General features: G+C 40.1%; 4 protein-coding genes across 7 annotated transcripts; 3 read left to right on the forward strand and 1 right to left on the reverse strand.

Moving 5' to 3' along the window:
• Positions 1-4326: 4326 nt before the first annotated feature.
• Positions 4327-26544, forward strand: gal3st4 (galactose-3-O-sulfotransferase 4). 2 transcript variants are annotated; one of them, XM_079810575.1, is made up of 4 exons: positions 4327-4621; positions 18902-19012; positions 24098-24407; positions 24921-26533. In XM_079810575.1, exons 2-4 carry the CDS (start codon positions 18906-18908, stop codon positions 25911-25913), a joined length of 1410 nt encoding a protein of 469 aa, XP_079666701.1. In that variant the 5' UTR covers positions 4327-4621; positions 18902-18905; the 3' UTR covers positions 25914-26533. The 2 variants fall into 2 exon arrangements, with proteins under 2 accessions (XP_079666701.1, XP_079666700.1); XM_079810574.1 differs by lacking the exon at positions 4327-4621 and adding an exon at positions 17993-18265 and having other exon boundaries at positions 24921-26544.
• Positions 26545-29730: 3186 nt separating this feature from the next.
• On the forward strand, positions 29731-53318 carry trappc14 (trafficking protein particle complex subunit 14). Of its 2 annotated transcripts, XM_079839960.1 has the most exons (11): positions 29731-29859; positions 29951-30463; positions 34531-34626; positions 34915-35044; positions 35315-35401; positions 36030-36150; positions 36766-36913; positions 37620-37854; positions 39859-39995; positions 40132-40331; positions 50768-53318. In XM_079839960.1, the coding sequence occupies exons 2-11, from the start codon at positions 29960-29962 to the stop codon at positions 50919-50921; spliced, it is 1812 nt and encodes a 603-aa protein (XP_079696086.1). In that variant the 5' UTR covers positions 29731-29859; positions 29951-29959; the 3' UTR covers positions 50922-53318. The 2 variants fall into 2 exon arrangements, with proteins under 2 accessions (XP_079696086.1, XP_079696087.1); XM_079839961.1 differs by having other exon boundaries at positions 29731-30514.
• A 3963-nt stretch (positions 53319-57281) lies between these two features.
• zanl (zonadhesin, like) lies at positions 57282-103582 on the reverse strand (the record flags this gene model as incomplete). Its single annotated transcript, XM_079838232.1, has 110 exons — positions 57282-57502; positions 57638-57767; positions 57897-58144; positions 58706-58850; positions 60192-60400; positions 60615-60886; positions 61082-61209; positions 61387-61551; positions 61753-61994; positions 62804-62948; positions 63114-63316; positions 63599-63775; positions 64239-64333; positions 64460-64568; positions 64699-64876; positions 64977-65224; positions 65376-65517; positions 65650-65852; positions 66226-66395; positions 66504-66611; positions 66716-66859; positions 67667-67812; positions 68186-68310; positions 68427-68543; positions 69068-69206; positions 69304-69500; positions 69638-69779; positions 69869-70007; positions 70107-70235; positions 70315-70463; positions 70574-70818; positions 70906-71050; positions 71133-71326; positions 71418-71498; positions 71851-71992; positions 72152-72354; positions 72738-72907; positions 73016-73123; positions 73228-73371; positions 73563-73708; positions 74114-74238; positions 74348-74464; positions 74989-75127; positions 75225-75421; positions 75559-75700; positions 75790-75928; positions 76028-76156; positions 76236-76384; positions 76495-76739; positions 77750-77891; positions 78051-78253; positions 78638-78807; positions 78916-79023; positions 79128-79271; positions 79463-79608; positions 80095-80219; positions 80329-80445; positions 81195-81333; positions 81431-81627; positions 81765-81906; positions 81996-82134; positions 82242-82370; positions 82450-82598; positions 82709-82953; positions 83049-83193; positions 83277-83470; positions 83972-84113; positions 84273-84475; positions 84859-85028; positions 85137-85244; positions 85349-85492; positions 86272-86417; positions 86908-87032; positions 87142-87258; positions 87783-87921; positions 88019-88215; positions 88353-88494; positions 88589-88727; positions 88835-88963; positions 89043-89191; positions 89302-89546; positions 89634-89778; positions 89861-90054; positions 90561-90702; positions 91213-91415; positions 91752-91921; positions 92030-92137; positions 92242-92385; positions 93165-93310; positions 93802-93926; positions 94036-94152; positions 94678-94816; positions 94914-95110; positions 95248-95389; positions 95484-95622; positions 95730-95858; positions 95938-96086; positions 96195-96439; positions 96527-96671; positions 96755-96948; positions 97041-97181; positions 97300-97378; positions 97641-97741; positions 97952-98116; positions 98229-98378; positions 98475-98559; positions 99991-100253; positions 100501-100644; positions 101079-101104; positions 103509-103582. The coding sequence occupies 110 exons, from the start codon at positions 103580-103582 to the stop codon at positions 57282-57284; spliced, it is 17055 nt and encodes a 5684-aa protein (XP_079694358.1).
• A 27189-nt stretch (positions 103583-130771) lies between these two features.
• Positions 130772-137317, forward strand: LOC307122543 (uncharacterized protein). Of its 2 annotated transcripts, XM_079810576.1 has the most exons (8): positions 130772-130883; positions 131896-132149; positions 132503-132641; positions 132968-133110; positions 133340-133392; positions 134074-134198; positions 134665-134979; positions 135263-137317. In XM_079810576.1, exons 2-8 carry the CDS (start codon positions 131935-131937, stop codon positions 135620-135622), a joined length of 1350 nt encoding a protein of 449 aa, XP_079666702.1. In that variant the 5' UTR covers positions 130772-130883; positions 131896-131934; the 3' UTR covers positions 135623-137317. The 2 variants fall into 2 exon arrangements, with proteins under 2 accessions (XP_079666702.1, XP_079666703.1); XM_079810577.1 differs by lacking the exon at positions 130772-130883 and having other exon boundaries at positions 131745-132149.
• The last annotated feature ends 6862 nt before the right edge of the window (positions 137318-144179 follow it).

Below are 144179 nucleotides of genomic sequence, written 5' to 3' on the forward strand. Positions count from 1 at the left end.
TAGTTGCTGGAATAGCGTTCCATTGCTGTGCAGCTTTAACAGAGAAAGCAGACTGACTAAAATTACTCCGCCGGAGTGGTATAATGCAATCTCCTCTTAACGCACCTCTTGTGGAGCGATAAGCAGTTGTTCTGATGGTAACTAATTGGCTGAGAGGGGGAGAAGTTAAACCATAGATAATTTTATACATCAAGCACACATTGGCATATTTAATCATATTTTCCCAACTCAGCAAATTATATTTTTTCAATATTGTACAATGATGAAAATATACAGACTTCCTATCTAGAACTTTGAGTGTACGTTTATATAAAGCCTCTAATGGTTTTAGAGTCACTGAACTTGCCTGAGACCAGGTTGTTAAACAATAAATAATATGAGTAATAACCATAGAATGCATAAACATCTTAGCAGCCTCTAGTGACATACAATCTCTAGTGAGCTTAAAATTATAAAAATTGCATTTAACCTGCTTGCAGACCTTTTTTACCTGAGCTTTAAATGTAAGTTTAGAATCAATCAATACTCCAAGGTATTTATATTGCGAAACTACCCGCAACCTCACCCCAGACACAAAAACATCTGGCTCATTTCCAATTCTGTTTGACTTAGAAAAAAACATGCATACTGTTTTAGACACATTCAGTTGTAAACAATTTTCCTTTAACCATGCTGATACATTTGCCATAGAGATTGTAAGTTCATTAGAAACTTGTGACAAAGTATTACCATGTAAATAAATAACAGTATCATCTGCGAACATTTGTATATTAGTACCAGAACATATAGAAAATAGATCATTTATATATAAAGCAAAAATCAGAGGACCCAGAATGGATCCCTGAGGGACGCCAGTAGACACAACTAAATCAGTTGATTGATAATTTTGTACTCGCACACACTGAGAACGATCTGACAGGTAAGATTCTATCCAACGGAGTGTATGCAAGGAAAAATTAAAACTTGATAACTTTGATATGAGAATTCTATGATTAACTGTATCAAATGCTTTCTTCAGATCAAGGAACACAGCTCCTACTACACCACCTTTATCTAAAAGAGTTTTAATATTGTCTATAAAATAACAATTTGCTGTCTCAGTTGAGTACTTTTTTCTAAAGCCAAACTGCATTGGATTCAAAGTAAAAGTACTATCATTCAAATAACGAGTAATCTGCTCAGCAACCAATTTCTCCATAACCTTAGAAACAGTGGGTAGAATACTGATTGGTCTATAATTAACAATAGAGAATGGATCACCGCTTTTAAAAATTGGGACAACAATGGCTGGCTTCCAAACACTTGGAAATTTACCCTGAGTAATTGAAAGGTTAATAATTCTAGTAATAGGTTTAATTAATGTCATACTAGACTCTTTAAGCATGACTACATCGATACCATATTTATCTTTTGCTCTGGAAGGTTTAAGAGATCTAATCAATTTCATAACATCTAATTCAGTAACAGGCCTTATACTAAAAGCAGGCTCCATTGTATTAACTGGACACACATTTATGTATTCAGGCGAAAAACTACGGACAATAGTTGCTACAGAATCAATAAAGTGATGATTTAATTCTTCTGCTACTTCATCATCAATAATCACAAAATGACAATATCATTTTAGGTGGAATGAGTTAGGGTTCCAGCTGTTTCATGTAGTTCATAGGGCCACCGGTGTGTTTGGACATGTCCTTATAACGTAGTGTTCTGCACCCTCGCTTGTTCACCATGCATCCAGGTGGCAACTGTCTGTTCACAAAACAGGTCTGTGATGGCCAACATTTATCCTCTAACCCTTTGTTGACAGAGCAAGGCTGTTAAGTTTTCCTCTGGAAGTCTTTCATCTTTTTCTCTTTAAGCTTGTAAATAGGCCTAAACTCAAAATTTTGGCCATGGCTGTGCTAAGTAGTGTTGTAGTCAAGACCACCTAACCGAGACCAAGTCGAGACCAAGACCAGCGTGTGCCGAGACCAAGACTTTGTGGGGTTGAGACCAAGACAAGACCGAGACCAAGACAAGACCAAGACAGGGTGAGACCGAGTCAAGACCAAGACCAGACCAGCACTCCTTAAATTCATCTAAAAGATCCATATCTACTGTCTGTGAAATGACTTATATTTAATGAATAAATATAATTACAATAAGACACTATAGCGCTGTTACCAATCAAATCACTAACAATAAAATTCATGGAACAGAAGTTCCATCTGAATTGGTACAATTACACCTAACGTTCAGATTAATTTAACATTAAAACATTAACATTATTTAACAGTCACAGAATCCTTTATTCAACCGATTTGTTCAAAGCAGTTGTTATAAATCAATATAATTTGCAATCACGCTTATATTCATGAAAATAGCTCTCTTGCTCTTGCGATATTGCTTAATTATATTGTATGTTATAGAAAAAAAACTAAATCTCAAGCTAATTTTGGGCATTTTTGAGACGATGCTGCATTGATTTTGAACCCGGCAGCACAGTAACAAAATAAATCATATTTCACAGAAGTTATTGATTGCATTTTAAGCTGTAAATTTTACATCAAATCACATTAATTATGTTAAATCAGACAATGCACTGGCAATTTAGTGATATCCTTGCAGTTGTGGTCTTGACTGGTCTTGAGATAAAATCCCGAGTCCTCCAAGTCCGAGACCAAGACAAGACCGAGGAGAAATGTAGTTGAGACCGAGACAAGACCAAGACCATAAAAAAATGGTCTTAAGACCGGTCTCGAGTACTACAACTCTAGTGCTAAGCATTATTAGTAGGCTAGAAACTTCTGAAAAGAAGTGACCAGGCTCAGTCTGATTTCAGACGATGAAAACGGTGAGCCTTGTGATCCCCAGATTCCCCTTGAGGTTCATTATTCAGCATCAGCTGGCAGAGCAAGGGCTCAGAGATGAATGGGGCTTTTGTTTGGCTTTGGATATTGTATGTGAGCGAAACAGATGGTGGTCGCATAGTTTGGGTGTACAGTGACACATAAAACCTTGGGGTTGTCAGTTCTTCAGTGTCATAGCAAAGCAACAGATCCCACATTTATTGATTCTAAAAAGCATGGCAAAAATGTAAGGCATTATTACCAATTGACATGACTTTAGAGTGAACTGATAGAAAACAGAATATTTGAACATTGAAAAAAAAAAAAGCATGTCACATAACAGGCCAATTTAAAATGAATTAGTGAGGGTAAAATGTGATAAAAAATTAGGAAAAGCTTTATGGAGATATTGACAAGATACATACACTTAATTCTTTTAACCTATTCTAATACATGAATTAATTTTTGATCAGACAGCTACTCATTTATATTTATAGGCCTACATACATAGAAACAGACATACATTAAAATATATCTATATATATAAACAGACATTATTCAAGTGGATTTAATTTTTCACTCAAGATCAGGGTTATTCAAATCTTGCCCTGTAGGGCCAATGCGCTTCAGAGTTTAGCTCCAACCCTGATCAAACTCACCTACCTGTGATTTTCTAATGAACCTGAAAACATTGATTAGCATGTTCAGGTGTGTTTGATTAGGGTTAGAGCTAAACTCTGCAGCGCATTGGCCCTCCAGGGCAAGATTTGAATAACCCTGCTCATGATTATAGGGTGTGCCAGATGTTGTAGGCCTAGCTAGCTGTCAGTCATTCATCTGATGCAGCATTGATATAGTCTATACATTTCCAAAACACTTTTTATGAAAAATAAATCAATACATTTAAATAAAGTGATAATAGGACTGTAACATAAGACTTGGTGGTACATTTAGGCCTATCTCTCAACATCTCGTTTTCATTCCTGAAAATTAAATATGATCCATATGTTCAAGATATGCGAGTCACAATTGCGAGAATGGAAAACAGGCATGCATTTCTCTTGTCGTCATCAATAATCACAAAATAACAATATAATTTTAGATGGAATGAGTTAGGGTTCCAGCTGTAGCCTATTGCGGCGATGCCATAGAAGAACCAATTTTGGTTCCCCAAAGAATCTTTCAGTGAACAAACCAAGTGTGAACCAAGTGTGAGGAACATTTTAAAAATCTAAAGAACCCTTTTCACTATAAATAACCTTTTGTGGAATGGAGAGGTTCCATGGATGTTAAAGGATCTTTAAAATAAACAATAAATAACCTTTGAAAGTCATAAAAAAATGATTGTTCTAACACAACTGTCAATTTTATTGCTGCAGTGTTGCAACAAAAGCACTGAAATGTAGTATGGTATTAAGATGTTGCAGCAGGCAGGATAAAGTTACTCTCCCTGCGGTCTGAAGAGAGCGCGCCGCGCGTGCACGCACAGAGCGCTGACAGACGGGGATACAGTAATGGATGGGGGTTGGGACAGATGGATTGTCTTAGCTGGCAGACGCGAGGAACTAGTAAGATCGCATTTAATGTAGTTTGAAGGACTATCTCAGCGTGGTGGGCTGTTTATCAACACAAAACTTTGGTACAGTTGGTGGATAACGAAAACTCGCGCAGGCTTGATTCACAGGGAATACTGGAGTGCCGCGCAAACTAACATTTCTTTGCTCTTGGAGTAACGTTAACTTAAAGGAACAGCCACAGATTTGCACCGACGCTTCTGAGACACATTTTGGGTGAGTAGACCTGATAATATATACAAACAAATACTAATGACAGTCTAAATGTGCATTTTCTCTCAGCCCATGTGACAGTCGCTCTTTAACTTAAGCGTCGTCCAGGGTTCATATAGGATTCAAGGAACGTTAACGTTAACTTATTTCAATTAGACCGCACATTGTGTACTGATACCGCTCATTTTTTTCTGGAAACCACTTGCCCTGTGATTTAACTTTTGCACTTTAACCTCTCTTCTGTATATTTGATCTACGTTTTATTTACTTTCATACTTTATTTAGGCTACTTCTGTTTACTTTTGTCTTTAATACGTTTCGGGTCAACATATGGTCTAATGACATTCACCCTAAAGCGCTTTTCCGTTGCTATAGTCATCCTGAGTAATTACATAGATTATTCGGCTATGGGGTCGATTAGTGAAGGTAAGCTTGTTTAGCGTCTGCTAATGTTTAGAAGCATTGCTTTGGTCACAAGTGAACCGCCTGTGGAACAAGGTTGGACTGTTGTCCACTCTCCAATTTTCCACACCAATGCAACTTTCTGCAAAGGACCAACTGTTGTCTTGTTCTGAAGTTTCACTAAGGGATTGTCTTCCTCACACAAACATAAAGGGATAATGAATCCTTTAAAAGTTCTGTCATTACTCACTCACTGTCATGTTTTTCCAACCCTAACTGGTTGACTTTCTTGATTTTTAAAAAAAGAATATCCTGGTCACCTTTTTATTATAAAAATGAACTAAGACTGAAGCTGTCAAGCTCTGAAATGATGACAATAACAATAATAACAGCAACAAAAAATACCATATATCATAAAAGTGACCCATGTGGCCTATGTGTTATATATTTAAAGATAACTAAACAAAGGTAATTATTCACAGACAATTATCTATAGCTTTCATTGGCCCATTTATAAGAGAAGCATGTTGAGTGCATTTTACTTTTTAGTGCATTGGTTGTTCTAGTTCACTAAACTGGTCTGAATGATTTGTTTCTGAATTGGACTGATCTGTGAAAATAAGCAGCAAATAAAGACTTCTTTATTTTAGTTTTGATGTTAAGTGAGCCATTATGTGCAAATAAAAATCCATGCACAATCCAAATTTTGTTTTTGATATTATCTGTATTATAAAATGCATGGTTCTAGTCAAGTCAACTTTATTTATATAGCGCTTTTTACAATGCAGATTGTTTCAAAGCAGCTTCACAGTATTAAACAGGAAAATAATGCAACAGAATTTGATTCGGCTGTACAGCCGCTCCGGAGAAAACGGTGATGTCATCTAGCTCATTTAAATTATCAGGTGACATAATGGAGAAAAATAAACCTTGGGAGAAACCAGGCTCAGTTAGGGTGCCAGTTCTCCTCTGGCCAATTAACAAACAGTGTATGATTATTATTCTGACAACTTTACAGGTCAGAGGTCATATTAGATCGGAGTCATCACGCCGGAGACGGGTTTATTGAGGATGACATGTCGATTAAACAGTTATTAAATAGGAATATTCGAAAGATCAGAGTCATCACGCCAGAGATGGGTACCTCTGTTCTGATTGGAGATAGCATGGAAAATGTGCTAGATGCAACTAACTGTATAATCGTGTACACTCTAACAAAAGATGGTTCTTTACAGGTTCTTTACATGTAGTTTTAGATTACGAACCGTATCGTCCAGAAGAATCCTTTATATGCTTAAATGGTTCTTCCATACCTGTCAAGTATCCCGTTTTGGCCGGGAAAGTCCCGTATTTTACCCTTCTTTCCCGCCGTCCTCCCGTATTAGTATTTTCCTGTAAATCTCCCGTATTTTAACCTGTTATTAAAAAACAATAATACCGGAGTAAAAAAACAAAAACATTTCCAATCTGAGCTCTGTAACTAGCCTCGCGATAACTCCCATCTGCAGTAGCCTACAGTATACAGTGTCAGTTGTCGCGAGGTTAGTGTGTGAGGTCAGATGACGAGTGACAACGCGGGAAAAAAAACAAAACAGAGACGGATGATGGACGTAACGATAGAGACGGATTAAGGCACTCCTGCCAACAAAAAAAAAACCCTCTTGTCAATACCGTGATCAATGGGACAGCGGATTTAATTATAACATGTAAGTGACTTAATGTTAATTAATTGTTTATGGAACTGGCATATGAAATCAGTGTCATTTCCAGTAGTGATGATGGTATTCAGGAAAACAACACTCTTGCTAGTGTGATGTTGCTTAACTGTATCATATGTTATAAATATAATAACTTCACCATTTTAACCGTGTTATGTTAACTGAGTTTCTTTGTACGAGTGGCGCTCATTTGTTTTCGATTTTCTCGTCGAGAGGCTGCGCGAGCCTCAACAGCACAACCTTGTCAGTTCGTTTTATATTATCCACTACCGATCGCCACTTACACTAACTGAATGCAGAATCATTATTGCACTTTGGTGATTCCCTAGTTATTTTTTGTTTTGACATTTTACTCAGGATACTTGTCCGTTGGGCAAGTAAAATTATTTTTCACTCAACAAGCGTTCATGTCGAGCCCTGCCCATAGCAATGCAAGTTCAGAAAGGGTATTTAGCATGGTACGAAAGATTGTTACAGAGAATAGGATGACATTAGACAACAGAACAGTTTGTGCTCTACTCTCATGTAAAATGAACCACTCTGGCCCAGCCCACAAATTCACTCCTTCCAAAACAAGTCTTAAAGAATGTAAAGTCTGCAACAAATTTGTACAATAACTCACTAAAAGAGTAAAGAAAAGTTATGTGAAATGAAAAGAAAAACTGTAAAAGAAAAGCAATATGAAATGAAAAGAATGTGTGGAATGAAAATAAAATGTAACAAGCAATGTTTAATGAACAGAAAATATGCAAATAAGCCTTTAAATAAATGCTCATCATATATAACCTTTTGTGTTTTCATTTGGGCTATAACACCTGTCTTAAAATGTAAGGGATACTGGAGCTTGGTTGGGGTGGTGGGACTGAATGTCCCTTATTTTCAAATCCAAAACTTGACAGGTATGGGTTCTTCATGCTAGAGTTTAGGGTTCTTTATTCCCGCCTTTTTGTTTTTCAAATCTGTAACTGTCAAAGCCTCCTCATTACTGCTTTTCTGGAGCTCAGCTATACAACTACACAGACTGTCAACACACTCTTGACAGGTAAATTATTTCTCTCTTAAAATGTCAATAAATTATAACTTTAAAATTTTTAACAGGTTTCCTACCAATCATGTATTTTTCTCTTTTTAGCTAAACAGAACATGTAAGTGTGAGCAGCTCTGTTCAGTTAAGGATACTCATCTTCTCTTCTCCACAAAGTAAGTAACAGAGATATTGAATATATAATCCATATTGTTAGATATTGTTCATTTGTGCTCATTTTGGCGTTCATAAACAGTTGTTTTTACATAATGTAACTACAGACAAACTGTAACCCTAAACTCAATTGTGTATTTCAGATGCTGTCACGTACCATAACCTCATCATCTGCACAGAAAAACTGCCTCTCATAATGAAGGATGTGAAGATTTTTCACTGGAACTTGGTCTTCATTACATCTAAATCATGTTCAATGTCAATTGTTATTTATTAATGTATTCAGCTAACAACTGTTGTTAGACTCATTTGTGCTACAATTTGTCATGTCGATAAAAAATAAAAGTACCCAATTGACACATGCTATGGCTTATATAATATATTTTTTGTAAAACCCAAATAGAGGCCATAAGATATTATAAGACCAGCCAGATAGAGGACTAAAAACAATAATAATAAATCATATATACAAATAATATTAATAATACTAACATTAATAATATGAAGATTCTAATATACTAATATTAATGAAAATAAATGATCATTAAAAAGGTTATATAACACCATTAAGGTCCTATATAACACTTTCAAAGCATGGTTCCTTATGAAACCTTATAAAAAGGGTTCTGCTATTGTTACAAGCTATAGAACCCTAATTTGGTACTGTTTAGAACCATTTTTCTTAAGAGTGTAGGACAGCAAAATAAATGCATGTATCAAGTTTTAAATGGGAAGAGAAAATGCTTCACTTACCTTTTGTTGTTGATGTCATAGACAAAGGCTGTGCATCTAATCAAAGTAGCCAATTTAGGTAAATGCCAACGTGGTCAGGTTGCATGACATTCTCTCATCCTCAAAAAGACATGAACAAAACTAAACAAAAGTTAAAATGGCCCAGACTAAATTAAATGTGGATTCCCTTTCAGCTAGGATAAAATGTTTTGTGCAGTGAAATATTGGATGCAGAGAGAATGAAACGATTAAAGTTAAGAGACATTAGCAAACCACCAAATCAGAGTACTGTGTGAAGTGTCAACAGTCAGAAGAACCATGCGTGGTTTACAAATGTTCCATTCAGACAGTTGATTATCAGTCGATAAAGGTTCTTTATTGCCATTGATTGTTCAATAAACAACTTTCAACTTTTCAACAACTTTCCCCACCATTGAAGGAAATTTCTGCCATTGGTGAGAACATGATTCCCCGCCTTTGACAGAATTTTTCGGCTTTTATCGGCTTTCTTTGTTTTCACTGTTATACGGTAGGGACGCTTGACACATCTTCTGAAAGAGTACTGAATCTCCTGATCAAAACACGTGCAAGGAAAATGCAGAAACAAGCGATATCATATGTAATGCATTTGTAAAATAACGCAATCATCAACATTAAACAGCATATAAATCGAAACTGCCTAATGTTACTGAATGAAATGTCGACCCAGGATGAGCTATAGGACTGTGCGAGCATTAGGTGTGTTGAAGGACTCGAGCTACTGCATCTATGTTTTGATCATCTGAATCCGATCTGGTTGTAGTCTTTGACAAAAAGACCTTTTAGATTTTTGCTTAAAATGCTGCTTTTTTAAATTAAACTTACCCATATTCAAGCGCTGATAAAAAAAAAGAATGCATGAAGCAAAACGTTTTTGTTCAAAAGCAGAGGGTCTGGTTTATTTTTAAGAGTGTTGCAACCAAAAAGTTGTGGTTCTTTTAGTACACTGTAAACACTAATGCTCAAAATAATTAATTGGTTTGAGTAGGGTAAACAAATTTGTTTAATCAAATGAACTTTTATGAGTATAGACCTTTCTTTTTCTGTTGAGTTCATTAAAAAACTGACACATTTTAAGTAATCTGAATTGATTAATTGTTTTGAGAGTTTTTATTAACTTTCTTTTATTTATTTTACTAACGTTCTTTCTTTTAATTTAGACAAACTTAAATTTAACTAAAACTGGGCTGGGATTTCTATTTCGCAGCATGCTTTGCCATCACACTCGAAAGGGAGAGTAAATGCTAAAATTATAATGCTAAAAAAATAATGTTTTTTTTGCAAGATTAATGTTAATGGGGGATTTAGTAGTGTTTAATGTTTAGCCATGATAATTTAGAAGAGTTTCTGTTATGTGTGTTTTTTGGGGGGTTAATTTAAATTGAGATTACATAATTTTAAGTGACGTATGAATTAGTTTACTTAGATATTTCAAGTTAAGAGCAATTCAAATGTACGAGTACAAAATAAAAATCAGACATTTCTGCGCACTTAAACTTTTAATTTCTTAACTAACTGATTTTTTGAGGTTTGCCAATTTAGGGCCAGATTTACTAAACGAGCGTGAGAGCGCAATCCCAAAAAAGCACAGATGGTAGTGGAAAGTTCTGCGCGTGATCTACTGACGGCAAATTATAGAACACAGACACAGCCTGATCATTTCCATAATGACCAACTACCAGTTAGCGTCTGGTTAAAGACATGCCTTTATGAGCGGTAAATAACGGCGCAAACACCAGTAAACTGATGAGTGTAAACCTTAGTAAATCACCTTGCATGATTCATTTAAATACTCTCCTCCCATACATTTTGTGTCCGAAAGGGAAGCTCTTACAAATGAATATACAATAAGGTCAGCCGCAAAAATAACTGTCAACGACCTTTCAGCTCTAATTCTTCACTGCGTGTCATTAGTAAATCCTGAAAGTAGTTTTTTAACGCCAAAAGAGGGTTTGCGTTGACCAAGCTGTTAGTAAATCTGGCCCTTATTCAGGTTTATAAAGAAGATTGAAGAATATTAAACTACAAGGCACTATTCCAGCAATTAGTGTACTGTAAAGCTGCTTTAGAAAAAAATCTGCTAAATGGCAACTAATTGTATTAAGTCATCCACAAGTCTAGTTGTGCATCCAATATTTTTACACATACAAAGATGTCCAGCATGTTTACATAAACCAGATGCAGGTAAACCAGATGCAGGAAATCTAAACCTGATGTCTGCCTTATTGAAATTCATACAGTGAAACGAGTCATTGTTCCTTAGTCTCTAGAGTAACATACAAAAAAAGCTCAGATCTCTTTAGAAAATTGTGCATAAACTATTTGTCTGTTGTAAGGGGTGACATTATTTACCCCTTAAGCAAAGATAGTTGTGCATCAGGTAATACAGGTGCTTAATTTAAAAATGAGCATTTCATTCCTTGCCTTTGTGGGGATACAAAAAAATAATGTGTAAAAACTTTATTTGTTTGTTCAAAAAGCACTGATGATGTATGCTGTGACAAAATCAGAATCCTTTCCTTCTACAAAATCCGATCACAAGTGGCCACAACTTAAGAAACATTAATAAAAGTTGTAAATAGCCAACTGTCTAAGCTGATCACTTACTCAGGCCTCAAAAATAACAGTTTTATTTAAAAGATTTTGGAACTGCTTATTTGGATATGCTTACAGGATTGAGTGAGTTATTGGTTCTATTTTGAGCTATTTGTCATCCCAAGAATCCCTGAAGCAGTTTTATTAGATTTCATCTGGTGAGCGGGTGTTAGTTAATTACATCTTTAGTGCATACCAGTGTTTTCTGCACTGCTATTCAGCATCTCTTTGTTGCATTGTCCTCGCTCTAGGCAACACTGCAACCCATAATGTCTAAATTATTTAAACAAATGACTGATTATAAGTTTATCTGAACAGATTTTCTATTAAATTGCGAATGCCGAATTTTTTTGCTTTCAATCAAATGCAAGCTTGCATTTAGATATGCCTCCATTTAATCAACAACCCTGCATTTTTTTCTTTTTCAATAATCCATTTCATGTAGATGAACTTCTCAATACCAGACTGATCTCATGAAATGGCGTATGTATGACACGCCAATTCGTATGCCATTTTGGCGTGCTATCAAGATGCATAATCGCTTTTTAGCATGTTTATCAACGCCGTTTCATTCTATCCCCCTACACTGCCCCTACCCCTAAACCTACCCATCACATGCACACACACACCCCTAAACCTACCCATCACACACACACACACACACACACACACACACATACTGCCCCTGCCCCTAAACCTACCCATCACAAGAAACATTCAGCATTTTTACATTTTGAAAAAAACATAATTTAGTATGTTTATAAATCCATTTACATTCACGCGGAATCACACGGCGTAGACATACGCGCGGAATCACACGGCGTAGACATACACGCGGAATCACACGGCGTAGACATACACGCGGAATCACACGGCGTTGACATACACGCGGAATCACACGGCGTAGACATACACGCGGAATCACACGGCGTAGACATACACGCAAAATCACACGGCGTTGACATACATGCGGAATCACACGGCGTAGACATACGCGCGGAATCACACGGCGTAGACATACGCGCGGAATCACACGGCGTAGACATACGCGCGGAATCACACGGCGTAGACATACACGCGGAATCACACGGCGTAGACATACACGCGGAATCACACGGCGTTGACATACACGCGGAATCACACGGCGTAGACATACACGCGGAATCACACGGCGTAGACATACACGCGGAATCACACGGCGTAGACATACACGCGGAATCACACGGCGTAGACATACACGCGGAATCACACGGCGTTGACATACACGCGGAATCACACGGCGTAGACATACACGCGGAATCACACGGCGTAGACATACACGCGGAATCACACGGCGTAGACATACACGCGGAATCACACGGCGTAGACATGCACGCGGAATCACACGGCGTAGACATACACGCGGAATCACACGGCGTAGACATACACGCGGAATCACACGGCGTAGACATACACGCGGAATCACACGGCGTAGACATGCACGCGGAATCACACGGCGTAGACATGCACGCGGAATCACACGGCGTAGACATGCACGCGGAATCACACGGCGTAGACATGCACGCGGAATCACACGGCGTAGACATGCACGCGGAATCACACGGCGTAGACATACACGCGGAATCACACGGCGTAGACATACACGCGGAATCACACGGCGTAGACATACACGCGGAATCACACGGCGTAGACATACACGCGGAATCACACGGCGTAGACATACACGCGGAATCACACGGCGTAGACATACACGCGGAATCACACGGCTTCATTTAAAATGAACAAACACTACAATGTTATATTGGTATCAGATCACTGATGAAATTTAAAAACAAAAAGTAGTGCCACCCATGTCTAACAGTCGTATGGTTTCAATAATTTCAGACTATATACACTATATTGCCAAATGATTTGGGACGCCTACCTTTACATGCAAATTAACTTTAATGACATCCCATTTTTAATCCGTAGGGTTTAATATGGAGTTGCAGCTGTAACAGCTTCAACTCTTCTGGGAAGGCTTTCCACAATTTTTAGGAGAGTGTGTTTATGGGAACTTTGACCATTCTTCTAAAAGGGCATTTGTGAGGTCAGTAGGGTTGGGAACCGAGAACCGGTTCTTATGCAGAACCGAAACTGATTTTTGAAAAATACCAGAACCGCGCGAAATTCCTAAGTTTCGGTTCCGAAAACGGTTCTGGTGCAATGTGTGTGCGAAGCGCTGGAAGCGTATCCGAGTGACAGCCAGTGTTGCCAAGTCCGTGGTTTTCCCGCTTTCTCGTTTTCCACTGTTGCCGCGGGCTGTGTTTCATGTCCGCGGGTTGAAGCGATTGTGCAATTGTGCGGGTTTTGTTGTGAAAACCTGGCAACCCTGACTCACCTCATCATGAATATTAATTACGTTGCCTGCCGCTTCCAGAAGTGCAACGCACGCAGTTCAGCACTGAAAGCCCTCGCGCTACACATTTACGGTTTTGCGTCAGATATTTTCTCGTTGACCACCAGCATGGCGAAGAGAAAGTCACAAGTATGGATTCATTTCCAAAGAATGAATGATAATGAAGCAAAATGTAACACGTGAAAAGTTAATAACATGCAAAGGAGGCAGCACTAGCAATTTTACAAAACATTTGCTACAGCACAGAGGCTCAGGGCCTCAGGGCTTATACCAGATTTATAGTGAAAGGCCTATATATATATTTTGTGCAATATATATATATATATATATATATATATATATATATATATATATATATATATATATATATATATATATATATAAATATTTGTCAACCGTTGAGTCACCATGGTTTAGGTAAGCGTTTAGGCACAATTACCATTGTAATGCTGAATTGCAATTTATTTTTTACAAGTTCACTGAATAACTGAATTACTATTAAATTAATATACAACTAATTAATAAATATAACTAATAAATATCATTTATAACTTGGTTTTATTCAGAGACAGAGAGATAAAATGTAATAAGACAATTTCAGAGGTGTTCATTTGAAAAACAATGTGTTGCAAGAATGGCTTAATTAATACTGTAATATATGTACAGTACAGGACTTTTTTGACATTGCCAACCTGTAAATAAATTTTAGAGCAAGTAATAAACACAAAATGGATTGTTTGAGTTGCGTATTGTGCCTTTTTCCTTTACCACTATTTGTTTAATAATTTTAATGGAACCGGAATCGGAACCGGAATCGTTAGGCGGAACCGGAACCGGAACCGGAACCGGAAAATTTCTCACGATTCCCAACCCTAGAGGTCAGGCACTGATGTTGGAGGAGAAGGCCTGGCTCGCAGTCTCCGCTCTAATTCATCCCAAAGGTGTTTTATCAGGTTGAGGTCAGGACTCTGTCCAGTCAAGTTCCTCCACACCAAACTCGCCCATCCATGTCTTTATGGACCTTGCTTTGGGCACTTGTGCAAAGTCATGTTGGAACAAGAAGGGACCATCCCCAAACTGTTCCCACAAAGTTAAGAGCATGAAAATGTCCAAAATTTCTTGGTATGCTGAAGCATTAGGAGTTCCTTTCACTGGAACTAAAGTGCCAAGCCCAACCCCTGAAAAACAACCTCACACCCTAACCACCTCCCACCAAACTTTACAATTGGCACAATGCAGCCAGGCAAGTACTGTTCTCCTGGCAACCCAGACCTGTCCATCAAATTGCCTGACAGAAGCGTGATTCATCACTCCAGAGAACACGTCTCCACTGCTCTAGAGTCCAGTGGTGGCGTGCTTTACACCACTGCATCCCACGCTTTGCATTGCACTAGGTGATTTAAGGCCTTGGATGCAGCAGCTCGGCCATGGAAACCCATACCATGAAACTCTCTACGCACTGTTCTTGAGCTAATCTAAAGGCCACACAAAGTTTGGAGGTCTGTAGCTATTGCCTCGGCAGAAAGTTGGCAATTTCTGCGCTCTGTGATTTTACGTGGCCTACCACTTTGTGGCTGAGTTGCTGTTGTTCCCAATTGCTTCCACTTTGTTATAATACCACTAACAGTTGACCGTAGAAAATTAAGTAGTGAGGAACTTTCACAAATGGACTTATTGCACAGGTGGCATCCTATCACGGTATCATGCTTGAATTTACTGAGCTCCTGAGAGCGACCCATTCTTTCACAATCGTTTGTAGAAGCAGACTGAGTGCCTACGTGCTTGATATATACACCTGTGGCCATGGAAGTGATTGGAACACCTGAATTCAGTGATTTGGAGGGGTGTCCCATTACTTTTGACAATATAGTGTATTTTCAAGTCATAGGCTTATAGCTGACCTAAGCTGCGGGCGAAATTGTGTATTATATGTAGTTAATAAATTTGGTTTAAAAAATTACTTTGCTACCATTAAAAAGTATGTTCTATATCAGTGAAACATTTATGATGTATTCAGTGGCGTAGCTGAAATCTGATTGTGCCCCTGCCCTGTCACTCATCGCTGATCCATGTCAATTCAACCCACGTAAACGCCGCTCATTTAAAGACATGGGCTTATTGCATGGACAGCGCATAACGTAAGCCTTATGCTAAAATAAGAGCGTGCGGTGGATCTTTAAAACAGGTGCGAGTGGAAGATGCGTTCGTTAGCTTACTATATGGCAACATTATTTCTAGTCGCGTTTTCTTTTAGAATTATCAACGGGTAGAAAAACTGAAGCATTTTGTTGTAAAATTAAAGTAAGATAAAGACACATTACGTAAAGATGTGTTAAAATGTTTGGTTGAAAATAAATGTGTAGTTGTTTTTAGTAATTAAATTGAATAATTCACTGAAGTTTCAATGAAGACATGAGCCTGAAACTGTTCAGGACGAATTTTAGTACTACAGTATATCTTTATCGTTATTTTTTATAGTTATCGTCCTTAGTGTGAATGGGCCTTAAGGCTCATGGAACTAGGTTTTGACACGATCGACCCGGGTTCGAATCCGCCTTTTGCCGAGCTCGCTCTTCTCCCTTTTCCCATCATATATCACATCAGCAATTACTTTAAATTAAAATACAATTTCTAAAAGTGGAAATAAAGTGCCTAACGAAACGTTTAATAATAATAAAAGTATTTATTGGGTAGGGTTAGGGGTAGGTGTAGGGAAGCCTTTTATTGTCCTGTTAGGGAACTACAGTTTAGGACCCAAGACCAGATGTGAAGAATGAAGACCAAGCGTCAGGAGTTAGATTAATTAAAGAGAAATTTTCTGAAGAATAGTTTGCAGTTTCATTAGCAGAAGCCAGCTTCAGGTCTCACAAGGAGTTCGTAGGCCGCACTCTCTCTATTTTACAGCAATTATACTCTCATTTCCCCCCTTTTTTTAAAAAGGTCTAGCTACGTCATTACTGCAGGTTGAATGATTCTGATTGGCTAAGAGAAAATAGATATAGTAAATTTCCACACGGTCAGTTAATCAGATGCATGTCTCCATAGATCACTTGTTTCACCCCGGAATTAGGCACATAGTGACCTTCCAGGACAGGAATAGGCGCCGACAGGTCTCTAGCAGAATACCAGTTATACACCAGTACTGATCTGTAACAAAGAGTGCACATACACAGAACTTATCTACACAGCTTATCCAGTTGGTTGTTGATTGGTTGGTTGGTTGGTTGGTTGAGCTCCAGCTCTAACCAGAAAGTTTCCCAAAACATTCTGAAAATATTATTTCTCTTAGTAAGAGGTACAGACATTATTCACCATTATTCTCTAGTCATGGAAGATAAAAAAAAATAAAAATAGCTTATAAATATAAAATGAATAAAATATAAATAATATAAAATAAATATAATTAAAAGCATTTAATTCTATAACAGTAAAAAGGAATGAAGCAAATGAAAGACAAATCCATATTTCATCTCTAGAAGCCGGGCTGAATGAGCACTGTTACTGCACTCCTGGCATGGGCCAGACCCTCAGTCACTCCTCAGAGATCAAATACAAACTTAAGAGAACATATGAGAGAGAAAGAAACAATCAAACTAGAATAAATAATTTAAATCATCATAATATATAAGAGGAGAAATATTGATTAAGGCTTTGATTATACACTTTGATTCATTAGGATTTATAAATATGGCATCCATTTAATAATTTTAATAAATATAAAATGTTATTATTGCATCCTGTTAATGTACAACAATACTGAGGTGCAAATAGTATGTATCTGCAGTGTAAATAGTAATTAGATGATATTTATAATTTATTTTGGCAAAGAACTGCTGCTTTTACATGGTGTAAATAGAATATGTCCCTATTTTCACTTAGTGTAAATTGAATCTATTGCTATCTATTGCACTTAGTGCAAATAGTCCCTGCTAAAATATTTCCTGGGGGCAGGTGAGATTTTTTTATAATTTTTTTTTTATCAGGGATGAATCTAAACTCTGCAGGACAGCGGCACTCCAGGACCGACGTTGCCCATCCCTGATCTAACATCTATCACAAAACAAAAAACAAAAAAACATTGCATGTGTGCCTCTAATGCCACAAAAATATCATACAGTTATGGAAAGTACCGTATTCGTGCCAATCTCATGGTTATTAAGATGGATGTGTTTACTTGTGTGCTCTGCATGCAATAATATCTGCGCTCATCGTTCCTACAAATATGGATTTGTGCTTGTGAGAAGGTCTGACGTCAGACCTCGACTCACATAGCAGCAGACTGGTCCCTAAACACCCGCCCACACTCTCTCAAAACACAAAGCAGTCCCTTTTCTCCGTCTTAACCTATCGAGGAACTGAAGCGAAGCGCATGCACGTCAAGCAAACGAGAAATTTAACGCACTTTACGGCAATCGTGCAGGCGCTCTGTTGTCTGACCATGTATTACACAGACGTCGTCGAGCGGATTTGAAAGGCATCGGCCGAGATGCACCGTGGCTGTTGCCAAACGCCGATCTATAGTGATACCGGCCGGGTTTTATCATGGCTTTCAGACGGTCAGCTCGGTAAGTGTGCCAGGTTCAGACTGCTTGGCGCAATCTGTGATTTATGACAGCGGTAGTATGTCTTTGTCCTAACGAATTCTGCAACACCCTTTTCAAAAAGACGAGACAAGCGTATGTAAAAAGGCCTTTTTTTTCATCTATTTTGTCCCTCAGCCTGTTTTAATTTTCCTCTACACCCGTTTTCATGCAAACATAATTTAGTTTGCAATGAAGCATTAGACAAGAGTCTGTTCGCTTTGATCAAAGAGTGGCAGAGGTTCTAGGTTGCAGATGTATAATAGCGTCATAAGAGTTTTCAATAGCAGCCTTTAAGCTTTTTGTATGTGTTTATTGTATGTGGATTTGATCTGACAACAGATACACCTGCCTGTTTGTCTCCTCCGTTTTCCTGTCATATTGAATGTCTTCTCCATTTTCTGCCACTTCTGTCACTTTTGTGTTTCTAATCACGGCTTTTCCTTTCTAACACATTCCACACTTGGCATGCACACGTTCTTCCCTTTTATTGTCCATTTGTTGGTCTTTTATCATTTCATACTCTATTATTATTATTATTATTATTAATGAACAGTTCACTCTCCTCCTGTGCTGTACAATAATCACAGTCGAGGCTAACCGTGCTCCTCTTGATCATAGGAGAATGCGGTGGCTGGGATGTTATCGGCTGGGGCCCATATGGAAAGCACTCCTGGTATTTGTTGTCATCGCTTTTGCCGGGCAACTTCTGGGAGTCATCTTCAACAAGAGGTAAGAAAATGTTCCCATTTCTATTTACATTCTTTCTCAAATATAACTTCTCCTTTTGATTACTGTATTCTATACAGCATTTATAAAAACATTGCTTGAATACATATTATTATTATTATTAGGGGTGTAACGATACCCTCATGATTTGATACATATCACGATACTGACCTCACGATACGATATTATTGCTTATTAAGACTTATTAAGCTTATTATTATATTAAGATATATGGTGAAAGGTTAACAAAAAATTTACTGTTGGTTTAAAATGCTAAATTTGGTATTCCATTGGGGGTGGAAATCAATAGTCTTGGACCTGGTGTTGGTATACCCAATGCACAGAACAATAAAAATATTCTTGATTCTGAAGCTGAAAATACAGAATTATTTTAGGCGAATATGCTTGCACTCTGTCACTGACTAGATATATTTAAAATAATGTTGGCCACTTTTTACAGGTAACAAAAGACATTTGGCATTATCAGGACCCACACATATTCCCCCATTGCATTTATTATACATTATATTCAACATTATGTATAGTAGTTTAATGTAGTACTGAGAATAAAACTCTGTGAACTTGAATTTTTTCTCAGACCATTTTCGGTGAACTGTACACAATACAGATTGTCATTATCCACGATACATATTGTCACTATCCACGGTACAAATTGTTTTTGTTGCATTTTTGTATTGCGATTTATTATGACACGATATATTGTTACACCTAGGGGTGCAACGGATCGCAGTTGATCCGTGATCCGTACGGATCACGACCCACGGTTCGGCACGCACGTGACCCGTGGATTTATTGCGCATTTTTTTAAAACTTGTGGATTAATCTGAATTGTTTAGCAATCGCAGACTAAAAGACAGTTTTTCTGCCGATATTGCTTTTTAAGTGATCTCGTTCCTTTAAACTCGATGCTGAGTTTTAGAGAAACACGTGTTGACGTGAACAGGGCATGTTAATCAGTCAGCAGTGGCTAGCGGAAAAGTAGAAGAACTTGAAAAGCCTCCCGCATCATTCAAATCGCATGTATGGGAGCATTTTGGCTTCCCCGTAAAATATAAAGATGACGGAAGAAGGGTGGTGGACAAAACTGTGACAGTATGTAGGCACTGTGGCACGAGAAAGCCTTATGAAAGTGGCGCATACATCGAGCATGGCACCTGCTGACGCCCGTTTCACACATACTCCGTTTGCAGTGCGTATTTTTTCCGTACCTTGTTAACAGATACAGCTTTCACACTGCACGGGGCTTCAGTCCGTCAGTGCGTTCCAGGAGTGCGTACCGCGTAGCCAGCTGTGCTGCGATCGTTTCCGCACAGAGTCTATTTTTTGATGTGCTGGCGCTGAATTAAAGTGACAGCGCATCCGCATTAAAACAAACATGTATCGATGCGAAAATCTAGTAATTCCACCACAGATGCATATAATGTAAAGTCTACTCTGTTTCAAAGTCAACACATGGCTTTTTGCCTCGAGTAAAGGAAGGAAAACGGCCTTTAAGTAAACAAGGAAAAATAATGGAGAGCACCTGCCCTTTCTTGGAGGTGGAAAAACAAAGTTCTTTATGACCTGCAGGATTTCTTGTAAAAAGATTTAGAAACGAAAGAAAAGACGACAGTCGGTTTTTGTCTATCGTAAGTTTTAATTTAAATGTTTATTTTAACAGTCTATTGTCTGTTTTGCAACTTGCATGAGCAATGTAATATATACATCTAAAGTAGGTACTGGGCTATATAAATATAAAGTAATGAATTCAATAAAACGTTGTTTAAGTGTTGTGCGTTCAAACATGATATCTATAAAATAGTGTATAGGCCTACAAAGAGAATTGCAATGCTGACAAGTGTGAGAGGTCTACTCTCCCTGAGAATGTTGACATCCTAATCTTTAAAAAAAAAAAAAAAAACACCTCAGGCCCATTTTCACGTCTCAGGTTGTTTTTAGTCTAATTTGATTTATTCAGATGGTTATTTATTTATTTTATTTTTGTTAACACCAAAAGTTCCTTGTTAACCTATAAACCATATAGGTTATGTTAACACCAAAAGTTTTCATGTAATAAATGGAAAGCAAATAAAAATAGTCTCCTCCCCCTTTTATTCTGATCCGAAAAATGATCCGATCCGTGACTCATGATCCGTAGTGTGATCCGTTGCACCACTAGTTACACCCCTAATTATTATTGTCATTTAACATCCAGTGTTAAGAAATAATGTTGCTTAAGTGTTGCTGCATTATTTCATGCAGAAAAATCTGCTAATGCTATATATAGGCTAATAAATTATGTAATCTGTGACATGAATTCCTAAAGTCTCTTCTGAGAAGGAAATTCAGTTCCTATGAAAAGAAAAAGAAAATCCTGTCATAGGGCTGGACGATTAACGGAAAACTAATCGAAACTGAAATTTCGAACCTCTAACCGACGTAATTTTCCCATGTCGGTAATTTCGGTTTTCACGTGACTCCGCCCCGTCAGCCACATCAAGTGCCGTTTGCAGGCACACGGAAAAATGCAGGACTCAGGAGCAGTTATCTTTGTTTATAGCTGCTCAGAATTACTATGGTAATTGCATGTTTTACACCGTTTATACACGTAAGTTAATCCCCGTTCTTATATGCGCTGATACACACACAGAGACGGCGCGCGCAAGGCCCGAGATCACTTTCACTTGCGTCCTCATGAAGTTTGTCAATTAAATGAGTTTAAAGGCTTGCCAGTTTGAACATTAAAGCGATTGTGCACTATTCAAGAACAACGTTAAACTTCTCCGTTCAGTGCTCATGAGCTGTTTTCTGTGAGACAGAGAGCCAAGCCGAGCCGTGTCGTGTCTCTGACAATGCGCGCCAGATCACTTTCACTTGCGTCCTCACAAAGCTTTGTCATTTGTATGTTTTAAGGCCTGCCAGTTTGAACATTGAAGCGATTTTAGACCATCAGATGTGTATTATGTTGAACTAATGGCCTGATATATTGTGACACACGAACACTCACAGACAGTAGCTCGCACATCACGTGAAGATTGTGCGCAGAGAGGAGCGCAGAAACTCATTGTCAACACTGTCCTGTGATTTATCACTAAAGTAGCTTAGAAACTCAACCGGTATAGCATAGATTTGAATACCTTTTGAAATAAGTACAAACCACAGCTTCATAATGAATAGAGACGGTATGACTAATTCACACACACAATCACTCTGTCATTAATGTTTTCAAATTAATGTAATGTAGGCCTATGTGCTAATTTATCTGTATCTGATGTACAACAAACAGAAATCTGCCCCATAGACAATAACTGCTGGAAGTGAACGGTTTCCTTCAAGTATTTTAAGAAATGCACTTTTTCATTAGAAAAAATATCCCACCTTTAATAGTAGAAAATATTTACAATACAAACCTTATCAGTGAACTATGAGGGCAAAAAAAGGAAAGCAAAAAAAAAGCAAAATAATCGTTCAGTAATCGTAATCGAGGTAAAATTTTCAATTAATCGAGATTTTTATTTTTGGTCAAATCGTTACAGCCCTGTCCTGTCATCATTTGCTTATTCTCATGTCTTTCCAAACAAGGAAGTACCTGAAGTACAACAGGTTCCTGAAACAACATTCCAATCAACCATTAGATTCCAAGTTGAGTTGAGGGCACCTTAAGCAGTTAAAAAAAAATCTAACCCTATATAACACACACTGCCAAAACGAGGGAGAAACTGTCAGTCTATTTATTAACTTGCATCATTGTCTTCCGTGTATCAGAATAATCCATCGTTTCATCGTGGCCGTGATCAGACATACGGTTGTAGTATCTGTTCTTTTGCATAAATTTCATTTGAAGAAGACGTGATGAAATATGTGCGCATACACGCTGCTGGTTCATGTTTAGAGCACTAGAGTATATGAAATAGGTCCATAAAAAACTTAAACGCGCTTGCTCCGGTCTATATATGTGCCATATGATCCATGTGGAGAACGTTGTTAATCTCATCAAGCCGCTCCGGGCAGAAACCGCTCTCTCTCGCGCGGCGCGTGTAGTTTGAGTTCTCCGCTGTAATCAAGGGCTGAATCCGAAATCGCCCCCTATAACCTCAGATTATTTGCATTATTGAAGGGACAGCCATTTGTAGTGGTGAACGAAACCATAGTGGACATTATTGAGTGCACTCATTCAATCTCACATTGCACCGCAATAACGAGTGTACAGCCGATGTACACACACAGCTGTCCGAATTCACTCGCTCGTTTTCATTCACTCCTTCAAGTGAACAATATAAGTGAATAACGGAGGGAATAGTGAATGAGACTTTAGGGGGCGATTTCGGATTCAGCCATAGGCTGTAATGCGATCTCAGCTGTGCTCTCACTACAGTGCAACAGTGAAACGGGACCCCTCTTAAACAATGACGCGCTGCGCCTCGTTCCGAACGTTGTTTAAGTGACATACACCGGTATTGCGGTATAATCAAAATTCATATCATAACAAAAATAAATACCGGTATTCGGTATGAACCGGTATACCGCCCAGCACTAGTATGTTGTTCCAGGATCAATAAAATATGTTGACCCAGAAATGCGTCTAAATCTGCAAAATCAGGACATGCCCAAACCTGCTTGACTTTATATCTTCTGTTGTACACAAAAGAAGATATTTTGGAAAGTAAGTCTTACAGGTTCGAATGACATGAGGGTGAGTAAAGGATGACAGAATTTTCAATTTTTTAATAAACTATCCCCAGTCGAGAATGTTGTGTAATTTATTCTTCTGTAGGGTATCTTATTACAGTATTTATTCTAATAATATATAATGTGCCTCTTGGCACAAATAAGTGATTATGCATTTCACATTCTCAGAATATCTCTCTATTCATTATTTGATGCTAATCTATACTCACCCGTTCTCTTTGAAGTGTTTATTCTCTACTTCCTTAAGCACTCAATTATCTCTCTTGCGTAATAATCTGTAACCTGACAGGCCTTTCCTTATTTCATTCTTCATCTTCTTAGCATGTTTAGTAGAATGGCAGATTCATTTTCATTCTTGTTATCATTTTAATGTCATAATTTGTTCTTTCTCTCCATTAGCTGGATGCAGCCAGAGAGGCCTCACTCCCTCTACTCTCTTCCATCTGAGGATTCCCAAGAGGCCTCTCTGGGGTCTTGTCAGCCCCACATCCACATCATGTTCCTGAAGACTCACAAGACAGCAAGCAGCACAGTTCTCAATTTGCTCTATCGCTTTGGAGAGGAGCGGGGACTTAAATTTGCCCTGCCTGTGGGGTACCAATTTGGCTACCCGCTGCCCTTTATCGCCCAGAGGGTGAAAGGATACAGAGGTCCTCACGTGGCAGAATTTGACATTATGGGAAATCACATGCGTTTCAACAAACCAGAGGTACAGCATATGGTAGCTGGCATTTTCATGGACAGATCTGTTGAAATCACACTCGGTTTATATATATTTAATCAAATTAATTAGGCGTCCAAGTAAAAAAAACGATTTAATTCCTTAGTATTAATAATCTTTTTTTTCTGGCATAAAATGGTTTGGGTATCCACTACCTTTCTTTCTGACACTAGGTGAAGCTATAATAAGCACAATTATGTTTTTATTAATAATAAATACCAAATAATCATCTAAATTCTTTTGATTGATGCTTGCAGATATTATTTACATTGTCTTTATCTGATTTGTCATTTGTATGTGTATGTATTTTTTCCCCTGGGTAGATACAAATTTTTAGTACTTTTATAGCACGTTTATTTTCTTCTAGTCCAGAATCTGGACTTTTTAATCAGCAAAAACGGTAGAAATCTCCTCTTCAATAACCATTTATATTCAAGTTCATTTACATGATTGAAAATGTTCCTATTTGGGTTGCTATTCCCTTTTTCACTTTTGTTACAGGTTGAGAAGGTCATGCCAGCTGACACCTTCTATTTCTCCATCCTTCGAGACCCTGTGGCACTAGCTGAATCCTCCTACGCCTACTATAAAAACGTTGCCCCTGCCTTCAGGCGTGCCAAAGGACTGGGTGATTTTGCAGACAACCCCCATAAGTACTACGACCCCAGACTCCGAAACAACCATTACGCCCGCAACCTGATGTGGTTTGACTTTGGTCTTGATCATACCTCCAACTTCAGCCTAGCGCTGGTGAAGCGCGGTGTGGCAGCAGTGCGTCGGAACTTCAAGCTCATCCTTCTCTCAGAGTATTTTGACCAATCTATGGTGCTGTTGCGCCACGCTCTGTGCTGGCCGCTAGATGCTGTGGTTTCTTTTAGCCTAAACGCCAGGCAGCAAGTGTCCAGTGGAAGGTCAGGATGGGTGGGAAAGGCTGCAGCTCCAGCCCCTTTGGCTTTAACAGACAAGCAAAGATCAAAACTACGTGAGTGGAATGCGCTAGACTGGCACCTTTACCAAGCCTTCAATTTCACTTTTTGGCAGGAAGTAGAGCGCTTTGGGCGTAGTCGACTGGAGACTGAGGTGGCCTTGCTTAGGACCAAAAGGGAAGTTCTCACTCGCATTTGCTTACGCGACGGCGGCCGCCCCATAGAAGCCAGCCGTATCCGAGACAAGACCATCCGCCCTTTCCAGAGTGGATTAGTGAAGATCTTGGGTTACGAGTTGCAGTCGGGACTGAACAATGCCACGTGGGAAGCTTGCCTACGCATGATCAGGCCTGAGATTCAGTACAAAGACTTGCTGGATCTTCGGCAATTCCCGCGAGCCCAGCAATACCCAGTCGCTGGAGGGCTTCCAATAAGAAGGGAGTCCTCAAAACTCAGGATTGAAGACCATGGGGGAAAGAGGTTGGTGGAGAAGGACTGGGATGGGACCATTCTCTTTCGGAATCAATCGTTAGATCATCAGGTTGATTCAAAAGTAAGATTTAGATAGTGAGCTAGTTGCACCTTTTTGCCTCAAGGTCAGTAGTTCTGACCAATTATGGCTCCACGGGCCTCTATGCTGCACTACTAGAGGAGAAGGGATATCCAAGACATACAACACACCACTTTGTCATTGACTCTTCCTCCTCATCTTGCCCTTCTACACTAATTTTTTTTTTAATATTCCATACTAAGTGTCAGTGTCGCAAGTGAAGAAGAGGTACATTGCAGTGGATGGAGTGATATAATGGTACAAACATGCCAGATGGTGGCTAAGTGGTCACTGTTGGTGAGTTTGATATTGAGAATAAGTGAGAAAATGCTGCTTCTCTTTCCATGACTAGTCATGGTATGGTACATAAACGCAACTTAGCAGTATACATGTCATATAAGTGGTTGCAGTGTTTCAAAAACCCACTTTTAAACAGATAAAGTACCTTTGGTACACTAGCGTTCAAAAGTTTGGGGTCAGTGTTATTTAAAAAAAATAAATGAATGCTTTATTGAACATTTAAATTGATCTGAAGTGACAGTAAAGCCATTTTTAATGTTACATTTTTTTAAATATATGTTCATTTTTTAAAACTTTGTATTCATCAAAGAATATTGAAAATGTATCACGTTTTCCACAAAAACATGTTAAAATAAATAATAATAATAATAATAAGTTATTATTCTATAATAATAATAATAAGTAAATAATAACAATGTTTTTAAGCTCAAAATCAGCATATTAGAATGATTTCTGAAGGATCATGTGACACTGAAGACTGGAGTAATGATGCTGAAAATTCAGCTTTGCCATCAGAGGAATAAATTACGTTAAAAAATGTTTTAAATAGAAAACAGAACATTTCTCAATATTAGTGTATTTTTGATCAATTAAATGGTGAGCATTAGAGACTTCTTTAAAAAAAACGTATCCCAAACTTTTGAAAGTGTTAGTGAACATCCAGTATCACTACCAAAAAAGGTAGGCTTTTGCATCCAATGAAATAGCAATTTGATATGGGAAATGCATTTGAATTTGATTATGGTACAATAAATCCATTTGCTGTTTGAAGAAGTTCCACAAAAGTGGGTTCAATTTAAAAGTGGCTTGAATTAAATTTTATATCCATTTATATGGATAATTGTTCAACAGGAATCCTGACAGTGTTTTTAAAAAAAGTTGAATACATTGCAAACCTTTGTTTTATATGCCTCACATTCAGTTGTAAAAGCTGGGAACTGAGAGAAGACACAAGAGCAGGCTTGAAATAGTTTGATTTTCCATGAAACAGTAGCTATCATGACTCCCATGGGTCTGTGAGAACAACACCTCCAGTTTTTAACACTGTGAAATAGTGACCATTCATAAAGGGCAAAATGGGCTGTAGATTTGTATTTATCAACCTCATTGATTGGCCAATGCACTTCCTGTAACAGTCTGTTTACCTCTTGATGTTTGCTAGAGTTTGATATTTTCAGCATTTTTAGTTTTGAGTAAAAAAAAGGTGAATGTTTATTAGCATGGTAAATGCTGTAATTTCCGAGGCCTGTCATAGACACTTTAATGACCAGAAAAAAACACCTGAAATTCCAAAACTCAATGGTTATTTTGCCTTACAATTAGTACCTTTGTGAAGCAGTGCTTTAATATCGAAGCTTGCAATATTTATTATGCTTTTGTATAAATTTCTCTGTGTATCTACTGCATTTATACTCTTAAACTAAAATGTTTTTTCTCTTATCGTGAGTGCTGAGAAAATGTAGTGTAGAAGAAATTTGACTGGAATGCACTGTGCAGATTGCCCCATGTGTGAACAGCCAGCTTTATGCAAATATCAATGCACAGAGCAAGACGATATCTTACATTACCAATTAATTTATTTCCTCTGTTTCCTCCTCTAATTCAGATGTTATTGAAATGAAGAAAACACTAGGTATGCTCACTGTCGTTTGCCTTTTCATGTCATTTATTGTATAGTTAGGAATTATATGCATGGCTATGATTAGCAATCATTTCCTTGTGTAATTGATAACCAACTTCATATGTTGACTTGCTTTTTAATACCCATTCCAATTTAGTTTGAATTTTACCATTTAATTAACTGTCTTTATCACTGAATTTTCCGTCCACAGTATGTGTTTGCGGATCACATGCAGTAGTTATTGATTGAGCTAAATTCAAAAATAATCAAATGATTTAAATTCAAATCTTATAAACTCTAAAATGTTTTTTGTTCAGTAAATAGAGTGATAGAAGAAGCATTTAACTGATTAAATTTAACTAAAAAAGTCTTGATTTGCAAATGTTCAAGAATCAAGACATAATGATCCATAATTTAATGCTTCTGCCATCAAAAAGAAAAGATGAATGCTACTGCTGTAAAACCTTTGAAAGAAATCCACCCTAAATTGAATTTAATCATTGATTTCCTGTTCAGCTTGAGATGTATAGTATCTTTTACATTCATTCACCTCATTTTAGTGAATACTCTAATGAGACTTAAATTCTGGCAGTATTGTGCTGTAATACCTGTGTCATACAAATCAGTACATTCAGTGTCTTCATGACTCTTTAGGTAGATTATCTGTGGTACTGCAATTTAAAGATAAACCAAAGAGGTACTGATGTTTCTGTGCTTGGATTCTTGATATTTTGACAAAAATTGGCACAGTTTTTCATTATATTCATTGACTAGAAAATGAATTCAGAAGGCGTGCAAAGGGGCTACATTCTGTGTCTTTGAAGATTTGAGCCAACAAAAAAGACACAGACAGAAAGTTGATTTAAAAAGTGTGCTTTCCAAAGGAGAAAAATGCTACATTGCTCTTACAACTCAATCTATAAATCATTCAGTTTAATTTGAGTAGGAAAAGGAAACTGTTCTGCACTTTGAGGTCATAATGCGATTCACAAGATGTTTCTGGTTGGGTTTCTCTTTGAGATTTTTCAAACCTGTTTACCATATTTATTATTTGTTGTTACTTGAATATATGGGGAAACCTCTGTAAATATTTGAGTGTGATCAACCTGGTTTGGATTACTTGTATGTAGTAAAATAAAACAACTTCAACTTTTGTGATGAAATGTTGGTGCTCTTATAATTGATCTCTGTACTGAATGAGAAGGTTATCGCACAGAATACATATTTGAAATGCTAGATTAAACAATGGGAAAATAGGCTGGAACTGTAAGTTTACATATGTCTTTTCATGTGTATCCTGCAAATAAGAACACAACACATGGATACTACTCTCAGAGACAACTTTATTCAGTTTTGCATTGATTCAAAGTTCAAAATGCAAACATTCAAATAGGTACATCTAATTTGTGTTGCCTTCAATGAAATATGCTAAAATAAAATAGTACTGAAGCATTTACTGACTTCCAAAGGAAGAAAGAGGCAAAAATGCGTTGATGACCAAATGAGTGGTTTTTATCAACTCTTAAATCTAGAGCTTGAAAATTTTCTCAACAAGAACACATTTTACATGTGTTTACATTTTATCTTTACCATATTTACCATGGCATTATGTTAATTAGCTCAAACAATTGCTGTGTTTGTTTACATTTAAATTCAGACATTAGATACAGAGTAACTTCAAAACACTGGACTTTTCCCATGCATGTGCATTCTTGGCTGAATGTAATTAAACAGTATTATTTTTGTTGGAAAAAATACTACTATACATTTCAATTGATTATTAATACAAATAAAATAATTGAATATAATAATTATTCACAGAATTATCCAAAATAACTAGGCTCAATCGACAAGCGACTATTCTTGCCTTGTTGTCATCGCGCTCTACTCCATCTTAACTCGATAAGCATGCCTGTCACATAGCGCACTTGAATGTATTGTACGTTATACGTCAACTGGCAGGCAACCGAAATGGGGCAAAATAGGATAAATGTATTTTTTTCCCTTAAATCTGGGAAGCCCTAATATGAATAGAGCTGACAGGTAAAACGGGTTTGTTTAATTTATTGATTCTTATTTGAATGGGAGTGTTATTTGCACAGGCTAAACGGATATCTTCGCTGTCTGCTTGCAGTGCGCTGTGATGGTTATGGTGTTAATGATGGAATCGCAATGCGAGTACTTTATGTATTTCCCGGCCGTCCCTATCTCAGACCTGTCGGACCCGGCCAAATACCGCACGCTTCCGCGTCGCAGTCACCTTTATCTGGGAGAAACCGTCCGCTTTCTCCTGGTTTTGCGCTCGCAGAACGTCGCGTCTGTGTCCGGAGCGAGCACTGCGGCAGCTGATGGCAGCGGCTCGGAGCATCACAGCAGTCGCTCTTGGAGGGAGCTGGCCGGCTCTCTCTGCGCCGTGGCCAGCGTTAGCCCGGGCGACAGCCGACAACGGACACAGCCTCTGTATCACGACTACCACAGCAGCGGGGACGAGTGTGTGGAGGATACGGACGATGATGATGCAGCAGCGGAGGTGGGCTGCGCAGGTAGAGGGGGCCCGAGGTACCGGGGCTTCAGGGAATGCAAGCCGCTCCTCATTCACAACAACCCCGGCAACGGCGTGAGGGAATTCCGCAAGGCTCCCGTGCAGGTGCTTAAACAAACACTGTAGTCTATTGGATTATAGCTGTTCATTGTAGAGGTAAAGTTCACTGAGCTATGAATGCAAATACACTTGACTTTATTTATAATAACACGGAAGTGCTGATATTTCCTGTTACTGTACTGTTTGAGAGATATGTGTGTGTCTTATGGCTGGTAACCATACAGAACACAGTCCTAATTTATAATTGAGGGTAGTTTTATGAATGGAAAGAACTTCCTGTTTTAGTGTTCTGGCCAAAATGCCACCATGTGTATTCCATGCAGTTTATTTCTATAACGGTATTGACTTCTGCACCTGCAGGTGCACTCAGTAACATTTAGTAAAAGTCACCATGAAATCAAAATGGAACATTTTTGTTTTTTATAGAATATTGCAGAATCTTCTCTTCTCTTCTCTTCTCTTCTCTTCTCTTCTCTTCTCTTCTCTGATGACGTGTATACTGGTGTGAGGGCGTGACAACCTGTCACTCACATGAGATCACACTGATGGACAAAATCAATTGTCCCGTTCTACATGTTTTCTTGTCCGAGAAGCCGTTTCACTCGGATATACGTAACAATAAGGAAGAAAAGACTATTGCAACTTCTGTTTCATGACAATTTTAACAGAAAGATTTTACACCAAAATAAATTAACTTCATTTTTAAGAAATATCATTAACTAATATTATTTGATTTCACAGGCGTGGTTCACCTATGAGGTGGTGCCATGTAGACACCACATGATGGATAAATGGATAAGTGTAGTATTAGATGGAGAAAACAACAAGACAGAAGAGAAACATCTTCATTGTGAAGTTAGGAATTAGTAGACAAACTTCAAAAATTAGCAACAACAAAAAAACCAACCCAAAACCACTTATACATTTTGAAAAAATAAGAGGCAGCTAAATCTAAAATAAACATATATGTATATAGTATAAAAATAAAACTTAACTTTAAAAGGGCCCATTAAATAACGCCAAAATAACTCCAAATTTTAGAAGACAAACAGATCATTTTTTTTAAAACAGTGATGTCTGAGTGTTGCACTTTTTTTTAAAGCCACTTTACCTGACCACAGCCCCCATCCTCTCAAATGTCTGTATTTCTCAGCGTACAGATGCTATTTGAAGGTTAAATAACATCTGCAGATTGTATATACAGTGAGGAAAATAAGTATTTGAACACCCTGCTATTTTGCAAGTTCTCCCACTTAGAAATCATGGAGGGGTCTGAAATTGTCATCGTAGGTGCATGTCCACTGTGAGAGACATAATCTATTAAAAAAAATCCAAAAATCACAATGTATGATTTATTTACTATTTATTTGTATGATACAGCTGCAAATAAGTATTTGAACACCTGAGAAAATCAATGTTAATATTTGGTACAGTAGCCTTGTTTGCAATTACAGAGGTCAAACGTTTCCTGTAGTTTTTCACCAGGTTTGCACACACTGCAGGAGGGATTTTGGCCCACTCCTCCACACAGATCTTCTCTAGATCAGTCAGGTTTCTGGCCTGTCGCTGAGAAACACAGAGTTTGAGCTCCCTCCAAAGATTCTCTATTGGGTTTAGGTCTGGAGACTGGCTAGGCCACGCCAGAACCTTGATATGCTTCTTACAGAGACACTCCTTGGTTATTCTGGCTGTGTGCTTCGGGTCATTGTCATGTTGGAAGACCCAGCCTCGACCCATCTTCAATGCTCTAACTGAGGGAAGTCTCGCAATACATGGCCCCGGTCATCCTCTCCTTAATACAGTGCAGTCGCCCTGTCCCATGTGCAGAAAAACACCCCCAAAGCATGATGCTACCCCCCACCCCCCATGCAAACACGTTTAGTGGAATTATGACCAAAAAGTTCTATTTTGGTCTCATCTGACCACATGACTTTCTCCCATGACTCCTCTGGATCATCCAAATGGTCATTGGCAAACTTAAGACGGGCCTGGACATGTGCTGGTTTAAGCAGGGGAACCTTCCGTGCCATGCATGATTTCAAACCATGACGTCTTAGTGTATTACCAACAGTAACCTTGGAAACGGTGGTCCCAGCTCTTTTCAGGTCATTGACCAGCTCCTCCCGTGTAGTTAAGGGCTGATTTCTCACCTTTCTTAGGATAATTGAGACCCCACGAGGTGAGATCTTGCATGGAGCCCCAGTCCGAGGGAGATTGACAGTCATGTTTAGCTTCTTCCATTTTCTAATGATTGCTCCAACAGTGGACCTTTTTTCACCAAGCTGCTTGGCAATTTCCCCGTAGCCCTTTCCAGCCTTGTGGAGGTGTACAATTTTGTCTCTAGTGTCTTTGGACAGCTCTTTGGTCTTGGCCATGTTAGTAGTTGGATTCTTACTGATTGTATGGGGTGGACAGGTGTCTTTATGCAGCTAACGACCTCAAACAGGTGGATCTAATTTATGATAATAAATGGAGTGGAGGTGGATATTTTAAAGGCAGACTAACAGGTCTTTGAGGGTCAGAATTCTAGCTGATAGACAGGTGTTCAAATACTTATTTGCAGCTGTATCATACAAATAAATAGTTAAAAAATCATACATTGGGATTTCTGGATTTTTTTTTTAGATTATTTCTCTCACTGTGGACATGCACCTACGATGACAATTTCAGACCCCTCCATGATTTTTAAGTGGGAGAACTTGCAAAATAGTAGGGTGTTCAAATACTTATTTTCCTCACTGTATGATGATGTCTAGAGAATCAAATTGGTCATTGTAATCAAGTCATTTCTTTAACATGGTTGCTGACAGTTATTTGAGTTTAGGACAAATTCTTCACACCTAACAAAAGTGTGACAGCCTATCAAGTCGCCATTCAATGCATCTGATTTTTCTTTCCATATTGAAAATTCTCATAAGAAGCAAAGCATGGCGATTAGTTTTCCAAACAGATTGCGCAGGTTCGGGAGGTACAACCCACCTTTGAAATGAGGGCTTAGTCTGCTATTTGCTCTGCTTTCTTGGTAGTCACACCCCATAGTGCAAATAATTTTAAATGCGCCAGTTTTAGAAGTCAGAAATTACAGAGCCATGATGCTCAAGCTCAAGGTTATGTGGCTATGTTATTGTCCCTGAAGTATAAGAATACATAGAGTCAAAATATAGTCTTTAAAGGGAAAGTTCACCCAAAAATGAAAATGAGCCCATGATTTACTCACCCTCAAGCCATCCTAGGTGTATATGACATTCTTCTATCAGATGAATACAATCGGGAGTTATATAAAAAATGTCCTGGCTAATCCAAGCATTATAATGGCAGTGAATGGCAGCCTAAAATTTGAAGCCCAAAAAAGTGCATCCATCCATTATAAAAGTAATCCACACGGCACCGGCAGGTTAATAAAGGCCTTCTGAAGCGAATCGGTAGTTTTTTGTAAGTATATATATATATATATATATATATATATGTCCGATGACGCGATAACGCGAGAGGCGTTACACTTTTACCGTAAGTTAAATATAGGGATATTTTTCACACACAAACATTGCTTCACTTCAGAAGGCCTTTATTAACCCCCAATCACCCACCCCCGGTGCAGTGTGGATTACTTTTATAATGGATGGATGCACTTTTTTGGCCTTAAAATTTTGGGCTGCCATTCAATGCCATTATAATGCTTGGATTAGCCAGGACATTTTTTATTAAACTCCCGATTGTATTCATCTGAAAGAAGAATGTCATATATATCTAGGATGGCTTGATGGTGAGTAAATTATGGAATAATTAAAATGTTTGGGTGAACAATCCCTTTATTCCCTATTATGCTTTTTCTGATATTACATTTCATGTAGTTTGTAACATAGCTGTTTATGAATGTAAAACGTTTGAAAGTTTCAAAGATCAAAGTGCACCATAAATAGAGTTATTGTCTCCCAAAAGACAGAACTAATTCTGAACTGCCTGAAACAAGTCGTCAGTAATTCTATACCAACTTCTGCTCAAACCTACGTTTACAAATTATAAACAAAATTAACCTCTAAAATAAAATTAGGAATCTTTAAAATGGCACAATAGTGAAAAAAATGTCTCATGTTTCACTTTATGTTTCTCAGTCTCCTGTAGATGAGCCAGTTGTTTTAAGCGATGAGGTCATCTTCCCTCTGACTGTATCCCTGGATAAGCTTCCTGTCAACACTCTCAAAGTGAAGGTATGGCTAATGTGCTTGTTTTTTTTATTATCTTTCTAGCATTCATGCAATGATGTTATGTATTTTGCGTTTGCTATTGTGGTATAAATAGAACAAGAATTAACTTCTACCATCACACGCACTTTTGACACACAGTTGTGCTGCTGACTTGTACATGTTTGTGCAAGGTTCTAATGCAAACAGTGTGAATGTGACAAACAGCAGTGCTCACGCTATGCCACATCAGCTTGCATGTGTTGCCGATCACACTTCTCATGTGTTTTTTGTTTGTGTTTTAACTCGATGAAGATAATTGTGACTGTGTGGAAGCAAGAAGAGGAGAAAGCTGAGATCCAAGAACATGGCTACCTCCGCATCCTCCAACAAAAGAGCCCCTGCCAAACATTCCGCCAGGACCTAAACACTTTCAAAGCGCAGGGTGAGCTTGTGCTTCCTTCAGCACAATACTGCATGATGTCATTATTGATTTAGGACCTCAGGGATCTGCCTTTGTCACTCATCACTTCATAGTTGTCACTTTCATTTCAGTATTTATCCTCTCTCTGTTACTTTATCTGTTATTTTCTTGTGTGCTTGTCAGTGTCATGGTTTTTAGATTTGTGTTTTTCTTGCTTTTACTTACATTCTTGAAATTTAATGTATTTTACAAGGCATTACATTTGTTTAATTTTCTCTTGTTTGCTAACAGTCAGCACCACGCTCAACGTCCTGCCCCCTCCCACAGTCAAGTGTCAGCAAATTACTGTTTCAGGGAGACACTTAACTGTCCTCAAAGGTAATGTCAGCCCTATTTCTTTTCCTCACATTTTATGAGCACAAATTATACATATACACTATTCAAAAGAGCCAGAAAGATTTGTTTTTTGAAATAAAGTTTTATTGATATATAATTGTGCTTTTCCTAAAATCTTTGTTTCAAAACTGAGGCCTCTTATGAATTTTTCATTATCGGGAGTGTCTGTCTGTCTTCTGAGTATGATGTAATGGGTCCTTAGTGGTCCGCAATGTAAGGGAGTGAAGAAATATATTCATACTGTACCCCATTATACAATCAATTATTTTCACATCTATTCACAGTCTTCAAGGGAAGATGCATGGATATGTTTGTATGATATATTTGTATGACTTAATTAGACTGTCCTCTCTTTAAATCTGTCAATTGTGTTCAACATTGACAGTTTCATTCAGCTGATGTACTACATACATTTTGTCGCCACTGCTATGTAGTGAAGTGTAAGCACATCAGTAGACATCATTGTGCTAAAATGGTATAAATGTGTGAGACGGGCAGAAGGCATTCTGTTGTGGTTTAGCATCAACTTTCTTTTTTATTTTTGTGGCTTCCTGTCTCTTCATGTCATAGACGTCCTGTTTATGTATGTACGAACATCTGACTGTTTCAGTGTTAAACGGGAGTTCTCAAGAGGAAGTGTGTGTGCGTGACGTCAAGATCCTTCCCAACTTCAATGCTTCATACTTGCCAATGATGCCAGATGGCTCGGTGCTGCTGGTGGACAATGTTTGGTAAGAGAAAACATTGTGTGACCTTACACACCTGTGAGTGTGATTGCAGTTCAGTTATCAATCTATTGATAACGTCCTCAAACATTCTGGTTAGGGTTTGTTATAAAGTCTTGTTTTTATAAAATGTAGGATTTGTTCTTAAGTAAACTATTCAATGTAAGCTATCTGCTATTAATTCAGCTTGAAACACTTAACAGAACATTCAGACATAGTGTTGTAGATATTGGCTTGTAAACGTCATACTTAAGACATTTAAGATACAAGTTTAAAAAGTTATACAATGTTCAGCATTAAAAATGTAACCAGTTGGTACTCGTGAGAATGTCAACATCATGTATGCATGCTTTATTTTAATATGGTGCATACTTCCTGGAACATATTTAACCATTTATTGCTGCTATTTCTTTTATATAGTACCAAAGCCCAAAAACTAACCTTGTGCAATACTCGATGCAAATCTAGGTACTATCTGTGATGTCTTGCAGGGAAAATAAAGTCATGCGTTTGGCTTTTTGTACCATTCATTAATAATAAATCACTGTCTCTCTGAACATTCAAGAAATATCATTTTTTGGAAGTTTTAAATGTTTTTGATATTATGTTTATCTTCTTCAGTCATCAGTCAGGAGAGGTTGCCATGGCATCATTTTATAGAATGGACAGCGATTCTAGCCACCTTCCCAGCATGCTCAGTGCTCTAGAGGAGCAGAACTTTCTCTTCCAGCTGCAGCTCAATAACCAGCCACAAGATGATTCAAATGAGGTGGGCCTTCAGTCATTATGTAGTAAAATTTTGGGCCAGATTTACATATAACAGCTTGCGCCACCACAAACCCTCTTTTGCCGTTAAACAACTACTGTCAGGATTTACTAATGACACGCAGTGAAAAATTTGTGCTGACCTTATTGCATATGTTGGAGTTTCCCTTTCAGATGCAAAATTTTTGGGAGGAGAGTATTTAAATTAATCATGCAAAGTGATTTAACAAGGTTTTGCCAGTCAATTTACTGGTATTTGTGCCATTTTACCTCCCAAAAAAGCATGTCTTAACCAGACGCTAAATTGCTGCTTCTGGTAGCCACTTGTTTTTTTATATTTTATTGCAAAAAAACATTTTACCTCCCAAAAAAGCATGTCTTAACCAGACGCTAAATTGCTGCTCCTGGTAGCCACTTGTTTTTTTTATACTGTATTGCAAAAAACTCCATGTTGGTCATTATGGAAATGATAAGGCTGTGTCTGTGTTCTTTAATTTGCGTGTCGTCAGTAGATCTCACTCAGAACTTTCCACTGCCGTCCACGCTAATTTGCACTGTATTGTAAATCTGGCCCTTGGTGTGGTGTACAGGCTAAAAAATATCCCAGTTTTTTGTATATCTTCTTTCCCATAGCTTTGATGTTATAAATGTATTTAAAAAAACAAAAAATATTTGTTTTAATAAAATGTCATGTTTTTTTTTGGCTGCAGGGACTGGAGGTGCCATTAGTTGCAGTCTTACAGTGGTCTACTTCTAAACTGCCCTTCACCAACTCTATCTACACTCACTATAGTCTCCCCAGCGTGAGACTGGACCAGCCACGCTTCATTATGACTGCCAGCTGTCCCAGTGCGGTCAAGGCCCGTGAGCATTTCCGAGTGCGCTACACCCTCCTCAACAATTTGCAGGACTTTCTGGCAGTCCGACTAGTCTGGACGCCTGAAGGTGAGCACTGGTTGAACATTGTTGAATGACATACACACAGTTGCCTGCTTTGATATTCTTTATTGTAGGTATATGAACAAATATATATGTTTGAAGCAGTGTTTCTTTTGAGAATTTTTTTAACACTATTATAGCAGTATTTATATATATTTATATTTTTCAGTTTTATTATGTGCTTTGCCATTTTTATTAGTTTCTTAAAAAAATTTTTAATTGGCTTTAATTTTTTTGTTTTTGTTTTTTAGTTTTAATTTTAGTAATTTTAGAGCATCAATTTCTCTTATTTCAGCTAACTGCCAAGGCAATATTTCAAAATTTTCAAAATTTTTAACATTTTATTTCAGCTTTATTTTAATAAACAAAAACAAGTTACATAGTTTTAATTTTATTTAACAATAACAACTCTGGTTTAAAGAGGGTGTGAAGAGATTTCTTGGTCAAAAATAGTTTAAAGAAGGGGGGGAAATGCGTTGGGTCGACGACCAAAGCCTGCCCCAAACCCGCGCAAACCCCACCCACAAAAAGAATTCTATTGTCATGACAACTAATTAATTATGATAAAAAAGAATACATTTAACGTATAAAAATAACATAAAAATGAACATTTATCATATAAAAATGAATACATTTTCCTGCCAGGAGAACAATACAACAGAAAAACGGATCAAAACATGGCAAATACAGTAAAAGAAAATGAGAAAACATGACAAAATAACGTTTCTACCCAAACAGGTAGAAATTGTAAAAGTAGCCTGTCAAATATTTGCAAACAGTAGTCAAGAAATGAACAGACTTTTACCCTTGTTTTTCTTGAAGTACACACTGTAGAACATAACGCAGAACTTTGCACAGTCAAAATTGATTAATCGTTGATTCAAAGCTCCTTCAGCAGGTGTCGGGGACGAGTATACCAGAGTACAGTCTGGGCGGTTTAAAAGTTGCAGATGTCCTGATCAGGCTAGTGTTTACATGACGAAAACAGGAGTCATCCCATATTCGATTTCTATTAAGTCTTTCAACTGTGCTCTCAGAGTTAGTTATATTTACAAAGATTCTTCGAGTCATCGTTCACCACACGTGTAATCCACATTTTAGGAGTTGGCTCACTCTCCCACTCTTTACTACAGCTGCAACTTATATTTAGGCCGCTTTGGCATAGCAATCACTTGAATATACAGCTACAAGTTCAAAATCGGATCCCCTATTGCGCTAAAACCCATCACTCATGAATCATCAGGTATGTCTGCTGTCGCTCTTGATTGGCTAAATGAGCGTGCTCGTCAGAACCAGCCGACTCTGCAGTGGGCATGTGTGTATAGGAACGTCATGATGACTGATTTTATGGAGTACATGCACACTTGGGTTTTGTTTGTTAACCAATTAGTCTATAACATTTAGATGTTTGAAAACTGCCAAACTAACCCCAAACCAGCCCAAATATTGTCCACCTGCCCGAACAATTAATTCAAAACCGGAAACCCGCCCAAGCTGGCAACACTGCCCCTGAATTTAGCAATAAAGATGAGAGGGTGTTAAGAAATGAGAGATTGCAATAAATCAAGAAGTGTTGAAGGTAAAGAATGTTGAGAAAAACAAATACCGTTGCCAGGGGAAAAAAAAGTTTTGTTACATTATCAGTGATAGGCCTGATAAAGGCAAAGTAGAGAGCAAAGGTGAAAGTTTCTCCATATCATTTGCTCATAAAGGGTGTGGTTCATGCTTGTAGATGCACAGATTTACACAGAGGCTCCTGCTGTGACTGTGAATATTTGTAATGTAATGCCAGATGAGATGATGTCATCAAAGACGTACAAGTAAAAGAATCCAAACTGCATTGCAGATAAACAGAATTCGTAACGAAAGTGCAGAGAGGACAGAAAATGATCTCTTGTATGAGCAGCACAGCTGCATGTGCCTGATACGCGTGTGTGCTAACTTCTGGGTTATGGCTAAAAGGTTTTTTGTTTGTCCTTTTAGATTTTGATCCTCCTTTTGTCTTCTCAGGTCGTGGACAGAAAGAGGATCCTGCGGTGAATGCAGTGGTGTGTCATTCTCCTCTCAGTAACCTGGGTTACTGTCGAAAAGGCAGTACCCTCTCCGTCAGTGTGGCATTTCAGATACTCCGAGCAGGCCTTTTTGAGGTAAAGAGTCATTAAGTTTGTGTTACAGGTGATGTGAGCACTTCATTGTTGTTTCACTTCCTTCAACAAAACCAATGAGTTGAATTACTGGATCTAAACACCTCAGTATCCGCGATTCTATCTCCTCTGTCTTTAGTTGAGTCAGCACATGAAACTGAAGCTACAGTTCACCGCATCCGTATCCAACCCTCCCCCTGATGCCCGTCCTTTGTCCCGCAAGAACAGTCCGTCAAGTCCAGCGGTCAGAGACATTCTGGACCGACATCAGGCCAGTCTCAGCCTGGGCCGCTCTCAGTCCTTTTCTCACCAGCAACCATCCAAGTTTCACCTCACAAGGTAAAGCGTTAAACTTGCACACACACATACACACCGATGATCTTTACATATTTCACATACTGCAAGTAGGGTTTAATCTTTCAGTTTCTCTCTCTCTCTCTTTCACACACATACGCAACACACCATGGGCGTCGGAACCATTTTATGTGGAACCATTACCACTTTTATCATCTCTAATTCAGCACATGTCTGTTTCCTACCCCTACCCAATAAACACTTATTATTAAACACGTTAGATGCTTTATTTCCACTTTTCTAATATTTTCTTCATCTTTACTGCAAATAAATGCCTTTCCGATCTGACATGTGATGGGAAAAGGGATCAGACTGAGTTCGGCAAAAGGCGGATTTGAACCTCTGGTCGATTTGCGTCAGAACTTGATGCCATGCATCTTACCTTTACATTATTGCCACTCTGAATTATATGGTGATTTCCATCATTTTGTCTTGCCCAACCAGACGTTTAGCAAACAAAGCGGTATATTTGTACTTAAAGATGCCATTTAAAAGTAGATGCCATTTACATTATTTTTCTAAGAGAGGACCCACCCACATTTTTTTTGCTTACGACGTCCATGCAACATACACAAACTATACACAAGTACACTAGTACGTCTGTTGCAAAACCTGGTGTGCTGTCTTGGGGGACCTTAGGATATTAATTAAATATGTTTACCAATAATTCCATATACTAATTTACTAAAGTTTCATTCTGTTTGTCTATTTTGTTCTTTTCTGTATGGATTAAAAAAAATTCTGTTGACAGCCTTTTAGAACAGTAATATTTAAAAAAAATTCCAGATAATATTTTAATATTTACTTTCAACTTTGGTACAGTAAGAATATAAACTATTAAAAATGTTTTTTATTTTTTTTGAGAAATTCATACTTTTAAATAGTACTTTTTTATTCTATTCATCAAAGAGTTCTGAAAAAAATATATATAATGGAGTCACAAACTTAGCAGCACCACTGCTTAAACATTTTCAACATTGATAATGATAATACATTTTTCTTGAGCACCAAATCAGTATATTCGAATGATTTCTGAAGGATCATGTGACGCTAAATTACATTTTCAAACATATTAAAGTAGAAACGGTTATTTTTAAATTGTAATAATGTTAGCTTTGGTAAACATAATAGACTTATTTAAAAAAACATTACAAAATCTTAATGACCCAATTTTTAAACGGTAACTTTTATACTGTATATATATATATTTATATATTGCGACGGGGTGAAGAAGCACACGACACAAGGATGCAGGTGAGTTCCCTGAAGAGTGGATTTTATTTAAGGTGGAAGTGCAAAGAAGTAGGTTAGAGTGCAGGCGGTGGGTGCTCGGTGCTCAGCGTCTCGTCTTCAATCCTCCTAGTGTCGTGCAGTGCAGTGTGGGTCCGTGCTCTTCTCCCGTGAAGTGGCTGGAGGTCACACGCTACTGTTTGTGGGAAATAGCAGAGGATAAGGTTAGACGAGTCTTGTGGAGACATCTCTCACCTCTCTGCTCGTCTCTCAGGCTTATATAGCGGGTGCTTGATGATCCGCAGGTGTGACCGCTCAGCCCGTGATGAGCGGGTGCAGGAGTGGCTGTTCCGTTTCCAGGGCGACACTGATGGAGGCTCGGGACGCTTGTCACACAACCCAACCCCCGCCCCCCCAAGCGTCGACCGGTTCCGGCGGAGAAGAGGGGGAGCTGGGGGAGGGCGGGGAGTGGACCCTGACAGACCTGCGAAAGCTGCCCACATCCTGGAGAGACCGTCGGCATTGGCGTTGGCCGTCCCCGCTCGGTGTTGTACGGTGAAGCTGAAGTCCTGGAGCTCGAGAAACCACCAAGTCACCCTGGCGTTCGTGTCCTTCGCTCAGGCCATCCACTGCAAGGGCGCATGGTCGGTGATCAGGGTGAAATGACGTCTGAGGAGGTAATAGCGGAGCTCCAGGACTGCCCACTTGACGGCCAACGCCTCCTTTTCGACGGTCGAGTATCGTTGTTCGGCGGGGGTCAGCTTCCGGCTGATCTAGATCATCGGGTGTTCCTCGCTGTCCAAGACCTGGGACAGAACGGCTCCCAACACGGTGTCGGACACGTTCGTCTGCAGCAGGAAGGGGCGGTTGAAATCGGGAGCCCGGAGCACGGGCTCTGCCGTGAGGGCCGTCGCTGGAACGCCGTCTCCGTCTCAGTACACCACGGGACCTTCTCCGGTTGCCCCTTCCTGGTCAGGTCTGTCAGGGGAGAGGCTAAGGAGGAGCAGTTAGGGATAAAACACCGGTAGTACCCCGCCAACCCCTGTACCTGAGTCTTGGAGGTGGGGCGCGGCGTGGATCGCGGTCACCTTCTTCTCCTGTGTACGGATTAAGCCGCGTCCCACCTGGTACTTTGCTTCAACGAGGGCCAGGTGACACTTCCGGGGTTGATGGTCAGGCCAGCCCGGCGGAGCTCCGACAGCACCTTCCGCAGCCGGTCCAGATGGTCCTACCAGGTCTCAGAGTGTATGACGACGTCATCCAGATACGCGGCCGCGTAGGTCTGATGCGGCCGCAGGAGTACGTCCATCAGGTGCTGGAACGTGGCTGGGGCCCCATGCAGGCCGAAGGGAAGGATGCGGTACTGTCAGTGGCCACTCGGGGTGGAGAAGGTGGTCTTTGGCTTGGCGTTCTCCGTCAAGGGTACCTGCCAGTATCCTTTCGTCAGGTCGAGGGTCGAGATAAACCGGGCCCTTCCCAGGCGATCCAGGAGCTCGTCGACCCGGGGCATGGGGTAGCCGTCAAACTCGGAGACCTCGTTCAGCCGGCGGAAGTCATTGCAGAAACGGAAGGTGCCGTCGGGCTTGGGGACCATGACGTTGGGGCTGGACCACGGGCTGCGAGACGGCTCGATGACCCCCAACTTCAACATCTCCTGCACCTCTTCCTCGATGGCGTGTCGCCGAGCCTCCGGAACCCGGTAGGGCCGCTGTCGTATGACGACCCCCGGTGGTGTGCGGACGTCGTGCTCCAGAACGTGAGTCCGGGTCGGGGAGAGAACACCGCAGAAAACTGACTGACCAGGTGCTGCAGCTCGGACTTCTGGGCGGCGGAGAGCTGAGGATCCATGTCGTCCACCATGGGAGCCACGGCGGCGAGGGTGGAGAACTGGGGTCCGGTCTCGACCCAACGCTTCAGGAGGTTCACATGGTATAACTGGTCTTCCTTTCTTTTCCCTGGCTGGCGCACTCGGTAGGTGACAGGGCCGACCTTCTCAGTGACGGTGAATGGCCCCTGCCAGGTGGCGAGAAACTTACAGGCGGCCGTGGGAACCAGGACCAGGATGTAGTCACCCCGCCCGAACTCCTGTGGTGGGGCCGCCCGGTTATAGTGCCGCTGCTGGGATCGCTGGGCCTGTGTGAGGTGCTCCCGGACGATAGGCATGACCCGGTGGATCCGTTCTCGCATCTGCCTTACGTGCTCGATGGTGGTTTGGTGGGCGACTGGTTGCTGCTCCCACGCCTCTCTGGCAACATCCAGGAGCCCGCGGGCTGTCGGCCGAACAGGAGCTCGAATGGGGTGAAGACCGTGGATGCCTGGGGAACCTCTCAGATCCCGAAGAGCACGTAAGGCAGCATCTGATCCCAGTCGCGTGTGTCCTCGGCCGCCACCCGGCGCAGCATCCGTTTGGGCGTCTGGTTAAAACGCTCGACTAGGCCGTCGGTCTGGGGGTGGTAGATGGTCGTGCAGAGCTGTTGGACCTGGAGAAGCTTACAGAGGTCGGCCATCACTCTGGACATAAACGGGGTGCCTTGGTCAGTCAGTATCTGGGACAGTATGCCAACCCGACTACTCAGCAGGAACAGCTCCTGGGCTATGGCTTTGGCGGTGGCCTTGCGGAGTGGAACAGCTTCCTGGTAGCGGGTGGCATAGTCGACGATGACCAGGATGTGCTCATGGCCCCGGGCGGACTTCGGGAGCGGCCCTACCAGATCCATTCCAATCCGCTCGAAGGGCACCTCAATGATGGGCAGCGGAATCAGCGGGCTGGGGGGAGGGAGATAGGGGCAGGCTTGGCAGAAACCGCTTGACTTCGGCTTCCCGGCCTGGCCAGTGGAACCGGTCCCGAAGGAGGTGTATCGTGTTCTGGGGGTCCAAGGTGGCCTGTCATCGGATGCGCGTGGGCTATCTCCAACAGGGCCCCGGTCTTGGCCACGGAAAAAGTTGCTCCTTCCCCCTCCGCTGGGCGACAGTAAAGCAGACCATTATTGATCACGAAGTGAGGAGTGGGGTGGGGTGCAGGCTGGAGCTCCTTCCCATCCACCACTCTTACTTGGGCCCAACAGTGTTTTAGAAGGTCGTTCTCGTGTTGCTCCTTGGCAAAAGCCCCAGCCCCGGAGACCTGCTGGTATAGATCAAATAAGAGGTTAGTGTCATGAGGGGGCAACTCCGCAAGCTCGTCGATGTTGGCGGGGTTCCGCATGCCTGCTGCCTGACGAAGTGGCCGCGGGAGGGCTCGAAGAAGGCGGTCAACCACTACACGCTCCGCTACCTGGTGTGCGGTGGGATCCCCGGCCAATAACCAATGCTGGGCGAGGCGGGAGAGACTCGCAGCTTGAGCCCGGGCGGGCCGGCGTGTATCATAGGACCACTCGTGAAACAGTTGTGCGGCGCTAAGCGGCGATAACCCCGCCCGGACCAAGATCTCCCTCTTCAACCCCTCATAGGAAGCACTCTGTTCGGGGGTCAGAGCGAAGTAAGCGCGCTGCGCTTCTCCCGTCAGGAGCGGGGCTAGGATCCGGCCCCACTCGTCTCTGGGCCACGCCTCCCGGGCGGCGTAGATATATTTGTAGATATGGCGCGATGTCATTGTGCACCGTCATTCGTGGCACCACCTGCGTCGCTTGGACCCGGGGATCAGGTAGCGGAGTTCGCTGGGCAGCGGTGGTGCGGAGCGCGGCGAGCTCCCGTTCGGTTTCCCCTTGGCGGGAGGCCATGTGTTCCATTATTTGCTGCTGGCGGATTCTCACCTCGGTGAGGTGTTTCAGAAGCTCGTCCATGTTGGGAGAGGAGCGCCACAGGGAATGTGTCGGTGACTTCTTCACTGTAATGCCCGCATTCTCCACCAGTGTGACGGGGTGAAGAAGCACACGACACGAGGATGCAGGTGAGTTCCCTGAAGGGTGGATTTTATTTAAGGTGGAAGTGCAAAGAAGTAGTTTAGAGTGCAGGTGGTGGGTGCTCGGTGCTCAGCGTCTCGTCTTCAATCCTCCTAGTGTCGTGCAGTGCAGTGTGGGTCCGTGCTCTTCTCCTGTGAAGTGGCTGGCGGTCACACGCTGCTGTCTGTGGGAAATAGCAGAGGATGAGGTTAGACGAGTCTTGTGGAGACATCTCTCACCTCTCTGCTCGTCTCTCAGGCTTATATAGCGGGTCAAATCAAATCAAATCAAATCAAATCACTTTATTTGTCACTCTACATATGCACAAGTGCAACAGTAGGTGAAATTCTTAGGTGCAGTTCCGAGCAACATGGTAGTCATGACATGACATGTACAACATTTAAAGCAGCATCAGATTACACTGATGCGCCCACAATTACTCACAGCACAGTAAACTCTACAATAAACAATAAATAATTTACACAATGTGAGTGTAGTTCTCACAGCTTTAAACAATATACACATACTTACAATATACATATACTTTAAACAATATACACTAAACATACACTAAACAATATACATTACGCTATAATAGTAATAATAATATACAATGTACAGTATAAAATATTATTCACAGATTGAAAAATTGAAATCCAAAGTGCAATAGATGCTGTATGATAAATAAATGTGTATATAATGTGTGTTTATCTACAGTGGGTTGTGCTGAGTGATATTCTGTCCAGTGTGTGTTATGATCCTGATGGGTCAAGAGTTAAGGAGTCTGATTGTTTGTGGGAAGAAGCTGTTCTGGAGTCGGCTGGTGCGTGATCTGATGCTGCGGTACCGTCTGCCTGATGGCAGCAGTGAGAGCAGCCCATGGTTCGGGTGGCTAGAGTCTCTGATGATCCTCTGAGCTCTCTTCACACACCGCCTGACATAAATGTCCTGGAGGGAGGGAAGCTCACCTCCGATGATGCAGCTGGCCGTGCGCACTACCCTTTGCAGGGCTTTGCGGCTGCGGGCGGTACTGTTGCCGTACCAGGTGGTGATGCAGCCAGTCAGCAGGCTCTCTATGGTGCAGGTGTAGAACCGTGTGAGGATGTGGCGGCTCATTCCAAACCTCCTCAGCCGTCGCAGGAAGAAAAGGCGCTGATGAGCCTTCTTCACAACGGCCTCGGTGTGGACGGACCATGAGAGTTCCTCTGTGATGTGGACACCGAGGAACTTGAAGCTGCTGACTCTCTCCACCGGTGCTCCATCGATGGTGATGGGGCGGTGTTCTCTCTCATTCCTCCTGAAGTCGACCACCAGCTCCTTGGTCTTGCTGACGTTGAGGGAGAGGTTGTGCTCCTGACACCATCGTGTCAGAGTGTGCACCTCCTCTCTGTAGGCCGTTTCATCATTGTCAGTGATGAGACCTACCACCGTCGTATCGTCAGCAAACTTGATGATGGTGTTGGAGCTGTGGGTTGCCACACAGTCATGTGTGTACAAAGAGTACAGGAGTGGGCTGAGAACACAGCCCTGAGGGGCTCCAGTGTTGAGAGTCAGTGGTGAGGAGATGTTACTGCCCATTCTGACCACCTGGCGTCTGTTTGACAGGAAGTCCAGGATCCAGCTGCATAACAAGCTGTTTAAGCCGAGAGCCCGGAGTTTAATGTCAAGTATGGAGGGCACAATGGTGTTGAATGCTGAGCTGTAGTCTACAAACAGCATTCTCACATATGTGTTCCTCTTTTCCAGGTGGGAGAGAGCAGTGTGAATTGTTGATGAAATGGCATCATCAGTGGAGCGGTTTTTGCGGTATGCAAACTGCAGTGGGTCCAGTGAGGGGGGGAGAACAGAGCAGATGTGGTTTCTGACTAGTTTCTCAAAGCATTTGCTGATGATGGGGGTCAGAGCAACAGGACGCCAGTCGTTTAAGCAGAGTGTTTTTGACTGCTTAGGTACAGGAACAATGGTGGACGTTTTGAAGCATGTGGGGACCACAGACAGGGAGAGGGACAGGTTAAAAATGTCCGTGAAAACTCCAGCCAGTTGGCGCGCGCACGCTCTGATGACGCGGCCGGGAATCCCGTCTGGACCCGCAGCTTTTCGGACGTTCACCCGCCGGAAGGATCGGGTAACATCCGCTTCAGATACGGAGAGTGCACTAACCTCTGTATCTTCAGCCGCGAGCTCTCTCTCCGTGAGGGCGGTGTTATTTCCCTCAAAGCGAGCATAAAAGGTGTTGAGCTCGTCCGGGAGAGAGGCAGCGGTGTTCACGGTGGAGTTTGTGTTCCCTTTATAGTCTGTGATGGTGTTAATTCCCCTCCACATGCTTCTGGAGTCGGTGGTGTTGAACTGTCCTTCAATCTTGTCCCTGTACTGGCGTTTTGCTGCTTTGATTGTTTTCCGGAGGGCATAACTTGCTTGTTTATGCTCCTCCGCATTACCAGAGTTAAAAGTGAAGGTCCGCGCATTGAGTGCCGCGCGAACATCCCCATTTATCCACGGCTTCTGGTTTGGGTACAGCCGAATTGTTTTGGTCGGAACAACGTCATCTACGCACTTCCTGATGAAACACGTTACGCTATCAGCGTAGACCTCGATGTCGTCATCAGAGGCCGACCGGAACATCTCCCAGTCCGCGTGATCAAAACAGTCCTGTAGCATAGAGTCCGATTGGTCTGACCAGCACTGGATGGTTCTGAGGGCGGGTGCTTCCTGTTTCAGTCTCTGCCTGTAAGCGGGCAAAAGTAGAATGGACGCGTGATCTGATTTGCCGAATGGTGGGCGAGGGAGGGACTTGTAACCCTCCTTGAAGGGGGAGTAGCAGTGGTCTAAAACACGGTTCCCTCGCGTGTTGATGCTAACATGTTGGTGGTATTTGGGTGCGATGCGCTTGAAGTTGGCTTTGTTAAAGTCCCCGGTCACAATAAACGCAGCCTCAGGATGCGCGCTTTCCTGCTCACTCACTGACCTATACAGTTCCTTTAGTGCCCGGTCTGTGTCGGCTTGTGGGGGAATATACACCGCTGTGATGATGACCGCGGTGAATTCCCTCGGTAGCCAGAATGGTCGGCACAGAACCATGAGAAATTCCAGATCAGGAGAGCAGAAAGACTTGATAGAGTGTACGTTCCTCTGATCACACCAGGATCGGTTGATCATAAAACACACACCCCCGCCTTTGCTTTTCCCGGAGAGATCTTTTTCTCTGTCCATCCGATGCACGGAGAACCCCGTGGTTTCGATGGCTGAGTCTGGAATCTCAGCGGACATCCAAGTTTCTGTAAGGCAGATAATGCAGCAGTCCCTCGTGTCTCGTTGGAAAGAGATCCGCGCTCTCAGCTCGCAGAGTTTATTGTCCAGAGACTGAACATTTGCCAGTAAAATACTGGGAAGCGGGGGTCGGTTTGCGCGGCGTCTTAATCTGACGAGTACGCCAGCTCTACAGCCCCTTCTCCGGCCGCGTCTCCGCGGCCGGGCCACCCAGACAAAGGGTTCCGCTGCTGTGTTTGTAAACGGCGTGTCGTCGTTGATGAATTTAAAGTCCGGTTTTCGGTGTGCGATTGCCGAACCAATGTCCAAAAGTGTCTGTCTGTCGTACGTAGTAAGGCAGACAACATCCAAGACAAAAAACACAAAAACTATAAACAGAACAAACAAAAAACTACAATGCTTCAGCAGAGCTTGCGACGTTGCGGCCGTCCTCGGCGCCATCTGCTTGATGCTTGATGATCCGCAGGTGTGACCGCTCAGCCCGTGATGAGCGGGTGCAGGTGTGGCTGTTCTGTTTCCAGGGCGACATGATGGAGGCTAGGGACGCTTGTCACAATAAATATATATATATATATCACACTGCTTCCGCTGGCTTGCCTTCTTCATATAGTGCATCCTGGTGTCAGGTAAGTGACGCACATGCACCCGGCCATCCACGTGATGTAAAAGAAAATGTGATTTATCAGACCAGCACCGTGGTTCAGTTCTGATGTTCACGTTGATCAGGTTGTTGATTGTGGCCTGTGGAATGTTGGTCCGCTCCTCTTCAATGGCTGTGCGAAGTTGCTGGATATTGGCAGGAACTGGAACCCGCTGTTGTAAACGCCGATCCAGAGCATCCCAAACATGCTCAATGGGTGACCTGTCCAGTTGTCCAGATGTTTTTAGCTTCCAGGAATTGTGTACAGATCCTTGCAACATGGAGCCGTGCATTATCATGCTGCAACATGAGGTGATGGTCGTGGATGAATGGCACAACAATGGGCCTCAGGATCTCGTCACAGTCTCTGTGCATTCAAAATGCCATCAATAAAATACACCTATGTTTGTTGTCCATAACATACGCCTGCCCATACCATACACGCTGTCTGCCATCTGCCTTGTATAGTGAAAACCGGGATTCATCTGTGAAGAGAATACCTCTCCAAAGTGCCAGACGCCATTGAAGGTGAGCATTTGCCCACTCAAGTCGGTTATGACGGCGAACTGCAGTCAGGTCGAGCCCCCGATGAGGATGACAAGCATGCAGATGAGCTTCCCTGGGACGGTTTCTGACAGTTTGTGCAGAAATTCTTTGGTTATGCAAACCGATTGTTGCAGCAGCTGTCCAGGTGGTTGTTCTCAGATGATCTTGGAGGTGAAGATGCTGAATGTGGAGGTCCTGGGCTGGTGTGGTTACATGTGGTCTGCGGTTGTGAGGCCTGTTGGATGTACTGCCAAATTCTCTGAAACGCCTTTGCAGATGACATATGGTAGAGAAATGAACTATTCAATTCACGGGCAACAGCTCTGGTGGACATTCCTGCAGTCAGCATGCCAATTGCACGCTCCCTCAAAACTTGCAACATCTGTGGCATTAGGCTGTGTAATAAAACTGCACATTTTAGAGTGGCCTTTTATTGTGGCCAGCCTAAGGCACATCTGTGCAATAATCATGCTGTCTAATCAGCATCTTGATATGCCACACCTGTGAGGTGGATGGATTATCTCGGCAAAGGAGAAGTGCTCACTAACACAGATTTAGACAGGTTTGTGAACAATATTTGAGAGAAATAGGCCTTTTGTCTACAAAGAAAAAGTCTTAGATCTTTGAGTTCAGCTCGTGAAAAATGGGGGCCAAAAAAAGTGTTGCGTTTATTATTTTGTTCAGTGTATGTATATATGTATATCCTGACTGAAATGAAACATCTTAGTTGACTGATTTAGAATTTTCTACATATCAGGAACTCTAATATAGCATATAGCAAACTGGTACATCCTCGTACAGCTGCCACACTTCACTGTTCAATGTACTGCAGCACTGATCAATGTGTTTGTGTCTTACAGGACAGGCAGTGTTATGGAGCGCAGGGCCATCACCCCTCCCGTGGGCTCTCCTGTTGGTCGGCCGCTGTACCTTCCTCCAGACAGGAACATTTTGTCGCTTGACAAAATTGCCAAGCGTGAGTGCAAGGTGCTGGTTCTGGATTCACACTCCTAAATGCACGCATACACACGAGCAGGAAGAGGAGTTGCGGATATTCTTGAACTTTGGGACATGAAAGAATCATGTGTCATGAAGTAGTGTAATTGGAAAAGTGGTCCATTGTCTTTCAGTTTCTATTCATTATGTATTTATTTGGTTCTTTTTACCAGCATTCATTGTTTACATGCTGTGATTATTTTAAATATTTTCAATGCAATTTATGTGCAGCTACTGACAATTTCGACTGCAGGAATGAAAAGAAAGCATAAACACACAGGGTTTTTATTGTTTATCCGTAGGACATTTCACTGGAGTCAGGAAGTGCTGAAAGTAAAAAAAGACTGCATTTATGGCTGTTTAAGGGAAGAATGGATGGTAATGGTTAGTCATGCACAGATCAACATGGAATCTGCGCGCTCAGAAATTTCTCAAAGGATGTTAGTTAAATAGTTTGGCTATTTTGGTAACCTTTTCAGCTACCAATTAGAGTCTAGCATTCCATTAAACCCATTTTGCTCTTTAAATCCATTCTGTAGAATTGTCCCCAAAAATCAGTTCAGAGAATATGAAGAAGTCAGCAGATTCTATCTGGGCCTAGTCATATCCCATTGTAAAAGTTTTATTCTCTGTTTACTACTTAGCTTTGGATAGTTTTTTTTAGATGTCTTTACATTTCATTTGTCAACACTGCCAACATTTCTCTGCCTATGTATAATTCCTCTTTTTCATTTGCATTCCACTTTGAAAAGTGCTTTTATTGTATTTCTTAAATACTTGAAAGATGGTTTGCCTGTGGGCAATCAGAAAGTTTCTTTAATTTTCAGTCGTGTACACTGGTATGTTTTTGGTCTGGCCTTTGTTGTACCGTACCGTGTAACCCCATGTCACCAATATTTCTTACTCAGTCAATAGTTATGTGCACATTCTGTTAAATTCATATTTATTTGACGTTTTCATCAAATTATTTCACTGTTGTAATGTTAACACTCCAGTTCATCAAGTTTCCCATATAATCACACACCACCTTTCATTGCCTGAGAGCAGGTAAATCAGTCACTTCTGATTCGTGAAGGTGGAGCTTGTGCTATTGGCCGGTGCCATTTTATTTCTGCTCCTCCTTTTATGGATTTAGAAACATGCTCTCAAATATGGGGTCTAATTTTTTGCTCCAGAATGATCTTATCCCTCTCCTGCTAGATATCCAGGAACAAATTCCCGGTTAGTGTCAGGGCAGGTTCTGACCAAACAGTAGTATTGATTTCTATGCATTTACACTGAACATCAGACTTTCACAGAGAGCTTCATATCTACAACCCCTTTGGCTGTAGTGATAATCAATTATCAACTGGCGTAAAGTGTCACCCCATCGAGCCATTTAATGGGGTTATGATTGATTTCTTTGCATCAACGTTTACATGTGAGAACTACTGAATCATCCTTGGGACTAAAAAAAGCTTTTCCTTTGTTGTGGAATGTTGCACATGCTTTTATATTGTCTCTGAATATAGGATCTTGAATGTTTAAGTTTTTCGAACTAAAATGTTTGGATAGACTTCTTATTCTGCAGAAATGTAACACACTGATCCAAAACCATATTGTGGATGTATGTTTTAATAGAAACACTGTGATGTATTTTAATGTTCAAATTCTTAATCTATTTCACTTGTAATCTCTATAATTGAATCTTGGCCAATTTGTTCTTTTTTTGTTTTGTTGAAGTAATTGTTATTATTTTACATTGAAAACGTGTGGAGAAAGGTCACTTGGCACAATTACCACATTTATTGCAGAAGGAAATGTTCAGGGCATCAATCAAATTTCATTTTCAACAAAGATGTAGACGATCTAGTTGAATTTTTTTGTAAGCACTTTATTTAAATTTTTGTAACTTATATTTTGGGGAAAAAGAAGGAATGTTCAAACAAAGGATCATATGCTTTGAGTTCAAAATTTCAAAAATGTTTTGATTTTTTTCTAACACAGAACAATGATTTATCGACATGGCAGAGATGAGAAATGCCATTTCTAACCACTGGATTTACTCCAAGTCTGTATAAATATCCTGAGGTCAGAAGTTGCGCAAAAGGTATCAGAGCTGTTGAGGCAATATATGTTGAGTATTGCGCTTGTATTGTGTTTTTGGACTATTTGCATTTTTTGAATTGCAAAGACCTGCCAAGAAGCTCTATTGGAGGAATGTCCTTGTGGCTCTCAATCATACAGATGGCTGGTTGAGAAAGACAATTTTTACTTTTCTGCTCTATGATCTGCTGCTTTGCACCTTTTTGTTTTTATACAGCTTTACAATGCTGTTTAAAGTGTTAACAAAAGTGTTCAGAGTTGTTGGAAATGTGTGTTGATGGATATTGGATTGTTGCACTTGAACAAGTTGAATAAAAGCAGTCAGGGCATAAATCGTCTTGTTAACTCATTCAAAATAATAATAAAGAAATTGCCATAAAAGGACAGAACATATTTTCCAGAAGAAAATATAATTTATTTAATATCAGATGTTCACAGACATTTGATAATTGCACTTGTTCCCCCAATCATATCACACCCACACCAAAAATTACAGTAAAGTTTAAAAATAAGTTACTGAAAGGTTGAAAAACTATTAACAGAGGTTTTGCCAGTTACTTCACATATTTCACAAAGACATTTAAAGTGAATAAATATAAACAAAATCTTCACACATATCAAATCACTGTCAAAAAACATTTCAGAATGGTGTTGACTTCAGCTCGCTGTTGTCTGCTTCCTGCTTCTTACTCTCATCCAGGGTTTCATAGGGATGCTCTGTGAACAAAAATACTCATATTACAGCTCATATTATACTTCTCATAGTTTGGTGTTCTAGAAAGACAATCAGTTATCACGTACCTTTTGTTTTGCTCAGCTCCAATTGACTTGACACATAAATCATTTTTTTGCGGCTGCGTAAAAAGAGATTCAAAATCATTAATTTGCCTTGTAAAAATGTTTCAAATTTTTTAAAAGTGAATGCTTGGCTTTATACGTTTTTGACATCATTGCACAGTCAGTGTCTTTGATGTGAGTTTATTCTTTAAATGGGCTTTACCTGCACTTCTTGCAAATGCACACAATTGCAGTGACTAAGAGGATGACGCCAAGCGGCACAAGGACTCCAATCAAGATAATGGATGTTTTATCTTTAAAACAGCAAGCAGGTAAAAACCTCTTATTACACATCACTGGCATATATGGTTTAATTTTAATCATGCAAATGAATGACTACAGTATGTTCACATTAACTTACCCAAGCCTTTCTCATCCTCAGTGGGGATTTTAAAGAGCTCACAGTTTGTGCCTTCAAAACCTTCAGTGCATGTGCAGGTGTACCCAGAACCATCTGGTTTTTCCACACAGGTACCATCGTTCTGACAGGGTGAGCTCAAACATGGACTCACTGAGAGAGACAGAGGGCAAAAGAAGTTAAAAATCAGTACATTACTATTCTGAAGCATCTGTAATAGGATAATAAATCCACTGAATATCCAATCTAGTATCATTTGTACTACTAAGAAAGGTCTCTCAAGTTATGCAGCCAGAGCTAGAATATCTTATGAATAACTTATGAATATCTTAGGAGTACTTGTGGCCTAATAGTTGGAGAGTTGGGGTCACGGGTTCAAGTTGGGGTCTCCGTACCGGCAGGAAATGTAGGTGGGGGCAGTGAATGAACAGCGCTCTCTTCCACTCTCATTACCCACAACTGGGGGTGCCCTTGAGCAAGTCACCCCAATTGCTCCCCGTGCGCAAAAGGTGTGTGTGTTTACAGTGTGTGTGTGCGTTCACAAAACTCGCTGTGTGTGCGCACTTGGATGGGTGAAATGCAGAGCACATCATACTTGGCTACACGTCACTTCACTTTTCACTTTCACTTGATAAAATACTTTAAGAATAAAGTAATGTCAATCATAAGCTCACCTTCATAACAGTCGCGTTGAGTCTCGTACACAGTGCAGACCTCGTTGTCTCTACAGCCCTTCGTTTGACACACAGCACCAGTTGTAGTACACTCACAACTCTGTGAACAATCTTCTGTCACAAATGTCTCCTTGAGCTGCGTGTGGAAGGGTACAGAGAAACATGATCAGTGTTCATTTTACATCATAACCTTTAAAGGGATACTTCAGCGCTGGGAAGATGAATGTGTATTTAAACTGGGTCATTTATGTAGTAGAAATGTGAAATTATTTTTGAATTTGGTGCCTTCTAGAATGAAAAAAGACAGAAAATGTATTTTTGTCTCATGTTGATGAAAGACAACAACTCCCAGAATGCACTTACTTCGCTGCCCAACGAGGCCACTCCCAAAGCCACGGCCACTGGTTACATCTCTCGCCCACCGCGGCTCCACCCCACCGTCGTTTTGATTTTTATAGTAATACAATTATTTCGTTCAGTTAGAGAATAGACGCTACAATTAAAAACTGAACGCGTCTTTTCAATAAAGTGTGAGTGAGCCGAACGAAAGTCACGGCACGAACGTAGCAGTAGTCAGATTTCATTCATCACGCGCGAAGAGCTGAGGTAAGTGCGACAGTCATTCCCGGCACGTGTGCAGTCTGGCGCGTTTTCAGATCGCATATGGAAGCTAAACTTTCATAGGAATTCATTGAAAAGTTGAAACACTCACTTTGCTCTGCATCGCTCCATTATGAATGCCAGAGGCCGAGCACATTTACATTCTGTGAGTGAGTGTGAGTGAGATCCCACCCCTGTGGGCGGGTTGAAAACGCTGAACTAGCTCCTACTACTGGCTGTAGTCTTTAAGCTCTGGCCAAAAAATCCTCAGATGACGCAAAATGACGATATTTGCGTCATCTGAGGATTTTTTCCAGAAATAAAATGCATAATTCTCTCGTCTCAGGGGGACATGAGGGGGGAAAGTACCATAATTCGAATATACTACCGGGTTTCTACTGATGCAAAGCTTAATGCTAAATCACTGAAGTAACCCTTTAACCTGTTGTATTTTATATGCATCAAGATCCTCACCAGATAGTAGCGATTTAGGTACGTGCATCCACATTGGCTGTAAGGCACACAGTCTTGGTCGCTCAGGACAAAGCCAGAGGAGCACACACATCCCTCCACACACGCGGTTATCTCGCACTCCGAAGGAGCCGCCAGATCTGCGCAGGACGCCGGGCATGGAGTCATACAGAGGGAGTAGTTGCTGTTGGCCCCACATTGCAGACCTGAATGTGATTACAAACACACGATCAGGAAAGCGCTATACAAATAAATGTGTGAATTGCGTATGTGAGTGAAAGTACATGCGAAAGTGGAAACATGGTTACAGTTTTTTATATACACCATTCAAAAGTTTGGGGTCGGTAAGATTTTTCAATATATTTTAAAGGAAGTCTTTTATGCTCACAAAGGCTGCATTTATTTAACAAAAACACAGTAAAACAGTACAAATGTACATTATTTTAACAATTTAAAATATTTTAATATATTTTAAAATGTAATGGCAAATTTTCAGCATCATTACTCCAGTCTTCGGTGTCACATGATCCTTCAGAAATCATTCTAATATGCTGATTTGGCGTTAAAGAAACATTTTTACTATCAATGTTGAAAACAGTTGTGACGCTTTATATAATATTTTTGTGGGGGAAAAAATCTTACTGATCCTAAACTTTTGGAAAGGTGGTGTGTGCTACATTCAGGATAAAGTCTGCATTGTGTAATTTATTTTTTTGTCATACCGCACTTCAGCTCTTGTCTCCATAGCCCTAATTTGACACCCTCCTCTTGGCAAGCCCGAGCGTAGACGGCGTAACTTTCACAGCGCAGCACTTCACTGCCCTGCTCAGCGCACAGGTCAAACACACAGTCCCTGCGATGCACACACACATAGTGATGAAGAACATCCACAAATCACAAGTTTATCTCAATCAAACAATGCACATACACATGATCTCATTCAGAGTTAGTGCAATACACACCCACTACACATTGCGTTATTCTCTGAGCTCAGGAAATGAACTCACACAGTCACTAGAGTTTACACACCCTCACACCAAAAACATGCACGCATTACTCACTCCTGGAACACGTTTGGAGCAACCACAGCATGACAGGCAGCGAAAGGACCATCAGGGTTACTGAGTGCCCCGCACTGTTGATTCCCGTTCAACTCGGCCAGCTGAGCATTTGTGCAGCCGGTAGTGTCAAACCCTGAATCTGGATCGGCCTCCACTTCACGCCTAATCACAAAGACAGGAGGTTTAGGAGTAGGATACATTCAGATGATTCATTTCAGGTTAGTTTATATGGTTAGGGTGAACTTCATGAGAATTTAAATCCCAGCTGATTTATAATGCATAGCATAACAGATCAGTTGAGTCTCTCGTACTTCTGCAGGTGCACCATCTTCGGTAGGGATGTGGTACGAAGACTCGCCCCATCTTTGTCAGTTACTCTCCAGCTGTCTCCAAACTCATTGAGGTTGCGCGTAACTGTGCCGTCTGGTTTTGTGTATTCATTACTGGTGCGTCCATCATAATTACCACACAGACCGAGCACACGAGATCTGTATACACTAGGCAGTCTCACCACTTTAGGTGAGAGGAACAGAGAGAGAGAGAGAGAGTGTTTGTAATTATATGCTTCAAAAAATAAGCACGCTAGGCATAACAAATCCTTGATAAATTGTGTTATGTTCATTTTGAGTTTGAGATTGGGTCTTGTACCTCCTTGGGAATTGCCATCAAAGCGCACAGAAAGGCCAAAGTCAGTTGTGAGCATAACAAAGCGAGACTTCGTTTTTATGCTAACTCCCTGTACAGGACTGTACGGTAGACCAACTTTCTCGCCATTGACCTGGTGGAGGAAAACAATGCAGAAGACTTCTATGATGTGGTATTTTACTATATAGTGTAATCCACAGTGGTTTGAAAGCCTGTTAGATACAGTTATTAGGACTGACTACATGTCCCATGATTCTCTCACCAGCACTTTCTTCTTCTGTTGTATGCGAACAGTAATGCCGTACACGTCCACATAGACCTCGTGCAGGAGGGACACCCGACTGATACCTCCCTGCCTTTGGTTTTTGCCGCGGACCCTGAAAGGGGTGAGGGAGTTTGGCAGATTGTCTCCTTGTGTTAATACATAGGTATACGCTCCTTGGTAGTGGTGATTGTAATTGTCAAAGGTTCGATAATGAGGGTCCCCAGCAATATTGCAGTCATCGAATTCTATGAGGAATAAAAGAGGTTTGGAGTTAGGTCCTTCCTGAGGTGGACATTAAGATGAATCTGGAAACTGTCTAGAGCAGGAGTGTCCAATCCTGCTCCTGGAGGGCCACTGTCCTGCTGAGTTTAGCTCCAGCCCCAATTAAACACACCTGATACAGCTAATCAAGGTCTTACTAGGCATACTAGAAACTTCCAGCAGGTGTGTTGAGGCAAGCTGGAGCTAAACTCTGCAGGACAGCGGCCCTCCAGGACCGAGTTTGGACACCCCTGTTCTAGAGGGTCTAACATAATACATTTCTTTAAATGCCCAGCAGGCCCAGTCATTAAACTCCAAAAACCTTGGTCATCCTTGCTGTATAATGTAGCTAGCTGTCCATAATGCCATTATTTTTGGGTGTGATATAGCAATGTTGCTATATGCATATGTACATATTTAAATATTATATTTGACAAGACTAGCACACAAAATGTGTAAAAAAAAATCTTCAACCCTGATGGTCTGAATTAAGCACATTATGATATTTTTCCCTCATTCTTAGTGTTTCGCATTGTAAAACTCACTCTCAGGTTTGCAGTAACGGTCTCCATTGCTGTTAAGATCACAGATTGAGTTTTCATTGCATTCAAAGGACGAGCAGGTCAGCACTCCTCCAAGGCTGCAGCTGCACCTCTCTTCGCAGTGGTCAGTTATCCATGAATCTCCCACCTGAAATGTATACCAGGAATTACTGCTACATCATGTCTTTGCACATTATTCATTTAGAATGATTTCAATAATGCGAGTTTTGAAGAATAGAAGTCTTTACACTATCGTCCAAAAGTTTGGGGTCGGTAAGATTTTTAAATATTAGAAAGAAGTCTCTTAGAAGGTTCACCAAGGCTGTATTTATTTGATTAAAAAAAAAAAAAAAAAACAGTAAATGTAATTTATTCCTGTGATGGCAAAGCTGAATTTTCAGCATCATTACTCAAACAAGAAACAGTTGTGCTGCTTAATTTTGTGGAAATAATTACAATAATTGCCTTCAGAATTTTTTGAGGAATGGAACGTTCAGAATCATTTGTAACATTATAAAAAATGTAACTTCAATTTTGAGGACATTTATGTGCAATAGCTGAATAAAAGCATTAATTTTCTTTTTTTTTTTTAAATGTACTAACCAAAAACGTTTTAACAATAGTGTAGCATCTCAATATTTCAGTCAACCGTCATAGCAGGCATCCTAGTATTAAAGGGACAGTTCACCCAAAAATTAGCATTTTGTCATCACTCACCCTCATGTTGCTCCAAACCAGTATGAGTTTCTTTATTCTGTTGAACTCAAAAGAAAGTATTTTAAATAATGTTTGGTTATCAATCAGTTGACGGTATCCATTGACTTCCAGTAGGGGAAAAACATACTATGGAAGTCAATGGTTACCATCAACTGTCTGATTACCAACATTCTTTAAAATATCTTCATTTGTGTTCAGAAGAAAGAAACTCATACAGGTCTGGAACAACATGAGGGTAAGTAGACTGGGTAAACCCAGCCTGATCTGCCGGCGATTTCGCCCTGCAACTCAGTCAGGTTGTACATTCATTTCTACTGCTTCTGTTACACTTTTGCCCGAACCAATCACAGACTGGCTTATCCACCTGGCGCTCTATTGGCGGGTTTAACACGATGACGGATAGAGAAGCGATGGGTCGTTGCCCGTTGATCACGCTTCTTGTGGTCTGATTGGTTGAAGGACTCTACAATTGTATACAGAGTCATTTGAATTATGCTCGTTTATCACACCTCTTGTGGTCTGATTGGTTGAAGGACTATCCAATTGCATACAGTCATTTAATTTATGCTCGTTTATCACGCCTCTTGTGCAGTAGAAAATACATAGCAGACTCCCCAGACCAATGTTCAATCTTAAATTGAGCTTGGTCTGGTGATAACCAGACAAGAGGGTAAGTCAATTATGACAACATTTTTGGGTAAACTATCCCTTTAAGGAAAGCTGATTTTTGGTTGTTGTTTTTTTTTTTTTTTTGCCCCAAAGCTTTACTCACATCATGATACTCTCCATTGCTGTCAACACATCCACAACTTGAGAGGGGAACACACTTGCCATCACTTAGCACAAAGCCTGCATTGCACTGGCAGCCTTCAACACAGCTATTGGGTGGTAATGGGCAGAATACGGGGAAGAGATCTGCGCATGTAGGAGGACATGGTGCTGTGCACTCAGAATAGTGACTGTTTGGTGGGCATGGGAGAGCTGGAGATAAAAACACACAAAGGAAATAGGTATGATGCATTTAATTTAAATGACAATGATTCTCTGACATATTTAGGGACAAAAATATTCATTAATATTTATATATATAGTCTAGAGGTTATCAATGGAGAATCTTTATATTCTAGCCAAATGATTATTCCTCCTGTCATCCAGCTCAGCATAACATTCTCAGCACATCTCTTCTTTCACTTACGGCAGAAAGTGTTGTTCCTCCAGCTGATCGTGATTCCAGCGCTATGACAGGCCTGGGCGTAAGCCTCAACGTTATCGCACAGAGTCGACTGCATGCCATCATATTCGCACATGTCATAGACACAGTTCCCCAGGAATGCTTCTGGAGGAATGAGAGAGTGACAGGGCTTGAAGAGATCAGACAGGATCGACGCTGCGCACTGTGACTTATAGATTTCTTCCTCATTCTCGTCACAGTTAGGTTTGTCTTCTGGTCGTGGATCAGGTTTGCAGCTGCGGATGGAGGAACAAAGGAACAGATGAATACAACAGCAAAATGAAAACAAGTGAAACTCTACACTCTTTTCACCATGATGCCTCAAATTCATAAGTGTCATAAGTGCATCTATAATGCTGCTATCTATCTAGGTGTGTTTATTTCTGTTTTATGGAGAGGTGCTTAGAGAAACCAAATAATCTAACACTCACCCAGGATCACTGTCTCCCTCTGCTTTCCAGCTGTTACCAAGTTCAATGGCATTTTCGGCCGGTTTACCATCAGGCATCAAGTTATCATCAGATGAATTGCCGTTGTAGTTACCGCACATTCCACACACCTATAATAAAATTGTTGAAGGAAAGGAAAAGCAGTGAGTGTTACTTCTTGTGAAAATACTTTAATGCAATTCAGATATTCTGACAAAAAGCGAACCGTCTGGTTTATTAATATCAAAAGAATACATTTAGTACAAATATAAAGTATGTTTTAGTTTTGTTTTTGTGTTGTTTCATACCTTGTTAAAATAGTCTCCAGGCACTGTGATCTCAATATGGTGCACCCCATCAAACTTCACAATCAGGCCAAAGTCAGTGTCTAGTATGGTGTTTACTCCACTGGTAAACACCCGTGCCTTGGCTACAGTGATGTCGTAGGGGGTCTTTATCCTGCGTTCATTCAGCTAGTCGGTGGAGAAAACAAAAGAGAGTACAGGCCAGAGATTTAGCGCAATATCACTGAATACATTTTGATTAGAATCTTATCTATTATATTATGCTATATTTCACTGCTATTCACAATGTCTAATCAGAAGCAGAGATGCAAATGTAACCTAGTTAAAACCACTACTCCATCTCTTCATCTTTCCTTCTCAGACACTCACCAGTACTCTTCCATTCTTGCTGATGGTGATGTTGGCAGTGGGGAGGTGCACGGTCACAGAGCGAACATACGAAGCTTCTGGTTGGCCGCGTTCTTCGTTCTTGGCCACAATGGCGAAGGGTGTCACCATAGAGATGTTGCATATCGCCACCAGCGTGTAAGTGCAGGTGCCCATGAAGGTGTGCATGATCCCATCAAAGGTGTAGTAGTGAGGATCACCAGCAATGTGGCAAATGCCCACTCCTGCAAAAAAGGCCAGTTAGTGTGTATTATAAAGATGTTAGATAGACAGACAGATTTGATATTTATTCATTTAGCAGAAGATTTATCCAAAGTGACAAATACAGACAGATATATACACAGATGGATGGATGGATGGATGGATACACGGATAGAAAGATACACAGATAGAAAGACACACATATGGATGGATGGATGGATGGATGATAGATACACCGATAGAAAGATACACGAATGGATGGATGGATGAATGGATAGATAGATACACAGATAAAAATATACACGGATGGATGGATAGATAGAAACACGGATGGAAAGATACACAAATGGATGGATGGATGGATAGATAGATAGAAATATACACGGATGGATGGATGGATAGATAGATACACGGATGGATGGATGGATGGATATATAGATGAAAGATAGATCCATGGATGTATGGATGGATAGATAGATTCACGGATAAAAAGATACACGTATGGATGGATGGATGGATGGATACACAGACGGATGGATACACAGATGGATGGATGGATTGAAGGATGGATGAACAGATGATAGATACACGGATAGATAGACAGATAGATAGACAGATAGATAGATAGATAGATAGATAGATAGATAGATAGATAGATAGATAGATAGATAGATAGATAGATAGATAGATAGATAGATAGATAGATAGATAGATAGATAGATAGATAGATAGATAGATAGATAGATAGATAGATAGATAGATAGATAGATAGATAGATAGATAGATAGATAGATAGATAGATAGATAGATAGAGTATTAGTAGAGTATGTACCTGTGTTCACACAGCCCAGCTGACCCTCATTGACCTTACATTCCTGAGCAGGACCGCATTGCCATGCCTCACATGTCACGGTATTGAAGGGTGAACAGACACAGCGCTCTGTGCAGTCATCTTTTGTGAACCAGCTGTCTCCAACCTGAAAAACACATTGATAGGAATGAATCATTTGATTGCACAAAGGAAACTAGAAACAAAAACAAAGTGAATTAAACTATACAGTTTTATTTATATTGTTTAATATCTTTTTGTGACTTGAAAACAGAAGTAAAAGTTGAATTGAATCTTTTAAAGAACCACTCACAGGCCTGTAGTTGTTGTCTCTGTCGGTGCAACCACACTCACTGAAGGGCACACACTCGTCTCCACTGAGGACAAAACCAGGGTCACAAACGCATCCCTCAACACAGGGCTCAGTACAGGTGCTTTCAGATCCAGGGTCCTGACAACTGGCTGGACACGCTGTACCACATGGCTCATAGTGACTACCAACCAGACATTTAATAGCTGCGAGAAACGGAAATAAAGGAGTGGTGTTCAGTGAACAGAGGAGAACAATGAATGAAAATACTGGGAAACGGATAGACGAGAAACTGGAGGCTATGGGCAGACAAAAGTACAACTGTTTTAACTTAGCCACTTTAGAAACAAAATGGATTAAGAGCACCTATTGATGGTTCCCTAATTGAAGGGTGCACACTACAAAGTCATAAAAAGAATACCAGGATACAGTTAATAGCAGGTTTCAAAGGGCACTTTACAGAATGCCTGTAGGGCTCAAACACTTACGGCAGAAGGTGTTATTTCTCCAGTTAATTGGCACCCCAGCTTGAGCGCACAGGTCAGCATAGCTTTGAATAGCTTGGCACAGTGCCACTGTGGCGCCACTGGTGCCACACTGATCAAACACACAGTTCTCAAAGTAAGAATTGGGAGGCACCACTGCATGACATGGCTTGAAGATTCCTGGGAAAAGAATGATGACTAGGCTTTAATGGTGCACAAAACAGGTGTCACAAGAACAGCCCTATAAAACAGATGTTCTGGAATATAAAGCATAAATAGAGCAGAATGAGGACTCTTGTACACTTTACTCTTGATGTTCAGGTCCCTGGCAGTGTTATTTGTTTTAGAATCATTCAGATTCTATTATAGTTTTTATTCATATTTTGAATTATGAGTTTTTATTTGTATATTATTTTTCAGATGCTGAGTTTTTTTCCCATTATTTTTTTCAGGTTTAAATTCCGTTATTTTAGTACATGAAGTTAAACTAAATGAAGATGAGAAATGTTGCGGTGACAATTTTTTTATATTTGATTATAATTCATAAAAATAGAACAGATTTTTTAAAATTGTGATAAAGCCTTTTAAAAGTTTTATTGTGTTTAAAAGTGTTTTAAAATGTATGTTTGAGTGTATGTCCCACCATTTATATCGGTGATCATGCCACAGCTAGTAGGTTTCTGAGCTTCACTCTGGATCTTGTCATCACATTCAATGTCTCCTCCGCCATGAGTACAACTGTGCAAGATAGGAAAGGCATGAATGATTAAAGCTTCAATGATAAAAAGAGCATATTTATAAATAAAATGAACAAAAATTTACTATTATTGGGGCAATGCATGGTCAAATATGCTTTTAACTTACTCAGGTCTGTCATCAGGCACCTGCCAGCTCTCTCCAAGCTCATTGGTGCTGTCGGTTGGCTTTCCATCTGGCTTGATGTTGTCATCCTTAGGATTACCATTATAGTTTCCTGTAATATATAATCATTATTTAAATAAATCATAAGAATATTCATATTTGGTTAGTAGCAGTATAAAGTAGCTCTTGAGTCTTCATTATAAACATCAGTAAAGTGGGAGAGTTGAATTTGCAATCTTTACCACAGAGTCCACATAGCAGTCCGCTGTAGGAGGAAGGCAGGGTGACATCTGCATGATGATTTCCATCAAAACGGACACGCAATCCAAAGTCTGTCTCAAGCACCACAAATTTTCCACTTAGGAAGATCTTAATACCGTTTGGAAGTGTGACAGGCACAGTGACCTGAACTCCATTCACCTGCAGGATGTAGGAATAAGGTAAGCTCACAAATACACCACAGTTCTGATCTCCTCTAATCTGTTATTTAGGGCTCACAAATCTCAGAAATGTCCCTCACCTGAACTTTGCGACCCTTGCCCAAAATGACCGTTGTGTTGTGGACATTGATGATAACAGATCTTACATAAGACACTTTCTTATTATTGTCTCTGTGCTCGTTCTGTGTCTCCACAGAAAAGTATGGCAAGCCGGAGGTCTCATTACAGGGCTTAGTGAGAGTGTAGGAGCAGGCACCCATGAAGTGATGTACTTTATCATCAAAGGAGGTATAATGAGGGTCACCAGAAACAGAGCAAATGCCTGTACCTAAAATATGATAAAAAAAAAAAGATTAGTTACATGTGTCAACAGGTTTATGCAGAATAGCTTGTGTGTATTTGATAAGATGTGTAAACAAATATACCAGTGCACATGCTAAAAAACTGTTCTAAGTGTAATCCAGTACTATAATTGTTACCAAGTGGTTTGCAGTCATAGTCTCCATCTTCAAGTTGGCAGGTCTCAGTAGGAAGACAGCTGGTGTTGTAACACTGAATAGTTCCTCCACCCTCACATGTACACTTCTCCATACAGCCCTCCAGATACCAGTTCTCATTCACCTAAACATGGCCACATTGATAGGAATGTGCGTCAACTCAACATTTTGACAAATTTTACATCAGTGGGTCCCATTTTCATAATCTCGTCCATGGCCCTAGAACCCCATGGGTCTGCCCTGGTTTTAAACTCACCGGGTGGTAGGAGCCTGAGGGGTCCACACAGCCGCAGTCTTTTACAGGAACACATTTGTTGTCACTGAGGATGAAGCCAGGGTCGCACTCACATCCCTCTACACACTTCTCACTGCAGCCCGGTGGTCCATTGATACCCAGACATGTCTCTGGACAGGAGCTCACACATATGGAGTAATGGCTGTTTGGAGGACATACCAGAGCTGTAGAAAAATGGGGTAAAGCATCAGTAACTGACTGTGACATTAAGGCTGAAGTGGGGATGCAGTGTGGAGTATGTCTTTTCCCAGCCCATGTCCTCTTCCCTCAGTGACGGCATTCCTGTCTCCACCACTCTGGCCATTAAAGGCATAAAAGCCTCATAAATAATAAAAACAATCAGGCAAAAGTTAACGTAAGTGTTCAACTCTAGCTGTCCTATTCCAACCTCATGAACTGCATTTACTTCAATAATTAATTTTGTGCATTAGAGAGAGTTGAAAGCTGGCTTCACTACTGGGAATATGAAATGTTACACTTGCATGAATGTAAGTTGCCAAATATTGCTGCTTTATTATATAAAAAAGTATGACTCACGGCAGAAGTCTGGCTCCCTCCACTGATAGACAGGTGCACCTGCACTCAGGCAAGCATCAGTGTAAGCTTGAAGCTGGTCACAAAGGACCTGCTGCAGCCCTTGATAACGGCACATATCAAAAACACAACTCTGGAAGAAAGGCAACGGGTCCACCACACTTATACAGTCCCTGTGAGGAGCAAATGTAAGAGAAAGTGTACAATGGTTAAGCACTAAAAGTCTTTTGACATTGTTTTTTAGCAGAATTTGGAACGTTCATAGTTTGGCAAGTCCTAACCTAAAAGGTCCAGTTGTGTCAGTTATTCTCCCACAGTTATCTGGGTTTGACACCACACCCTCCAGCACAGGATCACAGGGTGGTTGAGGTCCAGGGTCAGGCTTGCACCTGAAAACACAACATCATCATTGAACATATGAAGTCGACCTAATCCTCAAAACATTGTGCTGCATGTGCAGTAGATAAAATGAAGAAAAGTAAGAGGTACTGACGTTGCATCCTCATCCTCATCAGTTTGCCAGCTGTCACCAAACTGATTTGAGCTGTCGACTTGGGAACCATCTGGCTTAGTGAAATCATTGTTGGGGTTTCCATCGTAGTCTCCACACAGGCCACACATCTGGTCATAGTAGGAACTGATAAAATGAGAGCGAGAGGAACAAAGAGAGAGAGATTGATGTAAAGATGTTAATTTCCTCAGAGATGCTTTTTGACTTTTTAAGTCCTATAACCCTTAAAGGGACAGTTCACCTAAAAATGAAAATTCTGTCATCATTTATTCATCCTCATGTCGTTCCAAACCCAGAAGACTTTTGTTCATTTTCGAAACACAAATTAAGATCTTTTTAATGAAATTTAAGAGCTTTCTGTCCCTCAATTGACAGCCTACGCGACTATCAAGTACCAGAAAGGTAGTAAAGACATCATTAAAGTAATCCATGCGACTCCAGAGGTTTAGCCTCAATTTTCTGAAGCTACACTTATTTTAGCAAACATAATTTACCACTTTATTTACAAAATATGTATCTCCACATTCAAGAGAGTGCCATGATGCATGCGTGTTGACGCTAGAGCGGACGTTGCTACGTGAACGTGCATTGGGGATTCATGTTTTATAAATAAAGTAGTAAATGATGGGTTTTTTTGTGCAAACAAAATTATATTTTTTGTGCAAACAAAGCATTTTCCTCGCTTCATAACCAGGTTAGACCACTAGAGTCACATGGATTACTTTGATGATGTCATTACTATATTTCTGGTGCTTGATAGCGGTAGTTGCATAGGCTGTCAATGGAGGGACACAAAGCTCTCCGATTTCATTTAAAAGATCTTCATTTGCAGAATCATGGTGGGTCTTAGTGTTTCCTGACAAATAACACTGACAACGGTCAGTGATGTACTGTTTATATATTCCAATGAGGCTGTTTTCAGAGTTTCAGTACCTGGGAACAGAGATCTTGGCGTAATGGTTGCCGTCCCACTTCACCTCCAGGCCGAACGAAGTTGTGAGGATTACATATTGGCCAGCAAGAGACAGAGAAATGAGTGGAGATGGGGAGTGGGGGAGGGACACCCTGAGTCCATTTACCTAGATGTGTGAAAAAGAGATAAACAATAGAGATGGACTGAAGAATAATGTTAGCTCTGACTAGAAGAACTGTGGGATTTTTTTTATTTTGTTGTAGAGAAAAGATTATTCTTGAGGAAATGAAAATGGACAGAGTGGATAATGGTGTCCAAATGGATAATGTGATTATAAATAGATTAGCAACAACTGAAATAATTGAAAGATAAGAGGAGCGTCTAAAACTATTGTGTGAATTTACTTAATCCCATATATTATAATATAAGAGAGACTAAAATATATTTTAGTGGTTGACTTAAAATCTCAATTATTTATATCAAGATTACAGAGTGATTTTAATGGTGGTTTAATGATGGCAGCTGCTGTGGATACTGACCAGAGTTTTCCTGTTTTTCATCATTGTCACAGTGACACCATCAACAGTCACGTACAGTTTCCTCAGGTAAGAAACGCCAGAAATTCCTCTCTCTTCATTCTTACCCTCTATGGAGAACCAGGGGCCTGCAGACCGAGGAGAGAGGAAAGTAAAGTTATTTTAAAGCTGTACACTTGGATTATTTAAACTCTGCTGATGTGCTGTTGTGGATAGTTTTAACACGGTTTTGGCCATTGCTTACCAGTGTTGTTTTTACATGTGCGGGCCAGAGTGTAGGTGCAAGTGCCCATGAAGCTGTAGTATTTGCCATCAAAGGTGTTATAATGAGGGTCACCAGAGATAATACAGTCTTGAGATCCTGGGGGATTGCCAAAAGAGAACGATTAAGTATTTTTAATCTAAGGTTTGTATAAAGTGCAATAGGATATTATCAGACGTTTTGTAAACAATGAAAACTTGTTGTGATGTTATAATCTGTTTGCATGTAATACAACATCCTACTACCATGCTTTTATATAAAGTAAGTTCACACACATAGTCAAGCTACAGTCTCCATGTCTAGCCGAATATACATAAAGCAATGCGTAATTAAATATTAAGAAGGATTTATTACAAATAACATCTGTCTTTCAGAGTCAGCACACAAAGATGAGATCAGTTGTTGTCTTATTAATGCATATACATGCTGGACAAAGCTGAGCTATAATTGCATCTAAACCGTTAGCTAATAATGCAAAAACTGGACTAGTATGGTTTTCAGTCAGACATTTATTTTAAAAAGACAAATTATTGTTTTACCTTGACTGAAATTGGATGGATGGATGAATGGATGATACAGGAATGAAAATGCATTTACTGAGTTTACCCTATTATGGCACTCACCTTCTGGGTAACACCCAATTACGCCATCCTGTACTCCACATTGTTCCATTGGTGGACAGTCAGCAGCACTACAGGTAACGAATGGGGGGTCACACTTACACAGTAGGTCACAGTCCTTGGTGTAGAACTCTTCACCTGGCTAAAACCATACAGAGAGGAAATATCATGTTAGTTTGATGAAAAATACTATAACAAACCATTGCTGTTCTAAACTAAACCAAATTCAGTTTCCTCACCTGATAATACTGTCCATTATACCTGCAGCCACATGTGTCTTCTTTTACGCACTGGCCAGCACTGAGGATGTATCCAGGGTCACAAACACATCCTTCAGAACAAGGCCCAGTGCACTGATTTGGTGGAATTGGGTTGCAGGACGGTTGGCAAATTGGGGCGCATGATTCAAAATGGCTGTTGGGTGGGCATTTCAGAGCTAGAGAGGAAGAACGTGTGTTAGTGCTAATCATAAACTTCACTCTATCTGACAGTATGAGAAATAGTAAAAGCCATTGATGTCGGCAGTTTTTGTTAGAGTTTATGGTTTAGGAATATGTATTTTTTCAGACATACGACAGAAGGTGCTGTTTCTCCAGGGTCCAATTGTGACGCCACGGTCCTGACATTCGTTGACGTACGACTCTATTGCTTCGCACAATGCAGAATGAGCTCCATCCAGCTCACACACATCAAATAAACAGTCTTTGAAGAAACCCTATACACACAGAGTTAAGATATGTAAGTATCTTTTATATGGTTAAATTTATACACTAAAGCATTTCAAACTGATTTGATTTCACTCACATTGGGGTTGACTTTTGGATGGCAAGCAGCAAATGGGCCATTGGTGTCCAATATGATACCACAGTAAGCCTGACCTTCATACAAATCCTGCTCAGCATCTGTACATCCTGGGGTTGGGTCGACCTCTGGCTTGTTACACCTGAAGGGCAGAATCAAAGTTAAGTCATCTATGATATGAACTAACAATTAACAATAGGTATTTTAGTGGTAACAGTATGTGCATTGCATATTGCCTTACTTAGGGTCTGTGTTCCAGCTGTGGCCAAAGTCATTGGGGCTTTGGACCTGTTCACCAGTCGGGGTCTGGAAGTCATCCTTAGGGTCTCCGTTGTAGTCCCCACACAGTCCACAAAGTTTGTCCTCATAGCTGTAAAATTATCACATGTACAAGTGAATCAAGCTATAATAGTTGTTAATAAAAAGACTTTTATAAGAATCATACTCACTCCTTGATAACTTTAATGTCCATAAAGTGGTTTCCATCATAACGTACAGTTACTCCAAAGTTCAAGGCCACTGTGTAGTGCTTGCCAGACATAAAAATGTCAACACCACTGACAGGACTCAGAGGAATGTTCACATTGGTACCATTGACCTGAGAAAAGTCAGAAAACACAACTGTCCATATGAATGTGCCTCTAAATAAGATGTATACAGTATATGTACATTAGCAGTAATATTGAAATTAATGTTCTTTTCTCTTACCTGCACAGTTCCTCCTTTCAGAATGGACACTATCACTCCCAGCGCATGGACATGAACTGCTTTTACATAGCTGATATGAGGATTGTTGTAGCGATTCTCATTGTCTGTGTATACAGCGAAGTAAGGCACATCTGTGCTGTTACAAGGTTCGGACATCAGGTAAGAACAGTTTCCCATGAAGTCGTAGCGGCGTTTATCAAAGGTAGTGTAATGGGGGTCACCAGAAACAATACAAGTGGAGGTTCCTGTGTGAGAAAAATATCTTGGTGTCAAAGATATCAATTCAAAAAAATAGTTTAAGGAAAGATTGTTGTGGATGTTTTTTACATTACCTTTAGGGTAGCAGCCGTGCACTCCACCAACCTCCCGACATTCTTCTGTCACAGGATCACAGGTGTTGTCCACACAGTCGAACGTGTAGTTGCCAGCACAGCGACACAACTTGGAACAGCCATTTCCAAATATGATCTCACCAGGCTGAGCATAAATACAGACCAAGTTTAAAGTAAAGGCTTAGGTCCTAGAACAGGATAAAAATGCAGCCTCACAACTTTTGTACCTCAAAGTAATTGTTTTCTTTATCCAGGCACCCACACTGCTCAATAGGAACACAGCGCCGGCCACGGAAAACAAATCCTGGTTTACAGAAGCAGCCGCTGATGCAAGAACCAGAGCAGTTGGTGGAGGGTTCTGCACAGGAAGGAATACAGGCTGGGCCGCAATCAATGTATTCAGAGTCTGGAGGGCAGTTCACTGTTGGAAGACATGAAGGCTTGTTTAGCTATAAAAACATTGTCATTTCTTGATAGACTTTTATAAGGAAAATAGAACAAGTTTAACTTACCTGGTGGAGTAGTTGGCTTGGGTGTTGTTGGTTTAGGTGTAGTGGGTTGGGATGTAGATGGCTTAGGTGTTGGTGGAGTTGCTAAAATCAAGCAAGAAAACAATCAATAACAGTTCAATGTTGAAAGACATGAAGGGTTGTTAGCTATACAAACATTGTGATTTCTTGATAGTGCAATAGGAGGTACTCATGAAGTTGTGTACTTTATTATCAAAGGAGGCAATGAGGGTCAGTAGAGACAGAACAAATTCTTATATATTAAGAGACAGATAAAATGAAATGAGAAATATTAGTTCCAGATCTGCCAGGAGTCTCAATGGGTTTCTGTATTCTACATGTGTGTATATTCATGGTGTGATAATATGTGTAAATAAATGTACCAGTACATGTGTTCAAAACTTTATTATGTATAAACCAGTACTATAATTGTTACCAAGTGGATTGCAGACATAGTCTCCATCTTCAAGTTGGCAGGTCTCAGTAGGAAGACAGCTGGTGTTGTAACACTGAATAGTTCCTCCACCCTCACATGTACACTTCTGCATACAGCCCTCCAGATACCAGCTCTCATTCACCTAAACATGGCCACATTGATAGGAATGTGTGTCATTTTTGCAGTGGTTTCCTGAATGTTGAACTCAACATTTTGACAAATTTTACATCAGTGGGTTCTATTTTCATAATCTCGTCCATGGCCCTAGAATCCCATGGATCTGCCCTGGTTTTAAACTCACCGGGTGGTAGGAGCCTGAGGGGTCCACACAGCCGCAGTCTTTAACAGGAACACATTTGTTGTCACTGAGGATGAAGCCAGGGTCGCACTCACATCCCTCTACACACTTCTCACTGCAGCCCTGTGGTCCATTGATACCCAGACATGTCTCTGGACAGGAGCTCACACATATGGAGTAATGGCTGTTTGGAGGACATACCAGAGCTGTAGAAAAATGGGGTAAAGCATCAGTAACTGACTGTGACATTAAGGCTGAAGTGGGGATGCAGTGTGGAGTATGTCTTTTCCCAGCCCATGTCCTCTTCCCTCAGTGATGGCATTCCTGTCATAACAGCCTCATAAATTATGAAAACAATGAGGCTAAAGTTAACGTAAGTGATCAACTCTAGCTGCCCTATTCCAACCTCCTGAACTCATTTCAATCATTTATACTGTGCATTAGAGAGAGCTGAAAGCAGGCTTTTTACTGCATATGTAAAATGTTATTCTTGCATGGATGTAAGTTGCCAAATTTAACTGCTTTATTATGTTTAAAACATTATACACTTTGTGCGATGTGATACAATCTATATGAGAGTATGACTCACGGCAGAAGTCTGGCTCCCTCCACTGATAGACAGGTGCACCTGCACTCAGGCAAGCATCAGTGTAAGCTTGAAGCTGGTCACAAAGGACCTGCTGCAGCCCTTGATAACGGCACATATCAAAAACACAACTCTGGAAGAAAGGCAACGGGTCCACCACACTTATACAGTCCCTGTGAGGAGCAAATGTAAGAGAAAGTGTACAATGGTTAAGCACTAAAAGTCTTTTGACATTGTTTTTTAGCAGAATTTGGAAAGTTCATAGTTTGGCAAGTCCTAACCTAAAAGGTCCAGTTGTGTCAGTTATTCTCCCACAGTTATCTGGGTTTGACACCACACCCTCCAGCACAGGATCACAGGGTGGTTGAGGTCCAGGGTCAGGCTTGCACCTGAAAACACAACATCAACATTGAACATATGAAGTCGACCTAATCCTCAAAACATTGTGCGGCATGTGCAGTAGATAAAATGAAGAAAAGTAAGAGGTACTGACGTTGCATCCTCATCCTCATCAGTTTGCCAGCTGTCACCAAACTGATTTGAGCTGTCGACTTGGGAACCATCTGGCTTAGTGAAATCATTGTTGGGGTTTCCATCGTAGTCTCCACACAGGCCACACATCTGGTCATAGTAGGAACTGATAAAATGAGAGAGAAAAGAATAAAGAGAGAGAGATTGATGTAAAGATGTTTGTTTCCCTAGAGAGACTTTTTGTTTTTTCTTTTGCAGGATTTACTCAAATCCTATAACCCTTGACTATAATGGTGGATCAGGTCAGTGATGTACTGTGTATATATTCCAATGAGGCTGTTTTCAGAGTTTCAGTACCTGGGAACTGCGATCTTGGCGTAATGGTTGCCGTCCCACTTCACCTCCAGGCCGAACGAAGTTGTGAGGATTACATATTGGCCAGCAAGAGACAGAGAAATGAGTGGAGATGGGGAGTGGGGGAGGGACACCCTGAGTCCATTTACCTAGATGTGTGAAAAAGAGATAAACAATAGAGATGGACTGAAGAATAATGTTAGCTCTGACTAGAAGAACTGTGGGATTTTTTTTATCTTGTTGTATAGGAAAGATTATTCGTGAGGAAATTAAAATGGACCGAGATATTGTGACTGAACAGATTAGGAACAGCTAAAATAATATATTTAGGAGTGTTTCATAACTATTGCTTTCATGTACTTAGCTTAGGAACAACTGAATGAAAATGTTTCAGATGAAAACTATCGTTTGAATTTACTTAAATCCCAGAGATTATAATATAAGAGAGACTAAAATATAGTTTAGCTGTTGACTTAAAATCTTAATTATTTATCTCAAGATTACAGAGTGATTTTAATGGTGGTTTAATGATGGCAGCTGCTGTGGATACTGACCAGAGTTTTCCTGTTTTTCATCATTGTCACAGTGACACCATCAACAGTCACGTACAGTTTCCTCAGGTAAGAAACGCCAGAAATTCCTCTCTCTTCATTCTTACCCTCTATGGAGAACCAGGGGCCTGCAGACCGAGGAGAGAGGAAAGTAAAGTTATTTTAAAGCTGTACACTTGGATTATTTAAACTCTGCTGATTGTGGATAGTTTTAACACAGTTTTGGCCATTGCTTACCAGTGTTGTTTTTACAGGTGCGGGCCAGAGTGTAGGTGCAAGTGCCCATGAAGCTGTAGTATTTGCCATCAAAGGTGTTATAATGAGGGTCACCAGAGATAATACAGTCTTGAGATCCTGGGGGATTGCCAAAAGAGAACGATTAAGTATTTTTAATCTAAGGTTTGTATAAAGTGCAATAGGATATTATCAGACGTTTTGTAAACAATGAAAACTTGTTGTAATGTTATAATCTGTTTGCATGTAAAACAACATCCTACTACCATGCTTTTATATAAAGTAAGTTCACACACATAGTCAAGCTACAGTCTTCATGTCTAGCCGAATATACATAAAGCAATGCGTAATTAAATATTAAGAAGGATTTATTACAAATAACATCTGTCTTTCAGAGTCAGCACACAAAGATGAGATCAGTTGTTGTCTTATTAATGCATATACATGCTGGACAAAGCCGAGCTATAATTGCATCTGAACCGTTAGCTAATAATGCAAAAACTGGACAAGTATGGTTTTCAGTCAGACATTTATTTTAAAAAGACAAATTATTGTTTTACCTTGACTGAAATTGGATGGATGGATGAATGGATGAAACAGGAATGAAAATTCATTTACTGAGTTTACCCTATTATGGCACTCACCTTCTGGGTAACACCCAATTACGCCATCCTGTACTCCACATTGTTCCATTGGTGGACAGTCAGCAGCACTACAGGTAACGAATGGGGGGTCACACTTGCACAGTAGGTCACAGTCCTTGGTGTAGAACTCTTCACCTGGCTAAAACCATACAGAGAGGAAATATCATGTTAGTTTGATGAAAAATACTATAACAAACCATTGCTGTTCTAAACTAAACCAAATTCAGTTTCCTCACCTGATAATACTGTCCATTATACCTGCAGCCACATGTGTCTTCTTTTACGCACTGGCCAGCACTGAGGATGTATCCAGGGTCACAAACACATCCTTCAGAACAAGGCCCAGTGCACTGATTTGGTGGAATTGGGTTGCAGGACGGTTGGCAAATTGGGGCGCATGATTCAAAATGACTGTTGGGTGGGCATTTCAGAGCTAGAGAGGAAGAACGTGTGTTAGTGCTAATCATAAACTTCACTCTATCTGACAGTATGAGAAATAGTAAAAGCCATTGATGTCGGCAGTTTTTGTTAGAGTTTATGGTTTAGGAATATGTATTTTTTCAGACATACGACAGAAGGTGCTGTTTCTCCAGGGTCCAATTGTGACGCCACGGTCCTGACATTCGTTGACGTACGACTCTATTGCTTCACACAATGCAGAATGAGCTCCATCCAGCTCACACAAATCAAATAAACAGTCTTTGAAGAAACCCTATACACACAGAGTTAAGATCTGTAAGTATCTTTTATATGGTTAAATTTATACACTAAAGCATTTCAAACTGATTTGATTTCACTCACATTGGGGTTGACTTTTGGATGGCAAGCAGCAAATGGGCCATTGGTGTCCAATATGATACCACAGTAAGCCTGACCTTCATACAAATCCTGCTCAGCATCTGTACATCCTGGGGTTGGGTCGACCTCTGGCTTGTTACACCTGAAGGGCAGAATCAAAGTTAAGACATCTATGATATGAACTAACAATTAACAATAGGTATTTTAGTGGTAACAGTATGTGCATTGCATATTGCCTTACTTAGGGTCTGTGTTCCAGCTGTGGCCAAAGTCATTGGGGCTTTGGACCTGTTCACCAGTCGGGGTCTGGAAGTCATCCTTAGGGTCTCCGTTGTAGTCCCCACACAGTCCACAAAGTTTGTCCTCATAGCTGTAAAATTATAACATGTACAAGTGAATCAAGCTATAATAGTTGTTAATAAAAAGACTTTTATAAGAACCAAACTCACTCCTTGATAACTTTAATGTCCATAAAGTGGTTTCCATCATAACGTACAGTTACTCCAAAGTTCAAGGCCACTGTGTAGTGCTTGCCAGACATAAAAATGTCAACACCACTGACAGGACTCAGAGGAATGTTCACATTGGTACCATTGACCTGAGAAAAGTCGAAAAACACAACTGTCCATATGAATGTGCCTCTAAATAAGATGTATACAGTATATGTACATTAGCAGTAATATTGAAATTAATGTTCTTTTCTCTTACCTGCACAGTTCCTCCTTTCAGAATGGACACTATCACTCCCAGCGCATGGACATGAACTGCTTTTACATAGCTGATATGAGGATTGTTGTAGCGATTCTCATTGTCTGTGTATACAGCGAAGTAAGGCACATCTGTGCTGTTACAAGGTTCGGACATCAGGTAAGAACAATTTCCCATGAAGTCGTAGCGGCGTTTATCAAAGGTAGTGTAATGGGGGTCACCAGAAACAATACAAGTGGAGGTTCCTGTGTGAGAAAAATATCTTGGTGTCAAAGATATCAATTCAAAAAAATTGTTTAAGGAAAGATTGTTATGGATGTTTTTTACATTACCTTTAGGGTAGCAGCCGTGCACTCCACCAACCTCCCGACATTCTTCTGTCACAGGGTCACAGGTGTTGTCCACACAGTCGAACGTGTAGTTGCCAGCACAGCGACACAACTTGGAACAGCCATTTCCAAATATGATCTCCCCAGGCTGAGCATAAATACAGACCAAGTTTAAAGCAAAGGCTTAGGTCCCAGAACAAGATTAAAAATGCAGCCTCACAACTTTTGTACCTCAAAGTAATTGTTTTCTTCATCCAGGCACCCACACTGCTCAATAGGAACACAGCGCCGGCCACGGAAAACAAATCCTGGTTTACAGAAGCAGCCGCTGATGCAAGAACCAGAGCAGTTGGTGGAGGGCTCTGCACAGGAAGGAATACAGGCTGGGCCGCAATCAATGTATTCAGAGTCTGGAGGGCAGTTCACTGTTGGAAGACATGAAGGCTTGTTTAGCTATAAAAACATTGTCATTTCTTGATAGACTTTTATAAGGAAAAAATGAGAAAGTTTAACTTACCTGGTGGAGTAGTTGGCTTGGGTGTTGTTGGTTTAGGAGTTGATGGACTAGGTGTTGTTGGTTTAGGTGTAGTGGATTGGGGTGTAGATGGCTTAGGTGTTGTTGTTGCTAAAATCAAGCAAGAAAACAATCATTAGCAGTTCACTCTTGATAGTGCAGGAGGAGGTAACCATGAAGTTGTGTACTTTATTATCAAAGGAGACAATGAGGGTCCATAGAGACAAATTCTTATATATAAAGAGAAAGATAAAATTAAATTAGAAATATTAGTTCCAGATCTGTAAGGAGTCTTAATTGATCTGTGTATAACTGCGTGTGTAAATACATGGTGTGATAATATGTGTAAATAAATGTACCAGTACATGTGTTCAAAACTTTATTATGTATAAACCAGTACTACAGTTGTTACCAAGTGGATTGCAGGCATAGTCTCCATCTTCAAGTTGGCAGGTCTCAGTAGGAAGACAGCTGGTGTTGTAACACTGAATAGTTCCTCCACCCTCACATGTACACTTCTGCATACAGCCCTCCAGATACCAGCTCTCATTCACCTAAACATGGCCACATTGATAGGAATGTGTGTCATTTTTGCAGTGGTTTCCTGAATGTTGAACTCAACATTTTGACAAATTTTACATCAGTGGGTTCTATTTTCATAATCTCGTCCATGGCCCTAGAATCCCATGGATCTGCCCTGGTTTTAAACTCACCGGGTGGTAGGAGCCTGAGGGGTCCACACAGCCGCAGTCTTTAACAGGAACACATTTGTTGTCACTGAGGATGAAGCCAGGGTCGCACTCACATCCCTCTACACACTTCTCACTGCAGCCCTGTGGTCCATTGATACCCAGACATGTCTCTGGACAGGAGCTCACACATATGGAGTAATGGCTGTTTGGAGGACATACCAGAGCTGTAGAAAAATGGGGTAAAGCATCAGTAACTGACTGTGACATTAAGGCTGAAGTGGGGATGCAGTGTGGAGTATGTCTTTTCCCAGCCCATGTCCTCTTCCCTCAGTGATGGCATTCCTGTCATAACAGCCTCATAAATTATGAAAACAATGAGGCTAAAGTTAACGTAAGTGATCAACTCTAGCTGCCCTATTCCAACCTCCTTGAACTCATTTCCATCATTTATATTGTGCATTAGAGAGAGCTGAAAGCAGGCTTGTTACTTCATATGTAAAATGGAATTCTTGCATGGATGTAAGATGCCAAATTTAACTGCTTTATTATGTTTAAAACATTATACACTTTGTGCGATGTGATACAATCTATATGAGAGTATGACTCACGGCAGAAGTCTGGCTCCCTCCACTGATAGACAGGTGCACCTGCACTCAGGCAAGCATCAGTGTAAGCTTGAAGCTGGTCACAAAGGACCTGCTGCAGCCCTTGATAACGGCACATATCAAAAACACAACTCTGGAAGAAAGGCAACGGGTCCACCACACTTATACAGTCCCTGTGAGGAGCAAATGTAAGAGAAAGTGTACAATGGTTAAGCACTAAAAGTCTTTTGACATTGTTTTTTAGCAGAATTTGGAAAGTTCATAGTTTGGCAAGTCCTAACCTAAAAGGTCCAGTTGTGTCAGTTATTCTCCCACAGTTATCTGGGTTTGACACCACACCCTCCAGCACAGGATCACAGGGTGGTTGAGGTCCAGGGTCAGGCTTGCACCTGAAAACACAAAATCAACATTGAACATATGAAGTCGACCTAATCCTCAAAACATTGTGCGGCATGTGCAGTAGATAAAATGAAGAAAAGTAAGAGGTACTGACGTTGCATCCTCATCCTCATCAGTTTGCCAGCTGTCACCAAACTGATTTGAGCTGTCGACTTGGGAACCATCTGGCTTAGTGAAATCATTGTTGGGGTTTCCATCGTAGTCTCCACACAGGCCACACATCTGGTCATAGTAGGAACTGATAAAATGAGAGAGAGAGGAATAAAGAGAGAGAGATTGATGTAAAGATGTTTGTTTCCCTAGAGAGACTTTTTGTTTTTTCTCTTGCAGGATTTACTCAAATCCTATAACCCTTGACTATAATGGTGGATCAGGTCAGTGATGTACTGTGTATATATTCCAATGAGGCTGTTTTCAGAGTTTCAGTACCTGGGAACAGAGATCTTGGCGTAATGGTTGCCGTCCCACTTCACCTCCAGGCCGAACGAAGTTGTGAGGATTACATATTGGCCAGCAAGAGACAGAGAAATGAGTGGAGATGGGGAGTGGGGGAGGGACACCCTGAGTCCATTTACCTAGATGTGTGAAAAAGAGATAAACAATAGAGATGGACTGAAGAATAATGTTAGCTCTGACTAGAAGAACTGTGGGATTTTTTTTATTTTGTTGTATAGGAAAGATTATTCTTGAGGAAATGAAAATGGATAGAGATATTGTGACTATGAACAGATTAGGAACAGCTAAAATAATATATTTAGGAGTGTTTCATAACTATTGCTTTAATGTACTTAATTCCATTATAAGAACTGTGAGTTTCTTTTGATTTAAAGAAAAGATTATTTTTTGAAAACTGAAAATGGACAGAGGAATAGATTAGGAACAACTGAAAGAAAGTATTTAAGATGAAAACTATTATGTTGATTTACTTAATCTCAGAGATTTAAATGTCAGAAAACCTAAAATATAGTTTAGCTGTTGACTTAAAATCTTAATTATTTATCTCAAGATTACAGAGTGATTTTAATGGTGGTTTAATGATGGCAGCTGCTGTGGATACTGACCAGAGTTTTCCTGTTTTTCATCATTGTCACAGTGACACCATCAACAGTCACGTACAGTTTCCTCAGGTAAGAAACGCCAGAAATTCCTCTCTCTTCATTCTTACCCTCTATGGAGAACCAGGGGCCTGCAGACCGAGGAGAGACGAAAGTAAAGTTATTTTAAAGCTGTACACTTGGATTATTTAAACTCTGCTGATTGTGGATAGTTTTAACACAGTTTTGGCCATTGCTTACCAGTGTTGTTTTTACAGGTTCGGGCCAGAGTGTAGGTGCAAGTGCCCATGAAGCTGTAGTATTTGCCATCAAAGGTGTTATAATGAGGGTCACCAGAGATAATACAGTCTTGAGATCCTGGGGGATTGCCAAAAGAGAACGATAAAGTATTTTTAATCTAAGGTTTGTATAAAGTGCAATAGGATATTATCAGACGCTTTGTAAACAATGAAAACTTGTTGTGATGTTATAATCTGTTTGCATGTAATACAACATTCTACCATGCTATTATATAAAGTAAGTTCACACACATAGTCAAGCTACAGTCTCCATTTCAAGCCAAATATACATAAATCAATGCATAATTAAATATTAAGAAGGATTTATTACAAATAACATCTGTCTTTCAGAGTCAGCACACAAAGATGAGGCCAGTTGTTGTCTTATTAATGCATATACATGCTGGACAAAGCCGAGCTATAATCCCTTACGAAAATGAACCATGGTTTTACTACAAATAAAACCAAAAAACCATGGTTATTATAGTTAAACCATGGTAACCACAAATTAACCATGGTTTTGCAACTCTAACCATAGTTTAACCATGGTATTTGTGGTAAAACTGTGGTTATATAAATGGTAATCAATTAGCTAAAAAACCATGGTTAACTACATTTTTACAATAAAACCATGGTTAATTTTCATAAGGGATTGCATCTAAACCGTTAGCTAATAATGCAAAAACTGGACTAGCATGGTTTTCAGTCAGACATTTATTTTAAAAAGACAAATTATTGTTTTACCTTGACTGAAATTGGATGGATGAATGAATGGATGATACAGGAATGAAAATGCATTTACTGAGTTTACCTTATTATGGCACTCACCTTCTGGGTAACACCCAATTACGCCATCCTGTACTCCACATTGTTCCATTGGTGGACAGTCAGCAGCACTACAGGTAACGAATGGGGGGTCACACTTGCACAGTAGGTCACAGTCCTTGGTGTAGAACTCTTCACCTGGCTAAAACCATGCAGAGAGGAAATATCATGTTAGTTTGATGAAAAATACTATAACAAACCATTGCTGTTCCAAATAAAACCACATTCAGTTTCCTCACCTGATAATACTGTCCATTATACCTGCAGCCACATGTGTCTTCTTTTACGCACTGGCCAGCACTGAGGATGTATCCAGGGTCACAAACACATCCTTCAGAACAAGGCCCAGTGCACTGATTTGGTGGAATTGGGTTGCAGGACGGTTGGCAAATTGGGGCGCATGATTCAAAATGGCTGTTGGGTGGGCATTTCAGAGCTAGAGAGGAAGAACGTGTGTTAGTGCTAATCATAAACTTCACTCTATCTGACAGTATGAGAAATAGTAAAAGCCATTGATGTCGGCAGTTTTTGTTAGAGTTTATGGTTTAGGAATATGTATTTTTTCAGACATACGACAGAAGGTGCTGTTTCTCCAGGGTCCAATTGTGACGCCACGGTCCTGACATTCGTTGACGTACGACTCTAATGCTTCGCACAATGCAGAATGAGCTCCATCCAGCTCACACACATCAAATAAACAGTCTTTGAAGAAACCCTATACACACAGAGTTAAGATATGTAAGTATCTTTTATATGGTTAAATTTATACACTAAAGCATTTCAAACTGATTTGATTTCACTCACATTGGGGTTGACTTTTGGATGGCAAGCAGCAAATGGGCCATTGGTGTCCAAAATGATACCACAGTAAGCCTGACCTTCATACAAATCCTGCTCAGCATCTGTACATCCTGGGGTTGGGTCGACCTCTGGCTTGTTACACCTGAAGGGCAGAATCAAAGTTAAGTCATCTATGATATGAATTAATAGATAACATACTGTAGATGAGTCTTTTAGAACTAACAGTATGTGCATTGCATATTGCCTTACTTAGGGTCTGTGTTCCAGCTGTGGCCAAAGTCATTGGGGCTTTGGACCTGTTCACCAGTCGGGGTTTGGAAGTCATCCTTAGGGTCTCCGTTGTAGTCCCCACACAGTCCACAAAGTTTGTCCTCATAGCTGTACAATTTTCACATTTAAAATTGAATCAAGCTATAATAGTTGTTATTAAAAAGACTTTTATAAGAATCATACTCACTCCTTGATAACTTTAATGTCCATAAAGTGGTTTCCATCATAACGTACAGTTACTCCAAAGTTCAAGGCCACTGTGTAGTGCTTGCCAGACATAAAAATGTCAACACCACTGACAGGACTCAGAGGAATGTTCACATTGGTACCATTGACCTGAGAAAAGTCAGAAAACACAACTGTCCATATGAATGTGCCTCTAAATAAGATGTATACAGTATATGTACATTAGCAGTAATATTGAAATTAATGTTCTTTTCTCTTACCTGCACAGTTCCTCCTTTCAGAATGGACACTATCACTCCCAGCGCATGGACATGAACTGCTTTTACATAGCTGATATGAGGATTGTTGTAGCGATTCTCATTGTCTGTGTATACAGCGAAGTAAGGCACATCTGTGCTGTTACAAGGTTCGGACATCAGGTAAGAACAGTTTCCCATGAAGTCGTAGCGGCGTTTATCAAAGGTAGTGTAATGGGGGTCACCAGAAACAATACAAGTGGAGGTTCCTGTGTGAGAAAAGTATCTTGGTGTCAAAGATATAAATTCAAAAATTCAAAAAAATAGTTTAAGGAAAGATTGTTGTGGATGTTTTTTACATTACCTTTAGGGTAGCAGCCGTGCACTCCACCAACCTCCCGACATTCTTCTGTCACAGGGTCACAGGTGTTGTCCACACAGTCGAACGTGTAGTTGCCAGCACAGCGACACAACTTGGAACAGCCATTTCCAAATATGATCTCCCCAGGCTGAGCATAAATACAGACCAAGTTTAAAGCAAAGGCTTAGGTCCCAGAACAAGATTAAAAATGCAGCCTCACAACTTTTGTACCTCAAAGTAATTGTTTTCTTCATCCAGGCACCCACACTGCTCAATAGGAACACAGCGCCGGCCACGGAAAACAAATCCTGGTTTACAGAAGCAGCCGCTGATGCAAGAACCAGAGCAGTTGGTGGAGGGTTCTGCACAGGAAGGAATACAGGCTGGGCCGCAATCAATGTATTCAGAGTCTGGAGGGCAGTTCACTGTTGGAAGACATGAAGGCTTGTTTAGCTATACAAACATTGTCATTTCTTGATAGACTTTTATAAGGAAAAAATGAGAAAGTTTAACTTACCTGGTGGAGTAGTTGGCTTGGGTGTTGTTGGTTTAGGAGTTGATGGACTAGGTGTTGTTGGTTTAGGTGTAGTGGATTGGGGTGTAGATGGCTTAGGTGTTGTTGTTGCTAAAATCAAGCAAGAAAACAATCATTAGCAGTTCACTCTTGATAGTGCAGGAGGAGGTACTCATGAAGTTGTGTACTTTATTATCAAAGGAGACAATGAGGGTCCATAGAGACAAATTCTTATATATAAAGAGAAAGATAAAATTAAATTAGAAATATTAGTTCCAGATCTGTCAGGAGTCTTAATTGATCTGTGTATAACTGCGTGTGTAAATACATGGTGTGATAATATGTGTAAATAAATGTACCAGTACATGTGTTCAAAACTTTATTATGTATAAACCAGTACTACAGTTGTTACCAAGTGGATTGCAGGCATAGTCTCCATCTTCAAGTTGGCAGGTCTCAGTAGGAAGACAGCTGGTGTTGTAACACTGAATAGTTCCTCCACCCTCACATGTACACTTCTGCATACAGCCCTCCAGATACCAGCTCTCATTCACCTAAACATGGCCACATTGATAGGAATGTGTGTCATTTTTGCAGTGGTTTCCTGAATGTTGAACTCAACATTTTGACAAATTTTACATCAGTGGGTTCTATTTTCATAATCTCGTCCATGGCCCTAGAACCCCATGGGTCTGCCCTGGTTTTAAACTCACCGGGTGGTAGGAGCCTGAGGGGTCCACACAGCCGCAGTCTTTAACAGGAACACATTTGTTGTCACTGAGGATGAAGCCAGGGTCGCACTCACATCCCTCTACACACTTCTCACTGCAGCCCTGTGGTCCATTGATACCCAGACATGTCTCTGGACAGGAGCTCACACATATGGAGTAATGGCTGTTTGGAGGACATACCAGAGCTGTAGAAAAATGGGGTAAAGCATCAGTAACTGACTGTGACATTAAGGCTGAAGTGGGGATGCAGTGTGGAGTATGTCTTTTCCCAGCCCATGTCCTCTTCCCTCAGTGATGGCATTCCTGTCATAACAGCCTCATAAAATATGAAAACAATGAGGCTAAAGTTAACGTAAGTGATCAACTCTAGCTGCCCTATTCCAACCTCCTGAACTCATTTCAGTCATGTATATTGTGCATAAGAGAGAGCTGAAAGCAGGCTTGTTACTGCATATGTAAAATGGAATTCTTGCATGGATGTAAGATGCCAAATTTAACTGCTTTATTATGTTTAAAACATTATACACTTTGTGCGATGTGATACAATCTATATGAGAGTATGACTCACGGCAGAAGTCTGGCTCCCTCCACTGATAGACAGGTGCACCTGCACTCAGGCAAGCATCAGTGTAAGCTTGAAGCTGGTCACAAAGGACCTGCTGCAGCCCTTGATAACGGCACATATCAAAAACACAACTCTGGAAGAAAGGCAACGGGTCCACCACACTTATACAGTCCCTGTGAGGAGCAAATGTAAGAGAAAGTGTACAATGGTTAAGCACTAAAAGTCTTTTGACATTGTTTTTTAGCAGAATTTGGAAAGTTCATAGTTTGGCAAGTCCTAACCTAAAAGGTCCAGTTGTGTCAGTTATTCTCCCACAGTTATCTGGGTTTGACACCACACCCTCCAGCACAGGATCACAGGGTGGTTGAGGTCCAGGGTCAGGCTTGCACCTGAAAACACAACATCATCATTGAACATATGAAGTCGACCTAATCCTCAAAACATTGTGCTGCATGTGCAGTAGATAAAATGAAGAAAAGTAAGAGGTACTGACGTTGCATCCTCATCCTCATCAGTTTGCCAGCTGTCACCAAACTGATTTGAGCTGTCGACTTGGGAACCATCTGGCTTAGTGAAATCATTGTTGGGGTTTCCATCGTAGTCTCCACACAGGCCACACATCTGGTCATAGTAGGAACTGATAAAATGAGAGCGAGAGGAACAAAGAGAGAGAGATTAATGTTAAGATGTTAATTTCCTCAGAGTTGCTTTGACTTTTTAAGTCCTATAACCCTTAAAGGGACAGTTCACCTAAAAATTAAAATTCTGTCATAATTTATTCATCCTCATGTCGTTCCAAACCCATAAGACTTTTGTTCATCTTCGGAACACAAATTACGTTTTTTTTTAATGAAATCTAAGAGCTTTCTGTCCCTCAATTGACAGCCTACGTGACTATCAAGTACCAGAAAGGTAGTAAAGACATCATTAAAGTAATCCATGCGACTACAGAGGTTTAGCCTCAATTTTCTGAAGTTACACAAGTGCTTTATTTTTGCAAACATAATTTACAGCTTTATTTACAAAATATCCAAGAGAGTGCCATGATGCATGCGTGTTGACGCGAGAGCAGACATTTTTACATGAACGTGCGTCTGGGATTCATGTTTTATAAATAAAGTCGTAAATTATGGGTTATTTTGTGCAAACAAAGCATTTTTCCTCGCTTCATAACCAGGTTAGACCACTAGTGTCACATGGATTACTTTGATGATGTCATTACTATCTTTCTGGGGCTTGAAAGTGGTAGTTGCGTAGGCTGTCAATGGAGGGACAGAAAGCTCTCCGATTTCATTAAAAAGATCTTCATTTGCGGAATCATGATGGGTCTTAGTGTTTCCTGACAAATAACACTGACAATGGTCAGTGATGTACTGTGTATATATTCCAATGAGGCTGTTTTCAGAGTTTCAGTACCTGGGAACAGAGATCTTGGCGTAATGGTTGCCGTCCCACTTCACCTCCAGGCCGAACGAAGTTGTGAGGATTACATATTGGCCAGCAAGAGACAGAGAAATAAGTGGAGATGGGGAGTGGGGGAGGGACACCCTGAGTCCATTTACCTAGATGTGTGAAAAAGAGATAAACAATAGAGATGGACTGAAGAATAATATTAGCTCTGACTAGAAGAACTGTGGGATTTTTTTATTTTGTTGTATAGGAAAGATTATTCTTGATGAAATGAAAATGGACCGAGATATTGTGACTATGAACAGATTAGGAACAGCTAAAATAATATATTTAGGAGTGTTTCATAACTATTGCTTTCATGTACTTAATTCCATAATAAGAACTGTGAGTTTCTTTTGATAAAAAAAAAAAAAAAGATTATTCTTGGAAAACTGAAAATGGACAGAGGGATAGATTAGGAACAACTGAACGAAAGTATTTAAGATGAAAACTATTATGTTAATTTACTTAATCTCAGAGATTTAAATGTCAGAAAATCTAAAATATAGTTTAGCTGTTGACTTAAAATCTTAATTATTTATCTCAAGATTACAGAGTGATTTTAATGGTGGTTTAATGATGGCAGCTGCTGTGGATACTGACCAGAGTTTTCCTGTTTTTCATCATTGTCACAGTGACACCATCAACAGTCACGTACAGTTTCCTCAGGTAAGAAACGCCAGAAATTCCTCTCTCTTCATTCTTACCCTCTATGGAGAACCAGGGGCCTGCAGACCGAGGAGAGAGGAAAGTAAAGTTATTTTAAAGCTGTACACTTGGATTATTTAAACTCTGCTGATTGTGGATAGTTTTAACACAGTTTTGGCCATTGCTTACCAGTGTTGTTTTTACAGGTGCGGGCCAGAGTGTAGGTGCAAGTGCCCATGAAGCTGTAGTATTTGCCATCAAAGGTGTTATAATGAGGGTCACCAGAGATAATACAGTCTTGAGATCCTGGGGGATTGCCAAAAGAGAACGATTAAGTATTTTTAATCTAAGGTTTGTATAAAGTGCAATAGGATATTATCAGACGCTTTGTAAACAATGAAAACTTGTTGTGATGTTATAATCTGTTTGCATGTAATACAACATCCTACTACCATGCTTTTATATAAAGTAAGTTCACACACATAGTCAAGCTACAGTCTCCATTTCAAGCCAAATATACATAAAGCAATGCGTAATTAAATATTAAGAAGGATTTATTACAAATAACATCTGTATTTCAGAGTCAGCACACAAAGATGAGGCTAGTTGTTGTCTTATTAATGCATTTACTTGCTGGACAAAGCTGAGCTATAATTGCATCTAAACCGTTAGCTAATAATGCAAAAACTGGACTAGTATGGTTTTCAGTCAGACATTTATTTTAAAAAGACAAATTATTGTTTTACCTTGACTGAAATTGGATGGATGGATGAATGGATGAAACAGGAATGAAAATGCATTTACTGAGTTTACCTTATTATGGCACTCACCTTCTGGGTAACACCCAATTACGCCATCCTGTACTCCACATTGTTCCATTGGTGGACAGTCAGCAGCACTACAGGTAACGAATGGGGGGTCACACTTGCACAGTAGGTCACAGTCCTTGGTGTAGAACTCTTCACCTGGCTAAAACCATGCAGAGAGGAAATATAATGTTAGTTTGATGAAAAATACTATAACAAACCATTGCTGTTCTAAACGAAACCACATTCAGTTTCCTCACCTGATAATACTGTCCATTATACCTGCAGCCACATGTGTCTTCTTTTACGCACTGGCCAGCACTGAGGATGTATCCAGGGTCACAAACACATCCTTCAGAACAAGGCCCAGTGCACTGATTTGGTGGAATTGGGTTGCAGGACGGTTGGCAAATTGGGGCGCATGATTCAAAATGACTGTTGGGTGGGCATTTCAGAGCTAGAGAGGAAGAACGTGTGTTAGTGCTAATCATAAACTTCACTCTATCTGACAGTATGAGAAATAGTAAAAGCCATTGATGTCGGCAGTTTTTGTTAGAGTTTATGGTTTAGGAATATGTATTTTTTCAGACATACGACAGAAGGTGCTGTTTCTCCAGGGTCCAATTGTGACGCCACGGTCCTGACATTCGTTGACGTACGACTCTATTGCTTCACACAATGCAGAATGAGCTCCATCCAGCTCACACACATCAAATAAACAGTCTTTGAAGAAACCCTATACACACAGAGTTAAGATATGTAAATATTTTTTATATGGTTAAATTTATACACTAAAGCATTTTTTTAAAAACTGATTTGATTTCACTCACATTGGGGTTGACTTTTGGATGGCAAGCAGCAAATGGGCCATTGGTGTCCAAAATGATACCACAGTAAGCCTGACCTTCATACAAATCCTGCTCAGCATCTGTACATCCTGGGGTTGGGTCGACCTCTGGCTTGTTACACCTGAAGGGCAGAATCAAAGTTAAGTCATCTATGATATGAATTAATAGATAACATACTGTAGATGAGTCTTTTAGAACTAACAGTATGTGCATTGCATATTGCCTTACTTAGGGTCTGTGTTCCAGCTGTGGCCAAAGTCATTGGGGCTTTGGACCTGTTCACCAGTCGGGGTTTGGAAGTCATCCTTAGGGTCTCCGTTGTAGTCCCCACACAGTCCACAAAGTTTGTCCTCATAGCTGTACAATTTTCACATTTAAAATTGAATCAAGCTATAATAGTTGTTATTAAAAAGACTTTTATAAGAATCATACTCACTCCTTGATAACTTTAATGTCCATAAAGTGGTTTCCATCATAACGTACAGTTACTCCAAAGTTCAAGGCCACTGTGTAGTGCTTGCCAGACATAAAAATGTCAACACCACTGACAGGACTCAGAGGAATGTTCACATTGGTACCATTGACCTGAGAAAAGTCCGAAAACACAACTGTCCTTTTGAATGTGCCTCTAAATAAGATGTATACAGTATATGTACATTAGCAGTAATATTGAAATTAATGTTCTTTTCTCTTACCTGCACAGTTCCTCCTTTCAGAATGGACACTATCACTCCCAGCGCATGGACATGAACTGCTTTTACATAGCTGATATGAGGATTGTTGTAGCGATTCTCATTGTCTGTGTATACAGCGAAGTAAGGCACATCTGTGCTGTTACAAGGTTCGGACATCAGGTAAGAACAGTTTCCCATGAAGTCGTAGTGGCGTTTATCAAAGGTAGTGTAATGGGGGTCACCAGAAACAATACAAGTGGAGGTTCCTGTGAGAGAAAAATATCTTGGTGTCAAAGATATAAATTCAAAAAAATAGTTTAAGGAAAGATTGTTGTGGATGTTTTTTACATTACCTTTAGGGTAGCAGCCGTGCACTCCACCAACCTCCCGACATTCTTCTGTCACAGGGTCACAGGTGTTGTCCACACAGTCGAACGTGTAGTTGCCAGCACAGCGACACAACTTGGAACAGCCATTTCCAAATATGATCTCCCCAGGCTGAGCATAAATACAGACCAAGTTTAAAGCAAAGGCTTAGGTCCCAAAACAGGATAAAAATGCAGCCTCACAACTTTTGTACCTCAAAGTAATTGTTTTCTTTATCCAGGCACCCACACTGCTCAATAGGAACACAGCGCCGGCCACGGAAAACAAATCCTGGTTTACAGAAGCAGCCGCTGATGCAAGAACCAGAGCAGTTGGTGGAGGGTTCTGCACAGGAAGGAATACAGGCTGGGCCGCAATCAATGTATTCAGAGTCTGGAGGGCAGTTCACTGTTGGAAGACATGAAGGCTTGTTTAGCTATACAAACATTGGAATTTCTTGATAGACTTTTATAAGGAAAAAATGAGAAAGTTTAACTTACCTGGTGGAGTAGTTGGCTTGGGTGTTGTTGTTTTAGGAGTTGATGGACTCGGTGTTGTTGGTTTAGGTGTAGTGGATTGGGGTGTAGATGGCTTAGGTGTTGTTGTTGCTAAAATCAAGCAAGAAAACAATCATTAGCAGTTCACTCTTGATAGTGCAGGAGGAGGTAACCATGAAGTTGTGTACTTTATTATCAAAGGAGACAATGAGGGTCCGTAGAGACAGAACAAATTCTTAAATATAAAGAGACATATACAATTTAATTAGAAATATTAGTTCCAGATCTGTCAGGAGTCTTAATTGGTCTGTGTATAACTGCGTGTGTAAATTCATGGTGTGATAATATGTGTAAATAAATGTACAAGTACATGTATTAAAAACTTTTTTATGTATAAACCAGTACTATAATTGTTACCAAGTGGATTGCAGACATAGTCTCCATCTTCAAGTTGGCAGGTCTCAGTAGGAAGACAGCTGGTGTTGTAACACTGAATAGTTCCTCCACCCTCACATGTACACTTCTGCATACAGCCCTCCAGATACCAGCTCTCATTCACCTAAACATGGCCACATTGATAGGAATGTGTGTCATTTTTGCAGTGGTTTCATGAATGTTGAACTCAATATTTGGTAACACTTTATTTTGATAGTCCACTTTAGACATTCTACTAACTATAAGTAACTTTGCAACTACATGTCAACTAACTGTCATTAGAGTATTTGTAGACTGTCTGATTAATATTTACTAAAACTTTATTTTGTTGGTCCCCCAACAGACATTCTACTGATTATAAGTAACTTGGCAACTACAATTCAACTTATTCTACTAACCCGAACCCAAACACCTAACCATAACCTACCAGCCTACTGACAGTCAACTAATACTCTAATGACAGTTAGTTGACATGTAGTTGCAAAGTTACTTATAGTTAGTAGAATGTTTAAAGTGGACTATCGAAATAAAGTGTAACCCAATATTTTGACAAATTTTACATCAGCGGGTTCTATTTTCATAATCTCGTCCATGGCCCTAGAACCCCATGGGTCTGCCCTGGTTTTAAACTCACCGGGTGGTAGGAGCCTGAGGGGTCCACACAGCCGCAGTCTTTAACAGGAACACATTTGTTGTCACTGAGGATGAAGCCAGGGTCGCACTCACATCCCTCTACACACTTCTCACTGCAGCCCGGTGGTCCATTGATACCCAGACATGTCTCTGGACAGGAGCTCACACATATGGAGTAATGGCTGTTTGGAGGACATACCAGAGCTGTAGAAAAATGGGGTAAAGCATCAGTAACTGACTGTGACATTAAGGCTGAAGTGGGGATGCAGTGTGGAGTATGTCGTTTCCCAGCCCATGTCCTCTTCCCTCAGTGATGGCATTCCTGTCATAAAAGCCTCATAAATTATGAAAACAATAAGGCTAAAGTTAACGTAAGTGATGAATAGATGTATTAGAGAGAGCTGAAAGCAGGCTTTTTACTGCATATGTAAAATGTTATTCTTGCATGGATGCAAGTTTCCAAATTTAACTGCTTTATTATGTTTAAAACATTATACACTTTGTGCGATGCAATACAATCTATATGAGAGTATGACTCACGGCAGAAGTCTGGCTCCCTCCACTGATAGACAGGTGCACCTGCACTCAGGCAAGCATCAGTGTAAGCTTGAAGCTGGTCACAAAGGACCTGCTGCAGCCCTTGATAACGGCACATATCAAAAACACAACTCTGGAAGAAAGGCAACGGGTCCACCACACTTATACAGTCCCTGTGAGGAGCAAATGTAAGAGAAAGTGTACAATGGTTAAGCACTAAAAGTCTTTTGACATTGTTTTTTAGCAGAATTTGGAAAGTTCATAGTTTGGCAAGTCCTAACCTAAAAGGTCCAGTTGTGTCAGTTATTCTCCCACAGTTATCTGGGTTTGACACCACACCCTCCAGCACAGGATCACAGGGTGGTTGAGGTCCAGGGTCAGGCTTGCACCTGAAAACACAAAATCATCACTGAACATATGAAGTCGACCTAATCCTCAAAACATTGTGCTGCATGTGCAGTAGATAAAATGAAGAAAAGTAAGAGGTACTGACGTCGCATCCTCATCCTCATCAGTTTGCCAGCTGTCACCAAACTGATTTGAGCTGTCGACTTGGGAACCATCTGGCTTAGTGAAATCATTGTTGGGGTTTCCATTGTAGTCTCCACACAGGCCACACATCTGGTCATAGTAGGAACTGATAAAATGAGAGCGAGAGGAACAAAGAGAGAGAGATTGATGTAAAGATGTTAATTTCCTCAGAGTTGCTTTGACTTTTTAAGTCCTATAACCCTTAAAGGGACAGTTCACCTAAAAATTAAAATTCTGTCATAATTTATTCATCCTCATGTCGTTCCAAACCCATAAGACTTTTGTTCATCTTCGGAACACAAATTACGTTTTTTTTTAATGAAATCTAAGAGCTTTCTGTCCCTCAATTGACAGCCTACGTGACTATCAAGTACCAGAAAGGTAGTAAAGACATCATTAAAGTAATCCATGCGACTCCAGAGGTTTAGCCTCAATTTTCTGAAGTTACACAAGTGCTTTATTTTTGCAAACATAATTTACCACTTTATTTACAAAATATCCAAGAGAGTGCCATGATGCATGCGTGTTGACGCGAGAGCAGACATTTTTACATGAACGTGCGTTTGGGATTCATGTTTTATAAATAAAGTCGTAAATTATGGGTTATTTTGTGCAAACAAAGCATTTTTCCTCGCTTCATAACCAGGTTAGACCACTAGTGTCACATGGATTACTTTGATGATGTCATTACTATCTTTCTGGGGCTTGAAAGTGGTAGTTGCGTAGGCTGTCAATGGAGGGACAGAAAGCTCTCCGATTTCATTAAAAAGATCTTCATTTGCGGAATCATGATGGGTCTTAGTGTTTCCTGACAAATAACACTGACAATGGTCAGTGATGTACTGTGTATATATTCCAATGAGGCTGTTTTCAGAGTTTCAGTACCTGGGAACAGAGATCTTGGCGTAATGGTTGCCGTCCCACTTCACCTCCAGGCCGAACGAAGTTGTGAGGATTACATATTGGCCAGCAAGAGACAGAGAAATAAGTGGAGATGGGGAGTGGGGGAGGGACACCCTGAGTCCATTTACCTAGATGTGTGAAAAAGAGATAAACAATAGAGATGGACTGAAGAATAATGTTAGCTCTGACTAGAAGAACTGTGGAATTTTTTTATTTTGTTGTATAGGAAAGATTATTCTTGATGAAATGAAAATGGACCGAGATATTGTGACTATGAACAGATTAGGAACAGCTAAAATAATATATTTAGGAGTGTTTCATAACTATTGCTTTCATGTACTTAATTCCATAATAAGAACTGTGAGTTTCTTTTGATAAAAAAAAAAAAAAACGATTATTCTAGGAAAACTGAAAATGGACAGAGGGATAGATTAGGAACAACTGAACGAAAGTATTTAAGATGAAAACTATTATGTTAATTTACTTAATCTCAGAGATTTAAATGTCAGAAAATCTAAAATATAGTTTAGCTGTTGACTTAAAATCTTAATTATTTATCTCAAGATTACAGAGTGATTTTAATGGTGGTTTAATGATGGCAGCTGCTGTGGATACTGACCAGAGTTTTCCTGTTTTTCATCATTGTCACAGTGACACCATCAACAGTCACGTACAGTTTCCTCAGGTAAGAAACGCCAGAAATTCCTCTCTCTTCATTCTTACCCTCTATGGAGAACCAGGGGCCTGCAGACCGAGGAGAGAGGAAAGTAAAGTTATTTTAAAGCTGTACACTTGGATTATTTAAACTCTGCTGATTGTGGATAGTTTTAACACAGTTTTGGCCATTGCTTACCAGTGTTGTTTTTACAGGTGCGGGCCAGAGTGTAGGTGCAAGTGCCCATGAAGCTGTAGTATTTGCCATCAAAGGTGTTATAATGAGGGTCACCAGAGATAATACAGTCTTGAGATCCTGTGGGGATTGCCAAAAGAGAACGATTAAGTATTTTTAATCTAAGGTTTGTATAAAGTGCAATAGGATATTATCAGACGCTTTGTAAACAATGAAAACTTGTTGTGATGTTATAATCTCTTTGCATGTAATACAACATCCTACTACCATGCTTTTATATAAAGTAAGTTCACACACATAGTCAAGCTACAGTCTCCATTTCAAGCCAAATATACATAAAGCAATGCGTAATTAAATATTAAGAAGGATTTATTACAAATAACATCTGTATTTCAGAGTCAGCACACAAAGATGAGGCCAGTTGTTGTCTTATTAATGCATATACATGCTGGACAAAGCTGAGCAATAATTGCATCTAAACCGTTAGCTAATAATGCAAAAACTGGACTAGTATGGTTTTCAGTCAGACATTTATTTTAAAAAGACAAATTATTGTTTTACCTTGACTGAAATTGGATGGATGAATGAATGGATGATACAGGAATGAAAATGCATTTACTGAGTTTACCTTATTATGGCACTCACCTTCTGGGTAACACCCAATTACGCCATCCTGTACTCCACATTGTTCCATTGGTGGACAGTCAGCAGCACTACAGGTAACGAATGGGGGGTCACACTTGCACAGTAGGTCACAGTCCTTGGTGTAGAACTCTTCACCTGGCTAAAACCATACAGAGAGGAAATATCATGTTAGTTTGATGAAAAATACTATAACAAACCATTGCTGTTCTAAACGAAACCACATTCAGTTTCCTCACCTGATAATACTGTCCATTATACCTGCAGCCACATGTGTCTTCTTTTACGCACTGGCCAGCACTGAGGATGTATCCAGGGTCACAAACACATCCTTCAGAACAAGGCCCAGTGCACTGATTTGGTGGAATTGGGTTACAGGACGGTTGGCAAATTGGGGCGCATGATTCAAAATGGCTGTTGGGTGGGCATTTCAGAGCTAGAGAGGAAGAACGTGTGTTAGTGCTAATCATAAACTTCACTCTATCTGACAGTATGAGAAATAGTAAAAGCCATTGATGTCGTCGGTTTTTGTTAGAGTTTATGGTTTAGGAATATGTATTTTTTCAGACATACGACAGAAGGTGCTGTTTCTCCAGGGTCCAATTGTGACGCCACGGTCCTGACATTCGTTGACGTACGACTCTAATGCTTCGCACAATGCAGAATGAGCTCCATCCAGCTCACACACATCAAATAAACAGTCTTTGAAGAAACCCTATACACACAGAGTTAAGATATGTAAATATTTTTTTTATGGTTAAATTTATACACTAAAGCATTTTTTTAAAAACTGATTTGATTTCACTCACATTGGGGTTGACTTTTGGATGGCAAGCAGCAAATGGGCCATTGGTGTCCAAAATGATACCACAGTAAGCCTGACCTTCATACAAATCCTGCTCAGCATCTGTACATCCTGGGGTTGGGTCGACCTCTGGCTTGTTACACCTGAAGGGCAGAATCAAAGTTAAGTCATCTATGATATGAATTAATAGATAACATACTGTAGATGAGTCTTTTAGAACTAACAGTATGTGCATTGCATATTGCCTTACTTAGGGTCTGTGTTCCAGCTGTGGCCAAAGTCATTGGGGCTTTGGACCTGTTCACCAGTCGGGGTTTGGAAGTCATCCTTAGGGTCTCCGTTGTAGTCCCCACACAGTCCACAAAGTTTGTCCTCATAGCTGTAAAATTATCACATGTACAAGTGAATCAAGCTATAATAGTTGTTATTAAAAAGACTTTTATAAGAATCATACTCACTCCTTGATAACTTTAATGTCCATAAAGTGGTTTCCATCATAACGTACAGTTACTCCAAAGTTCAAGGCCACTGTGTAGTGCTTGCCAGACATAAAAATGTCAACACCACTGACAGGACTCAGAGGAATGTTCACATTGGTACCATTGACCTGAGAAAAGTCCGAAAACACAACTGTCCTTTTGAATGTGCCTCTACATAAGATGTATACAGTATATGTACATTAGCAGTAATATTGAAATTAATGTTTTTCTCTTACCTGCACAGTTCCTCCTTTCAGAATGGACACTATCACTCCCAGCGCATGGACATGAACTGCTTTTACATAGCTGATATGAGGATTGTTGTAGCGATTCTCATTGTCTGTGTATACAGCGAAGTAAGGCACATCTGTGCTGTTACAAGGTTCGGACATCAGGTAAGAACAGTTTCCCATGAAGTCGTAGCGGCGTTTATCAAAGGTAGTGTAATGGGGGTCACCAGAAACAATACAAGTGGAGGTTCCTGTGTGAGAAAAATATCTTGGTGTCAAAGATATAAATTCAAAAAAATTGTTTAAGGAAAGATTGTTATGGATGTTTTTTACATTACCTTTAGGGTAGCAGCCGTGCACTCCACCAACCTCCCGACATTCTTCTGTCACAGGGTCACAGGTGTTGTCCACACAGTCGAACGTGTAGTTGCCAGCACAGCGACACAACTTGGAACAGCCATTTCCAAATATGATCTCCCCAGGCTGAGCATAAATACAGACCAAGTTTAAAGCAAAGGCTTAGGTCCCAGAACAAGATTAAAAATGCAGCCTCACAACTTTTGTACCTCAAAGTAATTGTTTTCTTCATCCAGGCACCCACACTGCTCAATAGGAACACAGCGCCGGCCACGGAAAACAAATCCTGGTTTACAGAAGCAGCCGCTGATGCAAGAACCAGAGCAGTTGGTGGAGGGCTCTGCACAGGAAGGAATACAGGCTGGGCCGCAATCAATGTATTCAGAGTCTGGAGGGCAGTTCACTGTTGGAAGACATGAAGGCTTGTTTAGCTATACAAACATTGTCATTTCTTGATAGACTTTTATAAGGAAAAAATTAGAAAGTTTAACTTACCTGGTGGAGTAGTTGGCTTGGGTGTTGTTGGTTTAGGAGTTGATGGACTTGGTGTTGTTGGTTTAGGTGTAGTGGTTTGGGGTGTAGATGGTTTAGGTGTAGTGGTTTGGGGTGTAGATGGTTTAGGAGTTGTTGGAGTTGCTAAAATCAAGCAAGAAAACAATCAATAGACTTGTGCTCTCTCAGTAATTTTGTTTTTACTATGTGACAAGTGACAATCGCTACATATAGCGTTAAAATGACACAGTCTGCCACCTACCTGTACAAGTGGTAATGCAGACACTATCAATTGCAATATCGGTCTTGTCTGTTTCACCAAACACACCAACAACTACAAACTGAAATAAAAAAATGTGAATTACAGTGTAAACATGTGCACCTTTGAAAACATTTATAATGAATTATAACACATTACTTTGTAACTCAAATAGGCACATAATTCTTTAATATATATATATATATATATATATATATATATATATATATATATATATATATATATATATATATATATATATATATATATATATATATATATATATATATATATATATATATATATATATATATATATATATATATATATATAATAAAACTGACCTGCACTGTACCAGCTGTGCCAATGTAGCGAATACTTGCAGGCTTCCAGGCCTGACCTTGATTCCCTTTGAGGCTGAAAATAGGGTCTCCAAGTGCCCCACCTAAAACAAAATAATAATACATAAATCTGAGCAAATATCTCTGTAATTAATCCGTATTATACATTTTTCAGAAACCACTGTGCATCAGATTTTTGAAAGTTGATTCATTGGTTTAATATGTGGATATGATCCTGAGATTTTAATATTATAATTGTCCTTTAAAGACGTTTAAATAAACTCTTAATCTTCACCATATATAATGACTCTTACCAGTAGTGACTGCATGGACATTAAGTTCCATGTTGGTTGCACTACCATACATGTAGTAATGAAAGTCCAGCTGCAAGCAACCAGAGGCTGAGGTAGAGGGACTCCAGAGCTGAGCGGATTCTCCTTCAATGCTATAGCTGGAGTCCATTAACAAGTATGACCCCACTGCATTGGAAAGAAACAGTTTGAGAAAATAGGGAATGTTTAGAGGGCTGAAATAACTCCTTAAAATCACTGTTGTCCTGATCAAATTCCCAGGGTGGAATGTTGGACTCACGTCCTGGTTTGGAGAAATCATCATTAGGGCCAGTGCCTGGTGTTTCTGTCTGCCCAGTATTAGGCTCCCATCCAAATATTTTGTCATTTGATACCTCATTACTCCAGTCACAATAGTCACTCTCATCAAAATCACACCCAGCTATACAGCCTGTAAAAAAACAAAAAATATGAAACCTTTTTATTATTATTATAGTAATATGAATTGGGTATCTTTGTAACCTGCAATAAGGGTAGAATAAAGTACCAGCACAGGCTCCCTCGCTGATGACAATGTTATCCAAGGCAGTGTCACATGACGAAGAAAGCCCACGCATTGCTTGAAACACAACCTAGAAGAGAAAAATTACATTAAAGCAGGCTGAAGGGGAATTTTCTGTCATGCTGTGGGAGTCCTTCTGTCATTAAAGGGGGGGGGGGGGGGGGGCAGTGCTGTTTCATGCATACTGAGATTTTTACACTGTTAAAGACTTGGATTCCCATGCTAAACATGGACAAAGTTTTAAAAAAAACTTCAGCCAAAAAGAATCCTTCCGGTTTCTCATTAGTTTCGAAAAGTTTTTTTCGAGTATGGGTCATGGGTCCATCTGACGTGAGCTAGGGCGGAATGTCCTTGTACGGGCTCTTCTCCCGGAAGAGCGTGCGCGCGACTAGAGCTAGAGGGCAAATGCACGCCCATTATTATTATAGCGCTGTGCTCGGCTGTAGTTTAGGGAAGCCGGCTGCGCGAAATCAACAATGTCGCCCAATATGTGTGTTTTTGGTTGTCCGGGACAACCCAAGACAACCCTGTACAGCTTCCAAAAGAACCCAGCATTAATGGGACCCCTGCATCTCGGCGTTGATCGTTTTATAAACAAGGCCCAGTTCAACTCCGGTTTTGCTTGTCTAGCTGAAAGATGGAGCGGTTCCAGCGATTAAGGTTCACGGTCGTGACTCGTGTGCTGGAAGCAGGCGGTGAGTAAAACGGCTTCAAATGTCTTTGTGTTGTTAGCTATTGACTCGTTCATTCAAATGCGCTACTATTCCATTGTTTTTCTATGCAACCACACACTAGTCTGACTTGCAAAACTGACTTGCTACTGCTAACTACGACTACTGCTGCTACTACTGTTAAATTGCATACAATAGTCCATAACTCATCTTATGTCCTCATAAACCATGAGTAAACACACACAAATGTTGCAAAACTCGCGCATGACAAGCCGCTATAAGCAGGTAACTTAACTATATACGTTTTACAGTAACGTTACATAGTAAGTTACCATTAAGACGTCCTGTTATAGTCGTCGTTGTTGCTGCTCCTGTTCAATTTCAGCCTCTAGATTTGATTCTGGATCATATACGTATGGCTATATCCTATTGATCTCCATGGTTTATTTAGGATAACGTTTTTTCCACGTTTAAGGATGTCACAGCTTTCAGCCCACACGCCCCCAGCCGCTCGTTTTTTTCCGGAAAGACTCTGTACAGCGCATCTTTCTTTTATAAATATAATAAAACTAAAGACTTTTCAGCGATATGAATGATGCAATACTAGGCACTCAAGATTGACATGATATTGACTGAAACTGAGTGTTTCTATCTTCTACAAAGGCCCCGATACTTTGGCAGTTTTTTAAGGCAATGTGGTCAGTTATGGCAGGACGGCACCCATGTGTATTTCATTTTAAAAAAGCATGTTAGAGCCTTGGAATAATTTCTATAGCCTTACGTGAACACTTGCATTAGCACTAATAGCAATCTTTGGCAGAACGACTTACCTGAGTCTGCCCGGCTGTTATGGGCACTGTGACAGAAGCTCCAAGCCATGACGGGCTCTGAATCCCAGTTTTTTGCCACAGTTGTTCCTCAGAGCTGGAACTTTTGGCCAGCACAGTCAGAGTGTTACTGTTGTCGCTGCCATACATGTAGTAATAGAACTGTACACAGATCTCAGCAGGTCCATTACTAATAATTGGGCTGAGGAGGCGTACTTTCTGTCCATTAACGCTGTTGTCAGCCTCATGATATATGTAATAGCCAGCTATGGGGGGAAGGGTTGCAAGGAACATTAACAAAAAGTGATTTACAATTTCATAGGTTACCTGACAAAAGATTTGTAATTAATTAGTGTAACATAATTAGTGTACTTTAATTTTGTAAACATTTGTAATTTTAGTATTTCAATTTTTTTTCCTAAGTGCTGCTGAAAAACATTCGCCAATGAATGTGCATCTTCAGTGACTGATCACTGGATTGTTGTTGGTTGTTGGTGTGGCGCTCATACTCACAGCCATCCGGATAGTCTCCATTAGGTCCTGTGCCTAATGTTGGGGTGGGTCCAGCATGGCGTGTCCAATCACCGTGATCTGTGATGTCTTGTTGGAAGTTGCAGAAAGGTGCTTCATTTTGGTTGAAGTCACAGGAGGCCAACACTAGAAAAACATGACATTTCAGTTTTCCGTGGAAGGAATTTTCTGGAATTGACTTTACCTGGAATTCTAGTTGATTTAAAATGATTTAAGGATATGGTGTTAAATCATAACCAGTCCTAAAATGAGGAATGAGTAATATTAACATTTGTGTGTATTGTTTTCCAGTTGTAACATGCCATAAATGTTCTTTATGTTCGTAATGTGTTGGTAATGGACATGGACCACAGATATGCTTTATAAAGGCCTACCATACTCCACCCATTTACAACCAGTTATCATGTCATTTTGTAATCACATGTGTCCTTGCTTGATTGCAAGTGTGAATATTTTGTGCATGTTTTTTGGTGACTGAACAAGTAAGGAAATCTTGCAATAGCGCTAATTCCCTGGTTAATCATTGTCCCGTTTAACATTTTATATGATGATTTACTTACCAGCATCTCTCTCTGTCACGGCATATCTATAAAAACAGGAAATAATTGAGCCTGAGTTAACTAATACCAAAAAAGACAAAAGAGCTGGCTATATTTTATATGCATGTTAAATATTAGATTAACTTAGATTAACTTAGATTAAATTTTCATGCAGGGCCTGAAATTAATTTTTTTGACCACCAGCCACTGTGGCATGTGGACTTAGTTAAAAATCCACCTGCCACAGTGACTTTTTACTAGCCACTTTTTTTCTTTTTCTTTTTGCCTCACAGGGCTCGACATTAAGCCTGTTCACGTGCTTGTCCTGATTTTTGTCTGTGTGTGTGTGTTGTAAATATAATTTATTCTGAAGAAATATTCTCAACAGTGTTCAATCTTCTTTGACATATTTAAATCTGCAAATCTTTGATATTTTTACCTTTTATAAAGGGCATTTTTTCCATAATCTTATTAAATATAGGCTATGCTTCAGCTTTCAGTTTATATTTTCAAATTTGATCTATAAATTAAATTTGAATAATAAGACACTGTAGGGCTGTTACCAATCTAATTAAATATTTTGCACTGAAAAATTACAACTGCATTAAAAAAATGTTATGAGAGTTTTAAATATTTTGAATATAAACAAATAAGAAATGTTGGAAAGAATGTTTAAACATGAAACAGGTCTTAATGAGTGAGTCATCGAGTCGATTCGTTCAAACGGCTGATTCATTTAAGAATGAGGCAGTCGTTTATGTATAGGTCATTGAATCTTTGACACACACGATTGATTCAAAATGCTGAATCATTCAGTAACACACTGTTATGGTTCTGCTATGATCTTTGTTTGGAACTATTTTCGCTGCTGAAATCGAACAAAAACACTCAATTGTGCATCTAAAATGTAAGTGACTTCATGTTAATTAATTGATTTCTCCTCGAGAGGCTAAGGGAGCGTCAACAGCGCAACATTGTTACCATCAGTTTATTATACATTACATTAGGCTATATGTTATTATCCACTATCGATCGCCACTTACACTAAATTAATGCAGAATCATTCTTGTATTTTGGTGATTCCATAGTTGTTTTTTGTTCTTGACGTTTTAATCTGTCTAGTAAAATTCTCTTTCACTTGCCCCTTCAAAAAATCCACTAGTCCCACAAACATTGTTCTTTAACTTGTAAGAATACACATTTAAGTGCTGTCAAGTTATTAACAAAATCAATATAAGAAGTAATAACTCTTATAATATACATTTTTAAAAATCTTTTTATTAATTGATTTCCCGTGTCACAGACAGTCATATTCTGACTGTTGCTAATCTTGAGTCCACAGATATACGTTAGCCCTACCGCAGCTCGTAAGTGAACACATCACACACGGCTGTGTTGATGGATGATTTAGTCACGTAAACAGGTCCTGGCAGCTGTTAGTTACAGCGTTCAGGAACCTTTAAACAGAACTACATTAATATTATTATTACTGGTAAAGTTACCGGGTACGGGACATTTTCTCACTGGTTCCCAACTCCCAACATGCACACGCACACACATCTGTGCAACTGTCATTGTACTGTAGCCTACGTTGCATTATCTCGTCCCATCTTTAATACTCGCACATCCAAACGTAGTCAGAGGAGGTTGTAGTCACATGAATGTTCCGAAACAGCAGTCGCATCCTCTCAAACTGCCCAATGAATCACTAAATTCTCATTGGTTACCTGCCAATGTGGCAGGTAGATTGACAGTGTTGCCAATTGCAAAATTCACCTGCATTTGGCGCGTGGTCGGGTTAATTTCAGGCCCTGATTTCATGTATTCACGCCAAAATCTGTATTGTATCTGGTCGTCATTGAATTTTACGCAAAATGCGATATCCACCATGTTATTCTCTCATGTTTTTTCCCTCCCTCTCTCTCTCTCTCTCTCTCTCTCTCTCTCTCTCTCTCTCTCTCTCTCTCTCTCTCTCGCTCTCTCGCTCTCTCGCTCTCTCTCGCTCTCTCTTTAACACATTTTTACACAAATTAATCAAAATGGATTTGTTGCGTTTCGGAACCAAACTCTTCATATTTTCATGGTCTAAGATCAAAGTTGCTTTTAAATGAGTTGTTAAAAGCTTAATTACATTTAAACAAAGACTGTAAGAAAGTGACAATAAATGCCTTGGCAATGCATTAATGTTATGTACAAAATTAAGAAATAGCAAAACTCTATGTTAACAAGCATTTACCCTTTCCATTTTCAGAGTTTTTGCCTGTTTTCCTAATGTAATTGTATTTAAATGAATCATGTTCGTTGTATATACTGTACTTTAATATTTACTATAATATATACTAATTCTGCCAGTGCATACAATAATCTCTTTTACTGAATATGCTTAAAAGCAAAATTAGGTTTAAATTCACATGATTGCTGAAACATACCAAATTACTGAATAATTCTCACCTGTTCTCGCTGTTGTCTATGGTGAAGCAACCTGTTATCCATATCAATACTAGGATTAACTCCAGATGTCCCATGTCTGGATTAATGGATGCTATGTTCACTAAAACAGAAGCGAGAAAGATGTGTGACTTTATAAAGGATTGGTTGATGTGTGGTCGGTGAGGCAGGGCTTGAGAAGGTGTGTATCAGTTTTTTATCACTTTTATGAATATTATTTTACATAGCTTATTGCAAAACCAGTTTAGTGAATCAGTAACTGTTTGTGATAGGACCAGGGTGTGTTCCCCCGGATTTCTTAGGTTTTGTGGGTGGAAACGTTTATCAGAAGATGCAGTGTAGTATAGCTCACACAGTACATTGACCTTTGAATTGAAATGTCAAAGCAGGAATCCCCATGTGGTTTATCACCTTTTTTTTTTCTTTTTTTTTTACAGTTTTTCTCGATTGCTAAAACACATTTCTTGAAACAGTCAACCATTTTCTCAGAACTGTAAACACAAAACCAAATATTCAAACTAAATTTCCAAAACCTTTGACTCTTCTGGCAAAATCAAACACTCGCCCCTAAACTATTTAACCTGTGCTCAAAATCAAACTATGCTTTCAGATCATAAACACAACCCATCAATATATAAACACTATGGAGCAATCATTAGACACAACACAAAAAAATGGAGAACACAGCATCCAGGGCATGCAGTTAAAGAAAATGTTGTTTGTTACTGTATACACAGTACGTAAATGCCATTTGCAATAAAGAAAATATTACAGTAACCATCACTTAGTACTGTCAAAGAAAATTATAAATGAAAAGCATAATAAACTCAAATGTTGTGCAACTGAAAAGTCTGTTTTACACAATTCAGTCTGCCTCAGCGTCGCGTCTTCGTGCTGGGTCTGGCCAGAGGACTTCATCCACCTCACAGGCAATGTTGTCCCTTGCCAGGCAACGGGGGAAAAACCCTCTGGTGTGTCGGATCCAGCCTTGACAACATTCCACACCTATGTCACCACAGGCCAATTCCATAGCCTCTAGAAGACTTACCCCGTTATATGGGTTTCGGTCATAGACCTTCCACCGCCACGCAGAGAAAAATTCCTCGATTGGGTTTAGAAAAGGGCTGTATGGTGAAAGGAAAACATTTAAGAATTGCTGGTTGATATTGAACCATTCACGTACACGGACACTCCGGTGAAAGCTGACATTGTCCCAAACCACCACATACACAGCATGCACTGCCTGCTGATAATCCTGGTGCTCACGCTCAAGCAGAACATCCCGAAGACCACCCAGAAAGGTTAAAAGATGTTCAGTGTTGTATGGCCCCAGGGTTGCATGATGGTGGAGAACCCCACGGTTACTTATGGCTGCACAAAGGGTGACATTGCCACCACGCTGGCCAGGGACACCCACGATGGCACGTTGGCCAATAATGTTCCTGCCTCTCCCTCTCCTCTTTGCCAGATTGAACCCTGCTTCATCAACGAAAATGCATTCATGGGGCCTTTCCATGGAATCCAGTTCAAACACTCTCTACACATGTAAAAAAGGATACATACAGTAATTAGTTTACAGTCGTAAGTGATACAGAAAGACAAACTTCTGCAAGTGTATTTGTATACACACCTTACAGTATTTACATACCCTACACTAGTATAAAGGGCAGTTTACAGTAACGGTTGGCTAGTAGCATAGAATTGTACTGTAAGCATCAGAGCTGAAAGTTTCTGAGTGTACACTTACTTGTACATATTGACATCGTAGTTCTTTGACCCGTTCTGAGTTGCGCTCAAAGGGTACTTTGTACACTTGCTTCATGCGTAGCCTGTTGCGTTTGAGGACACGATCAATGGTCGAAAGGCTGACACTGTTCATTCCTTCAAAGTTTGCATTGTCTTCAACAACTCTTTCCTGTATTTCACGCAGGCGGATTGCATTGTTTTGAAGGACCATATCAACAATGAGAGCCTCTTGCTGTTGGGAGAACATACCAGTCCTTCCACCCGCATGTTGTAGTCTTGCAATTCTACAAGAAGGGAAAATGCACTTTCAGTATTACATACAGTAAAGTATAGTGTAAATAGTAATGGACATTACATTGTATGTGTAAAATGTATGGAAAGAAAGGTTATTTCCCCCCAGTAATTTTTCTGTTGACAAAGATATGTACTGGCTCAAATGAATACAGTAAACTTTCAATTACCGAAATGAAAAGAAACATTTACCTGTTTTCTTCTCTGAATGTCCTGACAATGGTGGCCACAGAGAATCTGCTCAAATTGGGTTGAACTCGTAGGCCTGCTTCCCTCATTGTCATACCATGAACAAGAACATGGTCTATGACTGTTGCTCGAATATCATCTGAAATGACTGCTCTTGGTCTTCCTCCTCCTCTTCCTCCTCTTCCTCTTCCTCCTCTTCCTCCTCTTCCTCCTCCTCCTCCTCCTCCTCTTCCTCCTCTTCCTCCTCTTCCTCCTCTTCCTCTTCCTCCTCTTCCTCCTCTTCCTCCTCCTCCTCCTCCTCCTCTTCCTCCTCTTCCTCCTCTTCCTCCTCCTCCTCTTCCTCTTCCTCCTCTTCCTCCTCCTCCTCCTCCTCCTCTTCCTCCTCTTCCTCCTCTTCCTCCTCCTCCTCTTACTCTTCCTCTGCCTCTCAGATTGTTTCCCACCATTCTTACATCCACCCAACACACCTGTGCCCTCTGAACTGGCTTATATTCTGGGCAATTGTTTTAATCACATCATTAGAAACAAGTGTGTTCAATTTTGAGTCATTGTGTTTTACAGATGACAACTGTGTTGTAGTTGTGTTTACTGTTTGCCGCGTGTGTTTACCAATTTGCAGCACAAGTGCATCACAGTGCAAAAGGTGTTTAGTGAATGAGAATGTGTTTAGAGTTTTGCCAAAAGAGTGTCTGATTTGACAAATTGGTTTAGTTCACTGAACATTTGATTCAGAGAATGGGGTTTAGTGTTTTAGCAATCGAGAAAAACTGTAATAAATCTTTATTTTTTTATTTTTTACAATGATTAGAAAAAAATTGTCTAAATGGGTTCTATATAGAGCCCAAGGGTTCTTGACTCAATTTTAAAGAAAGCTTTATGCCAAAAAGGCTCTATATAAGGATAAATGTCTTAAATGGTTGAATAATACTTTTATGTTTAACGGGTTATTACAATTTTGCTGTTTAATTCATGAAAATGTAATTACCAGTAAAATTAAACATTTATTAATATATACATACACTATATTGCCAAAAGTTTTGGGACGCCTGCCTTTACATACACATGAAGTTTAATGACATCCCATTCTTAATTTGTAGGGTTTAATATGGTGTTGGCCCACCCCTTGCAGCTATAACAGCTTCAACTCTTCTGGGAAGGCTTTCCTCAAGGTTTAGGAGTGTGTAATTCTTCTGGAAGGGCATTTGTGAGGTCAGGCACTGATGTTGGACGAGAAGGCCTGGCTCGCAGTCTCCACTCTAATTCATCCCAAAGGTGTTCTATTGGGTTGAGGCCAGTCATGTTCCTCCGCACCAAACTCGCTCATCCATGTCTTTATGGACCTTGCTTTGTGCACTGGTGCGCAGTCATGTTAACAAGAAGGGGTCATCCCCAAACTGTTCCCACAAAGTTGGGAGCATGAAATTGTCCAAAATGTCTTGGTATGCTGAAGCATTAAGAGTTCTTTTCACTAGAACTAAGGGGCCAAGCCCAACCCCTGAAACCCACACCATAATCCCCCCTCCACCAGTTTGTGCTTGCTGTTTAATACTCATTTGAAAATTAGCAAACTGGCAGCTTCAGTGGTAATAAAGGATTTATCTTGAACTCTGACATGGAAACATACTGTATATACCTTACATCAATTGTACACTAGTTATTGTGGTGCATTATGGAATTGAATGAGTGGACTCGATAATTTCCACTATGGTTTTGGACCCCTCCAATAGTGCCCTATTTATGGGTATAGTGTGATTTTGGACACAGCCCATGACAACCAATGAACAGGGACAAAGTAAACAGGAACTAAGGGGTCGTTTACATGACACCATTTTCAACTAAAAATTGAAAACTTTTTATGAGTTATTGTTTGTTGTAAATGAAGTAATTTGTGAAAACGGTGACGTCATGAGCAACTAATGGCCTGGCATTCATAATTGTCATATTATAATTTTTGTATATACGTTTGATGGTTTTTGACTTTTAGTATGTTTATAGTTGTTTCATGTCTCTCCTGGCTAATCACACCTGTTCCGTTTAGTTCATTATTATTGTGTATTCAAGTCCCTTAAGTTAACACGACACCGTTTTCAACTAAAATCTTTTTATGTGTTTTTGCCGTTCACAACGGGTATCAAAAAGTGCAAGTTTTTGAAAACAAGGCCGTTATGGTCTCTGTGTAAACAATAAAATTGCGAATCTGTGAAAACGGTGACATCATGCGCATGCGTATTAGGTGTTAAGTCTATAGATGGCATGCATCGACATCACTTTCCCGCCAGAACAGGCCCCCTCAGCTGGGTGACTGTATTTAATAGGGGAAAACGCGAGTAAAACAAACGGTTATCAGTTTAAAGGTTGGACTTGATATAGTGTTCCTTACAGCTTACCAAAGCTCCAGTAATCAATGGATATCGACATGCAGCCAGGAATTGTGTTTTCCTTATATTTATATGCGCCTGATTTAGGCCTACATAAATATTTATCACTGTTAGTCATCACAATATCGAGAGAAAATCCTTCATTTATATGTGGATGGGCCTATGTATTGAAGCATGTATGTGGCCGCTTGTCAAGACTGGAAAACAACAGTTTCATTCAAATTCTTAATATAAGCCTATAACATTTTTTATATCACCTAGACCGCACACAAAGAGCATTCCCTTTATAATCACTAAAAGCTGTTACTCATTTAATAAACGCAATCTCACAAAGTTCCATATTAATCAGTGAAGCTGACTACACAATGAATCTCTTATTTACATAATGTCTACACTTTGTTAGTTAGTTGAGATGATTTGCGCGCGACCGCGCGTGCAGAACTCAGCACTGGACAAAAACTTGAGCGGTGAGTGGATTCTAACTTCGACACCAATGATTGGCCATTGCATTCAAGAAATCAACAAACATGTCTATGATTGGCTACATTACTCACCAAAGCGAAAACACGTTGGAAATTGAATAATTTGAAAAGCGCAAATACAGATACGCACTGGAACTTTTGCCAACTTTTTGCAAATCCTAGACAAGCAGTTATGAGCAAATTTTCCCTCTAAAAGCAATCAGTAGCAAGAAGCAGCGGGCGGCAGTGATTTGAGTGAGAAAATTACATGCTTTTATCAAGTCCATCTCCCTTGGTCCATTGAAAACATTGGTAAAACTTTACAATACAGGTGCACTAATATGCATTAATTCATGATTAACTAATGCACAGATAATCATGAGTTAATGTATGACACATGAAGAACTAAACCATTTATTAATGATTACTGCATCAGCAACTAATGAAGATTCTACATGATTAATAGATTAAGTAATCATTAAATTGTTATCAGTTAAATGTGTCATATTGTATTAATTCCCTATAACATATATTATATTAACAGTGTAAATTCATATGTTAATTACCACAATGGTTGAAGCAATGCATTTCAACTTCCAGTTGTCTGCTTTAATTAATCATCAGCTAATTATTTACAAAGGTATCAGTATGTTTTGACTTTACTTGTTGAGGCACATGACTATTAACTAATTAAAAAATTAATTCAAAAGCCATAACCACAATGACATGGTACTTAACAATTAGTTAACAGTCATGTGCCTCAACAAGTAAAGTCATAACATGATGGCTTTGCAAATCATTAGCTAATGATGAATTAAAGCAGGAAACTGGAAGTTAAAATGCATGGCTTTGACCCATTGTGGTAATTAACTCATTAATTTACATTATTACTTAATATAATATGTTATTTGGGAATTAATCCATGATGTCATATTTAATTAATAGAAATTCATATATTACTTAATCTATTAATCATGTAGAATCTTCATTAGTTACTGATGCAGTAATCATTAATAAATGGTTTAGTTCTTCATGAGTCATACATTAACTCATGATTATCTGTGCATTAGTTAAGCATGATTTAATGCCTATTAGTGCACACGTATTGTAAAGTGTTACCGAAACATCTTTAAATCAGTTGATTTCATTTTGTGACAGATATGGCCGCTTTAAAATGAGAATAGAAAAGCTCAATTCATTCCTCAGAATTCACAGTGTAAATCAATATCGTGACATTGCTAACTGCTGGCCTGGCATGCATAATATATCGTTTTAGTCGTTTTCATGGATCGGTGTGAAGGAGGATCGTTTTGATAACTTTGTCATCTGTACAAAGAAAAAAAAGTGTCGTTGTTTGTAACGTAGCCTACCCCCTGTTCTGTTCGTTATATTTGCTCATTTTCAGGGTTGGGTGAGGTTTTTAATTATTATAAAAATGTTATTTTTTAAGTAATTAATTACTAGTTACTACATCTTCAACAGTGTAATTAGATATAGGCCTGCTAATTACTATCGCTAAAAAAGATACTTATTACTAATTACTTTTTAAATCCCATATCAACTTTGACTAGTTGAACAATACAGACATGAAACTGCTCTTTTAATTATTTCAAATAGCTAAATAACATAAAGTGGCATAAATTATTCTTGAAGTTACAGTAAAAACATATACATTTTAACATTAGATGTTACATTTAAATGTTTAATCCACTATTGTTTTAGCTATATAGAATTGTTCTATACAGTATTTAATGCAATTACATCAGAAGTAACGACTCGGTTATTAACATAACCTCTGTTCCCTGAGAGTATGGAACGAGTCTTGCGTTAGCATAAAGCAGGGGGTACTCCGTATTTCCTCGAGACTAAAGTCAATTTTATCCTTAAAATTTTCCATGTAAAACGCAGTGTAGCTGCACAGTACACCTAGCAGAGCGCAGGTGCGCGCTGATTGGCTGTGCTGCTGCAGCTGCAGGCAACCTATGGCGAGGCGGCTGATCGGAGGGAGCCAATGGGACGTCTTCTTTGTTCCCGCCCGCATAGCCCTCCTGAATTTGCATAGCGAGCCTATAAAAGGCCGTGCCTCGCCATAGGGACTCAGTTCAAAAAATCGACTGAAGCGACACACTGAGCTAGCACTAGCACGGCATGCTACGCAAGACTCGTTCCCTACTCTCAGGGAACCGAGGTTATGTTAATAACCGAGTCGTTCCCTTTCGAGAGAGTCACTCGTTTTGCGTTAGCATAACGCAGGGGGACCAGTGTAAAACGGCGTGCGTGCAGATCTCCACAGCCAGGGCGTAAGCCCTAACCGACTGGAGAGAACGAGCCCCTTAAAGCCGACCATAGTGGGCTTCCTAGGGGGTAAATGTGCATTATGCTGGCCAGACATAGTCGGGCCTTATAGAGCGTAGCCGGACCGTGTCGGGCTATATGATGCATGCTTGTGAATACATAAGAGGGTGATACCCTTATTACGTAGAAAACACACCTGCTTGCAAGGCAGGGAGTCAGGGACATCTAGGTTATAGAATCTGATGAACGTGGACGGAGAGGCCTAGCCTGCCGCCGCACAGATATCTTCTAATGGTATGCCATTAGACCAGGCCCATGACGAGGACATGCCTCTTGTGGAATGAGCCCTGACGCCTATAGGGCAGACGAGACCCGTGGCTTGATAAGCCAGCGCGATAGCGTCTACTATCCATCGTGATAATCTCTGCTTCGTGACCGGGCTTCCTTTAGTGCAGCCCCCGAAGCAGACAAATAGCTGTTCCGACCGCCTATAGGCTGCGGAACGCTCTATGTATATTTTGAGTGCCCTGACTGGGCAAAGTGCGCTTGCGCCTTCCTCGTCCTGCGAGGACGGCAGCGTCGATAAAGTGATCACCTGTGCTCTGAATGGAGTGGAAAGCACTTTAGGTACATATCCATGCCTTGGTTTGAGGATTTTAGAGTCATTTGGCCCAAATTCCAGACAGAAGCGCTTGTTGAGAGGGCGTGTAGGTCGCCTACTCTCTTTACGGACGCGAGAGCCAGCAGATATGCAGCTTTTGAGTGAAAGGTGCTTTATGCTTGCTGACTGCAGTGGTTCGAATGGGGGCTCTTACATAGCTTGTAGGACTATAGAAAGATCCCATACAGGAACTGTGAGGGGGCGGGGCGGCTTAAGCCTTCGGTTGGGCCATTCGTGGGCCAACGCGTCCTTGTGTTTGGAGAAATATATTAGGCATTGAGCATTGTCTTGCGAGGCGAAAAGATCCACTTTTGCCTCTCCAAACATGCCCCAAATTAAATTGTCTGAATCGTTTGTGGGTGAAGAGACCACTCCGCTGGGGACACTTTGCCCCTGGACAGCATGTCCAGACCCAGATTCAGAATGCCTGGCACATGAGTCGCTCTCAGCGAGCTCAGGTTGTGCTCTGCCCATATTAGGACTTTTTCCGCCATTGTGTGCAGATCGATAGATCTTAGGGCGTTTTCACACCTACCTTGTTTGGTCCGGATTTTCGGACTTTTCAGTTTGGTCCGAATCAAAATTGCAGGTGTGAAACCTCCCCCATACCACGGTCCGGACCAAACAGACGAAATTTGGTCAGACGAAAAGAGGTAGTCTCGGTCCGGATCAAACTGAACAAAGGTTCGGTTCGTTTCTAGTGTGAAAGCATTTTCTGTATGGTTCGGACTTTCAGACCATTTACAGGAAGTTCCTGTTTATGTTTAAATATTATAACGTTATTTTTAAATTCAATCTAGGCTACATTGATTATGAAAAGTGAAAATATGCGCAATATGTCAGTAGACAGAAAGTCAGAAATAATTTTGAACTAAATTTTGTATGATTTTGCTTAGAAAGCATTTCTTTAATGGGAATTTCGTTTTGTATAAATTGTATCTTAATTTTAATCAACGTTTAATCAGATAATTGCCTGGATTTAATAAATAAGAAGCAAATAATCTATAGCAGACAATAATCACGGGAGCGATCACATGCTTTACACATGAACTTGAGCGCGTCTCAAATAAACCGAAACTCAGCAGGCTACTTGCCTCACAAACATGAGAAATATGTGTATATAAAGCTTGAAATGTCCACTTTTAAACGTAACGAATAAAAAAATAGTAAAGTAATGCGCACTGTTCAATAGTGGCAACCACGATATGCGTCCGTTCATTCAACTTGTCAAAGACGCTGATGTCAGACGCACGTCCGTTTACAAACCAATCAATGTCCAGATGCAGCCCACATAGATGATGACGAGTGGACGCAAGTGCGTCATGTAAAGTTCTTTAGTCCGCTGCAATGTGAAACCAAACCAAAACTAACCGAATATATAAAAAGTATCAAAACATTAACTTCGGTTCGGACCTTGGTGCGGACTTTCAGGTGAGAAAACGCCCTTAGACACCCTGGCGATTTATAAAGACTACTGCTGTCCGTAGGGATCAGGACATGGTGGTGCTTTATGTACGGAAGGAAAGAACTTAGCGATAGTGTGACCGCTTTCATCTCTAGACAGTTCATGTGAAGGCTCTTTTCCGAGTCTGACCAGAGACCGGAGACTGGCCTGCCCTCGTAAAGGGTTCCCCAACCTAGGTTGTATGCATCTGTTGAGATAACTTTCCACTTTGTAACAGTGCCCAAACTCACACCCGTCTGATATCAGACAGGATTTTTCCAAGGAGCCAGAGCCAACACACAGCTGTGGTCTACCTTGATTTTTAATCGGCCCGAGAGCCATGCATGAGCTGGAACACGGCGATTCAGCCAGCGCTGTAGGGGGCGCATGTGTAACAGACCTAGTCTGAGGACTGGTGCCGCCGAGGCCATGAGACCCAACATGCTCTGAAAGTGTTTGAGAGGAGTGTATGCACCGGACCTGAGGGAAACCGCTCAGTTCCGAACAGAGAGCGTGCGCTGTGACGTCAGTCACGCGTTCATCTGTAGTGAGTCTAACACCGTTCCCAGAAACGAAAAGTTCTGTGTGGGAGACAATTACCCCTTTTCCACCAAGGCAGTGCTAGAGTTAGTTCCGAGCCAGAGCTAGTCCCAGTTCATAGTTGGTTCGACTGAGGAGCCTTCTAAGAACCGTTTGCTTTTCCACATGCTGAGAGCCACAACAGAGCCAGTCTTACCTCACTGTATGTCTCATCTTTCTCAGCAACGCTAGCGCGCAGTGTTGTCAAGTCCGCGGGCTGTTTTTCATGTCCGCGGGTTGAAGTGACCCCAATTATGTGATATTTAGCCCCAGGAATGTGAATTTTAGTAGGCAACCATGCCAAAAAAACACATATTTTACCCCCAATTGTGATTTTTTTTTACCGGGGAAGCCCCCCTGAAACGTGATTGGGCTTGTTTTGAGTAGCAATTGGGCGGGTTTTGTTGTGAAAACCTGGCAACCCTGGGCAGCGGGAAACACAAACACACCAGGCTTGTTCGAGATGCATCTGCGCTGCGCAGACCGATCCACGTATGATATAAAAAAAAAACGCATGAGTGAATTAAAAGCATAAGGAGTCGTATGCTCTCGCTGGACTCGTTATCATACGGCGATCGGTCTCTGCACAGCACCGCTGCGAACAAGCCTTCCATCAACAATGCAAACGTTGCGTTACTATTGATTCACATGGCTTTACGATCCTACATCGGCATCAAAACACAACGAAAACACAGCGAATCCAACGCATTCATGCAGTTCGCCGTAATTTGTATAGACGGAGATTACAAACGAGCAACAGCTGTTAGCTCCATTAGCTGCTATTTCAACAATGGCGGATCTCAAGTTTGTGTTGGTCTTGTTGACCCCGCCCCCAGCGCCTGACGTAATCGGTTCTTACTTCTAGCCCTGTTCTAGCCCAGCAATGTTTTGGTGCTACTTAAGAACCACTTTTCCTGGCTTGGAGCTGGGGCTTTGGGTGTGGAAACACAAAGAACCGATTTGAAACTAGGCTCTGGCTCCTCTAGCTCTAGCACTGCCTTGGTGGAAAAGGGGTAAATGAGCTCTTTGCCACATTGATTCTGAGGCCCAAGCATTTCAAATGGTTGAGAAGCCAAGATCTGTGGTTAAATAACTGGATCTCTGACTGAGCTACTATGAGCCAGTTGTCGAGATGGTGGAGAATTCTTATTCCCCGAAGCCTCAGCGGGGTTAGCGCCGCTTCCATGCACTTCGTAAACGTGCGGGGAGCCAGAGATAGACCAAAGGGACCGAATGTGTGCGAGGATTTGTTTCATTTTCAACATTTTGAACGGGCGCTTCATAAGGGCCTTGTTCAGATGTCTGAGATCTAGAATGGCCTGAGACCACCGCCCGTTTTTGGTACAAGGAAGTAGGGACTGTAAAAGCCTGACTCGCTCTGTGAGGGGTGCACGGTTTCCACCGCTCCCTTTATTAACAGTTTTGATATTTTGGTTCGAAGCACGTGACTCATGTCGCTTCTCACCGTTGTCTCTACCACAGTGCGAAAGCACGGTGGTCTGCGAGCGAACTGTAGCGAGTAATCTTGTTTATTATGTTCAACACCCATGTCGAAATGCCGGAAATAGCCTGCCAGGCCTCGGCTTGCGAAGCCAGGGGTTGAATTAATTTGTGGGGCGGGTCACTGAGTAACAGGGACCTGTTAGCCCGGTTGCATTGTGCTAGTGGCACTGTGAGAGGCGCGTGCTTCATTTGGGTCGCCGTGGAAGTGGCACTTACCAAGGAGATCGCGTTTGTGTACAGGAGAGCACGTTTGCTCACGGGCTCGTAGACTGTGGGAATAATGTTCCCAGCCGCCTGAGTGCAGGGGGCCGGGGAACGCAGAATAGCGGGCGAACACTTTATTTGGGTCGCCGGCGAAATGGTGCTTGTGTACAGGTGAGCGCGTTTGTTTACGGGCTCGTCGACTGTGGGAATAATGTTTCCAGCCGCCTGGGTGCAGGGAGCTTGGGAACACAGGGAAGTGCTTGAGTGTAGGGGTACAACTTTGATGTTGGCACACTGCCTACAGATGAACTCGTGACACTGTGTTACTGTAAAGTGGACGCATTCTTGCAAGATTCGTCCACATGCACACTCAGCGGCAGGGCTCTGGCAGTCATGGATAGCGCGTGCTCTGCAGGCGCGGGTCTGCCTAGCCACTAGAAAAGCTCTGATTCATTGCAAATAATGTGTGGTCCACTTACATTAGAGTACTCGCGGCGTACGAGTTCACAGAGGTAAACGCATAACAGCGTTAGTGTGCAACCGAGCATGTTTGACCACAGGCTAGTTAATTGCAATATTTACATCTCCAGTCACCTGAACCAAGGGAACTGGGAGAATATCAGGTTTATTGAGTGATTTTGTGGCACTGAATTAACCGTGCTTGTGCAGGAGTGCACACTATGTAGTGGACACATTACCTACAGTGTTGAACCACTCAAGCCGCCTGAATAGAGGGGACTGGGAGAAGTGATATAGTGAAAAAAGGGCGCAGGCTTGGCCGCCATTTTACAACACCGTTATGCTCTAGACGGAGAGCGCGTGTTATGATGTAGGATGCGCTCTAGTCAGCGAATGCGCGCTGTGAAGAGAGCATGCACGCTGCCATAAGGCAGTTTTATAACTCCCTTGGCAGCAAGCGCTCGCTGCAGCGAGAACGGCTGTGACGTAATTGCGTTCTCGATATATCCAGCAGCCTGAGTTCGCGTGTCTACTCTAGCATTCTCTGTCCGCGGCCATTATCAGAGCGGCGAGAGCGAGAGAAGAAGAAGAGTAGAAAGGAGGAAGAGTGAGGAGAGCTTAGGCTTGAGTTCACTCGTCTTCTGTCTGCGGCGCTTATCAGCGCGGTGGAAGTATAACATTCTCTGTCCGCGGCCATTTTCAGAGCGGCGGGAGCGAGAAAGGAGCAAGAGTGAAGAGAGAAGAGCTCCGGATGTCCGCAGCGCCCTTAGTGCGGCGGCGGTATAACATTCTCTGTCCGCTGCGCAATCAGCGCGGTGGAAGCGAGAGAAGAGGAGAGCTCCGTATGTTCGCGGCTCTATTTAGCGCGGCGGAAGCATAACGTTCTCTGTCCGCGGCGCTTCACACACGCGGCGGACGCGAGAGAAGAGAGGGGAGAGCTAGTAAGCTCTTAGAAGTGGCGTTGCCGGCAACGCACACACATACACAGTATAAAGGATATTTTAACGCCGGATGGCGCAGCTGGAACATCAGGCGGCTGAAGGCGGAGACCAGGTTGGAATCCGGCGTCCTCAGGGCTGCAGGGAGTTCCGCTGGTAGCGTTTCGACGGCGGGCTTCGATCAATCCAGAGCTCCGCGAGGTGAGTCGCTGAGGAGGGCAGGCAAAGGTGGGCAGCGATGGCTTCTTCAAGGGGCGGGAAGCTCTCGTATCCTTTCTCCTTCGCGCTGGGGAGAAGGAAGACTTGGCGCGGGCTGAAAACGGCGCCTTCCAGGCTTTGGTAAGCTCTTTGTGAACTTCCGGAAAGAAGGGAGCGGGTCTTTGAAGACAGGACTGGCGACGACGTTGTAGGAACCACTCGTCCAGTCTGCTCCTCGAGCCGGTTGGGAAGCGTCGCTGGTCTCTTCTTCTTGGTCCTGACGGGGTCCACAAAAGGGGACCGAACAGGCCATTGGAAGGGAAGGCCGCTATTCCTCCTGTGTGAACGTAACAGGAGGGTGTGCTGCACGTGGGGAGGGGTCCGACGTGCGAGCACATGGCTGTTCGGGCTGTCCCTGGTCGTGGCGCTTATTTGCGTGGAGCCGACGAGAGAGCAGGCGGAGCGGGGTTTTCATCGAAAATGGCAAGCCGAGCCCACAGGGTCTGCAGTGCCATTTTGTCGCACTCTGGGCAGCCGTCCTGGTAGAGTGCCGCCAGGGCGTGGTCTCGGCCGAGGCACGCCGGGCAGATGATGAGATGATCCCCGCTTGACAGAGGGCTTCTGCACGAAGCGCAACGAGACATTTGAAACAACGCTCGTGAAGGGAGTTATAAAAGGATATAGAGCGCCGGATAGCGTAGCTGGAACACGCCGTCTGAAGGCGGATGGCTCCGACGTCCTCAGAAGTTGCTCGGGTTTCCGCTAAGGTGCTTCTTCGACGGCGACTTCAGGTCCGGAGATCAGCGAAGTTAAGAGTCGCTGAAGGAGATTTGAACTGAGTCCCTATGGCGAGGCACGGCCTTTTATAGGCTCGCTATGCAAATTCAGGAGGGCTATGCGGGAACAAAGAAGACGTCCCATTGGCTCCCTCCGATCAGCCGCCTCGCCATAGGTTGCCTGCAGTTGCAGCAGCACAGCCAATCAGCGCCAATATGCTAACGCAAGACGAGTGACTCTCTCTAAAGGGAACTGTAAATAAATGAGACCTACAGAAAAATTGAGAGTAATCCCTTACATTATTTTTCAAGGAAAAGTAATTAAATTCAAGTAATCAGTAATGTATTACATCTAACCCTGCTCGTATTGGATTACTTTTGAGTTTTCTTTGTTTAATAAATATGCTGCACTTTGAACAAGCCTTTACATCTCAGCTTCTTCATTGGACTTCATAAATTCTTAGTCATTTTAGCGGATGGTGTGAACAGGGATCGTTTTGACAACGTTGTCATCTGTATGTAAAAAATGCAAAGGAATTTTAAAAAAAAACTTTTTTAGTACATTGTCGTCGTGTAAACGTACACAGGTAAAACAGAAACCTCATGTGACTATTATGTTGTTAAAAATAAATAAACACATAAACAAGTTTAGTTTTCTATTAGGCCTATATTTAATAATTAGCCCATTAGTAATAGTTAATTTTTTTTCAGGCTTCCTGTTACAGAAGCAAGATAGCAACTAATAAATATATATATATTTTTTTGAGGTAATGATTCTTTTTGAGGAAACAAATCCGTGCTTACAAGTACTTCTGATGCTAAATTAATTCCTGTGACCAGAACTGATAGAAATCACTCCTATACTGAGAATCCACCCTGTTCTCTGATAACGCATGTACTGTACTTTTATGATGCCTGTAAAAAGAGGCACCCTGAAAATGATGGTTCAAATCAGGTTCATCCCATCGTTGAGAGCCACTAAAGCATGATGAGTCAAGGTCAACACTCTCTTAAATTAAGCTAAAGTATTTGGTCCATGCTAAACTTACAATAAAAAGATCACCATTTTCTTCCCATACTTCTTTAATCCATATTGCAATTTATCATTCAGATATCAGATACACAAGAATTGTTGTAGCCTTCTTTGATTAACACGCCTATAAAAAAAAACACGCTGAATTAATGTTTAACAGACCTAAATGTAGATACTGATCTGTTAAACATCATGTTTGGTAATGACTTTATGGTAAAGTTTTACTGAATCATCTACATATACATGTGACACAGCCTTCAGATGAAAAGTAGAATTTTTGTGTAATTTATGAACTGAAAAGATCTTGATCTGTTTTTTCTTCTTCAGCAGTTAAATATAGATTTGTGTGCTTAGAGACACTTGAATTAACAAGGGGATTTAGTTTGGCTTAGTTAGTTTGTTCTTCCCAAATTTCAAAATGTAACATAGCCTATTATTTTGCAACTGAAACTTTTACGTATATTTGCTTATAGCTGATGCATCATTTTGATTGCAAAGTCCTTGGAAGCTGAAGGCACATGTGTGGGAAAAGATTTAACAAATGTATCGGCCTACTTGTATTCATGCCTGTACATGCACAGTGACTGTGATTTGATTCAAATGTAGATTGAGTAACACTTTACAATAATGTTCAACTTTGTTAACTTTTGTAAATGCATTAGGTGTCAAAAAATAACAATGAACAAACTGTTTTTTTTTTTTTTACAGCATTTATTAATCTAGGTTATTAATTTAAATATACTATTGTTGTAGATGGTGTTGTTGTTCTTTGTTAATTAATGTTTGTTCATAATACATGAACTGGTGTTCATTGTACAAATTGAAATTAGAAATTGAATTGAATATGCACTACTGTTCAATCATGTTTGAAAGAAATTAACTTCTATTCAGAGAGGATGCATTAAATTGATTGTAAAGTTGAAAGAAGTTGATTAAAGTGACAGTTAAGACTAGGCTAAGTAAAGACATTTATAATGTTACAAAAGATTTGTATTTCAAATGAATGCGACATCTCTTTATATCTTAAAAATGTATATTAGTTTCCACCAAAAAATATTAAGCAGCCCAACTGTTTTCAACATTGATAATAATAAGAAACGTTTCTTGAGCATCAAATCAGCATATTAGCATGATTTTTGAATGATCATGTGACAATGAAGGCTGGAGTAATGATGCTGAAAATTTAGCTTTTCCATCACAGGAATAAATTACATTTAAAAATTGTAAAATAAGTTCACAATCTTACTGTTTTTCTGTATTTTTGATCAAATAAACGCAGCCTTTGTGAGCATTAGAAAAAAAAGATCTTGCTGGCCTTAAACTTTTGAACAGTATGTAAAAATGAACATTTATCAAGATAATAAATGCTTGGAAAAATATTGTTCATTAGCTACTGCTTTAAAAATTTAAATGTATAGAGCCTTGTTGTAAAACGTTGCTAGATAGTTTGCAGTTGGAATTCATCCCTAAATATTTTTCAGTCAGACAATTAATTTGTATTTCATTTAGCTCCCTTGTTTGCTTCTCTGTATATATACCACCAGTTTTGTTCAGTTCATTGTCTGGTATCGCCATTGTTAGCTATGTGGTTGTTATTGTTTCTTTCTGTGAGATCCTGAGTTTCTGTTTGGATTTTTAAAAAAAACTGTTTTTGTTATCCATACTCCTTTTGTTGTGCACTTCAGTGCGACAACCCACGTGACACTGTAGAGAGAGAATTTTATTTTTATTGCCTAAAACATTAATAAGTGGCTTGATTCCAGGAACATACAGTGATAAGTTTAAACCTTTGTCCTATCTATGGTGTGTTATGGTAGATTATAGTCATGACTGTACCAAAACCTTTTCACTGTTGCTATTGATCAACACATGATTTACAATCACTGTTCATTCTCTGAGTCATATACACAAAACCAACAGACCCCTTTCATTCATCATTTACTTTAATCTGTCTTCCCATGCAGATCCTCCTATTCTTTGAATTTTACAATTGCGTCTCTGTTCTGCCTGATATTTAAAAAAATGAATGTGTGTAATGTCATAGCTAAAAAATGCCATGCAATTCTATACCTCCCACATTGAGAATTTTACTTTGTTAATCATGTGCGATTTTTCAATGTTGCAGCAATAATCTCACATCAAACAACACAATGTTGCAACATTTGTTTTTATTTAATATTCCTTTTTATTTTATTATTTTATACATAAAATAGTTAACAAATTTGTAATATATATATATATATTTATTTACATAAATACTATTTTCAACTTAAAGGGGCTATATGCAACTTTTTCCCCAAAATAAACGTAACAATAGCCTTTTTATTTTACCATTTATGACTCAAACATTCCTCTCAAAGCGCAGAGCGGTATATGACGCATCTTTGCGGGGAAATAGTATGAATCAAATATTTTTCTTACTAATATTTAATTTTCTTATATTCTTGAGGTAACCATTATTTATTGAAAATCGTTTAAATGTTTTATAGGCGGTGTTGTTTCACTGACAGAAGTGCTAAAATAAACACGCATGCTTATGGATGTTTCAGCCTAAAATGATTTCAAAATGTAGGCTATATATATCTGGCATAGACTACAGTATTTAAAATAGCATATATGCATTTGTTACATTCTCAATTTAATTTACAGAGCAATCCCTGATACGTTTTTAGTTTAACTAATAGGCTACTATAGAAGAGGATTAGTGTGTGTCGCACTCGCAACGGGGGCGTGGCATCACGATGGTGGCGCTTTGATATCATCGTCCATCGTGATGGCTGACCATCGTCCATCGGCACAACCCTAATTAGATATATATATTATTAGATAGATATATATATAGATATATATATAGATCTTGAATTGAAAATGAAAGAGTCCAGCACTCTGTACAGTCTACTCCAGCACATCCCAAAGACTTTCATTGAATTTAAGGTCTGGACTCAGATGTGCCAATTCATGATCCTTCATGCTCCCTCCCAACCATTCTTTCAAAATTTGAGTGTGATCTAAACAGCAACTTTATTTTGGCCGGACAGTGTATGTTATCTGAAACTAGAAATGAAGAATATAGAATGTGTCTCTATTCAAGAATAACTATGAAGTTAATTCAACCTGACAACATGCTGAAAATAACATTTAAAATACGACTGAATTCTTCAGATTGATATAGTGGAGTGTTGTATCTACTAGAATTACAACAACAACAACAAAAATGCATAGGATATAAATTAGAATAAATAGAATAGGATTTATTGCTATACATGGCATAGCTTATGGAAAGACTATACAATATACTAACTACAGTAAGGTACAATACCAAACCATTAACAGTACAGTATACAAAACCGTATTTACAAAATGTGATACAGTATAGTTGAGGAGGCCATGGGAGGTAAAGAATGATAAATGAAGGTGCTTTTTATTTGACAGGTTGTCATGTAAACAGATTATACAGCGCGGTTACTAATAAGGTCACTTTAAGGAGTGTTTGTTGAAAAACTTGACAGCTGTTCTTTAATCTGGATGTTTTTGTTGATCTCACTAATCTTTTCATCCCATGTGATGATGTGTTGGAGATCTCTGTGATTTTTTTTTTTTTGCACACTGATGGATGATTTCAGGATGCTTTATACAATGGCTTTGAAAAAAAAAGTGGTGGTGGTGGTGCTGACTGACTTCAAATTTTCTCAGTTGTCTGAGGAAGAACAGTCTTTGGTGTGCTTTTCTGTCTGTGTTGAATTGCTGTTATAAAATACTGCAGATTTTTTTTCTCTTAAATATGAAATCGGGCCGTCAGATGCTGTTGCTTGGGGGCATTGATTGGGGGTTTTCTGTTTTAACTGAAGACGGTGTTGTTTAAATGGCACCAAATTAAATAACTAATCTGTTTTTACAACAGAAATTAATCAAAAACTGTTCTTCAAAATCAAAATAAATGTCCTATTATCACTGTAAAGCTTCTTGAAGCAATCTGTGTTGTAAAAGCGCTATATAAATGAAGGTGACTTGACTTAACTTGAATGAGTGTTATGGAAATTGGTTGTTTGTTGATGGCTGTTCTGTGAGTGGCTTGATTTAAATAAACACATCTGATAAGATTCTATGTGTAGCCATGTGTAAAAGATTGTAAATGTTTAATTGGCATGTGGTTATGACATATGTGGTTGCCAGCAACAAAACTAAACAATGTACTTGTGAAATGTGGGAAGAGTGCATTGATCTTTGTACAAAGAGGTCTATTTGGCTGAGCCACATTGTATGATACTGGGTGCGGTTTAGACTTGGTCTGCCCTGTTGTAAGGCCTTTTTGACTTTCTTGAACACTTTAGTCATGGATCTTATGTGGCATATTGCTGCTGACTACTGTTATTATTGGTCCATCCTGGTCAAATTCCAATGGACTCTATCATTTATTATTTGATTCTAGCTACTGTGCAATATCAACAGACATCTAATCTATATATTTTAATTGTAAGGTTTTGTTCTTGACTGATAAATTGGATAGAGAATGATGTAACCCGAGTAACTCTGGCCACCAGTATACAAGTTAAAAGTTGAAAAAAACTAAGGGAGAGCGAAACATAAGTGTTTTAGAAGGACCGGAGGATTACCCAATCACCGATTGTGCTGCAGTGACAGACACTTGAATGGGCCAATAGCAGCAGCGCATCTAGTTCTCGCCCGCGCCTCTGTCAGTGCGCGCGGCAGACGAGAGAGAGCGAGTCAGAGGAAGCGGCTGTACAGAGCGATCTCTAGAAACACGGAGCGATTTATTCTGGAAAAGAGGTAAATATAACGAAAGGATTGGACTTCTGAGTGGATGCGATAACTTGGAGAAGCTGTCGCCGAAGTGAGAAGAGGACGAGGCGGAGGATTGGAAATGGAGGCTGTCGTGGACCCGCGGAGCATCAAAGCATCGTGAAATGAACTTCTCTTTCCTTTTATATTCTTTCCTTGGTGAGTCATATATCAAATATTAATTTTGATATGCAAAAGAGAAGTGTTGCAATCTCTACAGTAAACTATTAGAGTGTTTTTGAGTGTGATATTGGTGTTTGCATAGACCGTGTTCATAGCATGCAAGCCAGAGCTAGTTTGCACGTGTGCTAAAGCTAATCACATGTAGAAAAGACTAACGAGTTGACGAAATGTGATATTTAAGTGTCAATGTGTTCAATAAGTGTTGAAATAGAGTTAATGTGTTCTTTAAAGTACATGCATGCCCTTTTGTGTATGAGAGTTTGAATTGAAGATTGAAAATTGTTTCTGCCTTGTGTTTTTACAAGGCTGGGGTTTTTTGAGAGATTGATCATCTTCGAGAGTGTTCCGGACACGAGACGCAATTAAGCGTATACATGGCGAGCCACACACGGATCTGATCTGCCTGTTGAACTGTGTGTTAGAACTCATCAAAACTGGTAGGAGAATTCCTCTTTGTTGCTTTAATTTGCCAAGTTTTTTGCCAGGTGACTATTTTAATTATATGATGTCATTACGTTGCTGTCTTGACACCAGCCAATCGCTGCATTGCTGATCATGGTTTCGAGTATCGATGCATCTGCCCTCTTCAGGGAAAACAAGAACGCGCAGTGATCTTAGATCATTTAATCCAGACATTTAAATCCAATCCGCAAATTCGTTTGAAGAACCAAATTAGCCAGACATCAGTTATCACGATTAGAAGATCTGGGATCTGTCAAATCATCTCAGATGTAAGCGAGGTACGAAGAACGGACCCCTGGACACGTTGTTTTTCTTCATTTTTCCATCTGAATCTTAAACGAACATTTACTTTGGACTGAATCACTTGAAAAGAATCAACATTTTTCCGTTCTGAATCTCTTGATTCATGGACTTAACTGAACTGATTCACTGAATCTTGTAATTGAGTCACATGTCTGAAAAGACTAAGGCTGTTCTGTGATCTGTTCGAAATTGTCCACATCAGAACCACATTCTGTGCATTTAGTGTTTTCTTAAGTGTTTGAATATATATTGAAGCTATTGAGTACAAATTTTGAAGGGTTTTGAGAATTTTCTTTTAGTTTTGTTCAATTTTTGTTCAATTGTTGGGTCACAAACAAACTGACACGTGTTTATTTTTTTCAAATATTTTATTTTATTCTTTTTTTTGAGCAGAGTGTAAGAAAGTTGATTACCAACTGAGTTGAATTGTTCAAACTGCTGAATCCATTACCTGAAAAAATCCAAAAAGTGATTTTACAAATGTTGACATTTTATTGTGACATATTGAAATAACTGCTTGCATTTGCTTCAGGCAAAAGAAAAAAAGACCAAAAAAGGAGAAAATTATATTTTTTCTAATACAAATTCCCAACTAAGTCAAGAACAAGCCTCTGTGTTGATTTTTCACCTACCAGCTGTGCTGCCTTCCTCTCTCAGTAGTCGCACCTGCCTTCTGATCCACCGGCCCATATCGAACATTACAAAAGTGTGATACGTCAGACCCGTTACACGCTACAATTACATTTAGTTTGTAATTGCTATATGGCTTTGCTCTGTTCCCAACATTATGGGCATTATGGGCACAGTATGTCCATAGCCCAGGTGTTACCTTTCTGAGAATCTTTACAGCAAGCATAATTCCTCTCTTATGTAAAAACTACATATTATATGTTATATGAACAACCATCATGGAAAGTGACAGAAATGTTATTTTAACAAACATGATTTCTGTGGTGAGTTGCTATTATTAGTTAATGTGAGGTGACAATGGTAGCACTCCAAAGATTCCAAGTAAATTGATCATAGTAAACTGGAAAAAATATGACTTAATTTCTTGCACTATATTGTAGGGCTGCCACAAACGACAATTTTTATATCGACTAATTTATCACAATTTCCAACAATTTTACTTAAAAACATTTAATTTAACTTGCAACGTTGGCCTTCAGTAGTGTACTATAAAAAAGTATACATGTAAACAAGCCCTTGACAAAATGTAAAACTAAAAGAGTAAAAATGTAAAAAGGTGCAAATTTGTAAACCAACATAACAAAAAAAGAGAATATCAGCAAATACTTTTTATATAGATTAGTGTTGTCACGATAGCAAAATTATGACTTCGATACGATACCAGACTAAAATGCCTCAATACCGATACTGAATTGATACCATGGCAAAAAACAGTAAAAGTAATTGAATAATATGACAGAACTTACTATTCATTGTTTTATCATTGTTTTAGGGTTAAAAAACCCTATTCGATTGTATCGTCCAATCGCGACAGGCCTACTATATTGCCAAAAGTATATTGGGACATCCCTCCAAATCAATTAAAGGGTTAGTTCACCCAAAAATGAAAATTATGTCATTAATTACTCACCCTCATGTCGTTTGACACCCGTAAGACCTCCATTCATATTCGAAACACAAATGAAGATTGTTGAAAGCTGATGGCTGAGAAAGGCTTCAGACAGGCCTCCATTGGCAGTCAGTACATTAATACTCCCAAGACCCATAAAAGGCACTTAAAACGTCGTTACAAAGTCCATCTCACCACAGTGACTCTACAATAATTTTACGATGCGACGACAATAGTTTTTGTGTGCAAAAAAAAATCTAAATAACACCTTTATCCAACTTGTTATTGTCTTCCGTGTGTGCCTCCACGACGCATGCGCGAGAATATGACGCAGATCCGGCATTCGGACACATGACCCAGAAGCGATTTGTTTACAAGCAGAGGAAGACGCGCGTGTCTAAGCTGTTGGATTCTACATTGATCGTGCTTTAGGTCTCGGCGTAGTTCTCAAAATGGGGCTTAAGTGTGCATTTCATGGATTCCCGAACGCTGGCGCTACATCATATTCTCGCGCATGCGTCGTGGAGGCACACACGGAAGACAATAACAAGTTGGATAAAGGTGTTATTTTGATTTTTTTTTTCGCACAAAAACTATTGTTGTTGCATTGTAAAATTATTGTAGAGCCACTGTGGTGAGATAGACTTTGTAACGACGCTTTAAGTGCCTTTTATGGGTCTTGGGAGTATACATGTACTGAATGCCAATGGAGGCCTGTCTGAAGCCTTTCTCAGCCATCAGCTTTCAACAAAAATATCTTCATTTGTGTTCCGAATATGAACGGAGGTCTTACGGGTGTCGAACGACATGAGGGTGAGTAATTAATGACAGAATTTTCATTTTTGGGTGAACTAACCCTTTAATTCAGGTGTTCCAATCACTTCCATGGCCATGGTGTATAAAATCAAGCCCCTAGGCATGCAGACTGCTTCTACAAACATTTGTGAAAGAATGCACTGTAAAAAAGAAATCCTTAAAATAACGGGAAAATTACTGCAGGCAGCTTATTACCTGGACAATATCCAGTAGCCTAATTGTACGGACATTTCCTTTAACCCTAACATGGAACACAAGGAAGTTCAAAACCTAAGGTAAACACCTGTGAAAAATTAATACAGAAAACTCCGTAAAATTAATACAGTACATTGTGCCCTATTTTTACTGATTTTGTTGTTGTTGTTGTGTGGGTCGCTCTCAGGAGCTCAGATAATCCAAACGTGGTACCGTGATAGGTTGCTACCTGTCCAATCGTGAAATTTTTTCTGACTACTAAATATTCCACGGTCAACTGTTAGTGGCAGTGGCAAGTTTTTTTTTTTTTTTTACCTTGGTTTGCTGGGTGACGCATATAATCACACTTGATGTAGCAGCCTAACATCACCAAGTGCAGTGCAAAGCGTTGGATGCAGTGGTGTTAAGCACGCTGCCACTGGACTCTAGAGCAGTGGAGACGTGCTCTCTGGAGTGACAAATCACGCTTCTTTGTCTGGCAATATGATGGATGAGTCTGGGTTTGGTGGTTGCCAGGAGAACAGTACTTACCTGACTGCATTGTGCCATGTGTAAAGTTTGGTGGAGGGGGGATTATGGTGTGAGGTTGTTTTTCAGGGGTTGGGCTTGGCCCCTTAATTCCAGTGAAAGGAACTCTTAATGCTTCAGCATACCAAGACATTTTGGTCAATTTCATGCTCCCCACTTTGTGGGAACAGTTTGGGGATGACCCCTTCCTGTTCCAACATGACTGCACAAAGCAAGGTTCATAAAGACATAGATGAGCAAGTTTGGTGTGGAGGAACTTGACTGGCCTGCACAGAGTCCTGACCTCAACCTGATAGAACACCTTTGGGATGAATTAGAATGGAGACCTTCTCGCCCAACATCTGGGGCCTGTTTCAATAAGGAGGTTCAACCAACTCTGAGTTTAAAGCTACACTGTGTAACTTTTTTAGTTTATTCTTAGCTAAAACACTTAGTTCTTTCAAAAAATATGTGCTCATTAATGTATATTTACTTTTTTCAAGTAATAAAGTATTCTCGTAAGTTTATAATATTGAAAATACATACGGGTGAGGTGTTCAAATGCGGGTCGCCATGTTGCCCCTCCATCTTGAAAGTACATTAGCCAAAGAGGGACATACCCGTAAATTCAAGCTTCGCCTTTCGCGTTTTAACACTCGATGGCACCGTGTCGAATGTGGACAAGGTCGAACTGGAAGCCATGTTAATCTTGGACTAAATCGGCCACCGTAGGAGTTAAAACGAAATCGGAATTGAGAGGAACAGAAACTAAAATTCAATGGATGGTAATATACCTTTTCACCGCTAGATGGGAGAAAATATCACACAGTGTAGCTTTAAACTTGAACTCTGAGTTGACTTACCCTGAGATGGGAAACTCTGAGTTTTGGGTTTCAGAACAGCTGAATTGAGGTAGTTCAATCAACTCTGAGTAGACTGACTCTGAGTTAAGCACATGCACTACGACTATGAAAAGCCATGATCAATGGAGCTCCGAAATTATGATTCACCATGGCAAAGGCACCCAACAAAAAGATGTCTGCATACTTCCGGGTAAAATGTAAGTTTAATTTATTAATCATTGTTATAATATCAGAGGTGGAAACTGGCATAACGGCAAAAAAAAAAAAAACTAAAGAAGAAAAAATAATGTGGTAACAGCTAAAAATTAAGTATAAAAACATAATTCAATCAGGTAAAGCTTTAAGCATAAAAGGTTCATGGGTGTAGGTTTCATGACTATACAATCATTTGACATTAAATAAATATCATTCAGTGTCTTTTTCAATGTGCAGCAGCTTTTTTCCTCAGTCTAATGCTCTTTCCACATAATGTTCTCTAATCCAACCTGTTACATTTCTGAATTAGCATAATGAAATTAACATTTGACCTACTCAGCCAACAGCAAGTAGGCAGAGGCTCACAAAATGATGGGAGGACCTGCACCAGCACCACTGACAGAAGAAGAGGAGATGGAGGAGGAATATTAAAATCCAACAGGAAAAAAAGAACTAATGCTTTTGTATTTATAAAGATGACCAAATAAATTGTGAATAATGTGTTTATTTAACACCTGTGGCATACATTTCAGACTGCCCTTCCATCTGGTATTCTTCCATTCCATATAGAAATCTGTTTCATTTTCGGAAGGTGTGATTGGAATATGCATCCAACCACATTGGAAATCCTAAAGGAATTTCTAATTATTAGGTTACTTCCAGAAGTTGATATCGAAAGGTAACAAGATATCAAGTAAACATCATTTAACCTGATTTTTACCCCACTGACCTGCAATCATGTGAAACTCCTCTTTGATGCTCTCATGGGTTTGTGCCCAGGAAACAACACAAACATATCCAGAAAGAGCTCACGTGAAATGAGGCACACTTTCCTTACCTCTCTGCATACAGCGGCCTTACTAATATGCTCTGCATCCCTGATATTATATAGAAAACTATCATTAAAGCATGGTACTGCTCAAACAAATATGCATGTGGATATAGCAAGCAAAAATCCTCTCCTGACACGATTGTAACTCCCTACAAATTACTGCAGTCTCCTCATCTACAGGATGCTATTTCTGTCATTTTGACAGTGTCCTTTTGATGAAAATATTTGCAGTGAATGAATGCACCTGCACTGCAAAAAATGTTTCTTTTGTCTTGTAATTTCCTGTCAAAATATATCAAAATATTTTTAAATCAATGTGCATTTTCAGTATTTAGTCTTGTTTCCTAGGGAAAAAAAGCTAATTTAAGTGCATTTTTCTTATTTTGCAAATTATCTGCCAATAGGGTAAGAAAAAAAAGTCAGTATGAAAAGCATTTGTGCAATGTGAATGAATGCTTCTCGCTTCTAGAAGAATGGTCAAAAATTCCCATAAACACACTCCTAAACATTGTGGAAAGCCTTCCCAGAAGAGTTGAAGCTGTTATAGCTGCAAAGTGTTGGCCAACTCCATATAAAACCCCACAGATTTACAATGGGATGTCATTAAAGTTCATGTGCATGTAAAGGCAGACGTCCCAAAACGTTTGGCAATATAGTGTAGGCTATGTGTAGTTTGACATTATTTCTGTGGAATACCTCCACCTACTGGATGTTGACTGAAACATCCATGCATGTAACTTTATAATGTTCCACACTACAGTAGGAATTCTTCGAAAACCCTATAATCACATTGTAGTTTTTGTTTTACTTGTCAAATTTTCACAAATACTGTAACCGTATTGGTCATTGTTAGATTTCACGCATTAACTAATGGGACCTTATTTTAAAGTGTTACCGAAATGTGTACATTCAAATCTCAACAAGTTCCTGCATAAAAGCTGTTTAAGAAGACAACTGTCTGTGTTTTAAAGTTGCAGATCATAAGACACACATTCAAGCTGATTTTATTTAAATAAGGGAACATGTCTTCTCAAGAAGAAATTAAGATGCTGAGAGGGTTTTACTTGTAGACGCAGTAAAAAGGAAGGTGGTTAAAAGCAAAACGTCTCTTAGTTTCGACCTTGTTGTTATTCAATAAACGGATATCTTTCGGGTCAGTGCAGAACCCCTGGATTCACCAAGTTTCCATGACGTGAGCTCGTAATTTTTAGACGTGCCTGTCTGGGAAATCATAATCGTGTATAGAAACTGTTAAGTTAAATCAGAGAGTAGTTAAAATGTCTAGTTTATTGTATAAAAAAAAAAAAACACTTATTGGTTTATTAATTGCACCCAAAACATTGAATTGGAGAGGGCATCTGGCAACCAAAACCGTCACGTGATGTCTGTTTGATAAAACTAAAAAGTAACGTTAGACCAGTAGCCTAGCCTATAGTGTTTGCTGGAGGTCCGCTAAAGCTGCATTTGTCCTCTCAGCATCCATTCACGGTACGGTTTATTCCTTCATATTTACTCCAAATACAAACAAATAATTGTTTGATCATTTTGGAAATAATTTGGCAAAAAATAAAAAAAGCATAAACGTGATATCCGCGTACATTTTGGTAAGTAAAAGCTAGATTATGTTACTTTCTAATTTGCGCGAGGCTTTTTTGATTTAATAAAGTTATTTTAGTTAATTTATCTAATAATCTCATATATTTTGTTTTCAACAACAAAGCCGGAAGTTGTGGAGTGTAGTTCCGGCGCTGCGATGGCCGAGTGGTTAAGGCGTTGGACTTGAAATCCAATGGGGTCTCCCCGCGCAGGTTCGAACCCTGCTCGCAGCGAGGAAAAATTTATTTTTAGGAAGTGAAAATTGCACTCGTATGTCACTTGTGTAAAGTATGTTGGGATTTAAGAAAGAAAATGCTGAATCCAACAAGTAACGTCACATGATCGTAACGTTTCCTGTATCAATGTACAGGTGTGGATTGGTGGATTAGCCTACTGAAAATAACTATTGCAAGCGACTAAGCGAGGCAAGTTACAACCTTCTCAAACACAGCGCAATTCATATTTAAACTATTTTAATTTGAGCAATTACTGATATGAAAGTTACATCAGAATGCTTTTAGATAAAACTCGCGCATGAAGTTATGCATACACACAGGCGGAATTAAGTCTTCACCATGTCCATGTAACTTATTTTCTCCCTAAATGTAAAACTATAACGTAAATTTTAAATTCAGACACACATATTTGCTATATTTAATTCATATAGAAGTTTTTGAGGTATTAAGTCGATTTGCAATGAAAATGTGACTTCAAAGCACGAAGGGTTAATTTGATTGCCGGGGTAGCTGGACAGAATCCAACTCGTCTTCTATAAAATTAGACGAGCATTCGCATTCGCTTTGACGGACTGACAGACCCCAGTACTGATCACCCAGGACAGCTGTAGATTACCGGTTTGAAATCTAGACTGGTTTCACCAAGGTATCTGCGTCTATTTCGTCAGGTGTCAACTTTCTAGTTCATACCCGCATTTTGCATAAAGATGGCCTGCTTTGGGAAATTGCGCGTCGCTGTGATCGGGGCCGGTGCTGCGGGACTCTGCGCGGCCCGCCATCTCCTCTCCCGCCCGGACACTTTCGCGCCACCTGTGGTATACGAGCTCACCAAGAACATTGGAGGAACATGGGTCTATGAGGACAGAGTGGGGTTTTACGACAATGGCTTACCGATTCACAGCAGCATGTACAGGGACCTCAGGTGAATTTATCAGTGCCAGTGGTTATCCTTTTTATAATGCAACTGAAATTATTTATATTACATTGCACTGTAATATTGCAAGAGATATGGATTGACGACCCATGAACATTTTAAATCAAAAATTAAATAAGAGTCTATCAGTGTTGTAAGCAATCTTATAGCTTTTCCGTTTGATAACGATTGTAGTTTTCCTTATGGAAATGTAATGTACATATACCATTGTATTAATGTTTTTTTAAAAATGTTCTTAATGTCCTTCCATTTAAATTCTTCTTTAAATATCATTAGCCTGTGTATAAAGCTGTATTGTAGTTTTATAATGTGTTTTGCCATATATTCTCCTCACATGATAGAACCAATATTCCCAAAGAGGTGATGTCGTTCCCTGACTTTCCTTTTGCAAAGCATCTCCCCTCTTTTGTCCATCACACAGAGGTACGGAAGTACCTTGAGCAGTACTGTGATCATTTTCGCCTGTGGGACCACATACAGGTGAAAGAAAAAAACCATTTTCAAATACTCTAACCTCGTTGTTCATGTTCAACATGTCAGCTCATTTCTTGCTCCTTGCATAGTTTGAAAGATAAGCATCAAATGCACTGTTTATTACCAGTCAGTCCTGCTCCTTTCAAAAATCACATACCTTATCTTTACTGTTTAATTTATGATCAGTCTATGGGATTGTGGAAAATTACTGGAGAATTTATAGCCATCTGTACAAAGGACTGAATGTTGCTGATTCATTAATTTGCTTGATAACCATCAGTCTGAATCTTAAAGAAAGTACTGATAGGTGTGTATTCCTCTCTTCCACCAAGTTCGGCACCTCAGTGGCCTCAGTGACCCCAGTAGATGTGAAGGGTGGGTGGAATGGGTTGGCTTGGAATGTCACCTCCAATGATGGCCTAGACCACAGCAAATCCACTACAGAGCGATTTGACGCTGTTATGGTGTGTAATGGGTAAGTGCACTGCAAAACCTTCCTATGTGCAACAGTATTTAAATGTATGCCTAGATCAATAAGGTCATTGAGTACAGTGGATTAAATAGTAACTAATGATGCAATGAAACTCTTTTGCACTCTTACTTGTATTCTGTGCCAATTTCCCTGTATAAAATGTGATTATGTAATCAGGTGAGACGATTATTAAATTGAGTCTTACAAATTCAATTATGTGTGTTTATTTCAGACATTTCTATGACCCCTACATCCCTGCAATACATGGACTGGAAAAATTCAAAGGTTTTCCCTTCCTTACATTACATAATACGTTTTTACTTTTGTGAAGGAATTCAAAAGAATTTGATGTCTTGCAAACCAGGTGTGTGCTTTGCAGCAAAACATCTTAAAAATGTGCTTGCACTTGCAAATGCCTAAAGTGTGCTGTTGCAACATGTTATCAGTTTATCAGCGTGAGGGGTCTTCTGAGAAATGCTTTACTTATAACCGTGGCTAATGTTCGAGAGTAGACGCAGTTTTGGTTAATCATTATATTACTTAACATTTATCGGTGGATTAATTGGAAGTTAAACCTTTACATTTCTTATGATGTTGAGATTGGAATATATGTTATCCATTTCACAAAGTGCAATGAGCTGCCAAGGCTTTATTGTATCAGATTAAATAATAGAAATGCTATACATGTCAATTTATTAATGCATTTTACGTTAGGGTTGCAGTTTTAGTAATTGTAATTGCTTAAAAATATAGTGCCTTGCACACCCAAATCATTCATAGGTGTGTAGGATGAAAGTACAATATAAACTAGAAAATGTGTAAATCCCTCACTTCTCAAAATGACATCACAAAAAAACATATTTTTTAAATTAGCAATGTTTTTTGCCAGTTTAGGTCGTATAGGGAATTTAAATATTTTTTTAATCTATACAACTTTGCAAAATGTTTTATTTGTTTGTTTTTTAGGAACGCTGATGCACAGTCATGACTACCGTAGTGCTGAACCTCTGGCGGGAAAGTCAGTGGTGCTGCTGGGAGCGGGTCTCTCTGGACTAGATATTGCTATGGAGCTCGCCAGTGTTAATGCTAAGGTGTTCAATTGTATAGCTATTCATAATGATGCATATTTGACTTAAGTCTAAAAAATACTACATGATCTTGATTTGAGTCAATTTTAGTTGCTAAAAATCTGAGCCAGTCTGCTAATTTCGGGTTGTCGGAAACAGAAAAGTGTGGTGTATGATGGGCACAGATTTTGATTCCATCCAGTTGGAGGATATCAAACATTTTTGATATTTTGATCTGGTTTTAGAACATGTTTTCATTTGTCATGTGCCTCCTAAGTTTGTTGTGTTCGGAACAACTTGAAAAGTCTGATTGTGTGAGATCCTCAGTGGTTTAGTGCCCAGTTTTTCCATTTACAAGTTTATATTTATTTATACTCAGATTTGTGACAAAAGAAACCAACTTTTTCTTGTGCTTTTATTGATGATTGTTTGTTTACTGCAAGTATTGTATCTTATTTTTCTTTGCAAATGTACCTTTATATACCTCCAGGTGATCCTGAGTCATGGACAGCGGCCTTTGACCTGCCCCCTTCCTCCAGGAGTCCAGCAGGCTCCTCCAGTAACCTCTGTATTGGATGATGGGACTCTGGAGTTCAAGGATGGGGAGAGGGCCAAGCCAGAGGTGTTCCTGTTTTGCACAGGCTACAACTTCACCTTCCCATTCCTGGATGAGAAAGTGGGTGTAAACGTGCGGGAGCACCTCGTCTGGCCTCTCTATAAGTTCCTAATACCTCCGGCCTACCCATCACTCTTTATTGTGGGCATCTGCAGAGCTATATGCCCCTTCCCACATTTCCATATTCAGGTTAGTTGCGAAAGACACATTTAGTTTGATGGAATATGTGTAACTGAGGTATTTCTCTAATTTTATGGTTTTTTGTTTTTAGATTTATTGGTAACACTTTACAATAAGGTTCCATTTTTAACATTAGTTACTCACATTTATATGTATAGCGCTTTTCACAATACATATCGTATCAAAGCAGCTTTACAGAAAATGCCGGTTTCTACATTACAATTTAGAGTAATCTTTTATAAGAGATTTCAAAATACATCCTCTTTCTTTGTTTCCTCACTTTTTCCCTCAGTCTCAGTTTGTCCTGTCAGTGTTGGATGGATCTTTCCCCCTGCCTTCACGTGAGGATATGGAGAACGATATTGAGTTGGACATTGCTGCCCGTCGTTCCCGTGGGATTGCCACCCGCCATATCCTTAAACTGGATTCAGAGCAGTGGGCCTACAATGACGAGCTTGCCCACCTGGGGAGATTCCAACCCCTCCCACGCTATTGGAGCAACCTGTACGAATCCAACAAAGTGTTCCGTGCCCGAGACATGCTCAACTACAAGACCTACAACTACACTGTCCTCAAAGACATGGAGTGGAAGGTGCACGATTTGCATGGCCAGCGGCTGCAGAAGCCTCTGGCTGTTAAAAAACAAACATAAGCTGTGATCGAAAAATATAGCATTATTCAGATGCTAATAGGCATATGCCAGCGTAGCAAGTAAAATTAGGATATTAACAAATTGTTCAATATTTTATCAATTATTTTATAAAATATCTAACTGTACTCTTATATTTTTATGAGCTGAAATATCTTCAGTTTCTAGTCGTGTTGTTTGGAATAAGCTGCTTTTAAAATAATAAACCATAAATTAACTAACAGTATGCATTTTTTAACAGTTCAGTGTGTAGTATTTATGAGGATCTATTGACAGAAATGCAATATAATATGCATAACTAGGTTTTCAGTTGTGTATAAAGACCTTACATAATGAATGGTTATGTTTTTATTACCTTAGAAATAGCCGTTAAGCCATGTCTGGTTATCACCAGACCAAGCTCAATTTAAGATTGAACATTGGTCTGGGGAGTCTGCTATGTATTTTCTACTGCACAAGAGGCGTGATAAACGAGCATAAATTAAATGACTGTATGCAATTGGATAGTCCTTCAACCAATCAGACCACAAGAGGCGTGATCAACAGGCAACGACCCATCACTTCTCTATCCCGCCAATAGCGTGCCAGTCAGTGATTGATTCCCGCAAAAGCATAACAGAAGCAGTTGAAATTAATGTACAGGTTTCCAGACTGAGTTGCAGGGCGAAATCAAATTGCCGGCAGATCAGGCTGGGTTTACCCAGTCTACGTTAAGCCCTCATTTGTCATTTTAGGCGCCCCCTTTGAGGTCGATATGCGCGCCCTCGATGCGCACTTCTGCCGAGCGTGCACTGGTGCGAGTTCCGTGGTGGAGTTCTTCCCGACAGTCAAAGCGGCATTTCGTCATGAAAGTGCAGAATCGCAGGAAGACCGCTATGGTTTAGGGTGCCATTTGGGACCGGGCCATACTGTAAGGGTCCCCTGACAGTGAAATCGCAATTCACAACTAGATGCCGCTAAAAATAACACCATACCATAACACTGTACCATTTATACCATAATCTAAAACATGTATTTTGTTCATTATGGAAGTTAATGGTCACCGAAAGTCTTTGATCACCAACATTGTTAAAAAAATATTTTTCCAAATAAAACTTATTTGTGTTCCACAGGAGAAAGTAAATCATACAATACAGATCTTTCATTTTTGGTTGAACTATCCTTTTAAGCAGGTCCCAGTGGATACTTGGGAAGATTGGATGCATGTTGTTTGGATTGTGATTAGTGAAACTGGTCTATATAAACCAAATTGACTTAATGCTAAGCAAGATATGTTATGTTCCTGCAGTCTGTCATTTTTGTGTCTGAAAACATGTATTGTTAAGTTGTGTTTGTGTGCCCTTTATGGAACATGATTGTCCTTTGTCAGTCACATGCCTGTTTAAGTGATGATCTGTACTACTTTTGGTTGAGAGGTGGTAATAGACGTTTCTTACTTGTGCTACAATTGCGTGGCCTATGCTACAAAACTTTCAACCTCTGTCGTACTAGTGCTATATGCAAAATAAGTTAACATACAGCCCTGTAAGGATACCAAGTTAAAGAAGGATCATGAAACCCTAAACCAAATTTTCTGGAAAACAATGCACATTTCAGATTTGATGTTGGTAGTGGAAATACATAAAAGGTTGGGAAACACTGATCAAGACTTTGTAGTTATAATGATCTCCTCTTATTAGAATAAATGGTTTTCATTACAGGTTAAAGCAGTCATATTTTGAAGAGTTATACCACAACCTGATCAATTGTATTAATAACATTTTCATAATGTCAGATGCTTGTTCCAAAAGAATAACCGCAAGAGCTATTGTAAGTGCTATTGCTAATGACGAAAAGGCACCGCTGGGATTCGAACCCAGGATCTCCTGTTTACTAGACAGGCGCTTTAACCAACTAAGCCACGGCGCCCTGTGCCGACGCGATGAAATTTTGATTTCAAGAATGCCGCAGTTAGTCATTAATAAATAAGCATTAATTGTGACCTCATTGAACTCGTTTGTAATACTCAAAACATTTGGATTTTGGAATACCGCAACTAATGCAGAACTGTCCGAACATGTCATTGAATTCCTCATACACGCTCGCATGAGATCCAGCATTAGACATTTTGATGTGATTTACGAGATTTAAATATATTTGGCTAAATTACTCTGCCAATTTTAATACAATACATCATAAAGAAGTTCGATCATGGAACAACTTAATGGAAGCCTAGTGAAAAAACAACTTCATTGTTGCACGATGCTAATGCTAAAGTGCAATAAGACGAATAATACTCCAGCCACGCGATGGCAGCACGTACATGCACGAGCAGGCGTCGGCGTGACGTGAGGTTTTAAACAACTACTGTGAACCTTTTTTAGCATTTTTTTTTTATTGTAACAAAAAACCTGGCAATAAACATACATCAGTATCATATATCAATATGACAGTAGCCTACCAGGTGCAAAAGTGAATTCCAGAAAACAATAAAAAATTATAAGAGGGGGAAGAGGATCGGATTTACTTTTCAAGTCATATTCTTATTGTAGCAAAAATGTTTTTGTGCGTGTGTGTTTTTTATTTATTTTTATTTGTGTTTTTACTTTTCGTCATTTTAGGGCATTTGTATCGGCTACCAAAGACATGAATTGTGCAATACACAGTCAGCAACTGTGAACCTATGGGCCTACAAACTGACGCACTGGGAATTTTAAACATTGAGCTGTTGAAATCACGATAAACCAACGTGTTGCGCGCGCTACGCAAGCTACTCATATCTGTAACAATGCAGACACACAATCCAAAAAAATGAATTCTGAGTCACTGAGTTTCCATGTGAGTAACTTTCACTGATGTCGCCATCCCCAAAATAGGGTCTACAGTGGAGATAACGTAAGACCACTAGCCTAATTATTCATCAGTCGTTTTACCAAACGCATCGCTCTGGAATTTTAAACTCATTCTAACAGCTTTCACATTTGTTTATTCAGTTGTTTTTGGAAGCTTGATTCATCACAGAAGAAGTGTCAAGATTCACCAGATCTTATATGTTGCTCACATGGCCAAAAACTAAAAAGGTCTCCAAATATGTCAATCCCACAACAACATAGCCTAGGCCAGGGGGTTTCAAACTTTATGATGCCAAGGACCCCCAAAAATGATGAACCTTTTATGAGGGACCCCCTTCCTAAAATGAAAATATGTGTAGGCCTATGTATGAAAAAACATTTAAACTGTTAAATAGTAAGTATGACATTATAAATACAACATATTGTTTCCCAACTTAAATTGGCTATACTTAATGTTGGATATATTAACCTGAAGAAGAACATTTTCAATTTAAAATTATATGAAAAAGCAACTTTCACAATAAATGTATGTAAGCAGCTTACGTACTGCGTTAAGAACCCCCCCCCCCCCAGTGAGCGAGATAAAGGGGACTATAGTGAGAAAAACACACTTGAAAGATAAGAAGCAAACATACTACATTTCTGGAAAGTGTATACGGTAAGACATTTAGAAATGAAATGGTTAGAATGTTCGGTAGACATTTTTGCTCTGTCTTTTTATTCTCTGAAAGTTTCTGGGGACCCTTAGAACCTTCTGGAGGACCCCACTTTGAAACCCCCTGGCCTAGGCTTCTCCTGACAACAAATAGCTAAATAAAATAATAATTAAACCACCCAGCCTAAACCAAATGCGGTAAATTGCACAAGGATCTTGGTCTTTCATATTCTTTGAACGTTATCATTTACATTAGAATTATTTAAAATATGGAGACTGTTTGTAACGCTAGGCTAGCTGAAGCGAAAATATCCTGCGCATCCTCGTATCGCTGTGTTAACGTAAATTTGTAGTTGAATGAGGACATCCCACAGATTGTCATGGCACAGATTTGATCGATAACGTTAGCTAACTGCTAAAATAACAAACCACTTTAACGCTTCAAAAAGTTCATAAAGAGATCGTAATACTATCCATATGAATGTGCTGAGTGGAATGAACCTCATTGGTTCTCACACATCAAACAAGCATGTTTAAGCTTCCGTTTACCCAAGCGGCAACCTCCCCCAGTTTCTCTTGAAGCCAATAAGGAAGTGACTTAAACTGCAATACATCGACTGGCCACTAGGGACAGGCTCCAGAAGGGAGCAGAATCTCATTGAGCCCCATGTTAAAATGCTCAACTTTACAGCAGAAAAAAACATGTTTACAGCCTGGTACAAATTGTGGGTTTGGTCTATATATCTAATTTTGCCCTTCATGACAACTGTGAGGGGGGTGAATTGTTTTTATAGCTCATTCGTTTACATTATATAAAGCCTTAAAGTTCTGCATAATTAAGGGCGTGGCCACTTTGAGTGACAGGTGGATTGTTGTTTGTTTGCTGTCTGTTAGTCATCGCGTCACCTCAGCTCCACCCACGCCCTGCCTCTTTGCCCATTTTCTGTTATCTGGGAGTGACGCGCGATGATGCGCTGCCAAGATGGCAACGGCCAGCTCGACCCTACTTTATGCTTCAAAACTGCTCTTCAGAATCCTATGGGTGACGTCACAGACACTATGTCCATATTTTTTACAGTCTATCTGGAGAGGCGGTGTCAACATTAAGTGACATGGCATCTGACGCACAGAAGCCAATGGCGCATGTAACTATGCGTATTGGCACATCCGGTCTTCAATGAGAATGAGAATCTTGCGCTGGCCAGTACACACTATTATACTGACATATACACTCACCTAAAGGATTATTAGGAACACCATACTAATACTGTGTTTGACCCCCTTTCGCCTTCAGAACTGCCTTAATTCTACGTGGCATTGATTCAACAAGGTGCTGAAAGCATTCTTTAGAAATGTTGGCCCATATTGATAGGATAGCATTTTGCAGTTGATGGAGATTTGTGGGATGCACATCCAGGACACGAAGCTCCCGTTCCACCACATCCCAAAGAGGCTCTATTGGGTTGAGATCTGGTGACTGTGGGGGCCATTTTAGTACAGTTAACTCATTGTCATGTTCAAGAAACCAATTTGAAATGATTCAAGCTTTGTGACATGGTGCATTATCCTGCTGGAAGTAGCCATCAGAGGATGGGTACATGGTGGTCATAAAAGGATGGACATGGTCAGAAACAATGCTCAGGTAGGCCGTGGCATTTAAATGATGCCCAATTGGCACCAAGGGACCTAAAGTGTGCCAAGAAAACATCCCCCACACCATTACACCACCCCCACCAGCCTGCGCAGTGGTAACAAGGCATGATGGATCCATGTTCTCATTCTGTTTACGCCAAATTCTGACTCTACCATCTGAATGTCTCAACAGAAATCGAGACTCATCAGACCAGGCAACATTTTTCCAGTCTTCAACTGTCCAATTTTGGTGAGCTCGTGCAAATTGTAGCCTCTTTTTCCTATTTGTAGTGGAGATGAGGGGTACCCGGTGGGGTCTTCTGCTGTTGTAGCCCATCCGCCTCAGGGTTGTGCGTGTTGTGGCTTCACAAATGTTTTGCTGCATACCTCGGTTGTAACGAGTGGTTATTTCAGTCAAAGTTGCTCTTCTATCAGCTTGAATCAGTCGGCCCATTCTCCTCTGACCTCTAGCATCAACAAGGCATTTTCGCACACAGGACTGACACATACTGGATGTTTTTCCCTTTTCACACCATTCTTTGTAAAACCTAGAAATGGTTGTGCGTGAAAATCCCAGTAACTGAGCAGATTGTGAAATACTCAGACCGGCCCGTCTGGCACCAACAACCATGCCACGCGCAAAATTGTTAAATCACCATTCTTTCCCATTCTGACAATCAGTTTGGAGTTCAGGAGATTGTCTTGACCAGGATCACACCCCTAAATGCATTGAAGCAACTGCCATGTGATTGGTTGATTAGATAATTGCATTAATGAGAAAATGAACAGGTGTTCCTAATAATCCTTTAGGTGTGTGTGTGTGTGTATATATATATATACACACTACTGTGGCTACTCACAAATCAGGTGACTATTTGGATCTTATTTACACACACTAGCCTACTGCTCCACTGATCATACGCTGCTCCACTGCACACCTCACCTCAGATCTCGTCCTCCTCTATCTTATTCTCAGACTTTTTCCTGATAAAACACACACCACAGGTCACCTTTCGGTGTAACCTCTCACCCTCCCCCCTATATATCCTTGTTGGCCTCATCCACACTTCTTTCCCTTAATCAGTTCTCATTACTAGATACTATTTTCTTCACTCTAACATCTTGTTTAGACAAATGTTGCCCCCTTTCATCCAGGCCAGCCCGTGCCACCCCTCCACCTCTGCCTCCTGGCTATCTGATGTTCTCCGTGAGCATCATTCTAAACTCAGGGCTGCAGAGAGGAAGTGGCGCAAATCGAAAGATCCCATTGGCCTTGGTTTGTGTCAATCACTCCTCTCTTCCTTCTCTGCAAATGTCTTATTCTGGACATATCAGGTCCTCCCTCAAAATCGGTCTCTGTTAGGACTCCAAACGATCCCATTTGCTCAAATTACTCTCTTTCGTACCTAATTACAATGTTATGATAAATGCTGTTTGAACTATGTTATAATGACCATTAATGTCTATATTAGTTAGCTTATGTACAAGCATAGCATACAGATACCTGAATAGCCTGATAGCTTAGTTTATACACGCATTTGTACTTACCCTACATTAATTCCCAATCCTCTTTAATGTAATTAGTGTTAAATGTACAAATATTTCAGTTATAAAAAGAATGATGTTCAATTATTCGCTTAATAGGCTTTAATTATTATTATTAATAATAATTAAGTTAAATAATATTGTTTATGTTTAATTTGTTTTATTATGCACTATAAGCTATACATATTTTTTATTAATATTGTTATATGTAATTAATAATCATTAACTGATAGTTGATAGAGTCCTGATTTTAAGGGAGGACCTGATTTGTCAAGACCCTGGCATAGGGTGGAACTGCCTAACTCAACCTGTTAGAGTGTACTGTACTAGACTAACTGGGACTAGTCACTAGTCCTTATTGTTGGTTTGATTGCTTCTATTGTTCTCCTCATTTTTGAGTCGCTTTGGATAAAAGCATCTTCTAAATGAGTGAATGTAAATGTAAGACTAGCCAAGACCAGACAGCTTTGTTTTTTTTATTGCAGGGATTTAATAAAGAGTCCCCCTACAAGATTAACATGCCCAGTAATGAATTTTCCACCCAAATGTCTCACAAAGTTTAGGGGGAATAGGGGTTTAGGGTAACTCATAAGTTGTCTTATTATTAATTCTATGTAAAAACAGTTCAGTCAATGCTTTTTTTAAATTGTTCACATGTACTGTTATTTAAAAATTGCAATTTTAAAACAACTCTCAGATGTAATTTCTCTTTTTGAAAGATAATCCCTTTAGGCTTAATCCTTAGATGTGTAGACTGTTTCCAGATGTTTTTGCTCTTCAGTTCTGTTCTTTTCCACTCTACTATTTTTTCCCCCACTCAAAGCCACTGGTTTTCCAAGTGATGTAATATCCTATGTACCACAATGTCCCAGAGGTGCAGAGTCATGACTTAAATATCTATGCATCATTCTGGAATATGTTTTACATTCCCGCTTGGCTATTTTTAGCTATAATATATTTTATTCAATTGATTATTTGCCTTCACAAAAATATCTGTATTTGTAATGCATGATAAAATTAGTAGTAAATTAGATTTATATAAACAGCTATAAAGTGCTTTAATGAGAAAATCTTGAATTTATATAGGCCCACACACACACACACACACACACACACACACACACACACACACACACACACACACACACACACACACACACACACACACACACACACACACACACACACACACACACACACACACACACACACACACACACACACACACACACACACACACACACACACACACACACACACACACACACACACACACACACACACACACACACACACACACACACACACACAATGTATAATAGGATGTGATTAGTACTTTGCAGTCCAAGAAGCAGATATATCACATTACAATACAGATCAAGAGTGATTTTATTATGTATAGTTTATTTAGTTTCACCAAAACGTGGGTAGAGATGATGGAAAGCTGGCTGTTACAGTTTTTTTTATTCGCTTTGGTATAATTTTCACAAGTAAGGTGTACATTTTCAAAACTTTTAGTACACAAATCCAAACTGATCACACTTGTAACACAGCAAGTCATTCTTTCAAAACCTGATGTAATGCTTTCATTCAGTTGCACATATTTTCAGTCTACATTAATCATTGTTTAAAACACAAGATTATTGTAATATGTAATGAGAACATTTGGTTTAATCACCGAAACACAGCAGTGTGATCTTCTTTCAATTCAGTACTTTTAACAATCAGTTCATTAAACAGTAAACAATGCAAGATACAGACAGTACATGTTTCAAATCACCCTTGTTACTGAATTATCATCAGTATCTAATGGGTACAAACTGTACAAACTGTATATTCTCTCCCCTTACACTAACCCTACCCATAAAAAAAAACACACACATTCTGTATTTATAAG

Source organism: Gobio gobio, assembly GCF_949357685.1.
Source record: "Gobio gobio genome assembly, chromosome: 2".
Taxonomy (NCBI): domain Eukaryota; kingdom Metazoa; phylum Chordata; class Actinopteri; order Cypriniformes; family Gobionidae; genus Gobio; species Gobio gobio.

What these genes read in the sequence shown, in the direction of transcription:
- trappc14 (XM_079839960.1), top strand. Translation starts at nt 29,960, where the DNA reads ATGGTTATGGTGTTAATGATGGAATCGCAATGCGAGTACTTTATGTAT. An exon ending in TCAACACTCTCAAAGTGAAG is followed by an intron (nt 34,627 to 34,914) that starts GTATGGCTAATG and finishes AACTCGATGAAG; the next exon opens with ATAATTGTGACTGTGTGGAA. An exon ending in CTGCTGGTGGACAATGTTTG is followed by an intron (nt 36,151 to 36,765) that starts GTAAGAGAAAAC and finishes TATCTTCTTCAG; the next exon opens with TCATCAGTCAGGAGAGGTTG.
- LOC307122543 (XM_079810576.1), top strand. Translation starts at nt 131,935, where the DNA reads ATGGCCTGCTTTGGGAAATTGCGCGTCGCTGTGATCGGGGCCGGTGCT. An exon ending in GCCTGTGGGACCACATACAG is followed by an intron (nt 132,642 to 132,967) that starts GTGAAAGAAAAA and finishes TCTTCCACCAAG; the next exon opens with TTCGGCACCTCAGTGGCCTC. An exon ending in TGGACTGGAAAAATTCAAAG is followed by an intron (nt 133,393 to 134,073) that starts GTTTTCCCTTCC and finishes TTTGTTTTTTAG; the next exon opens with GAACGCTGATGCACAGTCAT.
- gal3st4 (XM_079810574.1), top strand. Translation starts at nt 18,243, where the DNA reads ATGGCTTTCAGACGGTCAGCTCG. An exon ending in GGAGTCATCTTCAACAAGAG is followed by an intron (nt 19,013 to 24,097) that starts GTAAGAAAATGT and finishes TCTCTCCATTAG; the next exon opens with CTGGATGCAGCCAGAGAGGC. An exon ending in TGCGTTTCAACAAACCAGAG is followed by an intron (nt 24,408 to 24,920) that starts GTACAGCATATG and finishes CTTTTGTTACAG; the next exon opens with GTTGAGAAGGTCATGCCAGC.